The sequence below is a fragment of the Solanum dulcamara genome, chromosome 8, assembly GCF_947179165.1.
Source record: "Solanum dulcamara chromosome 8, daSolDulc1.2, whole genome shotgun sequence".
Classification (NCBI taxonomy): Eukaryota; Viridiplantae; Streptophyta; class Magnoliopsida; order Solanales; family Solanaceae; genus Solanum; species Solanum dulcamara.
The window spans coordinates 2,996,560-3,140,738 of NC_077244.1; the positions used below are offsets into that span (position 1 = coordinate 2,996,560).

General features: G+C 33.5%; 12 protein-coding genes, 2 non-coding genes and 2 pseudogenes across 24 annotated transcripts; 6 read left to right on the forward strand and 10 right to left on the reverse strand.

The window, feature by feature from the left end:
* Positions 1 to 7,901: 7,901 nt before the first annotated feature.
* On the reverse strand, positions 7,902 to 13,177 carry LOC129898913 (uncharacterized; annotated as a pseudogene).
* A 1,799-nt stretch (positions 13,178 to 14,976) lies between these two features.
* LOC129899007 (putative pentatricopeptide repeat-containing protein At1g12700, mitochondrial) lies at positions 14,977 to 20,324 on the forward strand. Of its 5 annotated transcripts, none has more exons than XM_055973744.1 (4): positions 14,977 to 16,722; positions 16,857 to 16,933; positions 17,181 to 17,241; positions 19,711 to 20,324. In XM_055973744.1, the coding sequence occupies exons 1-2, from the start codon at positions 15,045 to 15,047 to the stop codon at positions 16,880 to 16,882; spliced, it is 1,704 nt and encodes a 567-aa protein (XP_055829719.1). In that variant the 5' UTR covers positions 14,977 to 15,044; the 3' UTR covers positions 16,883 to 16,933; positions 17,181 to 17,241; positions 19,711 to 20,324. The 5 variants fall into 5 exon arrangements, with proteins under 5 accessions (XP_055829719.1, XP_055829718.1, XP_055829720.1 ...); XM_055973743.1 differs by having other exon boundaries at positions 17,186 to 17,241; XM_055973745.1 differs by having other exon boundaries at positions 14,977 to 16,709.
* Positions 20,325 to 39,490: 19,166 nt separating this feature from the next.
* LOC129900566 (EPIDERMAL PATTERNING FACTOR-like protein 6) lies at positions 39,491 to 43,395 on the reverse strand. The gene is made up of 3 exons (XM_055975568.1): positions 43,056 to 43,395; positions 42,032 to 42,075; positions 39,491 to 39,739 (listed from the first exon to the last, which is right to left on the reverse strand). The coding sequence occupies exons 1-3, from the start codon at positions 43,177 to 43,179 to the stop codon at positions 39,539 to 39,541; spliced, it is 369 nt and encodes a 122-aa protein (XP_055831543.1). The 5' UTR covers positions 43,180 to 43,395; the 3' UTR covers positions 39,491 to 39,538.
* A 7,564-nt stretch (positions 43,396 to 50,959) lies between these two features.
* On the reverse strand, positions 50,960 to 53,560 carry LOC129901081 (40S ribosomal protein S26-3-like). Its single transcript, XM_055976199.1, has 5 exons — positions 53,425 to 53,560; positions 53,228 to 53,320; positions 51,905 to 51,989; positions 51,685 to 51,818; positions 50,960 to 51,185 (listed from the first exon to the last, which is right to left on the reverse strand). Exons 1-5 carry the CDS (start codon positions 53,425 to 53,427, stop codon positions 51,117 to 51,119), a joined length of 384 nt encoding a protein of 127 aa, XP_055832174.1. The 5' UTR covers positions 53,428 to 53,560; the 3' UTR covers positions 50,960 to 51,116.
* Positions 53,561 to 53,992: 432 nt separating this feature from the next.
* On the forward strand, positions 53,993 to 58,285 carry LOC129901587 (protein EIN6 ENHANCER). Of its 2 annotated transcripts, none has more exons than XM_055976827.1 (3): positions 53,993 to 54,344; positions 57,842 to 57,873; positions 57,968 to 58,285. In XM_055976827.1, the coding sequence occupies exons 1-3, from the start codon at positions 54,170 to 54,172 to the stop codon at positions 58,097 to 58,099; spliced, it is 339 nt and encodes a 112-aa protein (XP_055832802.1). In that variant the 5' UTR covers positions 53,993 to 54,169; the 3' UTR covers positions 58,100 to 58,285. The 2 variants fall into 2 exon arrangements, with proteins under 2 accessions (XP_055832802.1, XP_055832801.1); XM_055976826.1 differs by having other exon boundaries at positions 54,019 to 54,344; positions 57,806 to 57,873.
* A 73-nt stretch (positions 58,286 to 58,358) lies between these two features.
* Positions 58,359 to 62,948, reverse strand: LOC129898915 (GDSL esterase/lipase At1g29670-like). The gene is made up of 5 exons (XM_055973629.1): positions 62,705 to 62,948; positions 61,398 to 61,522; positions 60,781 to 61,026; positions 59,548 to 59,776; positions 58,359 to 59,394 (listed from the first exon to the last, which is right to left on the reverse strand). The coding sequence occupies exons 1-5, from the start codon at positions 62,946 to 62,948 to the stop codon at positions 59,153 to 59,155; spliced, it is 1,086 nt and encodes a 361-aa protein (XP_055829604.1). The 3' UTR covers positions 58,359 to 59,152.
* A 1,879-nt stretch (positions 62,949 to 64,827) lies between these two features.
* On the forward strand, positions 64,828 to 64,934 carry LOC129901781 (small nucleolar RNA snoR100). The gene has a single exon (XR_008769953.1). It is a non-coding gene; the product is annotated as a small nucleolar RNA snoR100 (small nucleolar RNA).
* A 104-nt stretch (positions 64,935 to 65,038) lies between these two features.
* Positions 65,039 to 65,145, forward strand: LOC129901780 (small nucleolar RNA snoR100). The gene has a single exon (XR_008769952.1). It is a non-coding gene; the product is annotated as a small nucleolar RNA snoR100 (small nucleolar RNA).
* Positions 65,146 to 65,736: 591 nt separating this feature from the next.
* LOC129898916 (NEDD8-conjugating enzyme Ubc12-like) lies at positions 65,737 to 66,208 on the reverse strand (annotated as a pseudogene).
* Positions 66,209 to 70,956: 4,748 nt separating this feature from the next.
* On the reverse strand, positions 70,957 to 71,520 carry LOC129901289 (NEDD8-conjugating enzyme Ubc12-like). The gene has a single exon (XM_055976426.1). The coding sequence runs from the start codon at positions 71,506 to 71,508 to the stop codon at positions 70,957 to 70,959; it is 552 nt and encodes a 183-aa protein (XP_055832401.1). The 5' UTR covers positions 71,509 to 71,520.
* Positions 71,521 to 75,632: 4,112 nt separating this feature from the next.
* Positions 75,633 to 81,292, reverse strand: LOC129900840 (ubiquitin-conjugating enzyme E2-17 kDa). 2 transcript variants are annotated; one of them, XM_055975916.1, is made up of 5 exons: positions 81,142 to 81,292; positions 78,689 to 78,794; positions 77,785 to 77,912; positions 77,281 to 77,385; positions 75,633 to 76,151 (listed from the first exon to the last, which is right to left on the reverse strand). In XM_055975916.1, exons 2-5 carry the CDS (start codon positions 78,756 to 78,758, stop codon positions 76,008 to 76,010), a joined length of 447 nt encoding a protein of 148 aa, XP_055831891.1. In that variant the 5' UTR covers positions 78,759 to 78,794; positions 81,142 to 81,292; the 3' UTR covers positions 75,633 to 76,007. The 2 variants fall into 2 exon arrangements, with proteins under 2 accessions (XP_055831891.1, XP_055831892.1); XM_055975917.1 differs by lacking the exon at positions 81,142 to 81,292 and adding an exon at positions 81,065 to 81,088.
* Positions 81,293 to 87,030: 5,738 nt separating this feature from the next.
* LOC129899564 (26S proteasome regulatory subunit 6B homolog) lies at positions 87,031 to 91,818 on the reverse strand. Its single transcript, XM_055974572.1, has 6 exons — positions 91,191 to 91,818; positions 90,216 to 90,446; positions 88,052 to 88,210; positions 87,804 to 87,956; positions 87,529 to 87,612; positions 87,031 to 87,344 (listed from the first exon to the last, which is right to left on the reverse strand). Exons 1-6 carry the CDS (start codon positions 91,668 to 91,670, stop codon positions 87,210 to 87,212), a joined length of 1,242 nt encoding a protein of 413 aa, XP_055830547.1. The 5' UTR covers positions 91,671 to 91,818; the 3' UTR covers positions 87,031 to 87,209.
* A 4,728-nt stretch (positions 91,819 to 96,546) lies between these two features.
* LOC129900729 (60S ribosomal protein L10-like) lies at positions 96,547 to 99,737 on the forward strand. The gene is made up of 4 exons (XM_055975748.1): positions 96,547 to 96,659; positions 98,098 to 98,599; positions 99,278 to 99,359; positions 99,463 to 99,737. The coding sequence occupies exons 1-4, from the start codon at positions 96,650 to 96,652 to the stop codon at positions 99,526 to 99,528; spliced, it is 660 nt and encodes a 219-aa protein (XP_055831723.1). The 5' UTR covers positions 96,547 to 96,649; the 3' UTR covers positions 99,529 to 99,737.
* Positions 99,738 to 116,732: 16,995 nt separating this feature from the next.
* LOC129898701 (60S ribosomal protein L10-like) lies at positions 116,733 to 119,823 on the forward strand. The gene is made up of 4 exons (XM_055973342.1): positions 116,733 to 116,849; positions 118,290 to 118,791; positions 119,393 to 119,474; positions 119,590 to 119,823. The coding sequence occupies exons 1-4, from the start codon at positions 116,840 to 116,842 to the stop codon at positions 119,656 to 119,658; spliced, it is 663 nt and encodes a 220-aa protein (XP_055829317.1). The 5' UTR covers positions 116,733 to 116,839; the 3' UTR covers positions 119,659 to 119,823.
* Positions 119,824 to 120,226: 403 nt separating this feature from the next.
* Positions 120,227 to 128,405, reverse strand: LOC129898700 (putative B3 domain-containing protein At5g58280). 5 transcript variants are annotated; one of them, XM_055973338.1, is made up of 8 exons: positions 128,289 to 128,405; positions 124,157 to 124,263; positions 123,474 to 123,551; positions 123,285 to 123,380; positions 122,619 to 122,677; positions 122,385 to 122,544; positions 121,738 to 121,944; positions 120,227 to 120,781 (listed from the first exon to the last, which is right to left on the reverse strand). In XM_055973338.1, the coding sequence occupies exons 2-8, from the start codon at positions 124,232 to 124,234 to the stop codon at positions 120,575 to 120,577; spliced, it is 885 nt and encodes a 294-aa protein (XP_055829313.1). In that variant the 5' UTR covers positions 124,235 to 124,263; positions 128,289 to 128,405; the 3' UTR covers positions 120,227 to 120,574. The 5 variants fall into 5 exon arrangements, with proteins under 5 accessions (XP_055829313.1, XP_055829314.1, XP_055829315.1 ...); XM_055973339.1 differs by lacking the exon at positions 128,289 to 128,405 and adding an exon at positions 125,132 to 125,425; XM_055973340.1 differs by lacking the exon at positions 128,289 to 128,405 and adding an exon at positions 124,339 to 124,429.
* Positions 128,406 to 129,974: 1,569 nt separating this feature from the next.
* LOC129900621 (cytochrome b-c1 complex subunit 8) lies at positions 129,975 to 133,852 on the reverse strand. Its single transcript, XM_055975633.1, has 2 exons — positions 133,565 to 133,852; positions 129,975 to 130,298 (listed from the first exon to the last, which is right to left on the reverse strand). The coding sequence occupies exons 1-2, from the start codon at positions 133,732 to 133,734 to the stop codon at positions 130,250 to 130,252; spliced, it is 219 nt and encodes a 72-aa protein (XP_055831608.1). The 5' UTR covers positions 133,735 to 133,852; the 3' UTR covers positions 129,975 to 130,249.
* Between the last annotated feature and the right edge of the window lie 10,327 nt (positions 133,853 to 144,179).

Below are 144,179 nucleotides of genomic sequence, written 5' to 3' on the forward strand. Positions count from 1 at the left end.
TCTCTCAGGCGGCATCACAAGTCAAATAATATACTCAAGCCTCTCTCTTAGACAAATCATAATTCACATGCTCTCAAAGTAAATAAGATAACAAATAAGGCCCCCACACGGGCTATGTAATACAAATAAACCCCATCACGGCAACACATTAATAAATAAGCCTCCACACAGACATCACAATATATATAACATTCTCAACTCATACTACAAACCCATCCCAAAGTCTATAACATATGAATGACTAATTACCCCATCTCAATCTCAAAGAAAGATAGTCAAACCTACCTCAATTGCCGAAACCGCACTCGAATACCTCCACCGGACAAGTAACTCTCGAATTCAGCACTCGCAATGACAACCCACTATCAACAATGAAACATACACGTCACAAGGAGTCCAATGACACCCATATTGATAGATTTCGGAACTGGGGGTAAAATAGTCCAAAAATTAACTATTTTTGAAAAGGGTTAAATCTGTAAATTTATTGAACAATCCCATTCTATTGGTAATAAGGAACTCATGGTTGAAAACCCCATAAAAATAGAGCTTAAAACGAGTTGGAAATCACAATTTTCCTTAAATTCGGATTAGGGAAGAAACAAGGATTTTTGGGGTTTGAAACTAAAATTTAAGAGTTAAAATCGTCAAAAACTTAATGAAAAAAGAACGTTTTAGGTCAAAAATCACTTACCCAACACTTTGCCTCGAAAATCTCTTCTCAAATCACCTCAAGGAGTTCAAGAACTCAAACAAATGTTGAAAAATATTGAAATGAGAAGAAAGGGGCATTTTCTGCTCAAAAAGTTACTGTTCACGCGTGTTACTATTCACGCGTGTTACTGTTCACGCGTGTTTTGTACAAATTTACGAAAATCACCCTCAAGGTCATTACAATATCCACCACTAAAAAGGATGTTCGTCCTCGAACATAAGATAAAATAAAGTACCTGGGGTCTCAAAAAGCTGAGGGTATCGAGCCTGCATATCAGACTCTAACTCCCAAGTCGCCTCCTCAGCAGGCCGATGCTGCCACTGCACCTTGACCGAAGCGACCTCCTTGGTCCTGAGTCTACGAAGCCGCCTATCTAGAATAACTGTCGGCTCTTCCTCATAAGTCAAATCCGGACTCAACTCTACCGCATCATAAGAAATCACATGAGACTCATTCGGTATGTACTTGCGAAGCATGGAAACATGAAACACCGGATGGACAGCTGACAATTTAGGGGGTAAGGCCAACTTATACGCCACTCCACCTACTCTCCTCAGGATTTCAAACGGGCCAACAAACCTTGGGCTAAGCTTGCCCTTCTTTCCGAACCTCATCACACCCTTCATGGGCGATATTTTAAGCCACACGCAATCACCCACCATGAACTCTAAGGGACGAACCCTCCTATCAGCATAATTCTTTTGACGACTCTGAGCTGTCAATAGTCGACCCTGAATCAAACGTACCCGCTCCACAGCATCCCTAAGTAAGTCAGTATCCAATGCATCAACCGCAACAGAATCAAACCATCCAATGGGTGATCGACACCTACGACCATACAATGCATCAAATGGTGCCATTTGAATGCTGGAGTGATAACTGTTATTATAGGCAAACTCTGCTAAGGGCAAGTGTTGGTCCCATCGGGCACCAAAATCAATCACACAGGCCCTAAGCATATCCTCCAACACCTGAATAGTCCATTCAGACTGACCATCGGTTTGGGGATGAAATGTTGAACTCATCTCTAGTCGCGTACCCAAACCACGCTGTAATGCCTTCCAAAAGTGAGAGGTGAACACTGAACCCCAATCCGATACAATAGAGATAGGCACCCCATGCAGCCTAACAATCTCACGAAGATAGATCCTAGCTAATTGATCCGCATTGTAGCTAGTCTTCACCGGAAGGAAATGGGCTGATTTGGTCAATCGATCCACAATCACCCAGACAGAGTCATACTTACCCAATGCCATGGGTAATCCAGACACGAAGTCCATAGTGATACGCTCCCATTTCCACTCAGGAATGGGCATCCCTTGCATAGGACCACCCAGTTTCTGATGCTCATACTTCACTTGTTGGCAATTTAAACACTTAGCTACAAAATCAATAATGTCTCTCTTCATGCCACACCACCAATAGTGTTGTTTCAAGTCATGAAATATTTTTGCCACTCCCGGGTGAATCGAATACCTGGAACAATGAGCCTCCTCTAATATCATACGTACCTATTCACTAACCTTGGGCACACAAATGCGACCATTAATCCTCAAAACTCCTTCCTGATCAAGAGAGGCTGATTTTGCTTCACCACTCAACACTTTGTCTCGAATGGCCCTCAACTTTTCATCTTCAAACTGGTGTGTACGAATCTGGTCCATCAAAGTAGACCTAGCCTCCACAAATGCCAAAATACCATGATGTGTAGAAATATCCAATCGGACCAACTGTCTAGCCAATGACTGAACCTCCAACGCCAAAGGCCTCTCCACAGCCTTAAGAAAGGCCAAACTACCCATGCTAGATGCTTTGCGACTCAGGGCATCCGCTACCACATTAGCTTTGCCCGGATGATAAAGTATGGTAATGTCATAGTCTTTCAATAACTCTAACCACCTATGCTGCCGCATGTTCAGATTCGGCTGAGAAAAGATATACTTAAGGCTACGGTGGTTAGTATAGACTTCGCAATGCACTCCATAGAGATAATGCCTCCACAACTTCAGAACAAACACCACCGCTGCTAACTCTAAGTCGTGGGTAGGATAGTTCTTCTCATGTACCTTCAACTGTCGAGAAGCATAAGCTATAACTCTACCTTTTTGCATCAATACACCACCCAAGCCGACTCCCGAAGTATCACAAAACACAATAAATGCCACGCCCTCCTCGGGTAAGGCTAGAATAGGTGCTGAAGTCAGTAACTCCTTGAGCTTTTGAAAGCTCGCCTCACACTCATCAGTCCACTGAAATGCCATGGTCTTTTGAGTTAGCCTAGTCAATGGGGCTGCAATAGAAGAGAATCCTTGAACAAACCGACGATAGTAGCCTGCCAACCCAATAAAACTCCGAATCTCGGTAACCGAAATAGGCCTAACCCAATCACAAACCGCTGCAACTTTGGCTGGATCAACCATAATACCATCCTTGGTCACTATATGACCCAAGAATGTCACGGACTCAAGCCAAAACTCACATTTAGAGAATTTTGCATACAACTTCTCCTCTCTCAATCTCTGAAGGACTGTCCTCAGGTGCCTAACATGATCCGCCTCATTCTTGGAATAAACCAAGATGTCATCAATAAACACGATCACAAACGAGTCCAAATAAGGTCGAAATACCCGGTTCATCAACTCCATAAAAGCAGCCGGGGCATTAGTCAACCCGAAGGACCTAACCACAAACTCATAATGCCCATAACGAGTCCTGAATGCAGTCTTCGGGATATCAGATTCCCGAACTCTCAACTGATGGTAACCCGACCTCAAATCAATCTTTGAGAACACAGATGCACCTTGAAGCTGGTCAAATAAATCATCAATGCGAGGGAGAGGATACTTGTTCTTGATAGTGACTTTGTTCAACTGTCGATAGTCAATACACATTCTCATCGTACCATCTTTCTTCTTCACAAATAAAATTGGTGCACCCCACGGTGATACACTAGGTCTAATAAACCCTTTCTTTAACAAATCTTCCAATTGTTCTTTCAACTCTTTCAATTCTGCCGGAGCCATCCGATAAGGAGAAATAGAGATGGGTTTAGTGTCATACTCCAAATCAATCACAAAATCGATATCACGGTCAGGAGGAACTCCCGGCAAATTTGTAGAAAATACATCCATAAACTCTCTCACCACCCTCGTAGTCTCTATATGAGATGACTTCGTGGTGAGATCACGTACATGAGCCAAATAAGACAAACAACCCTTATCCATCAAGCGACGAGCACGAATATAAGATATCACCCCTTTAGGATACGAACTCGGATTACCCTTCCATACTAGCTAGGTAAACCGTGATAAGCTAAGGTCACGGTCTTTGCATAACAATCTAATATAGCATGATAAGAAGATAACCAGTCCATACCCAATATCACATCAAAATCAAGCATGTCTAGTAAAATCAAGTCTGCACGAGTCTCTCTACCCGAAAATATCACCAAACATCCCTTGTATACCCGATCCACTACTAAAGATTCACCTATTGGGGTAGAAATAGTAATAGGCGCAATAAGGGACTCACTCATATAATCAATACCCACATCGAAATAAGTCGACATATAAGAATAGGTAGACCCTGGGTCAAATAATACTGAAGCAGAACGATGGCAAACTGGAACAATACCTGTAATAACTGCATCAGAGGCTTCTGCCTCATATCTACTCGGTATAGCATAGCATAACTGACGGTCACCCTTAGCCTGTGAACCACCACGAGCACCACCTCGTACTCTACCCCTAGCACCATGGGTGCCACCTCTAGTATTCTGCGAAGAACCTCGAATAGTTGGAGCATCTATAGAATGAACAACTGGTGCCCCAGGCCGTCCATTAGAAGGAGCACGTTTGGGGCAATCTTGGGCCTTATGCCCAAACTCATTACACACATAACAACCTCGAGGACCTGAACTCCGTGGGGAATAACTAGAAGTGTCAAAACGACCTCCGGAGCTCGAAGAACCCTGAATAGCTGCCTGGACTGGTCTGCCCTGATAACCATGGGTTCCTGAACCCGAATATTCTCTACCCTTAGAGGAATGATCGCTGAATTGACCCTGCCGACGGAACCTCTTGGCCCCGCCCTGTCTAGCACGTCGGATACTCTCTATCATCCTGGCATGATCAATAATACTCTGAAACGTACCCCTAGACAGTACAAGAGAGGCTGTAGCCTCCTGGAGATAACCGACGAATCCCTTCACTAATTTGCGAATCCGCTCGAATTCGGTGGGAATACTCGACATAGCATAACGAGATAACTCATGGAAGCGAGTCTCGTACTCAGATACAGATAATGAGCCCTGCTCCAGTCTGTCAAACTCATCCCTACGCTGATCACGAAGGCTATATGGCACAAATCTCTCAAGGAACACCTCAGTAAACTGTTCCCAACTCATCATAGGAGAACCAATAGGTCTACGAGCAAGAACTGACCTCCACCATTCTTTGGCCACTCCCGCAAATTGATATGAAGTGTAAGCAACTCCATGTGCCTCTAAAATGCCTAGGTTGAACAACCTATCTTGACACTTGGTCAAAAAGATATAAGCCTTCTCAACAGTGATAACCTCAAACTTGGGAGACAATGAATGACTAATTACCCCATCTCAATCTCAAAGAAAGATAGTCAAACCTACCTCAATTGCCGAAACCGCACTCGAATACCTCCACCGGACAAGTAACTCTCGAATTCAGCGCTCGGAATGACAACCCACTATCAATAATGAAACATACACGTCACAAGGAGTCCAATGATACCCATATTGATAGGTTTCGGAACCGGGGGTAAAATGGTCCAAAAATTAACTATTTTCGAAAAGGGTTAAATCTGTAAATTTATTGAACAATCCCAATCTATTGGTAATAAGGAACTCATGGTTGAAAAACCCATAAAAATAGAGCTCAAAACGAGTTGGAAATCACAATTTTTCTTAAATTCGGATTAGGGAAGAAACAAGGATTTTTGGGGTTTGAAACTAAAATTTAAGAGTTAAAATCGTCAAAAACTTAATGAAAAAGGAAGGTTTTAGGTCAAAAATCACTTACCCAACACTTTGCCTCGAAAATCTCTTCTCAAATCACCTCAAGGAGTTCAAGAACTCAAACAAATGTTGAAAAATATTGAAATGAGAAGAAAGGGGCATTTTCTGTCCAAAAAGTTACTGTTCACGCGTGTTACTGTTCACGCGTGTTACTGTTCACGCGTGTTTTGTACAAATTTATGAAAATCACCCTCAAGGTCATTACAATACCTCTTCATCAATCATTCTATCTATGTTAAATAACCACCATTCACATCATCATCAAACATCATCATCCACATCATCATCAAACATCATCATTCACATCATTATCAAACATCTTGCTCCAAAATTCTTATTTAATTCTATTATCCATTTATAGAAACAAAAATGACATTCTTGCTCTACCAATGTTTTATTTCTTTTTATGTCATTCACATTCACAACTATCTCAATTCATTCTTTTCATTCCAATCAATACATATACACACAAAAACCATCAATCTCAACCTCAAGACAATTATGACAAGAAGAAATCTCATCTTGGGTTCATGTGAATGAATACATGAATTCATACTCTTAACAAAACTCAACTCAAGAACACCACCAATACATATTAATTTATATACAAAAAATTATTGTTGTCAATATGTAACTACGGTTTGTGAAATAAATATGAAAGATAATTATTCAAGAATTTAAGTCATGAAAATCATCAATCAATTACTAGTATAGAAAAATATTCTAGAGTTTAGGAAAATTTCAAGAAAACCTTCATAGAAGGTTCAAGCTTTTCACCATTTTCATCCAACACATCTATGGGGCATATGGAAGAACTCAATCCATATTTTAGGTTAGCCTTACATACCTTAGAGTAGATTTTGAAGAAATCTTGATGTTAGGTCTTCAATGGGAAGCTTGAATCCTTGAGCTTTTGAGAGGAATTTTTGTTGGAGATGATTTGAGAAAGAAGAGGATGAAGATTAGGGTTTTTGGGAGGTGAAAGACTAAAAAAATGACCCCCAAACATGTCCAAGTTCGTGTATATACATTTAGGGAAAATGTCCAAGTTGCCCTTCATCAAAAATTTGGAAAATGGACTAAAAACTCTGCTGGCACTATAGCTGGCGCGCCGTGACAGCACCCAAACTACTGAGGCTAGTTTTGGGCGCTATAGTGGCGTCGGGCGCCACTAGAGCGCCATGCCTGAATTTTCTGTAGTAACAGTCTATCGTAAAATGGTCATAACTTTTGACTCTGAACTCCAAAAAATGCAATCTTGGCGGCGTTGGAAAGAAGACTCAAAGAGATTTAATTTGATAGGTCATGGTCCACCCAATTAATTATATTCTAGGAGATATGGTCATTCAAAGTTGACCCTTATACTAGCTCATTCGGAAACTTAGCCGAAAGGAATTCTTTGGACTCGGCTTGGTGTTAGTGATCTCTTATGACGCTAAAACACATCTAATACCCTTCAAATACTTAGGAATTGATCCTAACTCATATATAAAATTACAAGTCATACGGTTCGAGTCTACACACACGTGAAGAAATGTTCGAGTCTTTGCAGAAAAAAAATTTGGGGTGTTACATTATCTCCCCCTTGGGATCATTCGTCCTCGAATGAAGATCAAGCAAAGATGGACTCAAGGAATGAATAAAAATTGTGACTCAATCAAATCAACTAATCAACCAATCAAGCAATCTAGATAATCAACTATCCCCACTCAAGAATAGGCAAATCAATTCAAGTCAAGAGTAAGGACATTTCCTTCATCATTCTCATCCTTAGGCGCGAATAAAACATCGAAACTCTATCAATCGAATCATTCAAACATCTAGATCATCAACCGTCGAACTCCAATTTATGAGTGACATCCCCAATCCTCTTCACAATTTCGTAAAGCCAATATATCGATGCCCAAACTTCCCTTTCTTTTCTAACCTCATAACACCCTTCATGTACATACAATCATTCCCCCAAAAGTCATTAGTAGCCTACTACCATCACTCTCATAGCGACAACCACACACTCAAGCCTATCACTCTAACCACCTCAACCACATCTAAGAATTGTCAGGCCTACTTTAACACTTCTACCTCCATTATTGCATGATCTCTTACCCAGAGACATACTAACATACTCTTACCTATCTATTGCACATACAGGGTCTCATTCTGCTCCTTTTCCACACCTCTATCCTTAACTAGACAAGTACAACACAACTATCACAATCAGGAAACACTCACTCTCCCCCATCTACTCTCACTCAATTCAGTTTACTATCATCCTGGTCAACTTATTACTATCGAGAGCTCAAGACTTACTTTGATTTATTACCTCATCATATCCCCCTTAGCTCAAAGGCAACAACTAGGAAATACTAATTAGTCACCCAAAGCAACTCATAAACACCACAGCTAAGCAATATTACACCTGGTTCCAAATAAAATTCACTGATACATCAATTAATACTACCTACTATCCAGTGTAGTCAAAGGCACACTTAATCCCTGAAGCGAGGCTCAAAATGTGTTGAGTGCTTCGCCTCGCTTTATGTGCACTTCAGTGTCGTCTGCAAGGTTCTATGACAAACTTTTCCTTGCCAATGAGCCTCTTTTAAAGAAGTGACACTAAACAATTGATATTTCACTTTATCATATGTTTTTTTCAATTTCTTTGGTCATATATTTGTCATTCATGTTTATAATTATTAGTGTTGGACTAAACATATATAGTTGTATTTTTTTTGTCACTTTGCACTTTTTTTTATTAAAGCCCAAGCTTTATTTGCTCTTTGCGCTTAAACCCCCAACATACCTTTGAGCTTTTTTGTGCTTTTCACCATTGAAAACACTGCTACTATCTTTGGAATGTAAACAACATTATCAAAAGGATAGCCTGTAGAACATAACGCTTAGCTTCACTGATGATCCAACATTGCAAATGCAAGTTATTTCCCAAGATAGACTATCTGTAGTTCTCTCTTTCTACACAAAAGACTCTAAAATTCCTTCCAAACCAAATGGCAGGGAGATATTCTGTGTAAACCATCCTTAGAATCTGAGCTAAAGTAGGAGAATGACTTTTTAATCATAGTTTCATACTTAAATTGGACGTAAGTCCATAAATAAGATGAATTTTAAATCCAAAGTCAAGATGCACAAGATCCAAATTATTTCAAGAGGCACGTCAAAATAAGTGATAGTCACTATCACAAGAAGGACAAAGTCCAAAAGAATGCAATAGTTCTCAAGCAATCCGTATATGTGGGTAAATTAAATTATCTTACAAAAACTACTTCCCGTTACACCAATATGACTTTAACATATTCATAACCCAACTACAAAATGGTACACTCAATGATAGCTAATTTATCCAAGTTTCCAAGAGTCAAAACATACTTTCTAGCAACAAAATAAATATGACAACAACAACATCAACATACCTAATGTAATCCCACAAGTGAATTCTGGAGAGGTTATAGTGTACGTCGACCTTATCCCTACCTTGGGAGGTAGAGAGGTGGTTTCTAATATCTAAGCCAAGTATTGCAACAAGAAAAAATACATTAACAAACAAAACCGCAGATCTATAAAACTACTTAGGATCAAAACATTGGAGCATCAAACAAAAGAAACAAACTGAAAAGGAAGATCAAAAAATAATAAATGGCAAATCTTGAGATATGATACTTGTTGATCTCGGGGGCGCGGTAAAAGTGGCTCACGAGGTATGGAGTAATTTCGTTTTTGCCAGCAAACATAGCATTGCCAAAGTTATAAAGCTTCAGATATAGAAAAGTCATCATACACATATAAAAGCAAAGTGATGAAAAGCTACTCTCAGCAGATGCAAAGTGGGTGAATCAACAAAAGATACAATACTCAAAACATTCCACTTACCAAGATGTTGTCAGGTTTAATGTCAATGAAGCACGCCACAACTCTTTAGATGCTTCAAAGCACTGAAAAGTTGCTTCGCATAAAGCCTCACAATGTCGAGGCTGAGTCCAATGTTACGCCCAAACTTCTTCTGGAGCTCACGGAGATTCATCCAGAGAGACTCAAATACTAGACAAAGATTATTCCGGTACTTGAAGGTAGAGATTAAATGAACACAGCGGTGCTTGTCTTTAGGATCTGCAGCAACTAGCTTCTTCAATATGACTAACTCTTCCATACCCGTTTTATACTTGATGAGCAGAAACAACAAAATTAGGTCACTAAAACAAGCAAGGTTGGCACGAAATGGAGAAATTAATATATTAACTCACATCGTTTCATTATAATGAATGATTTTTATTGCTACTTCTGTCGGGTCACCAGGTCTAGCCTTCAAATATTTAGCCCGAACAACAGTAGAAAACACACCTTTTCCATGAGCAGCAAGAATCTCATAACGGCCATCAAGAATTTCTCTAAAGCGGTATCCTGCAAAAATCAATGAGAATTAGAACATCAACTAAGACAAAAGTTACCAGCCATTACAGGAAAAGTTGACAAAAATAAACAGAAGGATAAAGCTATTTTCTTGAGGTAACAATGTCAACTTGCAGTATGATATATCAAATAACAGAATGAAGGACTGTCATGAGCAAATATCAAGGAAGAGGGAGAGAAAAAACAAATTTAGAAGAGTGATCAACATGCTCTGAAGTAAAAGCTCAGATAAGAAGGATCCAGGCAAAATATGGGATGAAATACTTACTATAATACCCTTCCGGATCATTCCAGTTATCATGAAGACAATTGCGCTCGATCGACATGCCATCTCATTTGCCCTGCAAAATAGATATAACCAGACACATGAAACCAGTTTACTTATTATAGCCTGATTAGACAAAGAAAAGACTCTCCATAAGCACAATAAATTATTTCCCACCATTCAGTCTAAGCACAAGTACAAAGAACAGAACAATCCTTTTTTTTCTGTCACTTATTGGCCGGGGTTTTACCTTGGAGCATACAACACAAGATAGAGGGATTCATAGAATCAATAGAGTTCAAACAATACATGATTCCTAGATATCACACTCTAAACTGAACAGTAGTAGCAAAAACTGCCACCAAGTAATACACTCCCACAATATGGACAAAGGGAATAACCTTCAACTAGAAACATAATAAAATAAAAGTCATTTTGCAGTCATCAGTTCAATAAATGGTTCCTTTTTATGTTGCATTTTGGGTTCAGTAGGAAAGAAAAGGACACTTACATTTTGTTTGAATTAATATAACAATAATAATAATTTCCGACGACGTTACCAAGACAGACTCACCATTTTCGAAATGGTAGCAGGTGATTCTCCAAATATGTCGTCACAAAACATGTCATCCGACCTCTCACTCTGTGAAGTGTTAAAAAAGTAAGTCAATCATCAGATAGAAGAAGCCAGCATTTAGGAAAAACACTAAAGGAGAAAAAAGCTAAACTAACCTTTTGCTTAGCTTGGACGTTATACTCCGATTGATACTGTTGGAGATATTCAATTTGTTTATCAAGCTCTTTCACTAGCCCCTACTTCAAAGTAATGACTAATGATCAGAAAAATCAGTTGTATTATCAACATAAAGTATTTTTATTTTTATTTTTGAGAATTTTCAGCATGCCAAAGTATGTGAGCCCATTTGCTAGGAATTCAGTGGTCAACTATAATTAATAAGTTATTTTCAGAAGTATTCAGTTAAATTCCAACCTGTTGCTTAACTCTGTCCTCGTGCTCCAATTGATGTTGTTTGAATTTTTCTATTTCTATTTGTTTAGGAAGCTCCTTCACTAGCTCCTCTGTTAAAAACTGTAAAGTAATGACTATGATCAGAAAAAGTAAGCTGCAGTATCAACATTTTAAAGTATTATTTCATCGACTAATTTTAAAAAAAAACATAACGTGGGAAAATGATTACGAGCTCACATAACTAAGTATTGAAAGATAGGGGAAAGAAAGAGAATGAGCACGTATTCTATCCTGTGGTTGCTGTTGGAGACGTCCAATTTGTTTCTCAAGCCTTTTCACTAGCTCCTCTGTTGAAAACTGCAAAGTAATGACTTATGATTAGAAGAAGTAAGCTGCATTATCAGCATCCCAAAATATTTGAACCCAATGGGGAAGTATTTCATCAACTAATTCGAAAACAAACCCCCTAACAAAAGGAGAAAGTATTAAGATCTCCCAGAAATTAGTGTGGAAGATAAATAAAACAAAAGGAAGAATGACATCACCAGAAAAGAAAAACCCATTTGAATCTCAGGGTCAAGTGAACACACCTACCTCTAGAGTAACCTGTCCCAGTCCACCAGTTCCAGAAGCCTTCTCTTCAGCATTATAACCACCTCGCAAAGGTGATTTTCCAGAAGAAAATGTTGGCTCATCAACATGGACATTTGTACCATTGGTTGGACCATCAATGGGCTCTGGTACAACACTATCTCCAGCTGCATGCTTCTCAGTAAACTAATCCGCATGAACCTCACCAAATGCTAAGAAATGAAAAGTACAATTAGAGACCAGAAACTCAACAAGAGAGAGACAGAGAGGGAGAGAGAGAGAGATAGAGACATGCAGAGGAACAATAGAGAAAATAACTCTGAAGAGGCTCAAGTGAATTTACAATCTTCATAAAATCTTAAGTGGAGACAGTATCCAACCTAAATCCTAAATTATATAACACGCACGTTTAAGAGTCCGGATCCAAAATTAATATACATTAAGAAAGCAGAAACTTGGCAGTTAAATTGCTTAGCAAAACTGGGTTATTAATTAGTCAACAAACACAACATACCTAGTATAATCCCCAAGTAGAATTTGGAGAGGGTAGGATGTACGCCTACCTTACCCCAACATTTGTGAGGTAGAGAAGTAGTTTCAGGTAGACCGTCTCCTCTTCAGATAGAGCTCTACAACAGGAAGGAAGAAATATAGCAAAACAGAATTGAATTATATTTTACAAAACTCACAGGTCAAATAACTTACCATTGTCTCCGGATTGAGTAACTTCTGTGAAGGCTATTTCTTATACTTTTCAAGAATAGCTTGCCTGCGCCTTCTGCTTTCTTCCTTAATTCTAGCAAGTTCTTCTTCTTCTTCTTCCTGTTGAGCAAGCTAGAAAGCAATTTGTTCAACTTCATCTCTGCAATCAGAGAAGCAAAAATAAATATCAGAAATGGGAAACTAAATACACTGATTAGTTTTTTAAAATACAAGAAAAACATAGAATTGCCAATACCTTTTAGGTTTCTCACTCTCTGTCTCTTCAGTTTTTTGCTTTTCAGATTTTAGGAGATCAACTGTCCTGTCTCTCTCAATGTCAGTCTCATAACGTCTATTACGTCTATGGTAAGCATGACCATCGTCGTCAAGGTCATTATAGTCCCTGAAATGTCCATTTCTATCATCATCCAAGTTACTTGTATATCTTCCCCTTTCCATCACATATGCATCATCTTGCTTGTGAGATGTACAGACTCCTCTAAAATACTTTTGGATTGCAATCCTCCTCTATGGGACTTGTTAACTTGTCCCTCTTCATCATAAGAAGACCTACGCCTTTTTCCATATTTTCTTTGATTTTGCAAATCACTAGCATCGTAGTCATTGGTGCTCTTTTGCTTTCGACTTACTTGGACCTTGTGTGGTTTAAATCTAGTTCATTTATGTAACTAGAATTCTGCCTATGAATTTTAAACATATTGTTATGTTTGATAAGCAGAAATTTATACTACATTTGATAATTATGGACTATATATATACGCACACCATCATGTTACTCATGTATATATAGCACCCTAAAAATAAATACTTGGGTTTCCAATAACAGTTGTCTTAATATAATTTCACATTATACTATTCAACAAAATGGTATTAAATTTTAAAAGTTATGCTTGTTTTCAATTTTGTTCTTCCTCCTTTTGCATTTTTCAATTGTCTTGCTCTTTTTTTTTATCTTTTTTTTGGATTAAAACTTTCACCTTATTGACGAGCGTTTAATTCTCAATTTTATAATTTTCTCTCACATTTCGACTCCCCCTAATCCTAATTAGACCACAAAAAGAAAATATTTGTAACATTATATTCCTTTTATCCATTTTGGTTCAGAATAAGTATTGCTTTAAGAAATCAAGAAAGCATTAAAAAAACTATTAATATTGTCGGAAGCCAACTATTTTTTTATTATTTTTTTGCAAATTGTTTAATTGTCCTTCTTTTGTGATGATATTTTCTTCTTTTTATTTTTCTCATAGATTTTTTTTAATATTTAAAAATAATTTGATTTTAAATTGTCTATATCATCCTTCATGAGATAATTATAATACATATATTCATATTAATCATTATTTCTTAAAAAATATGTAATAACTAAAAAATTGAACAAGGAAGCATGACATTTTTATAAGAAAATGATATAAAGTACATTAGAAAAAGTAATAATTTATAAGAATTATTCACTTGTTTACTTGAAAAATATTCTAAAAATTTCCAAAAAGCTATAAATGGTAATAAATAAAAAGTATCGCTAAAATCAGTAATTATTTATTAAAAAGTAATTTTTTGTGATAATTTTTCCTTCAGAATATTGGGCTAACAGCTCAATATTAAAAAATCAATAATGAATTTTTTATTTATAAAATCATTAAAAACTCATTAACTCCTAACTCATCATTTTTTTTGGCTAGATTTATTGGTCGATTGCGTTTTTAGCACGCGGTTGGGGAATTGAAAATTATTGAGCAATTTGGCAATGGAGATGATGAGAATTTCTCAGAAAACTAACCCTTGCTTTGGATCTCAGAAAACTATCCCCTCCCGGACTCAAGTTTTTAGACAAAGGTTATGCTTCAAATCTCTGTTGTAGTTATCTTTTTCTAATTGATAAACTGAATCGATAATATATAAAATTGAACCGAACTGATTGATGCACAACCTTAGTGGAGAGGATAAAATGTATATAAATGTAACCTCTAACTCAAAGATAGAGCTAAGATCTAACACTATATATCAATTAATATGATAATAATAATAATAATACATATACTTATATTAATCATTATTTAAAAAAAAAATATGTAATAACTAAAATTGAACAAGGAAGCATGACATTTGTTTTTTGGGATAACTAAAAAAAATGATATAAATTACATTAGAAAAAGTAATAATTTATAAGAATTATTCACTTTTTCACTTGTTAAATATTCTAAAAAATTTCCAAAAAGCACAAAGGCTATAATTAGGGCACGCTGAGCAGAGCAACTCTCACACATCCATTAGCCATTGAAGATGAAGAGAATTTCTCTGCGAAATGGCAATGCTATTCCCTTTTATCTCTTTCTTCCCTAATTCACATTATGCTTCCGCAATTTCAGGAAAGGGTAAAGTTGGGTTAAACAGTAGCAATTTTGACAAAGTAAAGAGTTTAGATGATGCTGTGAATCTCTTCCGTCAAATGGTTAGAATGAAACCTCTTCCTTCACTTGTCCATTTCTCTAAATTGTTTAAGAATATGATAAGTATGAAGTATTACACTGCTGTCCTTTCTCTTTTTCGAGAAATGCAGAAATTGGGTATCCCAATTAGTGAATTCATATTGAGTGGTGTGATTAATAGTTATTGTCTGATGCATCGTTCTGATTATGCATTTTCGGTGTTACCCATTTACTTGAAGAGTGGCATTCCATTTGATGTTGTCACCTTTACCACTCTAATTAGGGGAATCTTTGCTGAAAATAAGATTAAAGATGCAGTTGAATTGTTCAAAAAATTGGTGAGAGAGAAGATTTGTGAGCCCAACGAAGTCATGTATGCAACCGTCATGAATGGGCTTAGCAAAAGGGGGCATACTGAGAAGACTTTAAGTTTGCTCCGTTTAATGGAACAAGGGAACACTAAGCCCGACATATATATCTACAACATTGTTATAGATTCCCTTTGCAAAGATGGAAACTGTGATGTTGCTATCACTCTTTTGAACGAGATGAAGCAGAGAGGCATTCCTCCAAACATAGTCACATATAATTCAATAATTGATGGTTTGTGTAGGATTGGTCAGTGGGAAAAGGTTAAGATTTTGTTATCTGAGATGGTGAACCTTAATATTTATCCAAATGTGCGCAGCTTCAATATACTAACAGATGGACTATGCAAAGAAGGGAAAGTTGAAGATGCCGAGGAAGTAATGAAACACATGGTCGAAAAGGGTGTAGAGCCTAATATTATCACCTACAGTGCGATAATGGATGGGTATTGTTTGCGTGGTCAACTAGATAGAGCGAGGAGAATTTTTGATAGCTTGGTAGATAAGGGCATTGAACCTAACAGTTTTAGCTATAGCATACTAATAAATGGATACTGTAAGAAAAGGAAACTCGCCGAGGCCATGCAATTGTTTTGTGAAATTTCTCAAAAGGGATCAAAACCTGATATTGTTACCTACAATACTATCTTGCATGGTATGTTTGAAATTGGAAGAACTGGTGATGCAAAACAATTGTTCATTGAGATGGTATCTACTGGACCAGTACCTAACTTATGCACTCATCACACTTTGCTTGATGGTTATTTTAAGTATGGGCTTGTTGAAGAAGCTATGTCACTCTTTAATAAGTTGGTTGGAAAGAAAGAAAATATTGATATTATATCTTACAATATTATCATTAATGGATTGTGTAAAAATGGTGAACTCGATAAAGCTCATGCCATTTTTGAGAAGCTTTATTCAATGGGATTGCTTCCGGATGCGATAACATACAATACAATGATAACTGGATTTTGTCTAAAAGGGTTGTTAGATGAAGCTAAAGATATGCTTAGAAAAATGGAGGGGAACAATTGTCTTCCAAACAATGTCACTTACAATGTTATTATGCGAGGATATCTTAGGTGCATGAAAATAAATGAAATGGTAACTTTTATGAAGGAAATGACTGGAAGGGGCTTCTCATTTGATGCAACTACAGCAAAGTTACTGGTAAACTCTATAAGTGAGAATCCTTCCGTCCTTGACATGATTCCAGAGCTTCATGCGGAAAGCAAGAAGTGAATATTTCTTTCGCTTGGTTTATTTGGCTATGTTATAACTTTGATACAATTTTGGTTTATCACCTCACATGAAAAGGAATCCAATGCAATTGTGGAAGATGAAAAATGAAAATCAAAACGTTGCTTGGGGTTTCATGCTGGCTTATCGAGGAGGTACATCACTTCTGATATTTTGATTGTTTTTCCACTATTCTTTATCTTGAAAAGCTGGTATTACTAGTCTCTTGATATGATAAATAGTTGAGTTACCCTTATGTGTACACATTATAAGTTTAGGAATAGCATTTCCAATGCTATTTGTTATCTTCTGTATTGTCATTTTCTATCTATTTGAGGAGTAGTATATCTCAGATAGGTACTCCATTAAATGATGTCGATTTAATTAGTGTGAGGTTTGCAGAACAGGTTCATCATGGTCACGCCTGAAACTGAAGTTCTGAAAGCGAAGCAACTGATGATAGGTACTACTTTCTGCTTCTTTTCTTTTTTGAATGCCCTTTTTTAGTGTATTTGCTTTACACACAATAAGATTTGCAATAATGTACTATATGATGGACTTGAGGAGTAACATATGATATACAAACAATTTAAGCCACACCAAAAAGAAAAGAGAGTATACAAGAACAACAATTTTGAAAGAACAAATTTTGGAATACTTAGCAAGACTACTGGTTTTTAACTATAAAGCACACAAAATGAAGAAAAAAAGGGGGAAACTTGACAAGAGTACTTATTCACCACAACAGAGTTGTCTGAAGATTTATCTTGCCCCTCTAAGGCTGATGTACTGGCAAAGAAAATTGTATCTCGTATTCCTTACACGCCCTCTGCAAAGAAAATTACACTGGTTGAAGAAATCGGAATAAAAGAAGAAGAGAACTTACTCCATTTTATCTGGCACTCTTTTTCTTTTTAGCATGTTTTTAATATTACAACGCCTTTCTATAATTGAAAATAATTTAATTATAAATTTCTCATAAAAACCTTTAATGACATGCTTTTATAGCCACAAATATGACATGGCATGTTTAAGACTAGAAGTTCCTTCCTTTTTCAAACTCGGTGTCCAGTCAAACACTACCACATAAAATTAAATGGAATATGTAATAAGTTCTGTCTATACTTACATATTTCCCAAGGTAAGAGCGCTCACTACTTTTCATGCATAGTGCTTAAATAACGAGATATTATTCAGGCCAAGGACCTGAAGCTCGTCCCCTCCCCTAATATCTTCAGCATATTCCTTAATGTTCTTAGCGGAATATTCAAGTTTAGGGCTCTCTACAAGTCTTTCAATTTTAATGAATAAATATCGCCGAAACTAGGCAGAATCTCCTCAAGCTTACGACATCCCCAATGTACTAATTTCTGACGCATGGTAAAGGATTCCTCCCCAACCTCCCACTTGTCAAGAGTCAGTTGGCTCATATTAAACAAAATTGAGATTCATAAAGGTGTCTTCCTCCCCCATGTTCCATTTTTCTCCCTGGATAATTGAGTCAACAAGGGTCAGCTCTTCAAGGTTGGGCAGTCTCCCTATTGTTGATAGTGAATTGGATGTCAGAGGAAAGTCAGACGACCACAAATTTTTCAAACTCAATGGGAAGTGAAAATCCCATGGCTGATTTGTCTCTACACTGTCATTTGTGTTTGTGCTTATAAAACCTACTGTAAGCGATTCTAGTTCATTACAGACATCCAATTTTGGGAACCAATAACGCTCTGTTGAATAATCCCATGCTTTCTTGAGACTCAATTGAAGATTGGAAAACCTTTTGAAAATATCTTTTGTATCTTTTGAATAGGAAACCACAAGCTCATCTAAACATCTCAAGTTCTCTAACTTTGTATCCTCTGCTAACAGTATTGGTTCATCTGTATCCATATCAAAAAAAGAACAAGCACTCAAGGATACGTGAAAGTCATGCACAAACAACTTTTCATTTCTTGCTTTTCTCAAACAGAAGTCCTGAAGTTGGAAAGTCGGGTATTTACCTATCTCGTTGAAAAGAACTACCAAGCTACTGGAAATTAAATTATCCAAATAAACGTCTATCACTTCTTCCACATTCTTCATCTCGGTCTGTTCCTCAGCACACCGTACCATTTTCAAAACATTGACTGAATTTTCTCTGTCCTTCTGGAAAGTTGCAAGGTAAAGAAAGCATGGCTTTTGGTGATGTTGTAAATGGTCATAACATAATTCTATAATATTCATCACTTCCACTTCACTGTTTAAAATAAAGGAACTCAAATTATTTTGAACTTCAAGCCACACAAGTCTTTTTCTTTTCCAAACCTGCAATGACTCCAGCTATCAGATCAGCCACCAAAGGAAGACGATGAAATTTTGGGCTATTTCTTTTCCAACACCCAATAGTTCATCAGGGCAACTCTCTTTTCCAAATGCCCATTTCTCGAATAACTTCAATCTTTCATCTGGTCTGAGCAATTGAAGGTTAAGAGATGTGTCGTTTTCCATGCAAAGTCACTTTCTTTTCTCGAGCAGTAAAAATAATTCTACTACCTTCTCAACGTCTGGAAAAGGTCTTGTTAACTCATCCCCTGTTATGGTATCCCACAAGTCATCTAAGACAATAAGATACCACTTTCCATACAGTTGTTTCCGTAGCTTATCATCAACATCAATATTCTCACTCAATTTCGAACCAATCCAGTAACTTGATTAAAAATTTTATTCAACAACTCCTTAAATATTCTTGGTGGATTGTGCACCATGCGCGAATGTCGAAATGAGTAGAAACTGATTTATCATTGTATACTTTGTACGCCAAAGTAGTTTTACCCGAACCCGGCATACCAGCGATCGTAATAATATCTAGATCTGCCGATCCACTCGTGAGCTTCCTCATTATCCAATTTGTCTCCTCCTCAAAACCTACAATTATGTAACTCACAATTTGCTGCAGGAATCCGAGTGAACTGGACTTGGGAGAAAGTGAATTGGAAGACCTCAGTGGCCATTGGCTTAAGTCATTTTCCTGAGAGCTCCATGCACACCGCTTTTGTCACTTAACATTCCTTGTTCGGCTTCTGGGGTCAGCTTCTCATCTTTGGAGCGTTTAGTTTCTCGCTCTCCTCATTTAAGCACTCTTCGGCTCAATCGTGCTGTGTCCATCGAGAAACTTCCATAGCTACTTTGCCATGCCTCCCAGTTGGTTGAATATGGTACCGGATCCTCACTACTGACATACAGGCTGATGTTTCTGAAGTTTCTTAAACGTATCACAAGCTTTTTCAGGCTGCAATCAACTCCAAAGCTTGAGTGAGGTTTGGGAGGCCGTGCCAGCCTACTATTTATCCAGTCTACTCCAAACTCACCTCTTTGAATTTAAGCTGTGCTGCCATTCAAATACCTGTTCTTGGCAAACTCATCAGCGACTGTCACAATTTGGAGCAGTTGTGGGTAGGTTCTAGTTTGTGTTTTACTTTTGTATAGATTTGCTTGTTTTAACATTCGAGACTCAGTACATTAACTGTGCTTGTGATAAAATAGAAATGTTGTTCATGGTTATCATATTAATACCTCCTGAGCATGTTGTCTAGTTGTCAAAGCAGAAGTCTCTCAGAGAAGAACAATAATCCTAACTTATTCATTGTTATGCTGATTCTGAAAACTGCCAGGGATAAATAAACAGCATAGATAAGCTTCGGTGTATACTGAAATAATGTAGCTGAACGATTAATGTCGAGTAATTTCTCTGAATAATTTGCTGGTTAGCTATATGGAGAATAACTTACTGTTGCATAGTTGTTATCTGGATTAAAGACTTCTCAGTTATTTGATTTTTGATCCTACACTTTGACAATGAGGCTCTGTTGTCCAATGCTTCAAAGTTGGAGACAATGCGATCCCTTTGGGTGTCTAATCGTGCAGTAAGTTTTGAAGTTGCCAGGGCTTAATGTTGAAGTTATAGACGGGAGGAGTCATCTGTATACGAGGCCAGAATGACATAAACAACATAGCATAGAAAGTATCAAGCCTATGCTAAAGATTATTCTAATCAGGTCAGCTAAGCCTTCTGATTATAAGCCTAACACAGATGGTTGCTCGAAAAGTAATCCTTGCCCTGGTGGAGGAAATGGAAATCTGGCCATCAATAATGTGATGGAGCAAATCAAGAATATAGCAGAAAAGATTGAAGTCTTGAAAGAGAAAGGAGAATTTTGTTTTCTGCATTACTACAGAGAAAGCAAATACTGTTGCAGATGCCATAGCTAACTGGAGTCAAAAAGCTACAAAATGTTGTGGACCTATCCTACCCAAGTAGGGTGAGAGCCTCTTTAAAGATGGATAGGGAACCAAATTATCAACTTTAGAGTCAGGACTAAAAAAAATTATTTGATTTGTAGTTTACTTATGTCTGTTTATCATCTTTTGGTGGTTAATATACAGGTAGGGGTCGTAAAGCCACCACCACTTTAATGAATTAAAATTGGCTCATTAGTTTGAATGCTCCTATTTCTGGATGATTTCTAATTTTCGCCCTTCAACACCTGAAGTTACAAAAAACTAACTGAAAATACCCCGACATAAAAAAGAAATTGCAAGATATAAGTTATACCTGAGAAAAAAATCTCAAGCAAAAATTTGGTTCCATTTCAAAACATTGTGCCTTAAGAAGTTCATAACCTACAAGTTTTACGGGCATAATTTAGTTCTTACGGTGCTTGTGTAATTTTCAGAATACTTCTGCATAATTTATTCCTATGCCTGAGAAACAGTGATTCTCTTTAGAGGATCTAACACAAAGATTCTCTCCATCAAATCTTTGAAGTGAGCCAACATCTTTAATTCTTCACCTGAAATTACTGAACTGATATCTTTCGGCTTCATGTTGACAATCGGCTTCTTTATAGCCTGCAAACAAATAGAAGCACATGCAAAACTTAAAAGAACAGCAAAGTTATTACCATTCATTCTTATAAAGGGTTGTTTATCAGGGATTGAAAAGACGGGCTCAAAGGTCTACAAGACATACCTTCTTTGTAACTAGATCCTCTTCAGTGGCGAGGAAATTGAGGTCTTGGTCAAAATGTTGATATGTAAATACACCCTATGATAAAAGAAGAAAAGAGTATTATTTTTCCATACTAGCTATATCATGTCATTACTTATTACAAACTATAAAAGCCGCTACCTAATACAATCATCATAACAGAATTGTCCACAACAAATTATTGACCAGCCTATTAACTTCAAATCATAAATGTTTCATATGAAGACGGAGCACGTCATTATTAATACGACCTAGAAATAAGACTTTCCCAGCATAAAGCTCAAACAAACAACAACCTACTGACCAAATATCCATCGGATGATCGTATGGAAAGCTAAGTACTACCAACAAACATAGCATTGCCAAAGTCACAAAGCTTCAGCTTGTCTTTCGCTTCATTTACCTTAGTAATTAAATATAGAAAAATCATCATACGCATACAAAAGCAAAGTGATGAAAAACTACTCTCAGCAGATGCAAAGTGGGTGAATGAGCAAGCCAGCAAAAGATACAATACTCAAAACATTCCACTTAACAAAATGTTGTTAGGTTTAATGTCACAATGAAGCACGCTACAACTCTTTAGATGCTTCAATGAACTGAAAAGTTGCTTCGCATAAAGCCTCACAACGTCGAGGCTGAGTCCAATGTTACGCCCAAACTTCTTCTGGAGCTCACGGAGATTCATCCAGAGAGACTCAAATACTAGACAAAGATTATTTCGGTACTTGAAGCTAGGGATTAAATGAGCACAGCGGCGCTTGTCTTTAGGATCTGCAGCAACTAGCTTTTTCAATATGACCAACTCTTCCATACCACTTTATACCTGATGAGCAGAAACAACAAAATTAGGCCACCAAAACAAGCAAGGTTGGCACGAAATGGAGAAATTAATAGATTAACTCACATCGTTTCATTATTATAAATAATTTTTATTGCTATTTCTGTCACCAGGTCTAGCCTTCAAATCTTTAGCCCGAACAACAGTAGAAAACACATCTTTCCCATGAGCAGCAAGAATCTCATAACAGCCATCAAGAATTTCTCTGAAGCAGTATCCTACAAAAATCAATGAGAATTAGAACATCAACTAAGACAAAAGTTACTAGCCATTATAGAAAAAGTTGACAAAAATAGGTAGAAGGATAAAGGTATTTTTTTGAGGTAACAATGTCAACTTGTAGTATGATATATCAAATAATAGAATGAAGGGGACTGTCATGCGCAAATATCAAGGAAGAGGGAGAAAAAAACAAATTTAGAAGTGTGATAAATATGCTCTGAAGTAAAAGCTCAAATAAGAAGGATACAGGCAAAATGTGAGATGAAATACTTACTATAATACCCTTCCGAATCATTCTAGCCTGATTTGATAAAGAAAAGACTCTCCATAAGCACAATAAATATTTCCCACAATTCAGTCTAAGCACAAGTACAAAGAACAGAACAATCCTCTTTTTTTCTCTTACTTATTGGCTAGGGTTTTACCTTGGAGCATACAGCACAAGATAGAGGAATTCATAGAATCAATAGAGTTCAAACAATATGATTCCTAGATATCACACTCTAAACTGAACAGTAGTAGCAAAAACTTCCACCAAGTAATACACTCCCACAATATGGACGGGAATAACCTTTAACTAGAAACATAATAATATAAAAGCCTTTTTGCAGTCATCAGTTCAATAAATGGTTCCTTATTACGTTGTATTTTGGGTTCAGTAGGAAATAAAGGGACACTCACATTTTGTTTGAATTAATATAACAATAATAATAATTTCCGACGACGTTACCAAGACAGACTCACCATTTTTGAAATGGTAGCAGGTGATTCTCCAAATATATCATCACAAAACATGTAAGCCGACCTCTCACTCTGCGAAGTGTTAAAACAGTAAGGCAATCATCAGATAGAAGAAGCCAGCATTTAGGAAAAACACTAAAGGAGAAAAAAGCTAAACTAACCTTTTGCTTAACTTGGTCGTTATACTCTGGTTGATGCTGTTGAAGATATTCAATTTGTTTAGCAAGCTCTGTCACTAGCTCCTCTATTGGAAACTGCAAAGTAATGACTAATTATCAGCATGCCAAAGTATTTGAACCCAGTTGCTAGAAATTCAGTGGTCAACTATATTTAACAGGTTATTTTCAGAAGTATTCAGTTAAATTCCAACATGTTGCTTAACTCCGTCCTCATGCTCCTGTTGATGTTGTTTGAATTTTACTATTTGTTTAGGAATCTCCTTCACTAGCTCCTTTGTTAAAAACTGCAAAGTAATGACTATGATCAGAAAAGGTAAGCTTCAATATCAGCATTTCGAAGTATTATTTCATCGACTAATTTTAAAACAAACCCATAACACGGGAGAATGATTACAAGCTCACATAAATATGTGTTGAAAGATAGGGAAAAAAAGAAGAGAATGAGCATGTATTCTAACCTGTGGTTGCTGTTGAAAACGTTCAATTTGTTTCTCAAGCTTCTTCACTAGCTCCTCTGTTGAAAACTGCAAAGTAATGACTTATGATCAGAAGAAGTAAGCCGCATTATCAGCATCCCAAAATATTTGAACCCAATGGGAAGTATTTCATCAACTAACTCTAAAAAAAACCCTAACAAAAGGAGAAAGTATTAAGATCTCCCAGAAATTAGTGTGGAAGATAAATAAAACAAAAAGAAGAACTCCTCAGGACAGTAACGAGGGATCAATTGAGGGCATCACCAGAAAAGAAAAATCCATTTGAATCTCAGGGCAAAGTAAACACACCTACCTCTGGAGTAGCCTGTCCCAGTCAACCAGCTCCAGAAGCCTTCTCTTCAGCATTATAACCACCTCGCGAAGGTGATTTCCTAGAAGAAAATGTTGGCTCATCAACATGGACATATGCACCATTGGGTGGACCATCAATGGGCTCTGATACAACACTATCTCCAGCTACAGGCTTCTCAATAGACTGATTCGCATGAACCTCACCTGCCGAGAAATGAAAAGCACAATTAGAGACCAGAAACTCAACAAGAAAGAGACAGAGAGAGAGAGAGAGAGATGCAGAGGAACATCAAAGAAAATAGCTATGAAGAGGCTCAGGTGCATTTACAATCTTCATAAAATCTTAAGTGGAGACAATATCTAACTCAAATCCTAAATTATACAACACGCATGTTTAAGAGTTCGGATCCAAAATTAAAATACATTAAGAAAATAGGAACTTGGCAGTTAAATTGCTTAGCAAAACTGAGTTATTAATTAGTCAACAACAACAACATACCCAGTATAATCTCCAAGTAGAATTTGGAGAGAGTAGGATGTACGCCTACCTTATCCCCAGTGGCAGAATCAGGAATTTTATGAAGGGGGTTCAGCATTTTATTACCTAAAATCAGAAAAAAATATGCTTATTAGGAATCGAACCCACGAGCTGAGATAAGGTAAGGCAAAATATTGAATCTCCTTTGCCACCGAGCTAGTCATTTGGCTTATGCTCAGGGGGTTCAATGTTAAATATATACACATAAATTAAAAAATTTATCTTATATATAGTGTAATTTTTTAACGAAGGGGGTTCGGATGAACCCCTTGGTGTCCATATGGGTCCGCCCATGCTTACCCCAACCATTGTGAGGTAGAGAAGTTATTTCAGGTAGACCCTCCCCTTTTCAGATAGAACTCTACAACAGGCAAGAAGAAATACAGCAAAACAGAATTGAATTATATTTTACAAAAATCACAGGTCAAATAACTTACCATTGTCTCCGGATTGAGTAGCTTGGTCCTTCTGTGAAGGCTGATTCTTATACTTTTCAAGAATAGCTTGCTTGTGCCTTCTTCTCTCCTCCTAAATTCTAGCAAGTTCTTCTTCTTCTTCTTCTTGAGCAATTTGGAAAGTAATTTTTTCCTGATAGTCCTCCGGTTCAACTTCATCTTTGAAATGAGAGAAACAAAAATCAGTATCAGAAACAGGAAACTAAATACACTGATTAGTTTTTTAAAATATAAGAAAAACATAGAATTGCCAATACCTTTTAGGTTTCTCACTCTCTGTCTCTTCAGTCTTTTGCTTTTCAGATTTTAGGAGATCAACTGTCCTGTTTCTCTCAATGTCAGTCTCATAACGTCTATTACGTCTATGGTAAGCATGACCATCGTCGTCAAGGTCATCGTAGTCCCTGAAATGTCCATTTCTATCATCATCCAAGTTACTTATATATCTTTCCCTTTCCATCTCATATGCGTCATCTTGCTTGTGAGACTTATGAGACTCCTCTAAAATACTTTCGGATTGCAATCCTCCTCTATGGGACTTGTTAACTTGTCCCTCTTCATCATAAGAAGACCTATGTCTTTTTTCATATTTTCTTTGATCCCGTGAATCACTAGCATCGTAGTCATTGGTGCTCTTTTGCTTTCGACTGACATGGACCTTGTGTAGTTTAGAATCCAGTTCATTTATGTAACTAGAATTCTGCCTATGAGCTTTAAACAATTCCTACACAAGAAATATGTACAGGATTAAAACATAAATGTAATTTATTCAGACAAGGTTTGATTTTAACAAATCACAAACATCCAAAAACATAAAAGAAAGACCTCAGCCATGAGAACACCAACACGCCTTAATGTAATCAAAGCTCAATATGGGAATAGGTAATTATCATGCCTCGCGTTATAGTGCAACATATTAATAAATCAAGCAGCTGAAACATCATTAGTTACATAAATTTTGCACAAAATCAAAAAAAAATGTTGCTTATAGTTAGAAACTTAGCATTTAAACCAAATTAATCGAAGAAATATGATTGAAACATACCACAGGATCATCGTCAATAATTTCTCCTTCCTCGGGCGTTTGAGGTTCTCCGTCATCAACTTTATCACGGTGGTGGCGTGCCATCGTGGAATGCACCGGATGGTGGTGGCATGCCATCGTGAAATGCGCCAGACGGTGGTGACATGCCATCGGAGAATACGCCGGACGGTGGTGGCGAACAAATCCAAAATTTCTTAAAGAGTAATAGGATTGTTGTAAAAATCCAAAATAGTCCTTTATATTTGGAAAAACTAAATGGCCAACAATTTTATTTTAATTTTTAATTTTTATTCTCATAACTGAATAAGATCATATATTGTTAAATATATAGGTATTTTTTTATTTATACCAACTATAGTAAGCTTTTTACTATTAGTATCATATATAAAAAAAGGAAAAAAAATGCGGCCTTTTACCCATTTAAATATAATTTTTATATATTTTTTAAATATAATTTTTATATATATATATATATATAATATACACGTATATTATGTATATATTTTCAAAAATAAGTCCAAGCTAGTGTTTGAGTGAAATTTCTCGAGAATCGTATACCCAAGAGATGGAAATTAATAAGGAGAAACTATCTTATTAGACATACATCCATAACATATATATTAATTCTACCTATACTTTCAAATAATTACGTATTTTATCATTAATTAAGAGTTTTGTATCATATATTGAGAAAGATACACCTAGATACATGTATTTTTGCTGGCAGATACACTAAAATAGGGAGAGAGGCGAGCGAAATAAGATAATCATGTATTTCAGATATATGTGAATCACTAGATACATACAAGATACATGAATCTGTATGTATCTAATGTGATTCACATTTATTTGAAATACTAGATACATAGAAGAGTGGCAAGCGAGATGGGAGGGAGGCGAGCGAAATTTGTCTATGTATCCAAATACATGTGAATCCACTTAGAAACATTGTATCTAGAATAAATTACACCTTATTTGGCCTTCATGTATCTCTAGATACATGTATATGTCCATATACTGGACACATCAAAACTGATAAAATTTATAATATTGTAAATTAGAATGTATCTAAATAATTAACTAATAAATTCGTGGGATTTCTGTAAGTTTCCGATTAACAAACCACTAAGCCTATAAAATGCCCATGTCATGGCCCATGTCAACTTTTGTCGTGGTAAGAAATGAAAGTCCAGCCCATGCAGACTCAAGATAGCCTACTTGATAGATGTAAAAATTACTTGATTGAGTGCTTTTTAAAAATTAATTACTAATTTTAATGATATTTTTTATTTATTATCATTTATAGCAATATATAGCAATACTATGACAAATCTACACTTATATTAAAAGTGAATTATGCATACAATATAAATGTATTATAAGTGTTTTAAAATATATATTATGTTTGTGTAGTAAGAAACCGACATAATATATTATAAGTCTATTAAAGTATGTGATAAATGTATTATTCATCTATAAAACTTGTTTTATATATGTTTTATAAATGGTTCTCTGCAATATGTATTAAAACTGTATTATAAATGTATTATAAGTGTTCACTGAATTTTTTTTCTTATTGCTATAGATGGTAAATATTTTCTTAATATTGTATATTCATGTAAGTTTCCCTTGATAGATTCGAAAGAAATGAAATAATTTGTGATCAGAGAAGAATTTAGAATTTGAAATTTGAAACTTTTGGTTTCTGAATTCAAAATTTTAACATGGTTTATTTAATTTGCTAAGTATAAAATTTGTTATCATACCTATTTAGTAAATTTTAATTACATACAAAATGAGTCAAAGTTATTAAATTTGGATAAATCATAATGTACTAACTGCATCTGCCCCTACAATTGACCAATGTGGTATGCTGATGAGTTGTGAGTTGTAACTAGCTCTCTTCAAAATCGAATCGAAATTGATAAATCGAATCGAAAAAAAATTATTGGTTTATCGATAATGGGCATTTGGTTTAGTTGTTTCAATAATGGTTTTAATTTATTTTATTATCGAGTTATCGGTTTTTAACAGTTTAAGGTTTTTCTTAATGGGTTAACCGATAACCCAATAGTAACTTAATATTTATATTTATTGTCATTCAGTATCTAAAGTCCTTCACTTAGGGTTTAGTTTTCATACTTTTATTTTTTGTTGTCTCAAACTCTTAGTTATTATACAACTAGTGAATTTATCCGCGCTTTGCACTGTTAAAAAAGATTATAAGATGTCAATAATTTTATTAAAATATAATATAGATAGAACAAATATTTATAATAAGTGCATATATATATATATAGACATATAATTAATTTCATAAAGAAAAATGTTTGGATAGTAGTTATATGACTCCAAACAAAGTCATAAGTTGTTATTTTGGATCCCAAAAAATTATAAACTTATGATAATAAAAAAAATCGTATAAAATATAAAACAAAGAAAATTATGGGGAGAACATGCAATAAATAAATAAATAAATAAAGCAACATCATTCTTATGATCTTAATCATTAAAAAATAGAAGAAAAAGATACGAAATTAAGGCACAAATTTTCAAACTCTTGTCTACATTTATTCCTACAAGCCGATCACCATTCAATAACATTTATTTTATTATTCAAGTCAAACTAAAACATGAATATAAGAAGTACGTACCAAAAATATAATAACTCTAATGTAATCATTTCTACGCAGTCTTACAATGTCTTTATTTGTAGGACTACAATATAAATACCTAAATAATATCATGACCATCAATTATTTTAAGATATTTTTAGTCTTCACGGAGGAAATGAAAGGTCAAAATAGTAAATATTTAATCTTTTAAATTTTACCAAAAAAAAGGAATAAGTAAAATAGGACATTTTAAGACATTTAAGTTTTTACAATAAAGAATATAAATAAATGTTGGAATAGTAATTAAAACAATTTTTCAAATAATAATAATAAATAGAATTATAGTAAAAAAAAAAAGAAGCTAAATGGGATTCTTAGCCGAAAAAAGGTTTCTATTTTATCCACTCATTTTTGTTGTTTTATCTCTTATATTTTTTATTATTATCTAAATAAATATTAATTTTGCTTCTATCCTTTATTGTAGTTTTTATTTTATATTTTATTAATTATTTTTTTCTTCTTTTTCTCTTTTCCTTCCTCTATTCTACTTATTAAGAAAAATGCATCTTTCTTAGAATCTTAATCATAAGAAAATAAATGGAAAAAAATAGAAAATCAATGTACAATATATACCTATTATTTTTAATTCTTTTACTATTTTTTAAAATAAATATAAAAAAACAAATCTTTAAGTAAAACATAAATGGTTCTTCCAAATCGCAAAAACTATCATAAAAAGGTCGTATTTCAATATTTAAAATCTATCAATAGTAGTGTTTGAACCTTGGTAGTAATTAGCATATTACTGATACTACAATAATTAATTTCCGTCCAACGAAGGTACAAATAAAATGCCCATACCTTCCAAACTTAAGAAATTACATTGAAAGAACACAATATACATATACCTTCATTAGGATCTCAATCATAAGAAAATTGATGGAAAAAATGTAGTCATTTTGAAATTTTGTAAAATGAGCATTTTACCCCTTCTTTTAGTTGCCCCGAGTCATTTCGATTGTTATCGGCTATTGATTTTTAGAAAATTCTATGAAAATTTAAGTCATTTGAAATTTTGAGTTTTCATAAGCTTTAAGTGGTCAAAAGTGGTATTTGTGGTCAATCGGAGTTACGGGTTTCGGAACGAAATTCTGTCGATTCTAGCAGCTTTGAAATGTCGAAATTGTCCTAGGAGAGTTTACGGAATCAGTTTTGGAGTTGTAACCAAGATTTGAGGTCTTGAGTTGAGAAATTGAGAAATTTTAGGTCAAGGTTTGACTTTGGTCAAATTTTGGAGTTCCGATGCTCGGAATAGAATTCGATCGAGTCCGTTGGATTCGAAGAATGATTTTTGATCTAGAAGAAGTGTTGGTTGAATTTTTATAGGTCCCAAGCCTGTTTTGGTATTTTGAAGGCCTAAGTTGGTTTAGTTGGGATTTTTCGAGTTTCGAGTCAAGGAGACCTCGAATTCAAATTCTGATGGTTTCATCAGCTCCGAAATAACTAAATTATGCTAAAAGCATAGTAGGCACAAGTATCGAGGCAATCAATACGAGTTTGGGGCCGACCATTTGGCTCTTTTAACTTTGAAAGTTAGTCTATGGTTGACTTTGGTCAACATTCTTGGAAAACACGCTCGGATGAAAATTCTGATAGCGCAGTTAGTTCTGAAATGTCAAGTTTGGTCTAGAATGACCCTTCATTCATTTTCGAGGCTTCTGGTCTAATCTGGGGCCCGTTGTGGATTGTGCTTTAAAATGACACTTGGGTGTGGAACCCACATTTTATTAAAATGACCTCGTATGAAATTTTGAATGCGTCATTGAGTCCAGAATATCGAATTTAGTGGGATAGCATATATGATATATTTTTATTGGATTTTGAACGAATCCCGAGCACCCCGTCAGAGATTTTAATTTTTTCAAAATCAGATTTTGCAATAATCTAGTGCACACCCGTTTTTGGATTTTCTCGCAACTTTAAAACCCCATATCTTGGGCTACAGATCTCCAAATTGGAATTTTTAAAAAGTAAACTTGTGATATTTTTTGAGAAAACGCATTGGTGAGCTCAGAAATTGATTTGGGACATTAGATTGATGTAAAATCTTGATTCTAGTTGCTGCAATGTCCATTTTCGAAATTAATTTTTGAAGAAGTTTGAGAATTTATTTTTTGGTCTATATAAATCCAATTTTGACGATTGAAGGGTCTAAGTTCAAGAGAATTTTGTGGAAAATCCGTTAGTAAATGTTTTGGCTAATGTTTTGGCCATTTTCGAATTGAAATTGTGTGGAATTTTGGAAGATTGTATCTTCATTATTTGAACTCCATTTTTAGTGATTTTTGAGGCTACATTGTGGGTTTTTTCACAAGGGACGTCATGATGTAATTTATTTGGATTGGGAGGGTCTAGTTTTTTCAGAATTCGCTGATCAAGAATTTTCATCTTTTAGTTTGAATTTTGTGAATTTTCATTGCATGCTAGTTTTGCGTAGTATTTCAACTCTGTATCGATTTCCAAATTGATTTGTGAGCTTGAGGATATGTTTAAAATCTATTTTTGGGGGGTCAATTCTGAAATCTCGGACGTGGGTCCCATATTTTCCATTTTAGACCCCAAATTGATCTATCTCCAAAAATTATGAAATTAGTGTCTAAACAACCGTAACAACGTTATGATTCTATTTTTGGCAGCATGGCAGTGTTCCGAGGCCGTTCGGAAGGAAAAAACTCTGGTACAGTGATTTGAAGCTGGCGTATTCAGCCTACAAGTAGGCTACGACTTTCCTTTTTTTAGATTGAGCTGGAATGTGTGAAATCATGTTGAGATTGATAGAATTTGAATTGGGTAGTTTATTTGTATATCTTAGGTGTTAGAAATTATGTTTAGGCTTTTATCGGGTTTTTGGGTATTTGGAAGCATGTGTATCTTGCCATTATTCTTCGGTATTGTTAGGAGAGTTGAATGAGCATGTTGTTGATATTATGGAGTACATTGGCCTTAGTATAGGTTGTAAACCTGTTTTAGTTGCCCCGGCATTGCTCCAACAAACTTAGATTCTTGTAGAATGGTGTAGCGGGCTAGTGCCTGGTAGTTGGCCTTAGCTAGGCGATACCCTTGCTCTAAATAACACCCTCATCCCTAACTCAGTGTAATCATGACTTTGATATGCGTCGGCAATACTAGATTTCGTGATCATTTAGCTTCAGCTCCGGTTCAAGTTTTGGCGGCATATCGGTTGGCACATTGGGGAGGAGATTCTTGGTACCGTTATTGTCTAGTTGGAAATAAGAATATTTGATACCATGAGATAAATTATCTGCGAGAATATGGGTATCCAGTCCTGGCCTCGATTGCATCGATGTATTACGGCGAGCATCCGGGTACCCATCCCCGGCCTCTGTCGGCTTGCTAGTATGACGAGCATTCGGGTACCTATTCCTAGACTCGATCATACCGATGCATTAAGGAGAGCATCCGAATACCCAGTCACGGCTTCGACCGTACCGATGTATTATGGCGAGCATCCGGGCACCCAGTCCCAGCCTTGGCCACATTGGACATTCAGGCGAGCATCTGGGTCCAAGTCCCGGCCTCGACCCCTAAGGCACCCTTAGTTCGCTAACTCTTGGAGATTCTGGGTTTGGAAATAATGTAGTTCTTCGGTTTCTGATATCGCAGATTCTTGATTCCCAGTCTTGGTAGTTATAGTTATTCTGTGTACTCGCCGAGCTTATGGGGTTTCATCCGGGCTTTTACTTAACTTGCGCACGAGTGTCCCTAGTGATCTTATAAGGGTCCAGTTGGATATAGTTAGTTGTAGTTCTCGTAGATAGTACTCTTTTAACTTTAGATGCTTATGTTGATTCCTATTTAGGCTTATTCATCTTTTTCATATTGTTTTCACCTTTTTTGCTCAGTCAGCCTATGATGCCCACTGGGTATCTGTTGTCTTGATACTCATACAGCACTCTACATTTACTTTCATGATGCAGGATCGACACCAGCTACCACCGTGGATATATCGAGCTTGTTGCAGTCAGCTTCGGATACCAAGGTGTGCACTTGGTGTTTTGGATCACTTATGTATCCTTCAGTATGGATGACCCGTCTTTTGCCTCTTTGAGACTTGCCAGTTGTTGTAAATATTTTTGGATTGACGGGTTGACTTATCTATCGGTGGGTTATAGCAGGTGTCATCATGACCTTAGGAATCGGATCGTGACAAAAAAATAATAATGAATCAATACACAATTTTGGAGTTCTTGTCAACACTTCCTCTGACTAACTAATCAACATCTAAGTCTTTTTCGTTGAGTCATGCTTTACTACCATAATAATACAAGAAAAACACGACTTTAAATATGAAATAAAAAGGATAATCTTAAGTAGGGGTTTCATGAAATTAAAAAATTATGAATTTATATGGACAAAATAGAGAAATCTTTAATGAAAACATAAACAGTTTTATGTACAATAATATTGTTGAATCTTGGTAAGTCGTTATTATTATTATACAGAAAGTTACAATAACTAATTTGCATCTAAACAAAATACAGACTTCAGTAATAAAAAATTATAAAAATTCAAATTAAAGAAGTTACATGGAGAAAACACAAACACACACATCTTCCTTGGGACTTTATCATAAGAAAATAGATAAAAAATAAGAATATAAAATAAGTGCTCACGTTTTGAAGCTTTTGGCCGACACACTCTTTGACAAATTAATCAACATTCAAGAGTTTTCTTCATCATGTCAAGTTAAAGCATGAATTTGATAACAGAATAATATTACAAAGAACGAAATATAAAAAATAATCTTGAGTTGGAATTTCATGAAACAAAAAAATTGTGGTAACAGAATAATACTACAAAGAACAACGAAATATAAGAAATAATCTTGAGTTGGAATTTCATAAAATAAAAAACTTGTGAATTCATATTGACAAAAATGGAGAAATATCATAAAGTATCTTAAATTTTATATAAATAGTTTGGGGTTATGAATATGAAATCTTAAAAGTCATGAAATTAATGAAATTATTAAAATAGAAGTTTAATAGATTTAAGTTATGGAGGTAAAACTTTAAAAATAAATAAAGAAGGAAAAACAAAAATAAAGAAGATAAAATAATTATCTTTATATAATATAGAGATATAAATTTCCAGAATTGAATAAAAAAAAAGTGAATAAAGAACAAAGAAAGGAAAGAAAGTAATTTAAGGAAATGTTATAAATATCATTAATGGTGAGATTTAGGGAAGAAAATTGTAAAAAGAGATTTAAAAAAATACTGTTATATTATATAGAGATATAAATATCTTGAATTGAGTAAATTAAACAAAAAAACAAAGAAAGAAAGAAAGGAAAAGAAGTGATATAAGGAAATGATATGAATATCATTATATGAATATCATTAATGATGAAATTTAGGAAAAAAATAGTACAAGAAGAAATTAAAAAATAGTATAAAAAAGAGAATGATAGCATTAATGATAAAAACAAATAGCTATTGATGAAGAAGGAATTAAATATGCATATCTTAAATATTTTAGTGAATTGTTTTGTATTTTAAAATTAGAAAAATAGCCAAAAAAAACTCAAAAAAAGATAAATAGGATTGAAGCCCTTAGAGAGTGCCACGTCACCATTTTCATAGTCAGTTTTATTATTATATATAGATGTTTCTCATTTGCTTTTGAGCAAGACGCAATTTATCAACTAATGTATATGGTTCATTTGGTTTGTCACATTGTCTCTAAGTAATTTTCAATGATTTTTTTTTGTATCAAATCTTAACGGTTAGATCGATAATGATCAATAACCAATAAACCGATAATCGATAAGCTAATATCTTAATGGTTCTATAACGGTTTGGCATGTCTATAAATCGATAATCGATAAGTCAAACTGATAAACTTCAAAACCAAACCGAATCGACCGATACGCAGCATTTAGGCTTAATCAGAAACGGATTCTGAATTTTAAAATTAATATATTTATTTACAGATGTGATTTTGAAGTAATGGATTCGTTCGAACTCAATATGGAAGTTTTTTTCCCCTCTCTTTTTTTTAATCTTTTTCTAGAGATTTTGAATAGGAGTTTCACAACACAATCATTCAGTATTTCTATGGGTGCCCACCTTTGAATGTTTAATAATTCAAGTTCTTAATTTTGTCTTGTTTAATTAACTTGGGGATGGAGGTCCAGTCTAGAATTCAATTGGATGGTTCGGTCTTTAAAGTTTTTAACATGATCATATTCATCACTATTTTAGAGTTATAAGTTTAAATTTCATATTTATTAAAATTTTAACAGGCTTTTTACATTTAAATTTTTATTGAGTTTAGCTAAATCGGTGCAAAATCACTGGATCTGTCTCTGGGGTGGAAGTTAGATTATGAGAACCTTATATGTCAGATACACACATAAAAAAAATGGAAATCATGAATTCTATTTTTATTTTATTTAAAAAAAAAGATAATTTGATTCTTTAACCTTTCATTATAGAGTAAATATATTGTCTCCGATGGACTCTTAACATTTTTTCTCCTTTATCCAAATTTGAAAATCAATATTATAAACGAATTGTTAAATTTAAATATTGAATTTGTCCCTTGAACATGTCCTACACAAACATTGGACAGGTTTATAATAAGGTGCATGGGCATTTGCATGTTATTTCTGCCACAAAAAAAAAAAAAGAGGCCCCCAATGCTGAATGGCAGATATGACATGCATATGGGATGCATCAACACTTCTGCTAATACAGGCCAAAAATCCCACCTACAAATTCTGCTTTCTTGCTTTGAACTTAGTGCCGGACGGAGCTAGAATGTTGGTTATTAATTCGATAGAACTCAAATAGTTTAAATTCTGTATTTATTTAAATATTTATTAAAAATATACAAATTGTTAAGTTAAAATCAATTAGCTTAGATGAACTATAATCCCGAATCAATAAATTTTAAATTTAGACTCTTCTTATACGCACAAACATTTATATCCAAGAATTCTCATGTCTTCTAATTTGTTCAATCATTCTTGAAAATAAGAAAAATAAGTGTTTCTATATATTTACAATGTAATCTTTTTACAAAAACAAATTTTGCGTATAAGATAGTAACTACATGTAATTGTTTATTAAGATTGAACTTGTTGATCTTCTTTATATAAAAAGGTAAGATTTATGTCCTTCTACGATCTAATAATAATATATGATAGAGGTACATGTCAAACCCTAGACCATCACAGAATGTGAAACTCCTGTTAGTGTTTTATGACAGGTTACAGAATATTAATATTTTTAAATAAATCTATACTATCAATTTATATAGCTTAAATTAAAAAATTGAAAAATAAATTAAGTAAATTAATTAAATTAGTATTGGCAGATAATTTATGCACAAATAATTAATTAGGGGTGTCACGCCTCGGGAGGGTACCCTAAATGTGGCCGGCACTTGAAAACCATTGCTGGTCCCCAAGCGAACCACTTAGTCCAATCACACATTCATTCAATCTCATTCTATCAGCGGAAGACTCAACTCACAAGAATACTATTCATAAATAAGGTCAAAGGTCAACCATCTATCCAATCAACAACTAGTAAGAATGAAACTAGTCAAAACGAAACAAATCAACATCAACACTCTAGTCCATGAAGCCTCTATCAACAATCTAAGAGGTGCCAATGACAGGTTCATGACTACCATAAATCAAATAAAGGAAAGCTAACTCAAAGCTAAAAAGATAACTGTGGTATCCTCCGAAAACAGGGAGGACTCACCAGCTAGCTGGAAGCGAATAGATCCTCAATGGTGCGCCTGTTGATGATCTCTAGTACCTGTCTTTGCATCATTCATGATGCAGGCCCAAATGGATGTCAGTACGTGAAATGTACGAGTATGTAAAATGGCAGAATGAAACATGCATCAGGGTAGAATTAAATCAACTCAAAATCCCAATTCAGAAGAAGAAATAACTCAATCAAGATGTCCTAAGTCTAAACAAGAATATGATTTAGACAAGACCAATCATATACAATCCAATCAAATCCATTCCAATCCAACTCAGAGTACTATCAAGACCTATATGAGAGTTTCTCTTATCCGGCAACTATCACTTATGAGCCAGTGATAGTACAACAAACCGACGTTGTTGCCACGTCCGTTCATAACTTGTCAGGGTAGGAACGAATCAACAATCATAGATCCATAACCAATCAAGTCCTATCATGTCATGACAATAATTTGGGAAATATGCGACTTTAACGGTTCAATCCTTTCCTACGTTTGGCGACATAGTTATTGGATTCGAGTTATTACTTACTCTTACCCAACTCAATGCTCGATACTCCTCCTAAGACTTAATGCTCATAAAACTCTAGCCAATAAGTTCAATCTAGTCGTTTCGACAAGCCTCACTTGGACCCTTATCAATTCATCAATTCATCAATTCTATCACAATTAAATCTCTCGATCGATCATACTATCCAATCAATCCCAATCACATTTTTTCAAGCGCAGTTTAGATATGCATTTATGATAATATTTAATCCTATCCAATCATTTCTTCATTCATTCAGCCAATCTTTTGGGGCTAAATCATGACTCATCAAGACTCCAAATCAACAATTAAGGAGACTCAAAATATTTAAGCTTATAACAAATTAAAATATGTGTAACAACTCATATCAATCAACTCTTAAACCCAATCATAGTATAAGAATATTGTAACATAGGAATCAACTCGGGTTCATGGAGATGAAGACATGAAGCATTTATCAATTTCTCAACTCATCAACATCAACATAACAAAATCAAGTTAACAAATGTAAAAACTCATTAGGACATAGATCTATCAAGAAAATTCAATTCATATGAACATTCAACTCAAAGAAGATGGAGGGCACTTGGGTGAATTCAATTCATGTTATAAGCAACCTTACATACCTGAATCTTAGGAGTTATAGGATAAAAGTGTTGGGTTTGGAACCTTGTAGCTTGAAGTTGAGAAACCAATCTATGGATTTGTGAAGGAGATCTTGAACTTGGAGTCTTTAGATCTCCCAATATTGGAGAAATTCCTTTCTTGAAGTTCTTGATCTTTGGGAGAAGGATAATTTGGGATTTTTGAGAGTATCTCTACGTATAATAATATTATTAGGTTGAAAGATTGAGAAAAATCACCTTTTAATAAATTTCATCGCCAATTTCGACGAGCTGGAGGTCTCCTCGCCGAACCATTCGGCGAGTCGCCAAAGGGTGTTTGAGCTCGCCTAAAATAAGAGTTTATGGAGGATTTCGGATCCATTCAGCGAGCTAAATTATCTTGTCGCTGAACCATTCGGCGAGTCGCCAAATTGGCAGGTGAGCTAGCCGAATTATCTTATCCGTACATGCTTCAGTAAAACGATCATAACTTTCTACTCAAAACTCCAAAAATTATAATCTTGGTGGAGTTGGAAAGAAGACTCAAAGACCTTTAATTTTATAGGTCATGGGACACCCAATTTGTTATATTATAGGAGATATGGTAGTTTGAAGTTGACCCTTATACGAACTCATTCGTAAACTTAGCCGATAGAAACTCTTTGGATTTGGCTTGGTTTTAGGGATCCCTTATGACCCTAAATCACATTTAACACACTTTAAATACTTATGAATTGATCCTAGATCATATATACAATTTAAAGTCTTCGAGTTCAAGCCTATACGCATATGAAGAATGGTCCGAATCTTAGCGTAAAAATTTTGAGGTGTAACAATGGGAACTTTCAAAAATAGCAAAGATTTGAAACATAATTAGGCTCCTTAGCTACAGTTTGCTTAATTACGTTCCATAGCTATAGTTTCAGTTGCTATGTCAATTTTCATTTGTATATCTCGCTGCATTATACAAATTGGGCTTTCTTGTTTGTATATCTCAGTGCATTATACAAATTGGCTTTCAAAGAGATTGTATATATTCGTTTTCAGATTTGTATATTTGCTTTTAGATTTGTATATGAGCCCTCGAATTTGTATGATAGAAAATTTTATTAAATTGTAGTCAATTCGCGTAATTAATTAAAACTATACCCTTATCGTATAATATAGTAATAATATCTGTCAATACGCGTAATTTTTTCTAATTAATACTATCACTAACATTGATTTCCTCATAATATAAAGTAAGAGTCAATAATTAATTAGTTCATGTTGATATTCCTAGCTAGCCATTAATTAAATGTAACACAAGTGAGACCTTCATGACATTTATATCCTTCACAATTTTGTTATATAAAAATGATCATATCAAATTAGGGCATGTACAACTTGTTGCCACACTTGCACCTCCAAGCTTCTGGGTAGTACTCAGCAGTCACCGGAGTCCCCGGTGGCACTGCCACGTGGACAGGGTGGCATGGCGTGCATTTGCCACATTTTAAGATGCACCGCGGCGGCGACGATCCTAAGCCACCTAAAATCCTCCTTGTATTTTCCGTGGCCTTCTTGAATCTCTACCTCAAAGTAATATCAAGAATTAATTATATAAAATACAAAAAAAGGAGAATTTCTAACATTTTAATGACCTTAAAAAAATACTCAAAAATAGAATTACTACACATATCTATGGGCATCAACTATTTTTTTCAATATTTTATATGTTAAAGGTTGAAGGATCTATCTGAAATAATTTATTATCTACTAATGTAGGATTAAGGTTTGCGACTCGCATACACACTATCTTTAGATCCCTAAATCTTATGGAATTACACCAATATGTTATTGTTGTAAATATTGAAAATTCTTATAAAACATAGAAATGATAGTTTGAGGGGGGGAATTATTTTAGTTAAATTTTCAAAGTTAGGTTTTAGGTTTGAGTGATTTCACACTATTACCTATTATTCCTTCTGTTTCAATTTGTTTGATTTACTTTTTTTTTTAATTTGTTCTCTTTTTTTGAAAATTTTTTAATTTATTTTTTTCAGCTGGCATGTTTAAAACTACAAAATTAAAAAGCGTTTGATATATTTAGCATATCTTTAATTTAAGCTAATAAAATTTTTGAAAAAAATAATTTTTTTTTTAAATTTCGTATCAAATTAAAATAGATCAAATAAATTAATTAAGAAAAATAAAATACTATTTACTAGCACAAAGTTACAAACATGTGGCCTTAGCTAGACTATATGGGGACATTGTTCCGTTCAAAGCGCCGGTAGAAAGAAAATTTCAAAATTAAGACTTGACTACTTAGGCTGAAGACAAAGAATGGTGATTTTTTCATAGCATGCATGGACCCCATTATATTTTTTGGAATTATTTGATAATTGGGAAAAGCACAATAAGAGAAGAATAAGACTTTACGTTAGTCCATCTCATTATTCATGTAATTTTCTTATTTATCGGTTGATCACGTGAGTATGCATTCAATCACCACATAATGTAATAGAAAATAAGTATTCATATCTATAAAGGAATCACTCCTAAAGCACATAGTGACCTAAGGGTCGATCAGACACGAATTGATGAAAAATTAAACTACCATGCATGTAGTAGAAATGAATTGAGTTGGTATTGATTTACGAGAGGCACACTCAAGCATGGAAAATGGACTATTTGAACTAAGAGGGTTCAAGATGAACTGAATTAATAAATAAAAATTTTCAAAAGTAGCATTATTAATAGCCGTTTTTGGTAATATACAGCAAGAGTTTGTGTTTTTTTCAAAAAGTACCATCATTTTCCTTTCAAAACATAGCAAAGTACGTCATATCCACATATAATAATCTAATTTTAACATAAATTACGCGAATACAATATCCGATTTCAACACACGTAAAATATTTGTTGTATATAACGTAATACATGTACGACAAGTCTCTAATGAGAGAATGTTTATTGCTAGGATTTTTAGATCCACAGACATGTGTATCTTATATATTTGTTATAAAATTATGTAATGTTACTATGTTTTTCTATTAAAAAAAAAATATTACTATAAAGAGTGTTAGGGGTCGAAACCGCTACATAAGCTAATTTTTTTCATTAATGGTAAATGTGTATTTTCCCAACTCCACCCAAAGCTATTTGAGTTAAAGACTCGGTTTTGATCGACTTATTTTAGGTATTTTTAAATATAAAAAGCTTTTAAGTATTTTTATAGTGTTTGATTAAAAAAGAATTTAAATATTTTTAACCACTTATTTTAAAATCAAACTAACAAAAATAAATCAAAAATTATAAGTTAAAAAATCTAACTTATTATTTTTAGTTTATAAGTTATAAGCTATAATCGTATCCAAATTAAACATGCTCTAAGATAAATTAGTTCCAAATGAACTAAATAATAAAGTATAATACAATCCATCCAACTAGCTAGACACAACTTTTATTTTTTTATTTTTAAAAAAATTCAATTCATAATCGCCCTCCTCATCTTGTACTAATTTTTTAATTTGTAACTTAATATCGTGTTTATAAGATAACCTATAGGTTTGTCACCAAATAATTAAATTAATAGATTGTTAGCCCTAAGAATTTTATTAATTACAAGAATAATCTTGAAAGTGAATATTTTATAAATTTTTTATCTTATAGATTTATTCACGAAGCAAGCAGGGATCAAAAATTTAGGACATGAATTCATTCGTAAGGTTACTGGGTGTAATTTTTTGGCCTAATCTTTATTTTATTTTATTTTTACAAATTATAGCAAGTATTATCACCACTAATTGTATAATTATTATATATTGAATGAATATACACTGAAAATGACTATAAAATTGATAGTTAAGTGAACAGACCTGGAAGGAAAAATCAGCTTTAGCAGCCAACCCAAAATTGATTTCTGCATAGATGAATATGGGAAAAAGCATAAAGGTCAAAAAGGGTAATATACCCATAACTAATTATAATTCAATTTTTATATGCTGACAATGTGTAAAATTCAAACTATCATAATTTATCTCAAAACATAACTAAAGGTAACTAACTATAATAATCAATAGAGTAGGTGATATGGCTTAAAATTATACGAAAAATACTACACATCAACACAACCAATAATTCAAAATGTTAAAAAAAAACTAAAAATTGAGAAGATTATAGTCAAAAAAAAAACTAAAGTATTCGACTTCTTAAACAGTAATATCTACACATAAACATGATTAATTAAATTACACTGATCTATAAAGATATATGCACTGAAACCCTTACAGAATATTTTTATTATGATAAACAACAACAATATACTCCCGCTGTTTTTAAATAAGTGATGTTTTTTTTAGCTTAGACGCATATCTATTAAGAAATTACTTATTTCTAAAAAAATAAAAAATATTTTTACTAAATACCTTGAAAAAGATATTAACTCTTAAGTATTTTCTTGATTATGTAAAACTCTCTTTATTTAAAGAAGGGTAAACTGAAAGAACATTATTAATATCTTCTTAATTATTTAAAACGCCAATTATATATTCAGGAATCAAATAAAAAGGCTAAAACATCACTTAGGAAAGGAAGAAATACTAGTGCAAGGAAAACGGGCTCGGATGACAGATCAATAGTCGACTCAGGGTGGGTAGCAGTGGAGTCAAGAAGCAGCGAAAGAACTGCCTAAGCATACTTTTTCGGATCTAAACTTCTTTGTGAGATTTAAAATATATATATATATATATATATATATATATATATATATATATAAACTTTATTCCTTATTTCATTAATATAAAAAATTGTTTTCAATAGATCCTCAGCTCAAGAAGAAAGTACATGATTAGTGTATGTTTAAACTATGGAAAAAAAAATTAATAAAAAAAAAAAACTTACCAAAGAGACTTGTAGAGTTGAGGGTTTTGTTGTAGGCTGCAAAAAAGAAGAAGGAGATTGTAAAAAATAGAAGGAGTTTTTTGTGTATAATCCTCCATTTAACATTGCAATAGTAGTACTCCATGAACACAAAATTATGATGACCACAAAGAAATATTATATCACAAATTATCCCATGCAATTAATCACAAAGATTTTTTTAAAAAAAATTGGGATTTTCAAGATTTGTTTTTGTTTTTTCTTTTTATTTTGGATGTTCAAGATTTGTGAAGAAGTGGTGGAGATACTGAGGTTTTGAGAAGAAAAAAATTGGGGATGACTGAGGAGAGAAACATATGCACTGATAAATGTATTAGTCAAGGGGGAAAAAACATACACCAAAAAAAGAATTTAAATTTATGTTATTACCTTTTAGTTAAATTATAATAATAAATATATAATTTCTCTTATATAATAAATCTGAATGATAACATGAAAAATAGAGTAGGGTTTGTGCCATGTGAAATAATTATATTAAAAAAATAGTTAGTTATTATTCCATGTATTTGAAAGTTTATAATCGCAAGCATTTCTTTATGAAAGAACATGAGGTTATGTAATTTATCAATGTGCCGCCTTAGATATTCTGGTATATATCTTATTTATGAACTCTGGTTTATTCATTTGATAAGATTGTATAAGAAATGAAGAAAATTTGATAGTGTTTACAACTTGTGGGGTTTTCATGTTTATGAAAAAAAATATACACTTTAAGAAATGCAAATTGCGTATCCAAGCAAAATTTCAACTTCATATCAATTTAATTTCATATTGTATGTCCAAATGGGCCCTAATAGGTGCGTATTCTCTTTGTCTTAATTTATGTGACCATTTTTCATATTAAATAACAAACTAACAAATTGATTGGGAAGAGAACACTTATACCTCAAAAAGAGAAAGTATTTATCTTTCAATGTCTCATTACTTTCATACCCCTTTTTATTTTAAAATGGCACAAATTTATTTTAAAATTCACATGCCGACGTCAGCGCCCACCCTATATGATACCGATAGAGTATCAATATACTGATGAGTATCACAGAGGATTAAGTTCAGTCTTTTATGATATCAATATATACCGACTGAGTATCACAAATAATATACTTTCTACTAATTTAGAGTTTAATGAATAAAACTGTGATTTTAATAATTTTCTTTTAACTGTTTAATTTTTATTTGTTAAGAAAAGAGTTCAATCCTACATGATACCGATAAGGTATCAATATACCGACGAAGTATCACAAAGAATTAAGCTCAATCCTATATAATACAGATATGATATCAATATACTGGCGAAGTATCACATATGATTAATTCATAGCAGTGATGCTGAAGTTATGCACGAAATAAGAAAAGAAAAAGTGGGGTAATAGGTTAAATAGTTTGGGTCATTGGTCCATTAAGAATAATAGTTTGGGTTGAATCCAATCTGGGTTATAAATAGTTTCACAATTGGGTTTATTTTGTGTAGTTTTCCCTTCATTTTAAATCTTTTATTTTCCCTTGATAAAATTATTGATGATCACAGAAGTTTTTGAAGACTTGTTTTAAATTACAAATTTTAAAAAATTATTATTTTTTATTTAAATTTCATGCTCAATTATACACCTTCATATAACTTGTATACAGAGAAAGTATATTAGGGTGAAAATGGCACTTTCATCTGTTTTACCATGTCTGGTTCAGAGATTCTCCACTGGCTTCAACAATTCCCCAACTCAGTAACAAAACAACAATTCCCAACCCCCCAAAAAAAAAAATTACACTCCTTTTCAATACACCAATAACTAGAAAGGTTATATGATATGAAATCATGATTTGATGGTAAAAAAAAAAAATTTAAATAAGTAATTTTAAATTTTAAATTATATTTTTTTTATAAATATGAAAACCCTATCAAGTGTAAAAACTATCAATAAGTTTCTTAATTCTTATACAATCTTATTAAATAAGCAAAATATAGTTCATAAATAAGATATCGAAACATCCTAAAACGGCACATTGATAAATCGCATATCTCTAATGTTTGTGATTATAAATTTTTAAATGCATATAATATTATAAAAACATGTGAATAATAATAGTAACTAATAATTCTTCCAAAACCTCTTAAATAGGAAATGAACACATATTATTTAATAAGATATATCAATTATTTGTAATATTTTCTTGCACCTTAAACATGTAAGGATTAATATCTTTTTAGATAAAAATATTTTAATATATAAGATTCTCTCATTATTATTTTTATTTATTTATTATTTCCCTTTAAATTATCTTAAATTAATTTAGTTAGATGAATATTTCTCTGTGTAGTATTTTCAGCATATAAAGGGTACATTTTTAAAATTTCTTTGAGAAATAAGGATAAGATCATCACATTTATATCGAATTTCATAGCATAAGAGATATAAATATTTAAATTTAAAATACATGAGATATATTTGGCATTAAGTCAAATGAAAATAATAATTAACCTGATATGACACGTTAAAGTATATGAGCAAAGGAAAAAAGAGAGATGGAAAAACAATCAAGTCATTTGTTGTGTTGAAAAGGATTACACGTAATGCCTATATTTGAGCCTATATTTGTTCCACAAGAAATTGACATGTACACACACACACACACACATATATATATATATCCCTCTATTGTCTTAATATATAGTAACACTAGTTTATTTTATGTGGTATCATTTGACTTGATATAATAGTTTTTAAAAATAATATTTTTACACTTTGTTTGGATGGTTGTTACATAGTGTATCATAATGTATCGTATTGTATTGTATTGTATTATATCATATTGTATTATTTTAATGAATACAATGTCTGGATAGATTTTATCGTTATCTGTCATTACATAATGTCACACATCAACAATTTGAATGATAAATTTATAAGAAAAGTAGGGTACGGGTAGAGCTACTATGAAAAGGCAGGATAAATAATAAAATAAGAATATTAAATAATAAGTAATAAAGACAAAATAAGAAGAGAATATTAAGGTAATGATGTGATCACACCAAATCGGTCATTACATAAAATAGGACTTTTTGTGGTTACCTAACGATGAATTTAAATAATACGATACAATAGAATTTAAGTAATAATCAAAACAAACACTGTATCTAAACTAACAACACAATATAACGGGTAACAACCATCCAAACAAGGTGCTAAAGCTTGTAGTATAAAACAATTTTTAGATAATCATGTAGTTGTAAATCATTTCATTAAAAATAAAAAAGAATGAATTAAAGTTAAATCATTTCTAATTATATAAGGTAATATTCATTTTAAGACGGATTAAAAAGGAAATAATGTGTATACTATTTTATTTTTATTTTTTAAAAAGGGAATTAGGTTGTTCTATGTCACTTTCTGGATTTTGCTATCAATATTGCTACAATGCATTAGTAATGGAAATGTTTTGGTAAAGTTTTTCTAATGGAAAGCTACATCTCTTTCTAAAGTTTTTTTTAAAAAAAAAATAAGGGGGAGGGAGGGGAGGAGCATTATTCGCAAATAGGATAGTAGTTGGGCAAGTTCAAGTTTGGGTGGGTCATAATGGATTAAGACAACAATTGGATCAAAATCCAATCCAATCCAAATTAGTTTGGGTCAAAATGGGTTCGGTCAAAATGGGTTAGATAATGGGTTATATAATGGGCAATTTTTACTAAGCTTAATTTTTTTATTTATTCTTTTAAACTATTTTCGTACCTAATACAAAAAAAATTCTTTATTATGGCTATATATAACATATCAAATTGAAAAAAAAATTAAAAAATATTTTAACAAGATTTCTCATGAGTCAATTCAGGTTACATATCAATCCAATTTTTTAATGGGTTGAAATGGGTTAAGCTAATGAATGGACGGATCAATAGTCAACCAAAACTTTAACAGATTGAATTGAATTAGGCAGATTGAGTTTGATTTTGCCAACCCTATTCGTAAAGTTAGATTATTTCGAAGTTAAACAAATTCAGGTTTCAAACATCTGAGGCAAATTTAAAACTTTTAAAATTAATTTCACCAACAACCCACCCTCTCAATCAATCTATCAAAAAAAAAATCCCCTAAGATTCCAAAGGCAAAGAAGTAAAGCCAAAAACATATGAACATAATAGTTGGTACATATGTTTGGTACTTAGAAAACACCTTTTTTAAAGAACTTTCAATTCAAATTAACATATATATGTATGTAGTTGTTTGTCATTTGTAGTGTACTGTGGATTAAAAATTATCTTTGGCATGATTTCCCTTTAGGTTGTTTGGTCCATGTCAAAAGAAAACCTAACTATGTATGTAACATTGATGTGTTGAGACATTTTCATGATGTCTTGTCTTTCTCATGAATGTTGAATTTTTTTAACCACAAATAGGGTACTCACTACCTCTTGACAAAAAAAAAATAAAGCACTTTATATTAGTAAATGCACAATGACAATAAAAACATACTCAATATAATTCTAAAAAATGAGATCTGGTAAGAATAATTATATGCAGACCTTATTCTTTACTTTCGAAGTAAATGACAGTTCTTTGAAAAACGTATGAATAAACTTTGTTGACGTCACTTGAAAATAATATTCTCTATATCTCAATTTATGTAAAAGGATTTAAAGTACGAGGATCAAAACTTAATTTTTGACTATGAGTTTTGATATATATTATTCAAATTCTTTAATAACTTTTCTTAATATATTTTAAAAACAAATCAAGTCAACGTAACTAGTGATTCAAAATTATTAAAAAGGTTTGAAAAAGAATTTAGTCAAATAAAACGGTTTGACTTTTCAAATAGTAACACCTTCACCTAAAATAAAACGAAAAATAGTACTAACTAAATATTAATTTAGGACAAGAAGTTAAATATTAAAATCACCACTGTACTATGTCGAAGGTCTTTGTCCAACCTTAATCAGAAAGACAATAGTTTGATTAGTTTCATAATTTGAGATCTTGTACTTATTATGTTACAACTTTGGATAAAGATAATTTTTGTTATTATTACATTACTATTCTCTTCTTTTATCCACGAGTTGCTCGTTAAATTTATGCATGTATTAGTAATACATAAATTATTTATGTAAGATTAATTATTCATGTATTACTTATTCAATATTTTATCCTGCATAAAATAATTAATAAATTTTCTCTTCACTTATACATATTTTATTTAGGACGAATTTTTTTAAAAAGAAAATCCTATCATGTGTCGAAGAGGTAAATGTTGGAAGAAAAATACAGTATAGTATTACTAAAGAGACTTTTATGTATAAGAAGAATAGATCTAGGAGATTAATCAAGTAGCTATAATAATACGTACTCCTTCCGTTCTAAAATTATTATCACATTTTGTTATTATACTCCTTTAGTACCAAAATAATTATCACGTTTTGCTTCTCAAAAATAACCCCTCAACATCTGATGTGATAACGTGTAATATATACATAAATAACTTTGTCCCAATCAAAATCTTCTAACTTAAAAATATCGAATCAAACTATCAAAGTCAATTTTTTCTTCAATTTGATGTATTTACTTTTAGGTGAGAATTTGGACATCAAGTTTATATCAGGCTTTTTGGAATTAAAACTTCTATGTTTAGACTATCATTAGATGGGATTTTGGGTTAGAGTAATTGAAAGTTTAAATAGTTCCTAAAATATGAATTTATGACAATTCATTAATTCATTTTAGTTAAGAAATGTCATTTTTAAACTAGTGGTTTGATAGTACATATGAATTAAATATACATCCATCAGACCATGATCCATGTGTAATGGTCCTATACAATTGTATAACACAAAGAACTCGGGGTTGTTTGGTTTGGATACAAGTTATGCTGGGATAAGTTATGTCGGAATAAGTTATGATTGGATTAATTATACTGAGAATAGTTTTTATTGCTTGTTTGGTTGGTCATATTCCATGTTATATTCATTGCATAATTTCTAATAATATGTTGTTTGTTTACGAAAATACCCTCCATCTTATTTAATATTATTTTTTTACATTTTCTTTGCAAGCTTTAGTTATTCATTCCTAAAAATAAAATTTTCATCTTATTTAACTTAAATATTTTTATTTATGCATTTTCATGATTGTGCCACGTGTTTTTAAAATTAAACTTTCATCTTATTTAAATTTAAAATAAAACTTTCATCTTATTTAACTTTAAATAAAATTTCCATCTTATTTACCTTAAAAATAAAATTTTCCTCTTATTTAGTTTATAAAAATAAAACTTCCATCTTGTTTAGCTTAAAAATAAAACTTTCATTTTAAGTTTATTAAAGTAAAAAAATTTTGTTATTAAAATTATCTACATTTTAATTGATATATAAAATATAATTTTTAAGTTAGTTAAACTATTTAATTATAAATATGTAATTTAGTAGTGGAGTGGACGGTTTAAGAGAAATCAAAATATAAATAAACATAAGAATTAGACAAATAAATTCAACTTATAATATATTCATAAATAGAAATTTTATTTATAAAATGTTATTTTTTAATAGAAAAATATATTATCATAAAAAAAAATTAATTAAAATTATGAATGTTATTATAAATGTATTTAAAAATTATGTAAATATACATGAATGTAAAAATGGTGTATAAAAGAGAGTTTAAGGGGTTATTTTTGTTATTTTATATCTTTATCTCAGAATTAGTATTCCACAAGAATAACTTATAAGTTATCTCAGCCTTTGCAACCAAATAAAGAATTAAAGACCACTTAAAAATTATCTCAAAATTAATTCCTCTTATCAATCACACCAAACAGGTGCATCCTCACTCTTAAATAGTGTTTCTTTGAGTAGGATTCCATCTAGTCCAATTTATAATTTTTACGTTTTTTTTTCTGTATTTTACAAATCAAAAACAAAAGTGTAACATTCATAATACTCATTTTTAGGATCCAATAGGTCTCCCATATAAAACAAACTCTACATCGAGGAAGAGTAAGAGTAGTAGGCACTAGACAAGTGCGGACCTAGAGGTAATCGGTGAACCCTTCTGCAGAAAATTACATTGTATATATAAGATATTTTTAAAAAAATTTATGTCTTATATATTAATTTTGAACCTCTTAAATATAAGATTAGAGATTAGCCTAGTAATTGAAGGGGTTAAAACTAGCCTTGAGGTCCCAAGTTCAAATTTGAAACATTACATTTTTTTTCCAAGGCATTACCCTAATTGCTTCGCAAGAGTTCTTTAGGATGACAACAGACCACCCGCGCAGGGGGTTATTATCCTTAGCCAAGGGCCTACCGGAAAGAGTCTCTCTACCTCCCTCGAGTAGGGGGTAACATCAACATACATTATCCTCCCCAAATCCAACTTGTGAAATTACCTTGGTTGTTGCGTGTGTACAAAATTAGGGTCGGTATTTCTCCCTGAATGATCTCTTCTACGTTATCGTAGATTAAACATGAATATCAAATAGGGTTCTCCATTATCTTTGAAACAAGCACAAGTCTGCATCCTCCTAAAACAATTTAAGGTACTTGTTACCTCCGTGACACAGATACTGTGCAACTCTATACCAACTACACTTTTAAGCAAATAGTAAAAAGATCACCAAGTTTCCCTGTTGGAGTTTGAACCACAAGGTCTTTCCCACCTCATTGACCACTATATTCAAATTGAGTGCAACACATTTTGTTTATGGATGCAATAAAGAAAATCAAAACAAATTCACAATGTTGGCATGCCAAAATACATTTAGGTTACAAGAGTTACCCTATTCATCAAATTCAATCAGGAAATTGAAATAACTAATAACACCATTCAGGCAGATGTGATGTCAGGTTATCAGAAACGCAAATTCAAAGCCCTCCATTCTGAAAAATTTAAACATCTGTTTTCCATTCAAAATTCAATTCCATAACATGGTAATACGTCCCATTATCTTAAATGAAAACGGTACACTGTTGAAACCACCACATGTAAAACACGACATAACTATCAGATTAACCAAAACCTGAATCCTAACAATTTAAGTGCGAGGTGCAGCAGGGGGTCCTCCAGCAGGGCGTGGAGCTTGTCCTGTCTTTGGGAGATCATCCTGGAATAACCACAGAAAAGACAAACTCCAAGTGAGCAAAACAATATCATAGAATGATAAAGTTCATGTAGAACCCTCATTATTATCTATACAGATAGCAAACAGTACAGATAGGGTGATATTTAAGCGAGTCTGAAATACAGAAATCGTGCTGATATTCTCCTGGTATTAACAGGCTAAAGCAGGCAAATAAATAGTATTTCCTACTGTGTTGCTCGGACTCTTCAAAATGGCCCCACGTGCACGTTAGATCCTCCTAAAGTAGTGCATATTTAAGGATAGGACACAGGTGTGACAACATGTCGGAGAGTCCGAGCAAGGCAGATTTTCAATATATGGGTGGAATAACAAAATGAGATATGGGATCAACAAGATGACAAAACAGGCACTAGCATGTATAGTCAAGGTCCTTTTCATAAGCACAGTTTTCACACCAAAATGCTCATTTGAAGGAAACTATTGCTCAAAGCTGAGAAGATAAATGGGGAGGGTGGGATACCCTTGGGCGCCTGAAACGCTGTGGAGGCTCACGAACTCTCCTATCAGTACGTGAACGGACTCTAACCACCTTGGAGTGAATTGCACACGAAACACAGTACTGCATCTTCAAGTAGAGCTTAGGAAGAGTGTACACTGCATAGAGAACACACCCGAGTTATTTCACGTTAGCAAACTATTGTGCATTACATAGGCTTCCGAAGTAGTCTTAAGAACCTCACATTCAAAGGCACAAGCTTCCTGAACATCACGCACAGCAGCTTGCTCAACAATGTTCCTCACAAGGAACCTCTTGATGGCTTTGTCCTGAAATCAGTTAGGATTAATAACATCAGCAAGTTTGAAAATATTAGCAGAAAGTGGTCTCGTATTATTAATTCTATATAACTATAATAATGATCATTGCAATACAAAGATAAAATGTAAAATGAAGGGTTATTTATAAGGAGCCACTATAAGAGTCACTTGCAGGATAGTCCCAAAAAATTGGTCTAACAGTACACAATGTAGCACATACAGCATTAAACTGATAATAGCAGCATATGTGAACATTAGTCAAAAAGCATCAAACTTTCTTGTACTAAATCAATATTTGTAATGAACATGATACTCTAATAAGGAGTCATTTGGTTCAAGGGATTAGGTAGGTTATCCCAGTATAGATTTTGGGATTAAATATTTCCCACACTTGGTTAGAGGCATTAGCTAAAACTGTTATTATTTCTATACCAAAATCTTAACATAACCAATCACATATAGAAGGTGGGATAACCTATCCATGTAATAGTCCTGGTTTTAATCACAAGATTATGGTCATAGGACATCCAGCATTTGAAACCAAATAAACTCTAACAGAGCTTAATTGATCCCTAATCTGCATCTTCAAAATTTAACTTTCCTTCCTGAACAATGAAAACAACACTTGCAGATGCTTTCACAATTATCCATCTTTTAATATATTTCAGCTTCGACAACAAAATACATATGCCAAACAGCATCTCCAAATACACTACCAAACAGAGCATCGAGGTAACTAAAATTAGAACAAATAAGACTCCGAAAAGAGGCCCAACAAAAACAATCCTCCTTCTACAATAAACTCAGCATACATATGTCCAGTGGCAGAGCTAGCGTGTACATTACGGGTTCTGCTGAACTAAGTGACTTTAGTCCAAACTTTGTATTTGTATCAACAAATTCATTAAATATATATAAATTATTAATTTTGAAACCAGACCAGAATACTCAACCCATAAACTTCAAATCATGACTCGAACTCTGCATATGTACAGCGCATTCACTTATGAACAGATCTATATTCTCAATGGACCAGATGAACACACTATTTTCTACTCAAAACTAAAATCATATAATATCAATGTTAAAATATACACTTGCGTTAAAAAAAAACTGCACATATTACCACAAAACACTAATACATAATAAATTATCCTCTATCATTAGCATAAAATCCTGGATCCGAAATATATTGTATTCATATAAAAACTATCCAATAATCAATATATAGAAAATAGAAAAAGGACCTTAGGGCAGCATTTGCCGCAGTTAGAGCAGCGGATGAACTTGACATGACCACGTCCATGTTTGTTACGACCTCCGTTCCTTCGCTTAAAAGTCTGCAAAAAAAATGGAGAAAACATTAGAGATTATAATCAGTGAATTGCGAAGAAAAAAATGAAAAAGGAGAAGAAGAAAAGTGAACTTATTTTTTTTCTCTCACCATTTTCGTTCCGTATGAGAGCTTCCTGAGCAAACTCTGCGGCTCTTTTTCTCTTTGTTTTCAGAAGCTTAGGGTTTTTTTTCCAGTGAATAAAATGAGAAAGGGTATTACTAATAAGGAGCGATGTTTTACATAGGTTTGTTGAAAGCCCAATATAAAGTGGCCCATTGGGCTTATTAAATAAAAGAATGACCCTTTTCCTTTTTTCGCAAAACTTTAATTTCAACTTTTCACGTGTAATGTTAAAGATCACAAGATTAAAAGATATTTTAGTACATTTAACATAATTTTAATTTAAGAACACAAGATGAAAAAGTCTTTTTTATTTTTTTAAATTTCGTGTCAAGTCAAATTAGATATTTTTTTTGAAACGGAAGGAATAGTATATAATATCAAAAAATAATAGGAATTTTTTTGTTTTTTTTTTATGTTATATAGTGAATAATATCTAAAATTCATCTCTTTATTGTTAGTCATTCTAGCGTCGACTTTAGAATTGAAATTAAAATTAAATGATGATAGTTATATTGGGTATTAGCATAAATGTTCTAATCAGCTAACAAAAACGATTGGACTTTTTTCAGATTGCTACTTCATCCTTCAATAAACTAAGATGATATTCTTTTATAAATAATTATTGTTATAACGGGTTAAGATCCAAGCCCAATAAGTAAAACATCCTTTTAATTCCCCTAATTCTGTGTTACCCTTCAATTCCCCATCGGAGAATCATCGGCGGGAAGTAATGGAGCGGGAAGTGTTAGAAGCTGAATTAGTACTTCCAACTCACATGAAATTCAAGAAGATTCAGATGTACGATAAGTACCCTAAAGGACAAGCTAGAGGCAGGCACTGGAAACATCTCAAGCAGATTATACAAGCAGAAAATTACGAAAATTATCCTCCTCACCTACCTACTTGTGAGTCTCAATCTTCCAATTAAGCTTTTTACAACAATTTTTCTAAGGCTATACCTCATTGTTGAATTAGTTGATTTCATTAATTCAACCTGCTGTTGATTGAAATGGTCCTTGGTTGCATTAAATGTATACCCCTTAACTGAAATAGGCCATAATGTATTCATAAGCTCCACTCTCCGCTTCTCAATGTCGATACCCATCGAGTAGAGCTAGATGAAGGACTCTATTTTTTGGCGTAGCTTATACCGAATGAATAATAGAGTCAAAACCATGATTAAATGTAATGGGGATGTGTTTCAAGTGTATCTCTGGTGGCTGCCATAAACACAAAAGCTCAGAACAAACCCAAAAACAACAACATAGCCTTGGTAATCCCACAAGTGGAGTCTGGGAAGTTAGTGTGTATGCAAGCCTACCCTCCACTCAAATAAAAGCATTATAAAGCAGTTTGGAAAAAGATAACAAGTTGAATGAAGCAATCAAGGCAAAAAACTAAAGAAAGGATGATAAAGCATACTAAAAAAGGAAAAGTAACTACTATAGAATAATACGATAATCGAAGTACAAGAAACATTAAATAGTAACAGAAATGGAATAACAAGAAACTACAAAAGTAATACTATGACTACTGTCTACTAGTATGGAAAGATAAGTAAGACAATACTCGACTTCCTAACTAACTCTCTATCCTAATATGTGTCCTCCATAACCTTCTATCTAAGGTCACGTCTTCGGTATGCTGAAGCTGCATCATGTCATGTTGAAGCACTTCTCCCCAAAACTTGTTTGGCCTACCTCTACCTCTCCTGAAATCATCCATAGCCAAGCTCTCACACCTTTGCACTGGGGCATCCGTGTATCTCCTCTTCATATGTCCGAATCATGTTAGTCTCACTTTCCGCATCCTGTCCTCCATATAAATATTGCTCGATACAGACTAGGCAAGAGAATGATAAGATTTACTTGATTGCATTTCCTGGTATTTTGGGATCTATGAAGACAAACCACCACACCCACATTTGGGGAAATGGGAATCTTTACTAGGAAAAGCAGAAAAAAAGAAAAAAGGGAAGTTCAAGAGCATATTATATCTCCATTGATTTTTTCCCGGCTGAGGCTTTAGAATTCTTTTTTCCTTCCCTCTTTCAATTTTTATTCTTCCTTTTTGGCTTTTCATCCATGGTAGGATGCACACCTTGTAGATGTATAAGTGAAACGGAGAGGTAGGTAGAATGAGGTTTATGGGTGAATAGTGGTGCAGAGATATGAGAGTTCTCTGGTCTGTGAAAAGAAATAAAAATGACTTTTTTTTTTAGTTGAACAGTAGAAATGTTAGTTTTTATGGCAATGAGGCTAGGGAGATGGAAAAATATGTTCAGATCCTCTTGATGGGTTTGGTCTTAATGGCCATTGCTGAAGCCTGAAGGTTTCTTGAGAAAAGATGGAGTACTCATTAGCTAAGTCTTTTTGAGAAGAATGGGTATGAATGTCCCTATATCTCTGTGCAAGGGAAATATGAGTTGGTGACGGTGTTATATGGAGGTGGTCTATGTTTTAGGAAGAAGAAGGTCCTTTCCATGTAGTCGTGTGATACATGTATTCATGTGTATTTGTGTGGTGTGAGTTGCACGTGAAGATCAGGATGGTTTGACATATTTTTAACTCATAACTATGGTTTAACTCAGGTGGTCTATGTTTTAGGAAGAAGAAGGTCCTTTCCATGTAGTCGTGTGATACATGTATTCATGTGTATTTGTGTGGTGTGAGTTGCACGTGAAGATCAGGATGGTTTAACATATTTTTAACTCATAACTATAGTTTTAAGGGATGTGGTCTAAAATGATCACTTTTTACATACATTAAGGATACTATTTTTTTGACAATGGTAACTGCATACATTAAGGATATTTCTGTTAAGGGTTATACATTAAGGACCAAACTAGTCCAACACCCCTATCCACTAAGGACCATTCTGATCATTTTCTCGTTTTCTTTCTTGGAAAAGCATTTTAGAGAATTCTTATCATCCATTTTCTCTCAGTATTACAAAATATAATCTAAACTTTCTCCATTGATGATCGATTGTTGTCGATGGAGAAGGTAATGTGTAGATGAACTCACACAAACATGCTATGATTAGCATAACTATAGCATTGCTACATTTCCATTTTCTCTCATTAACCTTTATTGTTTTGAATTTTCTGTGGGTATTACGAGATCAGTGGCATAAGCAGACTAAGATACATATTACTTTGATCTTGATTCATGTGTAGCACTTCAATTTGTTTGCTTGTGATGAAGAATGGACTGGGTCTCGGCAAAATATAGGTGTATTTTTTATGAGAATATAAAATGTAGGTATATTTACTCTGTTTAGTTCATTTGCTGAATCTTAATCCTGTTTGTATCCAAATATTTCTCATTGCCTCAAGAGAAAATTGATGGGTGGCCAAACTTTTGTTGGTTTGGTTTTGGTTTGCTACTGAGTTTGGTCCGTTAACTTGGTTGAAAATTTTGGTTTAACTTACCCAACGAGCATATTGACAAAAAGTAGGTGTAGCGTAAAACTGCTTTTGATTATAACATCTAATATCCATATTGAAATGCCCAAACAATTTCAGGTTGAATTCTTGTTGCCTAACTTGATAAAATTGAGTTCAATTTTGTACTTTCTAGATCATGACAATCAGATTACTAAACCAATCATTGATACTACTTTTGACCAAAAAAAATGACCCTCATTTCCTTGACTCGATACACTTCAACTTTTGTGAGACCTAGGAGTTGAAGAACGTCCATTTCAATGCTGAGAATTGGTTTATGTTCTTTCCTAGGACGCATTGAGCTACAAAGCATGTCATCAGTTTTTATTTCCCGTTGCGACCATGTTTCCCTGATCATGTAGTTACTAGCTCTTACCCAACTTTCTTGAAGAGCTCTTTCAGACAGATATTGTTGTTCCTTATAGTGCTCTGATAATTTTGTGGTTGTGAATGGTTGAGATAGCATTGTGTGGTTGCTAAGATCTATCAGTAATTAGGTTGTGATATTGACTCTGCCCAAAACTCTATAATCTGGATGCATTTTTCGGCATTGCACTATTGTTGTCAAGCTAGATGAAAATTGCCTTGAAATTGCTGCATTTCCCAGATACATCACAGAACATTTGCTAACAGTCTCCGAACCCCAGACATTTGACTATCAGCTAGGAGGTTATTGCAGACCATTATGTCCATTATATTTTGAATTAAATTTGTAGACAGGGAAATGATATTCTTCTTTTTTATATGCTGCACTGTTATCATCACTCACTGTACAACTTGTACGTTCAAATTATGTTTTCAGGGCCAACAGAGTATTTGTTTCCCAGTCTAGAAGGATTATTTTGCATGTAATCTTTCTTTCATTCGTAGCTTGATGAATATTTCAAAGTTTTGAATTAAGTTGCTCTTTCCCTGTAGATGTTAACATTGAAACACCACCTTCTATGCATCCAGGCAAAAAGATATGCGACATAACAGGATTTGAGGTACTTTTTCAACAGAGTGCCTTTGGTCTAAGTTTCTGCTTGCTTTCCGGTTCTTTGTGCATTCCCACCAATGTTTCTTGTGTTTGACATGCAGGCACCATATTTTGACCCAAGAACTAAACTCCGTTATGCTAATACCGAGGTTTTCAAGATAATAAGGTCTCTCCCTAACGACTATGTTCAGAGGTACTTGGCTCTCAGAAATGCAGCTGTTGTTTTGAGATAGGTGCAGACTGCAGAACAGAAAGTTGTAAATTTATGTGGAAAGTAGAGGACATTTGAAGTTGCTGTTTCTGAATGCTCAGGTGCATAACTGTACTTTGACTTGTATTAAGAGAAGAAATCATAGCCTAATTTTTTTAGATCTGTTAAAACTGCTATGGGAATTTAGTACTGAATTGGTTCTTTGATCTCTGGAAACTCTTCTGCTTATCTAATCTGTGCTTAGCTCACCATGGATTCCGATGAGTTTTTCGCTCTCATATCTACAGGGCTGGTAACCTTTCCGTAATTCTCGGTCTTATTTAACTAGGGAGGACTGATATTGTTTGGAAAGATCATTCTTCCTCAAATGGTTTGTTAACCATGGCCATGGAAGTTTCAATTTTTTTCCAATCCTCCTAGTCAACAACTTGCATCGCTCAATAGGACGTGATGGTTCCTTCCCTTTGCGTCATTCACCACGTTATCTTATCTCTGCTCTCCCGAATTATAAAGACAGTACGGGCCTGATTGGTGGCTGATGCCGTTGAAAGAGAAGAGAGCTCCGTGACTTCCGGGCCTGAGCTCTTTTCTGGTGCAAATGATTGAAATCAGGGTATTTTCTCTTCCGGGCTTTCCTCTTACACAACGAAAGCCATGAATGACCGGAGGAACTTATTTCTTCTGCAAGTATGTCTGCAATAATCTCAGAGTGATGGGAAAATGGGGGAGAAGATTACAAGGTGGGGAATATAACCTTCACCAATAAGGTGAAAGTTCAGGTGGTCAACTAACTTAGCTACTAAAATTCCCCAGATAATTGAAATTACACACCATTTTGGACTTTCCATTAGTCATATCCTAAAATGGGAGAACAACTCTTTTTTACATACAGATCAGTACAACCTTCAACAGAATCGAAAAAACAAAACAGCAACACACCCAGTGCAATTCCACGAGAGGGTGATGTACACGCAACCTTACTCCTATCTTGTGAATGTAGAAACTAGAGAGGCTAGCTATTTCCGATAGACTACTAAGGACTAAACTATAAAACTATTTTTCCTAAAAATAAAGTTCAGATCAGCTCTTCTCCACTTTGAATCAAATGACTAATATCCACAGGATAAGTATCTGAAGGTAGAAAAGCATTGTATGCTCTCATAATAGCAATTAAATTTCCATTCTCTGTAGGATGAAAATTATCCCAGAACATATGTGCTGCCCTGAGGTGGCATGGAGCTTGTCCAGAAACACATTGCCCTTCAGCAATTGTTTTCGAAACATTGCAGCATGGATAATTCAAGAAACTAAGAGTACCTGCAAAACAAATAAATAGAATTTATAGACTAAAGAGTAGTTCTCTATACCGTCAAACGTATCTATAACAACATTGTTGGTTCTGAGATCTTTTATACACTTATAACATCATTTTAAATGGAGAAAAATAAAATTTTAGATTGACGTACGTACCCATGATTGATGAAATGCTGTACATGTTTATATACGTGAATTTTGCTTGTGGGAAGTTGGTATTTAGATCAGTTACAAGAGACTTGAGCTTCTCATTGAATAGTTGAATTGCCTCATTTGTTGAATCCACACACTTTCTTGTATTGTGTTTTTGTAACTCTTGTGGAATGCAACCTATTTGGGGTAATCCAAACAGGGCTATTTTCCTTGCTCCATCTCCATATAAAGTCTAGCATCAAACCAAATATATAGTCGTATTACAACAATAACATACCTAGTGTAATGCTACGAGTGAGATTTGAAGATGATAGAATGTATGCGAGTTTTATCCCCAACTCATGGAGATAGTAAGTCTTAGTGGCGATGCTAATTAATGCTTCAATACAAAGGAAATCAAGATTCTGCTATAATTCAAAAGAAAAAGCTCAAAGACGTCTGAAAGTAAAGTCTGTTAGTCGTAGTTGCCTCGAAACTATTTGAAAGGTTTAAATTTGCCCTTGAACTGTGTCAAGAATCCAATTTGCTCTTAAATTGTGTGAAATATTTCAAATTTACCTCCCATTTTAAAGAATTAATCGGGAATTGTGTGACTCGTGGAATCACCGGATTCTTATCTTCCACATTTTTAGAAAAAATGGCAAACTTATTTTTATTTCGCATAGTGCAAAGGCAATTTGATCCCAACAAGTAACAAAGAAGACATATTTGACCCCAACTATTAACAAAGGGCATATTTGTTCTATTTCACATAGTTTAGGGGCAAATTGGATCCTAACTAGTAACATCAACGACATATTTGACTCCAACTATTTATGAAGGACAAATTTATTTCATTTCACATAGTTTAGAAGCAAATATGACCCCAATTAATTACGCAGAGGGCATATTTGACCCCAACTATTAGCGACGGACAAATTTGTTCAACTTCGCATTGTTCAAGGACAAATTTCACCCACACTAGTAACAGTGATGACATATTTGACCCTAACTCTTAACCGAGGACAAATCTGTTTCATTTCGCACAAGCAGGGGCAAAATCAACCCCAACTAGTAACAATGATGAAATATTTGACCCCAACTATTTATAGAAGGTAAATTTGTTCCATTTCACAGGTCAAAATTAACCCTTTACCCTTTTAACAATGTAATTAACAATCTTAAAAAACTTTCTAATTTGAATTGCAAGCTAAGTTAAGAATGAAAATTGAAGTAGTGAAAGAATTTTATGTGAACCTTAAGTTGTTGAGCATATTGTTGTACCAATAGTGTTGCATATTGACTTGGTGTGTACAAACTATTAGTTGGGTAATGTTTGGGCACAAGGTAGTTGTTGATGTAGTCATTGCTGCCTATTCCAACAATGTACAAACATTTGTTCAAGTGTGAGTTGGTTGCAACTCTATTTCCCACTAAATCAACCATGCGTGAAATTGTGTTTTGATGGTTTTGAAGTTGCAAATCCAAAAAAATTCGATTGCCCTGAAAAATAATTTATCAAACTTTATTTGTTAGATTTATATATATACATAAAAGGCCTTGTCTATATCATTTTTATCAATATGAACTTCATATAAATATAAAGAGATAAAATGTTGGTCATATACAACTAAAATCTAGTAGTTATTTTTATATGAACTTCAGCCATGTCGTATGTAAATGAACTTCATTCACTAAATAGTAAGTTAAATGTATTTGACTAACTAGAAAAAAAGCTTCATCATATAGGGGACAAATTAAAGATGGAAAAGCTATTGATATCACTCGTTAGATAGTAATAGTAAACAAAAATTAGGCATCGAACTTTTATATTAAACAATAAATTCATGATATATGTTTGTATATAAACTTACGAGATGATTTCCGGTCTCGTTACGAATTCCCGCCGAACCAGAGGCATAATTTACACCTTGCAAGATTTTCCTACCAGTTGCGCTTGCAAAAGGTGGAATGTAGTCATCAAACCCTAGCAGTTTCCCTGTGAATAAAGTTTTTTTTTTTTTTTGTATATATATAAAAAGAAGTTCAATAACAAAAAAGCAGTAGCAGAATTAGGATATTTAATTTAGGAGATTCAAAATATAAAGAATTAAATATACGTAAGAAGTCAAGGGAGATACATTTAGTGTATTTATCGATGGAATAAGGGGTTCGAATGAATCCATTCTGGTACCCTAGGTCCACTAAGGCAACCAAGTTAGAAGTTGTTTGGTAGGGTGTAGAAGAATGGTATTGAATAGGACGTATTAATAATATTGAGATTAATTATGTTGACATTATTTGTTATCGACTGTTTGGTTGATTATATTAAATGAATAGGGTGTATCAGAATAAAAATAATGCTTGATAAGATGTATTAGAATAAAGATAGTACCTTACATTTTTTAATGTCATGGTCAAGAATGAATTGGTTGTATAACTAATTCTGAGGGCGGCTAAATAAGATCAGTGGCCTAAACACAATTTTAATGGGAGACCTTTTTTTATAAAAAAAAAAAAAGAAGAAGAAAAATTAACCTATAAATCTATTATAGGTAAAAAAAAAAAAAAAGTTTTACATATCTCAAATTCTCAATATAGAACTAATCGGGAAATTCATACAAATACCAGACTGACTGCAAATGGAAAAAGAAAAAAGTTGGGCCCCAAAAAAGCCCGCTTTAGTGGCTTGACCATTGGGCCGGCTGTGACTAATATATACATGAATAGTTTATACATAAAATGAAAACACTATCAAACAAGAGGCTAATTAATTATTCTCTCTAATATTTTTGACCAAGTGATCCTTAAAGTAGTATGTATATACGTTAAAGAACTAATAAAGGGTAGTTTGGTAACTAGTGAAAGTCATGTAGGTATTATTTATGAATGAATATATGTGTTATTTTATGCGGGTATTAGTCATGCAGAGATTAATTATTCATATATTAGTTATTCCATCTTCAATTCTGCATAAATTAATACATAGATTCTCTCCTAACTTATACCTATATTAGTTATGTGAGTTTCTAAATACCAAACCAAACTCAATATCAATTTTACACATAAATAATTTACCTCTTAATAAGCTATCAAACGCGATGTTACTTATGCAGAATTTAATACCGACATAATTCAACTCCAAACCAACTACTTCATGACCCCAAAGGAAAGTAATTACCAAGGATATCAGCCATATTGCGGCCATTTGTGAATCGTCCAGTAGGTCCATTCGGGAAATCGATGCCATAAGGTGGATAATTAGCCTTTGCTTCTGTATTTAGGTTGTTATTATTGCCATTATCAAGTAATGAATCCCCAAAAATGAAATAGCAAGGCACTTTTGATGCAGCATGAACTAATGTTATAAAGTTCAGGATCATCAATATTGTAGTTGTTGTTACGTTATTAACACGAGCAACCATTTTATTAGACATTTGAGAAGAAGAAGAAGGAGAAGGAGACGAAGGTAAATGAAATGAAAATTCCTTGTAATTAAGAAAGTGATGATATACTCCTTAAATTTTTTTGGTAGGAGATTGAGGCGTAATTAATGTTGTTCCACTAGCTGCGGATAGGGAAGGGTAGAAATAACCTATGAAGGACAAAAGTAGTTGTAAGAAAGAAAAAAAAATATAGTATTTGCAACAAATTTGAGATGCCTTTTCTTTATAAAAATTAAAAATAAAAATTGGGGAGTTTAATTAGTCAATCAATGGATCCATTAAGATTTCCCTAATTTAGATTTCTTTTCAATATTTTATGTCTTGATTCTTTAGTGAATATCCAAAATTATGGGATATTTGAAATGTTTTTTTTAAAGGAATATGAATATTTTTATATAAGCGTAAGCTAGGATTAGGGTAGATCTAATAGTCTTCAAGAAATCCTAAAAGACATTTTGGACAATCAGACTTAAATCAGATATATATTTTGTGTTTATATGCCCCTTACTTCCAAATTTATCAGAATGCAGGATTGACAAAATTCAAAAACTAGATTTGAAAGTACTTATAAAAATAGAGCTTCCATATGGGCCATGTTGTAACTTTGACGAGGAACCACTTGGATATAGACAAGAGATCTGTCCCTAAAGATTGCTCTCATTTGAATGGTTTCTTTCTTTCCAGTGTCATCATTATATACATTTTTTTTTCATTCGGTATTCGGAGATCGCATTGGAGTTTTGATTAAATTTGGATTGCACACTGCAGGGTCCATTTGAAGGGCGACGCTCCCAACAAAATTTTCTCCATACCTAGGGCTCGAACCCGTGATTTCTGGTTAAGGGTGAAGCAGTCTCACTACTGCATCACAACCAATGTTGGTCATCATTATAGACATTGTTGCTTGTATTGATCTTCCTTGTACGCACCATGACAATTGGCTTCAAATTTTACAGATTTATTTTGTGAGAGAAGAGATAAAGGGAAAAAATTGGCATAACTCGTATGCCAATCTATCACAGCAAATTTTCTCAAGTATGAAAAATAAACTGAATCATAAAAATAAAAGAAGTGGTCTCTATGACACCTCTGATTATTTTTTTTTCAAAAATTAATTCAGGGGTCTTTTAGATTGATCTTGAATTTGGCACACTTGATCTTGACTTGTACTTTAATTTAAGGGAATTAAACTTGATTTTGAATCTTCATCTTGATCTTTAAAAATTATAGATAATACTTGTCTGTAGCTTGAACACTTGTAGCTTATAGAAATTCTGCAATGTTTGATCCATGACCTCTTCCGGACTTCTTGTTAAAATTTAGACGCCTTTTATGAATTATGAGACCCCCAATTATAGTTATAGAATGAAAGGATTTTGATGACGACAAATTCAATTTGACCAATCAAATTAAAGTAACATGACCATATTTGATTAGTCGAAACATGTCACTTGTATATGAATCACATTTTCCATTGGTGTTTAATTTGATTTTGCAAGTCACTTGTATTAGTTATTAAATTCTTTTTCATAATTATGAGAATGTTACATTGATCTTGGGTCCAAGTAGCAACAAATTAGAAGATGTTTAACAAATTAACCAAAGCCCATCCAACTTATATTGGGCTTTTCATCAAATCCACACCATAAAAGCCATAAACCCTAGCAGCTCCCTATATAATATAATCCTCTCATCTCTCAAACATTTACAGAGCAATTATTTCAAGTTTCAATCCTCTTTAACTCACATTCTACTTTTTACTTTTCTTTTCTTTTTTTGGTTCATATTATTTATATATTTTGTGTGTGTGTATTTGAAATAAATCTGTACATAATTAAGCCGATGCTCTGGATAATTATAATGAAGGTAGCATGGTTATATGTACAGAAATTGAATTAATTGAGTCGACATGTCTGCTACCTTTGATTTCTCCATGATTCGGTGGCCTGGTTTAGACTCATATTTAATTTTAAATTTATATATATAGTGTAATTTTTGGACGAAGATCGTTGGAATAAAATTTGTATGATCCGATTTGTGCACAATTAAGCCGATGCTCTGGATAATAAGAATGAAGGTAGCATGGTTATGTGTACATAAATTGAATTAATTGAGTCGACATGTCTGCTACCTCTGATTTCTTAATGATTTGGTGGCCTGGTTTAGACTCACATTCATAATTAATCAATTATGTTTATTTAGAAAGGAATTTAAGATATTTTATGTCTTTATATTAGTTAGTTTGGAGTAAATTGTAAAATTGTGATTAGGAATTTACGGATTTGAGCTATGAAATCAATCATATGCAACCTTATCATTTCTTCAACTCTTCTTTCTATACTCCTTTCCACAGGAGAGTGAGGCAAGTCGAATTGAAAGAAATCTAACTAGAAAAAGATTCGCACCCGATGACCGGCCTTTTATATCTCTATCTCTATAGTGATATTTAATTTATATACAAGAATAATTATAGATTATACGAATTGATTAATCAAGCATGATAAGTACAGTAGCATAAGGTTAAAATTTGCTCTAAAATATCCTCTCCATTAATAATTTAAAGAAATATTTTCACAATTTGTCATTGAAAATATGCTCTCGATCATGATTATAATGAGTATGTTATTTTTTTTTAAAAACAATTATGGTCAAAATCTTGTTTTAATTATTGCAATTATGGTCACATCTTGGACATGAATGGATTGATATTCAAAAGTTTGAAAAATAATATCTAAAAATTCCTAAAAAGTAAATTATTTTTCAAACTTTAATACACGTTATTCGTATGTCCTCCCCACATCGTCTTCCTAACATTCCACTCGAACGACTTTGGATTATCTCTTAATTCATTAGTTGCTTCATGATTAAGTGGATCTTTATGATTAGGCTCAGTAAACAAATGAATCAATATTTGGAATATTAAGACAAATATTTCCTTCCAAATCAATATTTGGATGATAAACTTTGACTTTACACTTAACTTTTGGTGCATCATTTGGATAAAGAATTGGGATTTGGGATGTAAATGGAAATGTACCATCATGATAATAACCTTCATCAGGTTTAATTGTGACTTAAAAATTCATAATATCATCTTTTCCATTAGGAAATTCAATTGTACAAATTGGTGGCAAATTTAATTCACTAATAACTCTATGGACACGTAATTTTGAGGCTGATTGTCCTGCATTTTCAGGTGCTTCCTTTTGTTTTTCTTTTACTTTGAACAAATTAATCATGGTTAAGTTATAGTATTATATTATTCGCGATGTTAATTAATACGACAAATTGAGGAGTTTCGCAATATTTATTGGATGATTTTTTTTTTCTTTTGAAGTTGTGGATGGTGTAGTGAATGTGACCGAGTCATTGTAGGAATTAAGGGGATTTGCGGGCAATTAATTAACATTTGGCCATGGATAAAAGTTACTATTAATTAATATCTTTTTATAACTTCCTCAACTAATTAATATCTTTTTTATAGCTATAAAGTACATAAATGTTATGATCTATTAGATCGTTTTGAGTTTAAGGACTTATTTTTTGTAATTGAGACTTATCGTAGGTTCATTTAGTATTTTATGACTTGTTGAAGGTAAGTGTCTGTAAAGGAGGAGTTGTGATCATATATGGTTGTTTTGCTTGGGCCGCGGTCACGTAAGGGTATTCGCGATGGATCTTTGTGATTGAGAGGAACCTATCACGATCGTGAAGTGTAGTACTGACATCATTAAAAATATTTAATATTAGAACTAAGTCATTTCAAAAAGAAAAATTGAAAAGGGGTGATGGAGTTGAACCAGTTAATGAAGGAGTATATCGAAGCTTAATTAGATGTTTAATATATCTCACAACAACAAGACCTGACATATTAGGAGTCTATTTTTTAATTAAGAGAAAAGCTAGGTTTGCAGCTCCAGATTCAGAAGGAGTGTTGATGATGTCTCACGATCTGATTGTGTGCTAAAACTCACTTAAGGAATGAGGCTATAATCTTGAAAGTTGATGACAAAATTTGATAACGGAATGTTTGATTTTTAGAAATTTGTTTTATGTTTGTTAGGAGTCTATTTTTTAATTAAGAAAAATAGAGTTTTTACGGCTGTAATTTCTCGATCATTTAACAAGTTTTTAGTTGTATTCTTTTATGCTTCATTTTTATTTATTTGGAGTTAAAATTCAATAAAAAATACACTTTTAACTTTTGAGTCATCATTCTTTTTTACGTGATTTTAAAATAACGCTCAAACATCTATTAAAACACATATCTTGTATACAAAATATAGTAGGATGCTAATTAATTACATCCAACAAGGTGTAGAACCTCGAGTCATGTCCAAATGAAACTAATTCCCTTCACCCATTAGGTTTTTGGGAGCTTGTTTCAGTCCGCAAAAATCTCTCAGTAACAAGCAAACCTTGTGAGGAGCCTTCAGATCTTTGAATGTCACGATTCAACCCACTGGGTCATGCGGGCACCTACTCTAACACCTAGATAGGAGAACTTTTACAGAAATAACATGCGAAAGTTTAACAATTACCAAATACCAGCCTAAAAAATCAGGAATACACCATAATTGAAAATTTTAAAACTCTAAGTTTTATTACTAGAAACAAACTAACACCCCCAAGGATACTAGTCTAAACAGGTACAAGAGTTTCTAAAGATACATAGTATAAATAAAGTAATGACACACCTCCCACCATAAAGAAGGAAGAGTAGAAGTTGTTGGAGAATCATCTTCTTCTTTACCTAAGAAATATCACTGACCCTACAACCAGACTATGTCAAGTGGCATAGCAAGAGTAGTATCAGTACAAACAACACGTACTGGTAGGCATCATCGGTCAATCTGATACCCATCGCAGAATATAAAGAAACCAACGAGTAGAAAACATGCTCTTAAGAAAATACACCGCCAAACCTTTATGCACAACTCTTACTATTCTCGATAACCTCATTAAATTCGTTCAAGCCTAACTCTCATCCCTTCTAGTTGGTTCGCTGCCAACTCGAATACAAATCAAATCCTAACCCTTCTATCACATAGAGGAGTTTTCAAACTACGGGTCACTACTAACTCTGTCTAACTAGTCTATTACTTTTAGCTTTCACACCAACACCTGTCCCTTGAATGATTAACATCTCACTTGGAAGAGGTAAACATTTAAGTGAAGTAAGACTTACCTCATAACCATACTGGCCAGCTGTTGAGGGACCTATTCCGCTCTGACGGCCTCGCCACAGCGGGATTCCTCCCGTTAGAGCAACCTAGCCAGAGACAGTAACTCTGACTTCTCCCCCAATCCCCTTTTTTATACCAACAAGACACTATCAATATCTGACTCTAAGTCACTACTCTTATTAAACCATATATCAACTGCTCTCCGCTTGTTTACCACGACCTCACACCTACAATATGGATGCATCTAGCAACCATAACATAATCTGAACATGCATATATATAGAAGCACATTACCAATTTACCATTTTAAGAGTAATATACAGTTCCACCATGTAAATCTAAATTACAACTGTTGACATGGTAATACTTGGATCTTCAGTCCATTCATATTAATTATTACACAGAATGAGTATGCTCAATTATAATAAAGTTAGTTTCTCTATCATTACACATATAGTCAAGATCAATTTACAGATGATAGCCACACAATGGTTCTCTCAAGGAAGCCATACCCAAACTATTAGTGTGTCGGTGTGGCACCCGATCCAATATTTAGTATGTGTCGGAACGTGACATCTGATTCAATATATGTGACGGAATGCGACACCGAATTCAATATATATGTCGGAAAGTGACACCAGATTTAATATATGTGTCAGAATGCGACACTCAATCAAATATCACAATCATAATACATAATCACAATCCACAACGAATAGTTCACATACTTGCACAATCAAGTAATCAGGCTCATTGCATGTAATTGTTCACAAATAATCATTTCAGTGGTTTTATTTCATTTTATTGCATGAACGCGCATTACTCAAATATTTCACATGGAACTGTCACTATGAACATGCACATATAAATATATATATATATATATATCTTATATTTATATGGATCAACAGTCCCAACTAGACCCCCTTTGATTATCACAAGTCTCACGATCTCACTCTAACCTAGCAATTTCCTTACACATTAACTTTACAAGGAACATCAATCATATAGACAAGAAGTATTTAGGCTAACAATCAAGAACTAGACTATCATCACTAATCACAGCATAATCTAAACCCACATAGCACATTCCTACCATAAACAGCAATAGCAACACATTCAGTCATCCAGACTCCGTGCTCGAAGGCTTAAACATGAAATCTCCTATCAATCTACGATACATTATGTAATGAGAACAGATTTATAACCACTCAATTGAGAAACCTAGCTTGGACACCAAACAACTACTGCAGAAGTCTGATTGCGAACCTTGACTACTTTAGTGAAACCTAGCTTGTTCTTGGTCTAAAATAATAGCATAATACAAAATCAATCACAAATGGCCTATATACTTCAAGATTATAAGCAAATCTCAGGCCAGTCCCGTGATTTTTCCACCCAAACTAGGGTTTTCCTACCATTAGTTTCAAGCCAAAAACTCTCCCTCTATGATCATCCACCAACAATTGTGGGTTCTAGGAATCGAATTACAAGTTTAGAGAATAAACTACTTACCTTTAGCACAAATTGGAGTAGAAACCAGTAGAAAATTGCCTTAGGTCGCTTTTGGGAATGAAAGAAACCCTTTTGGGGTTTTTTCCGACTTTAAATTTCGTCTGTCCCGCCACAGCAGCTTTAGCACAAACTGTTCTTAGTAAAAATGGTATAACTTTTTACTTCAAACTCCAAATTAGGTAAATTTAGTGGCGTTGGAAAGAAGACTCATAGAAATTTAATTTGATTGGTCATAGTCCACCTAATTCATTATAGCTAAGAGATATGGTTTTTTGAACTAGACCTTAGTATGAACTTAAGTCCAAAACTAAATCGGAAAGATACTTTCAGCTCAACTTTGAGATAGGAGCATAGCACGACCTTAATTCACAACTAATGCACTCACATATCAAGGTATTGATCCTACCTTATGTTGAATGAGATTCGTATACTTTTACCGCAGATATTTTCAGATAACGACGGGTTAGGTCATTGCATTGAACCCCGATAGTTGCTCTATACATACCTTTTCTTTCAATTTACCATGCAAAATGCAAATTTTTTTATATCTAATTAACAAAGAGACCAACATTTAACCATTACAAATGATAGCTCGACCAGAAGAAGCAAGGCTTAGATTACCAGATCCTGGACACAATCTTCCTAGAGATGGAGAGCCATTTGACTATAAGGAAAGGGACCCTTGGGCCACTTGCCTCACCTTTTTTTTTGCATCTATCCTTCTTGGAACTCCAACACTTGGGTTGAACAAAAAAGGCTCAATCTTTCACTATTCGGGAGTAAGGAAAAGCAAATGCGATCTAAGCAAGACGCCCTGGAATTCCATTTTGTAGGGAAGGAGGACCTACTGAATAAGTCTCCAATCAATCATAGGCGGGTGAGAAAATGGATTTGCCTCTTTGATTTAGTGTTCATTGTCGAATCGGAGTTGTTCTGAATTTAATAACTGAATTAAAAGTATCCTCTAAATCCACTCCTTCAATTTGGTTGTATCCTTTTGCCATTAATCGAGCTTTAAATCTCTCCACTTCTCCATCATCAGGCATTCGGGGTAAGAATCGATTGATATAATTTGGAACCAAAAAAAAAGTACTCTTATTTTAAGCTAAGTTGGAAAAAAAAAGTCAAAACAAAAAAACTCCTTATAATGAAATTATTTTTCAAACTTCAAATAATGTATTTCGCAATATAAATACACATTCAACATTCAAAAAATAATGATTTTGGACATCATACTACAAAAACTAAACTTCCGTACTTGAAATATTATTTTTTTAAAACACACATTATAGAATACGATCGTAATTCAAACCATGCACGCTTTCTCCCCACATAGCACTCCTAACATTGAACTCGAACGACTTTGGATTATCTCTTAATTCATCAGCTGCTTCATGATTAAGTGGATCTTCATGATTAGGTTCAGTAAACAAATGAACCAAACCATAAATCACAGCATTAATATTCAAAACAGGCTTCCAATCTTCTCTAAGAATATTAAGACAAACATTTCCTTCATAATCAATATTTGGATGATAAACTTTGATTTTGCACTTAACTTTTGGTGCATCATGTGGATAAAGTATTGGAATTTCAAATGTAAATGTAAATTCACCATCATGATAATAACCTTCATCAGGTTTAATTGTAACTTCAAAATTCATAAGATCATCTTTTCCATTAGGAAATACAATTGTACAAATTGGTGGCAAAGTTAATTCACTAATGTCTCTATGGACACGTAATTTTGAGGCTGTTTGCTCTTTAATTGCTGGTTTTGATCCAGCATTTTCAGCTGCTTCCTTTTGTTTTTCTTTTACTTTGATTAAATTAATCATGATTAAGTAATTTTGTATTAGAGATGTTAATTATCCAAGTTTAATTAAATACGACAAGTTGAGGAAATTCGCAATATTTATCGTGTTATTTTTTTTGGAGTTGTGGATAGAGTTGTGAATGTGACCGAGTCATTGGTCGAATTTTGGGGGCAATTGACATTTGGCAATCGATAAAAGCTACCTTTCCACAAACTAATTCTTACACTCAATTAAGTATTATTTTGTTTTTGTAATAAATAAATTATAATGTAAGATAGTGTTCTTTCCAAACGAATATTTCATAATGAAAATGTAATAACCCAACCTTCTATTTTTAGTATTTGTTTTTCTAAATGAATTTTATGTATGCGTATAAATTCATATTATTATTTGTGGAAAAGGGATAAAATTATCTCGATTAGGGTTATCATTGCCCTTAGTTAATTTATTGATCCGCGAATGCTCTCTAATCGTTATTTTTTTACTTATATTTACCCCTAAAATAATTAAATAATCCCAGCATTATCTAAAATTCAAATAACATGACAGTCTCTTATTATCCTTATATAACTCATATATGAATTAAAATATCCATTCATTTGACCAAATATGAGCCAAGAAATAATGATAGGGTCATTAGTGGATCAATAGGTTAACTAAGGGCAATGGTGAACCAAATCGAATAGGTTTGGGACATTTTTAATCTTTTTTCATATTATTTATGATTTGTGGAGATGATTTAGATGGAAAATTGAGGACTCGAATGGTTTACGGATAAGTTGGGACTTAAAACATGTTGTTGAGATGTTTTTCAATGTCTGATATTCAATATTTGTATTAGAGCCTGATTAAATTCGATTTCGTACTGGAAAGTTTCACATAAAGGTAAAACTCTCCTTAAGAAAAGCGACTGCATAATTGAAGTTTGAACTCAAAAGCTCAAATTAATAAAGAAAGAATAATTATCACTCCACCATAATTGTCAATATATACTTAGTATACCAATAAAAAAAAATTTAAAAAAAGTTGTTTATATCTCGATTAGTCCAAGGTAGATTTTTGTCTTTTTTTCTCCGACATAAAAAAAAAAAAACTTAATTATCCTTAAATCTTGTTCTTGTTTTTCTCAATTCACTTTATATTCTCAGCATATTACCTATTTTACTAAGAAGAAAAATCCTCTCTCCAATGCTTCTTCCTTTTCTAGATATAAAAATCCAATTATAGATTAAGAAACTAACACATTCTTGTAATTAGAACTTCTTCATTATCTTGAGATTTAGAATTTGCTTTTTCTCATAATAAATTATGGAAAATTCTCAGAGCTATGGAAGAAGAATTGGGATACTAAGCTTATTTTTGGGCATTTTCTTAGTGATGTCTGGTGTTAGTGCTGAAAGTATATATATATAATTTCAAGATCCCTTTCTTGCTTATTCATTTTGTGTTTAAGAAAGGCTTAATACATAAACATGCTCTTTAACTAGTCTTTAACTAATATATATGCTCTCTAACTTTAGGTATGTATAAATATACACTTAGATTTGTATAAAGTTGAACAAATAACATACACGTCCTACATGATGTTATTTGTGAAGATACAGTACTTGAACTGATTTGTAGGATGCCACGTAGGATCGATGCGCGTGTCTACTTATTGAACTTTATATAAGTTTAAGTGTCTATTTGTACACACTCAAAATTAGAAAGCGTAGATATCAGTTAAAGACCAGTTAAAGAACATATTTATGTATTACGCCTTTGAAAAAATATTATAAGTTTTAACATGTCTTTATTTCATTCATCAGATAGGAAACAACCCACAGGAAATGTGAATTTGGCAGCATTTGAGCAGTGGAGAAGTGCCTATTTCTGCTTGCTAAATGTAAGTTGTTGGCTTCAACTCTGTTACAACACTCTTACAGATCCAGTGACGTACGCAGAATTTTACTAAAATAAAATATTGAATTATTATCATAATTAGGCTTGCAATGAGTTTGGGTCTACATTTAATTTAACATGTTAGAGTAGGTTACTTGCCATTTATATAAATTTTATTTATCCTCTATTTTTCATGATGTATTCAGACATCTCCAATTTGTTCAAAAAATCATACACTCACAATGTCTGGATGGCTAAATGTAACAAATGGTGAAGGCAAACAATTTTGTGTAAAAGGAGGCTGCGGAGATCATACTAAAGGAGTACTCGATTGCATTCATCATGTCAAACGCGATTTTTGGTTCGCGAACAAGGCCACTATTAAACATATCTACGATACAATCAAAATTGGATGCAATACCCCACAAGGTATTTCTTTTTACGTTATACAGATTAACTTTTGTATGTTGATAGTATAATTTTACAATATGTCATAAGTAAGATATAAGTTATATAGAGAAAGAGAGAGAGAAAATGTAGATACTTGAAGTTTTACAAGATTATTTGTGTACTTATAAGATATGATAGCAACTAAGGTAATTTTTGTTTACCAAGTTATCGACTAATGCTTATTATAGAGATTTATATGTAAAATTTATATGTGACATGATTGTTGTAATAACGGAACGAATTGCCTAAAAAAAATAAAGGAATAACCTGTTATAATAAATTAAATTAATTATATTGATTCGATGTATATATAAGTTACAATTTCTTTTTATTTTTCGATTTTAACCTCTAGGACCGGCAATTCAAAAGAATTTTTACATTATACCAATTGCTAACTACTCAAAATAAGTGAAATTAGTTACCTGCTAAATAATAAGGCAGAACTTGCTATAATATGTTATGTTAAATTACACTGATGATATAAAAAATTGTAATCAAATTATTATTTTCTTTTGCTTTCCTTCTTTTTCTTGGGTATCTAACTTGTTTATAGTCTTATAGCATATTAAATTTGTTTTTGTACTTGATTTTTCTACTAATCCCTTCATGCACATTGCAGGTTTTAGTGGAACAAGTTTTTACCCCCACTAAGGGTTCAAATCATCATCAATTTATCCTCTCTTTATTATGTAATATATAGCCATCAAATACAATAAAAGAAGCAACAAATATGAACTATAGACATCAAAATTATGTACTTTTTTTTTCCCTTTAGGAAACAGTTCAGACTGATTTTTCAGATGTGAACAGTCACCTTTTCTTTTGTTACAAATAATGCACTACTTGTAATCTGCCTATTCAGTGTTACAACTTTTAAGTTTTAAGCATACTTGGCCTCTATTATTTTTTAGATATGATTCGATTTTTGATTTAAATAAAAAACAAATTAATTTAATCAATTTTAACTATTAAGATCAAATCTAACCAAATATAATACATGTTTATCAGTTTGATTTGAATTTTTAAGAGAAATCTAATAATATTTCTCTCTTCTTCTATTCTTTGTCAACTTATAATCCTTTAGAATCCTTTTATATAGTGGCTATAGTTCCTTTGAATTATGGAGAAGACATCTTGAAATCTATAAGTTTTATTAGGCGACTAAATTTTATGAGAAATAAAATAATTGCATTGATAATTAGGGAAATAGAAATATCTCTGTTATATATATCATTGGAACATGCCTCAAGGCAACTATCTTGTTATGGCAATAATATCCCTTGCACAAAAATAACTTTTCGTCAACCAATCATTCACGGTTCAGAATTACTTTTGTTGAGCGACTTCTATTATATAAAAGAAAATAGCTAAATAATTTTGATAGAATAAAATAAAAGTCGAAAGATCATAAATAAAATTACTCCCATAACATACTTCCACAAACACCAGGACTTGGATCAAATGAACAAATCACCAAACATTTTGTGTGCTGGTTTTCCTCTACTGAACCAATAGTGTTAAAATGTTCTTATCTCAATAAAGAATTTTGTGTCATGCACAACCTCAACTTCATTGTACTAGGCATAAAGCAAAATTTATCAAGCTTACTCGGTAAATTCAAGTGAACATTTTTGGCCGTACTTTAGACAGGCATACACTCACAGCACAACAACATACCCAATGTAATCTGACAAATGGAGTTTGAAGATAGTATTGCAGGCACACCTTACCCCTATCTTAGTGGGTAGAGAGGTGGTTTTCAGTAGACCCTCAACACAATGGCACATTACCAAAATGCATACACTCATAGCATATACTTGTAATAATAAAATTGCTTGTTATCTCCATTTTCATTTTCAACAGTGGTACCAGATGAGATTTGAGGTTGACAACTGTGAATCAAACCCAAACTTCAAGAGATCTCACCATATTTGTCAGACAAATTAGCATAACTAGGGAAAAGGCAGATGTCAAACTGGCAAACAAAGTAGAATTACATTGCAGTTTCTCCCTTGCTAGTCATCAAATAGATATTCACAAATTGAAAAGACCTGGTCCCTTGACAACCCACAGGAAGGGAGATTAAGAAGTAAACTAAGTTCTTTCATGGAATTTATTCATTCACCCCAAGCACAACAAGACATTGCTGTGACAAAAGTCCCAGACATGCCTGGAGATGATTTTGCGCATTATCCCATAGCATATTTCTGAGTCCAGCTACGAGCAGTGGTTTCGTATTTGGCCCTGTCAGTCTTGTACATGTGAGCAATTTCTGGTACAAGCGGATCATCTGGGTTTGGGTCTGTCAACAGAGAGCAGATGGACAGCAAGACCTGCAAGCATATTTTGGTTACATCTTCACCCAAAGGCAACTCAAAAGGGGAAAAAGTTGCACAAACTTTGAGTGGTAGAAAACTCTCTGCAAAAGAGGAAGGGTCAAGAACAAAAGGGAAAAGCTTTGGAAGGAGTATTTAGAAGTCGTACATTGCAAGAAAAAGACAGTTAACCTTACTTCACTTAAGATGAAACATTTATAAATCACTCATCTAGAAAATAATAAAGCTGCATCAAAAGAGATAGGAGGGATACAAAAGAACGGAGACCTATGAGGATCAATTTAATTTTCATAGCAGAAGTTTAAAAAAGTCATTGCCATTGCACAACTTAATAGCATTAATCCCTTATAATGCCAAGGTAGGAACAGTCAATCACACTACTTGTTTATTATGCAAACAAGATAGTCTTTCTATCCACTAGCCTTTCTCTACTGCTAAATGCTACTACTAGTTGCCGTGCAATTAGAAACTTGTCAAGACAGAAAAATTAGACTGTTGTGTGAGATCACAATGTTTCGGAACATCATATGATAAGTATAGTTACTATTGACGTGTTCCATTCTTCTAATTAGTTTCTCAGTTTACTTTCTTCTTATTGGTATAGTTCCCCTTGTTCAACTCTCTTCAAATCTAAACGTACTAGTTAAACTGTCATGTTTCAGAGCTTTTTATCCAGATATAATCAACTTGTACGAGAAAGACAAAGGATTATTATTATCAACCTATAACTCGCATAATTAGAAAGCTGGACTATCAAGAACGTACTATATTATGACATTTTGCTTCACATTTTTGGCAGAACTTTGGCACTATATCAGGTGGCTCTCACTACTAGGTGCATAGATTATAACGTATTTCCAAGCAGAGTCATCTGGCTTAGCCCTAACCCATGGTTTTAGTAGCCCCAAGTAGTATTGCTTTAAAATGAAGAGATCAAGTTTGTAAAGGGGTCAAAAACCTTGATCAAATTATATGGATATTCAATGATTACTATGCACCACAGAACCAAAATCATCCTTGAGAATTTACAAGTACCAATATAGGATTTGGATTTTTGTAAAGAGCAATCTAAGGCCCAAAAACCAGTGTTAAATCCGGCAACGAAAAGAAAGGCTAAGCTCCAAACCTTCGATATGGTTAATGCTGGACTCCACTGCTCCTTGAGAATGTCCAGGCATATACTTCCATTGCTATTGATGTTGGGATGGAAAACCTTAGTTCTGAAGGCAACCTGAAACAGCAAAAAAATCATTTGTAAAATCACTACCTCAGATTACGACAATGAAGAAAATTTTATTTACACAATCCATAAAAGTGCTAAAAAAAGACAACACACTTGATAGCCCAGATACAGATTAAGTTGTTCTAACAGCAAACTGATGCTAGCTCCTTCGTTATGATAAAAATAAAGAGACTGGTAAATATCAAGAACAAGGTCAGACCACACACACAAAAGGTGTATTGCTTCTGCAAGAAAAGTTTCAAAAAACTCATATTTGAGACGGATTTACTGAGGCTCCAACATATGAGCAAATGCAAGCAAAATGACTCTCCTCCTCATCACTCAATAAAAAAAAAGTAGTAGTAAACACACAAGTGAAGACCATGGATCTTCTGGAGTTAAGTATACCTTTGGAGGTTTGAAAGGATAATCCGGAGGGAAATGAATTGAAACCAAAAATACACCTCCAGCATAAGGGCTATCTGTAGGCCCCATGATTGTTGCTTGCCAATGGAACATATCCTCTGCCACTGGACCTGTATTAAGCCAAATATGCTAGTGAATATCAGCATAAAGGTTTCTAAAAGCTGGTCACTAAAAACAGAAAAGTGAACGACATCTCCAAAAAGGTTACAATCAATGACAGCATAGCCACCATGACTTCCTTTCCATTTTAATAATTTTTGTTATTCACAGATGGAAGAGGAGCAGAACAAGACAAAAGTCATACTGAGAGAAGCATCAAAACAACATCATCTAACACCTAATTCAATCTATGGAGAATAATACAACCCCTAGGAGGCCAATTATGAATTGTAATGTCAATCAAACTGAGAATGAAGGAAAAGTGAAGCACAAGAAAGAATGACACACAACTTGATGTACCATCCTTCACTTATTAATTGACATCAATGACATCTTTTATTCCCATAACAAAGAGCGTGACAAAAAGAGTTGCTAGAGTAATTAGAAGTGCAAAATCAGAATGAAACAACGAATAACATAAACGGTGTAATTTCACCAACATTTTTACCATGCCATACTGCTTCTTATATCAAAGAGCAGATAGCTTCACTGCCAACTAAGGTAATTAATTACTATACTCGACATATCTGCTAAAAGTTATACTCTGAGCCATTATCTGCCAAGAGAAGCTGGAGGATCCATTTTTTATATGGTAGAGTCCAACCGAAACACCCTAAACAAGGACACTATCATCAATACATGAGTAGGGACCTATTATTCCGCTGGCTAAGAAAACCCCAGAAAACCAATAAATTGAACAATGGAAGAAATAGTTCAGCTAAATTACCAGCACTGCATGATGTGGGAGGATCCTTTTGCAGATCCTTGAGCTCCTTCAATATCCTCTTCGACGCCATCAATTAGCCCCCGTACCTTCAACTCCAAACCCTGACCTGATATTCAAATGAAAACCTTTTACCACAAACCATAGATTTTCGAATTTCACAAAAGCAACAACCAAAAAGTAGCAAACCACAACAAAATAAAAATAAAAACACAGAAATCATGAGCAGATCTAACCAATTAATAGCATGCCTATCACACCCACTACTTTCAGCTCGTCATGAATTCATATAGGCAAACATATTACATAGAATTTTTTCATATAATAAACCTCACTCAAAATTCACTAACTCTAAACCTTAAAGAGTAACATACAAGAACTGATTGATTGTTCATTAAAAAGAAAATCAAAGAGCTGTTCAATTCTCTGAACAAAACCACACATTCAAGTGGATAGATATATACAAATATAATAATATTAAAAAACTGCACATACAATTAACTTTACTAGCTCTGAATCCATGACTCTAAATCCCGAATTTGCAGCTAAGACACATCCAGAAACAAATTATTACTAATAACCCAAAAAAACCTAGATCTTTTCATTCCTCAAATAAAATCATTACATTCAAGTAGATATATATACAAATACTGCTTTCAGCTCATCACACAATTTGTAAATGTAAGAAATAATATTAAAAAATTGCACATACAATTGACTTTACTGATTCTAAATCCCGAATTTGCAGGTAAGACGTATCCAAAAACTAATTAATTGTCAATAACCCCCCCCCCCCCCCAAAAAAACAAAGCTAGATCTGTTTCATTTCTTAAATAAAATCATACATTTGAATGGATATCCATATACAAATTCTGCCTTCAGCTCATGACACAATATTGAACATGTAATAATAATACGAAAGTTTCTGCATATAGCTAAATTCTAGAATTAGCTAACCAAACTATTGAAGAAAAAAAAACTAGATCTGCCTAATTGGAGTGGATGGATATATACAAATACTTCTTCAGCTCATCACACAATTTTGTATATGTAAAAATTAATATAAGAAAATTGCACATACAATCAGCTTTACTAGCTTTGAATCCACCGACTCTAAATCCCAAATTTGCAGCTAAGACGTTATCCAAAAACTAATTAATTGTTAACAACCAAAAATAAAACTAAATCTGTTTCATTCCTCAAATAAAATCATACATTCGAGCGGATATCCATATACAAATTCTGCCTTCAGCTCATGACACAAAATTGTACATGTAAAACTAATACTAAAAACTGCACATATAGTAAATTTAGTAGCTCAGAATCAACTCACTCTAAATCCTGAAATTAGCAATCCAAAAGTGTTCAAAAAATTCAAACAAAAAAAGCAAGCTAGATCTGCCTAATTCAAATTGATAGATATATACAAATACTTCCTTCAGCTCATCACACAATTTTGTAAACCTAAGAATTAATATTAAAAAATTGCACATATAATTAAGTAACTTTACTAGTTCTGAATCCACTGGCTCAAAATCCTGAAACTAGCAGCTAGGACTTATCCAAAAACAAATCATGTGATTAGCTATCCAAAACTGCTTTGAGAATTTCAAAAAAAAAAAACTAGATCTGCTTCATTTCTCAAATAAAATCATACATTCAAGTGGATATCTATATACAAATTCTGCTTTCAGCACATGACACAAAATTGTAGATGTAAAACAAATACTAAAAATTGCACTTATAGTAAAATTTAGCAGCTCAAAATCAACTCACTCTAAATCCTGGAATTAGCTCTCCAAAACTGCTTTAAAAATTTCAAAAAAATAAAACTAGATCTGCGTCATTTCTCAAATAAAATCATACATTCAAGTGGATATCCATATACAAATTCTGCTTTCAGCTCATGACACAAAATTGTACATGTAAAACTAATACTAAAAAATTGCACATATAGTAAAATTTAGCAGCTCAGAATCAACTCACTCTAAATCATGTAATTAGCTCTCCAAAACAGCTTTAAAAATTTCAAAAAAAAAAAACTAGATCTGCTTCATTTCTCAAATAAAATCATATATCCATATACAAATTCAGCCTTCAGCTCATGACACAAAATTGTACATGTAAAACTAATACTAAAAAATTGCACATACAGTAAAATTTAGCAGCTCAGAATCAACTCAGTCTAAATCGTGTAATTAGCTCTCCAAAACAGCTTTAAAACATTCAAAAAAAAAACTAGATCTGCTTCATTTCTCAAATAAAATCATATATCCATATACAAATTCAGCCTTCAGCTCATGACACAAAATTGTAAATGTAAAAATAATACTAAAAATTGCACATATAGTTAAATTTAGCAGCTCAGAATCAGCTCACTCTAAATCCTGGAATTAGCTATCCAAAACTGCTTAAAAAATTCAAAAATAAAACTAGATCTGTGAATTTTGAAGTACCTTAAGGTGATGAAAGTGGTGAGAAAGGTGGATTTGAAGGAGACGGAGATTGCAGAGGTAGAAGAAATATATTTTTGAGCCAATAGCAGAGTAGTATGAAGAAATGAAAGAGAAGTATTAAATGGAAAATTTTGGAGTGTTATAAGTAGTCAGGAGAAGTGGGGTCCAGTTTCTAGAATTCTCTTAAGAAGACGTAATAATTTTGGCGTATGATCAACGCTAACGCCATCTTTATAGGTTGCTCTTTTGTTTTTTCTATGCATAAGATTTTGGAAAATTTATATGCAAATTCTAAGCAGGAAAAATTTAATATAAATATCTAATATCAATAACCAATAATTGAGATGGATCATGTTTCGATATATCATATAAATGGATAAAATTCATAGATATATAATAAGATAGTTTCAATTCATTATTTATATATAGAGAGAGATATTGTATAAATAATGTATATCCATTTATAAATGATATATAAATATATATCAGAGATGTATATGTATTTATATATGTTGAGATACAATAAAATATACATTACGTATACATTATTGATATAACAAATTATACACTGTAGATCAATTATTTTTTCAATTCTAAACAACTCAAATATCATCTAAGCAAATGTATACTACAATTTGCTTGATCAATGTTAACAAGACAAAGTGTCACACCCCGGAAAGGTATCCTAGACATGGCCGGCACTCAGAAATTATTATTGGCTCCTAAGCGAACCACTTAGTTTGATCATACATCCGTTCATTCATTCAATCAGCGGAAGACTTAAAATAAAGAGAAAATTAAGTGGGTAATTCCAATCAACAATCTAGCTCAAGTAAGAAAGGTCATAGACCAACAAATCGAACTCCAATCTATGTCATTAAATAGTCTGACAAGAACAATTCAAGGAAATAAAATACTCAATCGACCCATCACTATCTAGTCTATGAAGCATCTATCACTACTATCTAATGGGTGTCAATGGCAGGTTCATTGCTACCTCAAATCAGAATGAAAAGACTAAACTCAACGCAAGAAAAACATAAGTGTTATCCTCCGAATGTAGGGGAGGACTCACCAATAAGCAGAGTGTGAACAGATCATTAACGGTGCGCCTATTGATGATCTTTTAAATCTATCTCTGCATAATGAAATGATGCGGGTCCAAATGGACGTAAGTACGTGGAATGTACGAATATGTAATATGGCAGAATGAAACATGCATCAAGGTAGAATAATATCAGTTCAGATATCTCAAATTAAAAAGATAAGAAAGACTCAATCAATGTGTCATAAGTCTAAATAAAGAATTCGGTTTAGACAGAGACCAATCATATACATGCATCAAGGTAGAATAATATTAGTTCAGATATCTCAAATCAGAAAGATAAGAGAGACTCAATCAAGGTGTCATAAGTCTAAATGAAGAATGCGGTTTAGACAGAGACCAATCATATATAATCCAATCCAATTCAATTTAATCACATTCCAATCCAATCATATACAATCCGATCCAATCCAATCATATACAATCCAATCATACAATCCGATTCAATTCAATCACATACAATCCAATCCAATTCAATCATATACCATCAACTCAACGAATAAAGTCAAAGGACTCAACTCAATAGACATGTGAATTAAAATTTAGAAATGTTTTACAAATCGATTCAATCATTTACAATGCCAATCAAACCAATCACATCATACTCAATCAACTCAATAATAAACTCAAAGGACTCGACTCAACAGGTATGCAAATTAGAATTTAGAAATGTATTTCAAATCGACTCAATCATCTACAATCTCAATCAAATCAATCATATCAAGTGCAATCCACTCAATTTGGGAGTTTCTCTAACTGAAAAACATCACCTATGAGCTAGTGATGTGCAACAAGCCGACGTTGTTGCCACATCTAATCAATACTTTGTCAGGGTATGAACGAATTAATCAATCATGGATCCAACAATAAATCAAGTCTTATCATATCAGGATAATGAAATAGGAAACATCCGACTTAAATGATCCAATCCTTTCCTACTTGGCTACGTAGTTCATAAAATTTGAGTAGGGACTATACTCTTTCCCAATTCGGTGTTCAATACTCCTCCCAAGACTCAATATGCTCATATCTATCATGTGAGTAAAATACTCAAAATATTAATTTAGTCTCTTTTGAACTTAGTTCAAATCAACTCATTTAGTCTCATTGGACTCTTTTCAAAACTCAATCAATCTGCTCTCATTGGACCTTCTTTCAAAAAAAAAAATCAACTCATCTCAATCATCAAACTCTTCTTTTTAAATTTGATACAATCTCAACTCAATGAATGCAACAAATATTAAATGCATTTAAAACATAATTTTTAACTCCTCAACTCAATCTCAATATAGACGTTTTAATGTAAAAATGTTCAACTCCTTTATACTCAAAATACTCATGTTCAAAATAATAATTAAGAGACTTCTCAAACTCAACTCATGCTTAAACTCTTTCTAAATCAAAGATGAAAATAATCATTCTCTAAACTCAAAATAGTGCATAAATAATTTATTCAAAAACTTTCACAAATCATTTTTTAAAACTCCTTCTCAACAATCATTTATACTCAAAATGCTCATAAGACCCCAATCAAATCGAATTATGCAAATCATATCATGTAGTCACATTAGACTCCAATCCACTCCATCTCAAGACATCATCATCAACATTATCTCTTCATCAATCATTTTACCTTTTTAAAGATAGACATCATTTACATCATCATCAAACATCTTGCTCCAAAATACACATTTAACTCTATGTTCAATTTCATCAAACTCATTAAAATATGCATCATCTCACTTTGAAAACAATTTTATTTATTTATACACGAAAATCATCAATCTCAACCTCAAGACAAATTATGACAAAATTACATCTCATCTTGGGTTCATGTGAATGAATACATGAATCCATACTCTCAAATACATATGAATTTATATACAAAACTCAATAGAAATTATAGATAACTCAAGAACTCAAATCATAGAACCTCAAAACTAAATTCAACTCGAATCAACGAAGATGTAGGGCACGTGGATGAAATCAATCCAACGTTGTGAGTAACCTTACATACCTTAGAGTAGATCTTAAAGAAATCTTGATGTTAGGTCCTAAATGGAGAGCTTGAATCATTGAGTTTGAGAGCTAATTTATTGGAGATGATTTGAGAGAGAAGACGATGAAGTTTAGGCTTTTGGGGGAGGTAAGAGACTGAAAAATGTCTTCAAAACGCGTCCAACTTCGTCCATATATAATTAGGGAATGGTCCAAGTTGCCCTTACTAAAATCTAAAAAATTTTGCACAAATTTGAACTATACAGGAGTAGGTCCGCGATGCGGAGGTGTTTCACCATAGTTCATTTTTTTTGAAATTTAGAGTTGAAGCAAAAACTAGCCAAGTCCGCGTCGTGGACTTGGCGCGCACCTCTCTGGTTAATTGGGCATAACTTTTTGCTCCAAACTCCAAAAAATGCAATTTTGGTGGAGTTGGAACGAAGAATTAGAGACCTTTAATTTGATAGGTCATGGGCCACACAATTTATTATATTCTAGGAGATATAGTCGTTTGAAGTTGACCCTTATACGAACTCATTCGAAAACTTAGCCAATAGAAATTCTTTGGACTTGGCTTGGTGTTAGAGATCCCTTATGACCCTAAACCACATCTAATATACTTAAAATACTTAAAAATTGATCCTAACTCATATATACAATTAAAAGTCATTCAGTTCGAGTCTATACGCATATGAAGAATGGTTCGAGTCTTGGCAAAAAAAATTTGGGGTGTTACACAAAGAAACAATAATCATGGAATTTTAATAAAATATCATTTAAGTTAATAGAATGAATTTGAGATCTGATGCTAATAGTTGATAGTGTCACGAGATAAGTGTGATCTTATTGATATTAATCAGAATAATAAATAATAATCGATGATTGAATTTTACATTGAGTGAATAGAAGATTGTTTATAGTAAAACCTAGAGAACATTATTCACAAAACTCGATTGGCCGGCCACCACAAAGATTTTTGTTAATTAATATATTCGTTCGTTGTATAACGGTCGAAGAGGGTCACAATTTTCTGCAAGCAATTATGCTCTTTCCTTATTCAATCTGGTCACGGCCTAACTTTTATTCCTGTGATTCTGAAGCTAGGTCGACTTATTAGTGGTGTGATACTTGACTCAAATATCATGAATTATTCGATTTTCCGTCGCTGTAAATAAGATATTCGATGCTTATTAATGTTAAGCCAGATCTGATACATCTTTCCTTTTACATATAATTACCTAATTCAATCATATATTTAATTCAAATTTTAAACCCATATAGTATTATGCTATAAAGTACAAACATCGTGCATGCATAAATACTTTCGTAGATGGGGAATTTTTTTACCAAATATTGTCTTTATTATTATGGAAGGCAATGAGCTAGTCCTCAATCTATAAAAATAGTGTTTGATCTAAAATTTGCAAATTTAATTTTTAAAATTTTTAAAAACTATTACTATTAGTATGAAAGATTAAGCGAGACAATTTTCAAATTATCTAACTAATTCTCTACTTTAATTGTTACATTCATTGCTTCTATCTAATATTATATCATCAATAAGCTAATATTTTATCACATATTATCTAATCACCTTTCTTCAATCTCTTTTCTTTTTTTCCTTGAAAAGGACAAAATGGAATCTTTATACTCCAACCACAAGGAAGAAAAAAGGAAAATGCAGGGACCCTGTTTTCTTTCGATGGAAAATGGAATCTTGTAGGACCCTATTTTTAAGTTACGGAGGAAAAGGTGGAGTCGGCAGGGGACATTGGGGATATTTTTATACTCAATTTTAAATTTTATTTTTTTTGTCTCAAAAAACTAGTTCAAGAAACATAAAAATTTAAATTAAATAAAAATTAGTTTACACAAGATGCTTTTTGAATAGCGACAATTTAAATCGTTACAATTTTATTACCCCCAAACAGGCCAGGTCAAGCCACACATATCTGATGATCAGTACTTATTGCATTTTTATCAGTAGCGTTTAAATATTATTCGTATGTGTTAGTTCATTGATTTATGATCAATTCTCACAAAATTTTAAGCTTTTTTTTTGTTTGTTAATCCACATGTACGATGACCAGTATTTTCATAAATGACATCTCTTTTTTAAGCATTTCAATATCACAAAATAAAAATTTTTAGATTTTAAGTGTTTTTCGTGTATTTTATTAGTCCACTGATTTTTAGGAAATCTGCCAACCAACTCAATTGGCCCCCAAGATAGTCACCACAGGCCAGTTGACTAGTACTCGTCCTTTTTACCGCATTTCAATATCACCATATAGGATTAAAGATTTTACCCATTTTCCGTGTATTAGTTCACTAATTTTCTAAAAATTAGTCAATCGCCTCCGTTGGCCCCTAAACTTTGCTAGGTCGGGCCACACAGGCCTAGTGACCAATATTCAGCATATTTACCACTAACCAGAAGAGACAAGACATTAGGAGCACTCATTTCCTGTATCTAAGAAACTGACTCATAAGTAAGGGGATCTACACCAGATGAGGAGTTCACGGCCGGTTCCCATATACACACTTTTAACTCACATTGCTTTAGGTAGTACTCTTAAAAAGAAGACTTTTAAAGAGTCGTATAACTAAAGGAAAGCATATAGCTGCAATTGAGATCTCTAGAAATAGAACATTTCACAGGCTTGAGAAATGGCGTCAGTGAACCACCCTCACCATGAGAGTAACGTAAGGCTTGAGAAATCATGTGAAACTGTGAATTTGAATGCTGCTCATAAATTCAACCATATACTGTCTAATTTAAACACTTTTTGAACGAACAAACCATCTTACTGAAAAGCTAGAAACAACCATTAAACATTCAACAGTTCAGAACTACAAAGGAAAAACGTACAGGCTTACATAGTAGATTTCTCAAGTATTTGCTTAGCCTTTAACAACAATCACTAGTAGATTTCTTAAGTATTTGCTTAGCCTTTAACAACAATCACTTGTAGAATTCAAAGTCAGTGTCAGGCTTCTTCACGTTGGTTCTGTAACCCTTTTCGAAGTCCTTCGGAAGTATGACATATCGATTCTTGCGCACTGCATGCATACCAGCTTCTTGACAGATAGCCGCAATCTGCAGATATTGAAACACAGTTTCAATTTATGTCATTTCACATAAGTAGCCTCAGCATAATAATTAGTCTTGCAGAAGTGGAAAAAAAACAGTTGCAGCCAAAATGAAGAACAATTATTGGACCTAAAACCCTGATTTCCACAGTTCTCCCACGAGAAAAAAAATATAGAGATAAGAGACAAACCTCAGCAGCACTGATTTTATCAGGGCGAGAAACATAGTCTTCCAAGTCGACCTCATCACCTAAGTTCATCTTAGCAGTGCTTACCTGCCATAAAACAATCCAGTGTTAATTTTGTTCATTTGTATAAAACAAAACATAGAAAGACTGCCACAGAAGCAGAACGACATTCAAGAATCCATCGATCTAAACTTCTTCCAACAATATTTTCCTCCATTTCTTTTTTAGGAGAGGAGAATGAAGAGCACATCATGAGTATAAAGATTATCCAAACCCACCTGAAAAACGAGCCTTTTTTGACGTCTGTCAGGCAAAGGAAATTCAATCTTACGATCAAGCCTTCCAGGACGTAAAAGTGCAGGGTCCAGTGTGTCAGCTCTATTGGTTGCCATAATAACTTTCACATTCACCGTTTGGTCAAACCCATCCATCTACAGAATATGAACCAAGGAAAAAGTAGCTAGTCAAACAATGCAGGGTCTTGTGTTATTCCGGAACTACTTTATAATTATGAATCGAAGCCTACCTGATTTAGTAGTTCCATGAGGATACGCTGGACCTCTCTATCAGCTCCAGTCTGAGCATCAAACCTAGCAGTAGCAATTGCATCAACCTCATCAATAAATATGATTGCTGGAGCATTTTCTTTGGCAAGGCGAAAGACATCACGAACCATTCGTGGGCCCTGCAAAAATCAGTGAATAAATGAGAAGATAAAATCTAGACTAATAGAAACAAATGGTATCTCATCACTCTTCATGGACACAGTTTGATATGATGGTCACTCTCCAGACAGAAGAGAAATGTATCTCAAAGGGAATAAAGTAGTAGTTGATCTGAAATTGCATAAAGACTTGGCGCCAACATGATTGAAAGCAGACTGCTCGTCCAGATAACTGAACTATCCTACTAGATTAGCTATGCAGAAAGCAAGATCTGTCTCTACAGCCAATTCTACATGAAAGATCATATACAAGATGTTCATTTACTCAACATGATTGAGACAGCCCGTGTCTCTATCCCTTCTTTTTATTTGACAACGGAAGTAGAAGTCCACGTCTTTTAATCAATCTATAGAGGAATATCCAGGGCACTATATGTTACTTTATAGCAAGAGGATCTGGAAAGGCCTTGTATTTTGACGCAAAATGTAATCAGCGAAACGAAAAGGTATTGAGCCTTTCACTATTGAGATAAGCCTTGACTTGAAGTCCTCCAGAGCTACATTATATTATGCGAATTAGCTAATAAATCAGACAAGGAAGCTGAATTGATTATTGGCATGACGGACATTGTAGCAGTGTCACAATGTCAAATGAAATTTAGAATGTACATTTTTATAAAGAAAGCACTTTTATAAACACGTGGAAGGATTTACTTTGGGAGAGAAGGGATCAGGCTACTTTGGTAGAATACAAAAATAATACAAAATTCTCTCATAATCAAATATTACAAGACATTTATAGACTACTTGTTACTATTAGGCATTCGATTTGAAAGTAAGATTAAGTTGTTTCCAAAAAGCTTCTTTACCCTACAAGTCATCAAAACTTTGACCATATTTTGGATTCAAGAATAAGTAAATTTTTTAAACTGGTAACTTTATTCAAGAATAAGTAAATTACTGAATAAAAGACTATTTTCCATAGCTTCAAAAACTTCCCACCAGCCTAGCTATAGAAAAAAATTTAAAAGGAACCTGTAACTCTGACTTTTTCAGACATGCTTCTGAAGCTGTTGTATCATCATAAATCGATTATATACCACCATAACTCCGTAAGCGCTTAACAATTATACAGTCCTCATTCGTCTGGCAGAGCAGTAAGATTTAAGAAATGCATCACCAAGCACACCTCTATGTAGTGACTGTCATGCTAGAAGTGAAGGCTACATGTGTCACTACACTTGCAGGACTATGTGCCTCAGAACACAAAATTCTTCTTTAGTTGCGATGTTCTTGATAAGCGCTTAACAATTATACAGTCCTCATTCGTCTGGCAGAGCAGTGAGATTTAAGAAATGCATCACCAAGCACACCTCTATGTAGTGACTGTCATGCTAGAAGTGAAGGCTACATGTCTCACTACACTTGCAGGACTATGTGCCTCAGAACACAAAATTCTTCTTTAGTTGTGATGTTCTTGATCTTTTTAAATTCAGAAATTGGGTAAAGTATCATCTTTCATGTGGTTTCTAAATTTGTAAAGTTTAATTTCAAGAAATAAATAAACCAATATCCTATGCTATCAACTAGTGAATCCTCATAAAGCACAGTTCGGTCATACAACTTCAAAGGAGATAGTATATTACTAGTTAATTGCCCTATTCTCACTCCCTATGAAGGTTACTACTACCGATGAAATTGGAAATCCATAGACAGAGATTCAATGCTATTCTAAACTCTTTTTATGAGATACAAACACTTTAAACTGGTAACTGGTAAAGTTGCTGCCATGTGACCAGGAGGTCACGGATTCAAGCCTTGGAAACAGCTACGTACAATAGACCCTTGTGGTCGGACCCTTCCCCGAACCCTGCGCATAGCGGGAGCTTTAGTGCACCGGGCTGCCCTTATAAACACTTTAAACTGATAACTCTGACTGATATCATGCTACTAAGATAGATTATACAAACATTTACACTGGTGATCTAAAGTATATTGATGCATATAAATAAGACTTCAAGCATACCTCGCCCAAGTACTTCTGAACAAATTCTGAGCCAACCACCCTTATAAAGGCCGCGGTGGTATGATGTGCTACAGCCTTTGCAAGCATAGTTTTCCCAGTGCCTGGTGGACCATAGAGCAACACACCACGAGGAGGGTCTATACCAATCTGCTTGTACAACTCATGATGAGTCAGAGGTAACTCAACAGCTTCACGGATTTCCTGCTTTTGTATGTCGCAACCTCCAATATCCTGGTATTAGGAAAAGAAAAAAAAATATAAGCTCAAAAACTAAGAAATAAATAAGGCCTGTGAGACGGTGGATAATTTGGAGGAAACAAAAACAAAACGCTATTGAAGGCTTAAGAACTTCCTTCACAAAGCTTGGAAGATGATCTCTTTAGCAATATTGTAAGTTTGTAACTAGTCGCAAGAAAGGTTCCCAAAGAGCTTTTGAAGGCTACAAGAATGAAATGTTGATTGAAGCTTTGCATGCATGACAAATACTTCCTTCAGTCCTCAACCAAAAGACACAACACATTTCAAGTATACAGAATGGACCCTGATAAGCCATTTGACCAGATGACCAGCTTTACAGCAAGTCAATTAATAGGACTCCAGAAAAGCCATAGCACCTACTAGTATTAGGAGATTATGACTTGCTTCATAACTACAGAGATTCTTTTACACCCAACAGAAACATGTAGTTATTTTTATCGATGAACTGGTCCTTACACTAATGAAAATTGACTTCTCATTGTACAATATAAATGAGTTTGGTGAGACAATAAGCAAAATTCAAAATTAAGCTATGGATTTTATTATAATTACTTCGATGAAGCTCCAGAATTAAGAGAATTCTATGCCAAAATATGTCTTGAGATTCAGAAAGCCTCTAATTTGCTATAATTACTGATTCCACATAATAAGAAACCCTAATCAATGAATTTAGGCAAAAGCTTCCTACTTTGAGCAGCTCAGAAGTATAACACTTACATTGTAAGTAACATCAGGCTTCTCCGATTGGCTAAGCAGCGAAATACTGGAATCAGCCTCAGGTGGCAAAACATCAACAAGCGCATTCGAATGGCGATGCAAAGCCACAGAAGCCGACGGCTTAAGAAGCTCTCGATTAATCGTACTAAGTATCCTAACATAGTAATTAGAACCCGTAGTTGAACCTACAATAGCGTTATTCTGATCAATCATCTCCATGAACTGTCCAATTACTAACGGCACCGACTGGATCCGCTTGACTTCTTCCTGTGCCCGCAAATGTTCTCGCCGGAGGTTTTTGAGCTCGTCCTTTACGTATTCCTCTTGGATCTCGATGAATTCGAGTTGCCGTTGAAGTGATTTCAAGCGAGCGTATAGGTCATCTTCGCCGTCGTAAGGAACGTCGGTGATGGAGGTTTCCGGTCGAGTTGCCGGTGGTTTCTCGGCGGGTTTCGGGTCGAGAACCATAGCTGTTGCCATTTTTGGAGTTGTTTGATTACAGAGAGAATGAGGAAGAAGTGAGAATTGAGAGAATGAATGGAGTAGGGAACAAGAAAAGGGAATACCAATTTCGTGGCCGTGGGTTTGTTTTTGGGTGTTCGGACTCGGGTATGGGTTCGGCTTTAACCTCTCTCGTTTTACTTGGGACAATATATATATACACTACTCGCTCCGTTCCTATGCAGTTATCATGTTGGTTTTTTGAGAGTTAATATAATTAATTTTTAAAAATAAATTTTATTATATTAATTTAATATTTTTAAAATAAAAATTAAGATATTCAAAAATTATACGAAATATACTATAAATTATAATTTTTTTATATTCAATTTAAAATGTTAGTCAATATTCATCTTAGTTGACTCTAAATAAAAATGGTGATAACTAAAAAGAAAGGAACGGAGTATTAGGTATTATACCATCTTCAATCCATGCCAAATTTTACATCAAATGCTGTATTTGGTGTAAAATTTGATGCAAAGTTACTTCAATTCATGCCAAATTTTGCACGAAATTTAGTGTCACACCAATTTTCCTTTTTAATTATTTTATCATTATTTTATTATACAATACATTTAATTAAAAATTATATAAATTGTATGTTTTAATTAAAATATCTTATTAGTTTTACATAATATTTTTATAAATATTAATTTTAGATTCAAATTTTAATTTTTTTATAAATTATTTTCCTTTACATGAATTTTTTTGAAATTAATTTTGTGTTAATTATACTATAAATTTGAATTGGATATAAGTACAATCAACCGTTGCAAAAATTAAATATGCAAAAATATAAATTGGTGGATAATAATATAATGTACTTTATAATTATCAAAAATAATAAACATTCAACAAACTACAAGTGGCATACATCAAAATTGAAATATAAAATACATAATAAATCTCTTTTTGACTTGAGAAGTCCAATAAATCTTTTTGAGAAGAGAGAGTATGATTTAGGACTTGAAAGTGAAGTTCGAATTTTGTAGGAAAACTAAAGATTCTAGGAGCATTTGGTCGCACTTTCGATGATGGCTTGATATTTATGCTTTGGGGGATTTAGAATTTTTTTTGGAAAAAAGAATAGGTTAGAATGTCTCCAAATAAAGCAACATATTCATACAAATGGGTAATGGTTCAAACTTCGACTTTGAGAAGGTATTAACACTCAAAATGGCCGCTAACATTCGGTTATCCGACGATTTGAAAATTATTTAACTAACTTATAAAAAATTACTTGTATATAATAAAGATAAATATATTTATTTGAGCAATAAATAAATTTGAAATACTTGAGATAATTTATGAAGAAAATATACTCTATTAAATGACTAAGTAAAGGATTTTTAAATATGTTTAAAGAGAAGTAGTAGATCTAATTTATTTTAACTAAATTACAAGCGATTAAGACTTTGATTAAATGAGGAAAGTCACTTGAGCTATTTAGAAAAAATTAATTTAGATAAAGACACTTTAAACTCAATTGATTTGAAAAAACATCAACTTAAAAACTTTAAGATGATTTGGAAGAAAATTCTATTTGTTGAAATGTCTAAGTAAAATAAAAACACTTGAACAAAATTATTTTTAAGAGCAAACTAACACAAAAATAATTTCTCTTTTAGGGGAGTTAAATTAAGTCAAACCAAACTAAAATTAACATATAAGCAAGTATAGATAAGCGTAAGTAAATTAAATTATTACAACCAAATAAATAGAATAACAATATAAATAAAATTGAAAATCTGGCCCAATAATTAGTTTCTGCATAGCTGGACTAAGCTGTTGAACCACCTGTATTTTAGGCTTTTGACCCATTTCGTTTCTATATATCATGATTGTATATCGATGTATATCAGCATATACAATCACCATTTTTTTTATATCTCATGTATATAGACTGTATACAACCTATTTTCCTCCTTCGGAACCTATAGTAAACCTCCTTTAAATCTCTGTATCAGCTTTCGAAACTCGAACAAGGGTGAAGTTGACTCAAAACTCAACGATATGCATGGATGGAGTCCGAAGATGGACTCGAATGGAATCACACGCACGGAAATAAAACCATATAAGCGACTACTCATTTTAAATTAAACAAAGGAATATAACATGATATTTTAAAGCACCAAATTGAGGAGTATCCTATTATGTCATTTTGGAAAATGCAACTAGAAGCGCATATGAGATAACATAGTGACTAACAACATGCATATATGCAAGCAAAGAAAATAAACAAAAAAAATATACTCAACTAACTAAAGGACTTAGAATTAACCTATACATCATACTAACTAAAATTTTAAAGCAAGATTCAAATCAACTAAGCCATGAAAATTCAAACTAAATGATAACTTAAGTATATGAGCCCGTTTGGATTGGCTTTAAGTTGGTCAAAACCAACTTAAAGCCCCTTTTCAGCTTTTGGACGTGTTTGCCTAATGCTAATTTTAAGCCAGAAAGTTCTTAAAGTCAGTCAAAAATGAAAAGTTAGGATTCCTAACTTTTTTTTTCTAAGTGCTTAAAGTCATTTTTTTTACCATGGAAATTACTTTTATATCCCTTATATTTTAACTAAATTCCCAAACTACCCTTTTTATTCTTTTAACCCTAAAATTCACATCATTTTCCTTATTTAAGCACTTTTATCCAAACACTCAACTGCTTATTTATAAAAATAACTTTCAGCACTTTAAAGTTCTAAAAGCACTTCATACATAAAAGTTACTTTTTTTAAGCTCATCCAAACGGGCTCTATATTTAATATATAAATCGTGATAAAGAAGAAATTGAAAATATGAAAATTTATATCGCCAAAGAAAATTACAAAAAAAAAAAATGAACGAAATTGAGAGTTCTTCTATCTTTTTTTTTTTGAATGTTGATTGTTAGTTGATGAATGTTTTTTGAATCTCTCTCTTTTTTTTTTTTTTGATATTCTTGTTCATCCTCTTTTTTTTTTGGTGAGGAAAATAAAGGGATTTAAAAGAAAAGAGTGAGATTGGTGGGAGTAATGATGGTTATTGAATAATGATGTATTTGATGGCGCAAAAAAAAGGGGAAAAGAAAAAAGGAAAAGTGTGGGGGTTCAAGAATGAAGGTGTTTGGAATTTTTTTAAAAAGAGAGGTTTAGGTGGAATTAGGAGGCGGAAAAGGAAAAAGAAGAAATGGGTAGGATTGATATTGTATGAGTATAATATACATGTATTATAGTGAGTTGATGTTGTCATTTGTATGTTAGAAATTGAAAGGTTGTTGCTGTATACATATTGCCGTATAGATGTAGGAATGGAATGAGTATAATATAGTGGGATTGGGTTATGTGCGTAGGAAATAGAAGTAAGAATTGGGCCAATGAGATTTGGCTGAAAATTTGGTCTCAAAATTGAGGCAGAATTGAATTTTAGAATTTGGCCAATCGGATTGCAAATGTAGCCAATTAAGTTTAAGAGATAGACAAATTAATTTAATTAGTGAATTCGGATAAAATTTTAATAAGGCGAATTAATATCTATTAATTAACGAGCTTCTTAATTTTGACAAAGTAAAATAATTAACTTAAATTTAAATTAATTAACTAAAAATATAAATCTATTAATTAAAGTAACTTAATTTTTAGTTCAAAATAAATGTTTTTGAGACGATTTTCGAATAATCGTAAAAAACAGTATAAATTGCTTTAAAATATTTTGGATTTTTACAAGCAAATTATTTTAAAATTAAAAAGGCTCGATAACCAATATATATTTGTGGAGGGTCAAAATTGGATGTCAACAGCACCAAATTTAGTGTAAAAATTGATGTTACGGTTGGAGATGCCCTTACTAAAATGACAAATTACCCCAAAAGAGGAAAATGCACAAATAATCATATTTGTGGTCATATTTAAAATAGTGACAAAAAAAATTCAAGTATTTTTTTAAAAACCTAATCAAGATCTAGCTGCTTCATGATTAAATTTAAATGTACGATTGAGATTGAAGATTTCAAGTTTGAAATTCCAAATTTCAGACCGACGAGATTTGAAGTTGAAACATACAAAGCTTAAGTTTGAATATAACTCCAACTTGAGATATTTAATTCTAAAATTAAGTTAACTGTTGATAATTCCACCTTTAGATTTTGTGAAATTAAAATTTGAGAACTTCTAATTCGAAGTCTAAAATTGGAAACTCTCAAAGCTTATTATAGATTTAAAATTTTTAAGGTTAGAAATCCATGACAATATCTTACTATGATTTTACTTTTTAAAGCTTGAAATTTATGACAAGATCATGATATTTTAACATCAAAAGTAACTTATCTTTTAACGAATTTTCAAACACAAATAATTATTCAAAAATAATTCTTTTTATGAATTTGATATCGATTAATTTGCGAATCTATAAATTTATTTCGGCCAATTGAACCTTAGAGTAACTATCTAAAAAGTTTTTACTTTTACTTGATTCAAACCCAGGCATAAACCCGTAAGACCAATTGAATGCATTCACATGTCAACAAATTTAAGTTAGTTTATTTCCCTCATAATCTTGTTTCTCAAAAAATATTTAAGTTGACCTTGACAAGTTATATCAAACTTCAAGTAAAAATGTTTGATGTTTAACTTTTAGAGAAAAAATATCTAAAGTCGGACGCAAATTTCAAACTTCAATGGCTTACGTCTGATTTTTTTTTCCATGAGACAACTTGCAAAAAAAAAAGTGAATAAAAAATTAATAGTCTCTCTACCTCCCGAGATAATAATAAGCTTTGCATACGCTTTATTCTCTCCGGACTCGAATTTTGCCGAGTATGCAAACCTTTCTCAAAAGTGGCTAGTCCGGAAAATTTGTAGTTTCTAGACGTCAGCCCATAAGGCCCAATGAATGCATTCATCTGTTAGTAACTTTAAGCTAGGGTTTTTCATTGTTATCTAGTTTCTCCGGCCACACAGCAATTGCAGAGAATTAGCCATGGGGAGAAGTAAGCTTTTTCTCCGAATTTCTCTTTTTTCTTACATGAATTCTCATCTTCATCTACCGTTACAGCTATAATTGTTCCGATTTGCGAGAAAAAAAAACAAGTCGAATCTATCTGTATGTTCATAGCTTTTGTAAAATTGTTTGTATATTGCTGAATTGATACAAAAGATGTGTTCATAGATGGCTCTCCGTTGAGGATTTCATTTGTTTTATCTCTGTTTAGCAGCCTATGTCGAGTGTTAGAAAGGGCATTTTTTTTTGTGCATTGGCCCGTCGCAAATGCAGAGAGCATGTAGTGTTGGAGAGTCCTAATTTGTTTGTAAGACGAGTGACTCATAGTTTTGGTGTTATTGTTTTGAATATTGCTGAAATGATATATGTTACATGTGTTTCTAGATGCTACTCGATTGAGGAGTTCATTTGATTTATCTCTATTTTGCTTTTTGTGCATTGGTTTGTAGTAAAATGCAGAGAACCTATAGTGTTAGAGAGCCTTAATTCATTCGTAAGACAAGTTATTATAGTACGATTTTAAATTCTGCAAATGTAGCAAAATCGGATTCAGACGGCAACGACCACTTGACCAGATATAGTTGGGATCAACTTGTTGTTTGTCTGATAGGAAGAATAGGTGTAATTAAGTTGATGATGCTACACTTATCAAGCATAAAGCTAACCATAGTTTTATGATGGTGTGCAACTAGTGTCTTTGTCACCAATCACTCAATCTACGGCATAGACATAGCTAGAGCTTCGGTTATGGTTTTGGTCTAACCCAAAAACTTGGTCCAAACCCTGTATTTGTCTTAAAATAGTCATTTAATATGTACAAATTAATAACTTGGAACCTAGTAACTTAGAAAGACTAGAATCCCCATAAGCTTCAAATCCTAGAAGTGATAAAATTTGTAGGTTAAAGTTAGAAAGCTTGCTCATTTTTAATTATTGTTGTTTGCAAAACAAACCCTTATCTCCCACCAAGAAACTATGAAGAGGCTATATGAAGGAAACAAATGAAGTGTATCCTTGTGGAGGATAAGCTTGAAGGAGAACGAGTTGTCATATTGTTTTTCAGGTTAAAGATATTTTATTTCTTATCTGTTGTGAGAATTTTTTGATGATTGTAAGCGGTTAAAAAATGTATCTTCAGATGCTTTAATTTTTGGTGTATGAACAGAAACTCTTTAAGTATTCCAGGCGCTGACCACCACTTTGTTATTCTTTGTGAGTAACTTACATTCCTTAGTATTGATGACAAGGTATTCACCGATTTGGAGATAGATGCAAGGGCATTATTGATATAGCTAGTATCAACTCCTTATTTGGTCTTATCTATAGCTTTATACAGCAATCAATTGACTCTCAATCAGTACTTGTATTTGTGTCAGTCATTGACATCAAGAAGGCTTTTGTGTAATTGGGTTGAAATTCTTTCTCAGGACCTGCAAGGTGTTACCGGCAGATTAAGAACAAACCTTATCCAAAATCACGGTTTTGCCGTGGTGTTCCAGATCCAAAGATCAGGATCTATGATGTGGGTATGAAGAAAAAGGGAGTTGATGAATTTCCTTTCTGTGTGCACTTGGTCAGTTGGGAGAAGGAGAATGTTTCAAGTGAGGCACTTGAAGCTGCTCGTATTGCTTGCAACAAGTACATGACCAAGTCTGCTGGAAAGGATGCTTTCCACCTCAGGGTTAGGGTCCATCCCTTCCATGTTTTGCGAATTAACAAGATGTTGTCGTGTGCTGGGGCTGATAGGCTCCAAACTGGTATGAGGGGTGCTTTCGGTAAGCCACAGGGAGTCTGTGCCCGTGTTGCTATTGGTCAAGTTCTTCTCTCTGTTCGCTGCAAAGATGGTAATGCTAACCATGCTCAAGAGGCTCTTCGCCGTGCTAAGTTTAAGTTTCCTGGCCGCCAAAAGATCATTGTCAGCAGAAAGTGGTATGACTTTTATCTCAACAATCACCTTTATTTTTTTTGTCTCTGCACTGGTTCTGGTTTTGATGACTTAAAATTTTCCCATACTTAAATGTTGGGTTATGAAGCATTGGCTTGTCAATGTGCTTATTCGTTTATTGTGACAACTATACAGTTTTGCAGGGTTAACATCTATGATTTTGATATTTTGTCATTGGGTTAGTTTATGTACATTCTCATACTAGCAGATCACACAAAACTCCCGGTGTTTTAATGTCCGTTTTTTGTGTGTCCTGGACCATAATTTGGTCTCTTTTTTAACATTGTTAAGGGGAGATAATATCTGGGGGATCTCCTTCCCTCCAAAACTTGTAAAGTGACTTGCAATACTTTGTCTTTCTTTTAATTACCATCGGTAGTTTCTAGGTAATTGTAGACTGGTGTCTTTCTTTAACATCGTTAAGATGAGATAAACTCTTTGTGGTCTGCTTCCTTCTTTCTCTATTTCTTTTAATGTTAATATAATGAGCTTTTTCATTTGTAACCTTACAAGAACAGGATCTGTTCTATAGGCTCGTATCACACTAGGAGTCAAAAGTGTTTGGCATATTTATTTTGCTTTCATTTAAAAACTAGATGATTAATCATTTTGTTTTTTCAAGTTGCTCCATTGGATAGAACTTATGCTTTGTTTGATTGCAGGGGTTTCACTAAGTTCAGCCGTACTGATTATCTGAAATACAAGTCAGAGAATCGTATTGTCCCCGATGGTGTCAATGCCAAGGTATGCTTTGTTAATAAATAGTCTATTGCTTTACAGTACAGGATCAGATCTTGTGGCTTGTTATGATATATGAAAACTTATTGATTTTCTTACGCTTTTGCAGCTTCTTGGCTGCCATGGCCGACTTGCTGCACGACAACCTGGAAGAGCTTTTCTGGAAGCAGCTTAGTTTTCTACTACTGTTGAATGAAATTTTGTGTCATCTACTATCTACTTGTGAACCGTTACTTAAAGTTGTTACCGCTTTGAACATTAATCTTTTCAAAAGATGAACTATTGGCGTTTGCTATATAGTATGATTGTGGTTGTTCAAGCCATCTCATTGTAATCCTCCAATTGAAAAGTAAAGATATAAATTAGTAATTGTTTAGAATCCAATGAACTTCTATCCCCACTAGAAAACCATGCTTATGGACACCACTATTGATCGGCAAATTCAAAAATTCAATGATAGTTTTAACGAGGTTTGATGAATTTAGAATGAGTGCATCTGATAATTAATTTTCAATTTATATTATTGATGCTCGTGATATTAATGAAAGGTTTTCCAATCTAAAACAAGATATATAATATCATTCAATTTGTTTAAATTTGTGTGGCACAAATGATATAAGAGAGTCAATCAAATTTTTACATAATTTTTAAATATTTTTAAGTTCTTAATTATTGTAATAAGTAGTACTTTTAACGTACTTTTTAAATTATATATGTGGCACATGTAAAATTTTGAAAGTTAACTAAATTTTAGTATGATCTTTTAACGTAATTTTCAAATAATACATATTCCTTCCTCTGTTTCAACCTTTTGTGGCACATGTAAAATTTTGAAAGTCAACCAAATTTTAGTATATTTTTTTCTTTAAATATTTTAAGTTGTTGACTTATATTACTCTTAATTAACACAAATTTTTAAATAATATATGTTATTTCCCCTATCCTAATTTATGTGGCATGTGTGAAAGTTCGAGAGTTAATCAAAATTCTAATTTATTTTTAATATTTTAAGTTATGATTTATAGTACTCTTAACGTAATTTTTAAATAATATATGTTCTGCTGTTTCAATTTATGTGGCACATGTGAAATTTCGAGAGTTAATCACATTTTAATATGTTTTTCAAATATTTTAAATTGTAAATTATTGTGATTTATAGTACTCTTAACGTCATTTTTAAATAATACATGTTAATTCCTCAGTCCTAATTATGCAGTACGGGTGAAATTTCAAGAGTTAACTATTCCCAATTTATGCGGCACATGCAAAATTTTGAGAGTTAATCTCATTTTAATATGTTTTTCAAATATTTTAGGTTGTTAATTATTGTGATTTATATTACTCTTAACGTAATTTTCAAATAATATATGTTACTCCACGGTTCCAATTATGCACTACCGATGAAATTTCGAGAGTAAACTATATCTTTTGGCAATGACATGATAATGGTCCTATCGGCAATGATATAATAATGACTCTCTTCACAATAATATGATGATAGCTCTCTAAACAATGATATGATAATGACCCTCTCGGCAATGATATGATGATGGCTCTCTCGGCAATGATATGATAATGGCCCTCTTAAAAAAATGATATCATCACTTTCGGTAATATAATATGAATGACCCTCTTTGCAAATAATATCACCACTATAGGTAATATAATATGAATGGCCCCCTCAGCAAATGATATCACCTCTTTCGATAATATAATGCGAATGGACCTCTCGGCACATGATATCACCTTTTTCGGTAATATAATATGAATGACCCTCTTGACAATGATATTACCACTTCTGATAATATAATATGAATGATCCTCTTGGCAATGATATTACCACTTTTGGTAATATAATATGAATGACCCTCTTGACAATGATATTACCACTTCTGGTAATATAATATGAATGACTTTCTTGGCAATAATGTTACTACTTCTTATAATATAATATGAATGACTCTTTTGGCAATAATATTACCACATCCGGTAATATAATATGAATGACCCTCTTAGCAATAATATTACCACTTTCGATAATATAATTTGAATATCTATCTTGGCAATGATATTATCACTTCCGATAATATAATATGATAATGACCCTCTCGGCAATGATATTACCACTTCCGATAATATAATATGATAATGACCATCTCGGCAATAATATTACCACTTTTGCTAATATAATATAAATGACTCTCTTGACAATAATATTATCACTCCCGATAATATAATATGAATGACTATCTTGGCGGTGATATGATAATGATGCTGATGTCCTATTGATAGGATGATAATACTTCATTAGTAGGAATGATGATGCTCCATTGATAGGAGGATGATCAATATCGTTCAGATGTTGATATTTGATAGATTTTTGGCATGATATCAGATATTTTGGCAAGTTGCACTTCAAACCCTCTTTGGTATTTGATGCGACTTATGTACGCCCATCAAACGTCTTTGATACTGGAAAATACAATTTAACGTCATTATAGACATTTGCATGTCTTAAAGGTGGCTCTTTTGCCTGTTCTTATACTCAAAAGCCGGAAAGTTTTGACATAGCTAGAAAGTTTTATAGTTGACTCTGAACCTTGATGGTGCTGGAGATTATTGATGTTGACATTGGACTTCTAACAATATTGGGGATCATTTGAAGCCAACCTTGAACTTTGAAGTTGAGTAAAACCTTCTCATGATACTAGATAAAATTTTTGAGGTCATACTCAAAAATTTCTGTCCAGTTAGAAGTCTCCGTAAATCTCAAATTATTAATAGATGATTTATAGAATTTTTTGAGACCCTCTCAAATTTTTTTGTCCCAGTTGCTTTTTCTAATGCACCTTCAGTCTTGGCCTTTCTGTAGAAAGATCTTCTTTAAAATTTTTGAGTCCCCCTAAAAAATTACGTCCCAGTTTTCATTATAAATAGAAAACTTACGAGAGATATGACCGAGCCGTTGTGGCACCTACGTATCCCGTTGAAGCAGGAATAAGGTTAAACGTAGTTCCCCTCTCGGGAGGTAAATGAGAAATAATAAATTTTAATAAGAAAATGATCGAGGCCGATATAGGCCGCCTACGTATCTCATTCTTGAGAATTCAGGATAGACGTAGTTCAAATACAAAATGGGATATTGAAAGTAGGTAAAAGGGTGATCTAAGCAGGCCACCTACGTATCTTATTCTTGAGAATTCAGGTCAGACGTAGTTCATTGAAAAAAGAGATATTGAAAATAAACAAGTATAGAGACGATGCAAGCAAATGGTGCAATTACAGGGGAAGAGATAAAAAAAACTCTGAATCTTCAAACTTAGTATCTCTTGACAGCATTTGAGTTGACTGACAATTTGTGAGAGACAAGTCGGTGTCTAACCATGGTATATCATCAGACAAATATATCGACCTATTGTTTAAGCAAATTGATAAATTCTTTCTTTTGAGTCTCTGTTAAATGGATACGAATTTTGATTTCTTTAATGTACTCGTCCTCTCCCCAGATTAACGATTTTAGCCTTATCACATTCTTCAAACTCATCGTTGTTCACTTTGTTTTATTCATTCATCTTGTGACAGGACATGATATTGACAAATTTTTTATACTATTTTTTTTTATTGAAATTATAAACAAAAATGAATTGATAGCAAAAGTAAAATATTTAAAGCAAATTTTCGCAATAAATGAGGCTTTATTTGAAATAAAAAATACAAACTTTGGCCATGGTCATGGACCAATTTGCCTTTCTTCGAAATACTAGGATGAAAATTAAAGCATAATGAGATAAAAATGATATAAATGGTAGGTTTCGTGCCTCATCCGAACTACCACCGTTTTTAGAAATAACATAAAATTTGTCTTTGTCTATCCACACGAGCGAGGAATCAAGAGCAGATTGGATGTCCAATTAGGCACTTGCACCTTCATCTCGGCATCTCGTATGCCTAACGTCTCGATCATCACAACATCACTGACTCCTTCCCCTATACCAACATTATTGTCATACTTTCGCACTGAAAAAGACTGGTACACATGAGGAAAAGACTTTTCAAGATTGTTAGGTTTGATTGGAACTATCGCCTTATCTGTGTACCAATCCTTTTCAACTTCAATCATGTTAATAGTCACCCCTCCATGATTCGGTAGGGGGTTATTATTGACATTAGGAGCGGTAGTTTGTAGAGTGACAATCTTTTGATCTATCAGGTCTTGAATTTTATGCTTCAAATTGATACAGTCCTCGGTGGTATGTCCAACACCTACTGAATGGTACCCACAATAAATATCTGGTCTGTAAAATTTGGAATTAACATTGATGTTCTTTGGATCAATTGTTTGTATCATGTCAGCCGCTTTTAATCTCTCAAAAAGCTGTGTTAGGCTCTCGATCAAGGTAGTAAAGACTCGAGAGGGTTTATTCTCAAGATTTGGGCGAGGAAGGTTGTAATTAATTTATGGAGGTGGGGGTACTTGAATGTAGTTCGGAGGATTTTGACGAGTAAGTGTCGGCGTGTGGAAATTTGGGTATTGTGGAGTTTGATAGATAAGAGGGGAATTTTGGTAGTGTGGAGCTGTGTAATTAGGAAGCAAATTTTGGTAATTTGGTTGGACATAGAAAATTGGGTAAGAGTTTTATGGAACTAGGGTATAGAATTTGGAGGGTGAGGCTTTTCTGAAGCTAAAATTGGACGATCAATTTGTTCTTCTATCAAGCTCATGCGAAATAAAGCACACATCTTTTTTTTTCTTTTTAAACAAACCTGAAGATCTAGCTTGGACAGCCACACGGGCTTTCTTTTCGATCTTAAGACTGTCTTCGATAGTCTCACCTACTTTGACTACCTCAACAAACTTTGCACCTACGAGCAACAATATCCTATCATAGTATTCAGGCTCTTGGATGTGTACAAAGACTTCGATGATCTCTTTTTCATTCATGGGGGGTCGAACTTGTCATGACCCAACCCCATGGGCTGCGACTGGGGTCCGATCTGGACCCCCGTATACATATTTGTCAACTGTAGTCAAATTGTACTATGAGAAAGCGATACTACTCACAAAAACCCCAATGAGTTAAAACTTTTTCGTGTACGTGTGGCCTCTTTAATCCATATCGTATCATGAAAGAGAATGCAAGCCGACAAGACTGCCATAACGTAAAAACATTTACAACGTGCCGTATAGGCACAGCCGAAATAAACTCATGAACAACTCACACATACATGTCTACAGACCTCTAAGAGTAAGAACGACAACATATGGCGAGACAGGGCCCCCGCCGTACCCCTGTGTAACCAAATATATACATCGGTGGTTTGGTACCAAAACTTGGCTCCGAATTAATGGAGCTCCTTCTAAACTTGCTGAGCGGAATCTTGAGCTGGTGGACTCCCAAAATCTGTATGGTACCTGCGGGCATAAAATGCAGCCCCCCCGAAGAAAGGGGGGTCAGTACGATATATGTACTGAGTATATAAAGCATACAACATCATAATTATGACAACACTGAAATAGGGATGCAGGATACAAGTATAACAGTTAATAAAGTACTATACCTGCGTCTTACAAAATAGAGTCATGTCTACCCTCATCAACCCTGTACCCGGCTCGCTAGGGGCTCGATGGTACAAAAACATCATCTATCATGATAGGCATATATATGCTTTTAGCGCTGTGGAACGTACAATCCGATCCATGAATAACGCAAGTACGTGCCGAGGAACGACGGCCCGATCCATATATCATGTTATAATAATGATAATGCCGAGGTACGACGGACCGATCCGTGTCTCATATAACAGTGCCGAGGTACGACAGCCTAATCCGTATAATGCATAATAGTGCCGAGGTACGACGGCCCGATCCATATATAATGTATAATCTGTCGTGGAACGTACGACCCGATCCTTACATAGCAAAATGTGCCGAGGTACGTTCGGCCCGATCCATATATATATCATAATGCATATACGTACATGTAGGACTCAGTAGCATATCAAATATCCCTCAACCATTATCGTAAAGTATGCCCAAGAACCCCCAGGTTTAGGAGCTTACACATCCAATTACTATTCAGCCTATAGAAGGCTCGAGGGTCGTAGTTTAACTACTTTAAGGCCTTTAACATTTAGGAGTGAGTACAAGTCCTGAGTCACATCCACAGCCTGTAAATGGAACTGTCTCTAACTCATATCGTACATCGTTTCACTTACATTAAGCCATTTCAAGGAAGAGGGAGGGATAGGCTTCACGTGTATTACTTTTCTATCACGTAAAAGGCTTACAAGACCATAACTCAACCCATCGCGGGAGTTCTAACATCAAGAAATGAATAAGATTAATGAATCATGCTCGGGATTCTACGAATGGGACTATCTTCACATTACATATACCAACCACTTATGGCTAAGACATGCCAAAAGAAAAGAAGATAAGCTTTACATACTTATGCCAAAAACATGCCAAAAGAAAGCTTCACATACCTTGTATGGACTTCTCTTAATCACGTCCACGTCGTTGTCCTTGAAACCTATTTAACATGGAAGTAATGCAAGTATTAACAACCTTGGACTTTTCAGCAACTTAGACTACCCACGAGTATTCATAACATTCATCCCTTCGCTCGCCTTCTCGACTAGTTCCTTAACTAGTTAGGATGTTAACGAAAATCGGGCAGCACCTTTCCTATAATGTGCCCTATCCGAAATCCCAACCATGCCCTTAGAACCTGCACCCAACCAAAAATAGAACCAGCAGCCCATACATATACATATTACGACCAAAATTACACAATATAAACCCCTGACAATTAACTCGAAACTAAGATACCAAAACTAGAGTCTTTAATCTTTCTTTCGCGAATTCTTTAATTGCAAAGCGGAGGGTCATGTGGCTGCAACCAGAAGCTCCCACACCTCATTTAGAGAAATTTTAGACCCTGCAACACGCCACAAAACAACCAGCAGCAGCCCCCACGCGCACAACACCTTATTTCGACAACAACTTAACTATAACGATTCCAAATTCATTTATTTCGAACGCCGAACTTTTCAAACCTTTTCCCCAACTTCCAGCAGCCCCTAAGGTGTGTAATACACCCTAATTTAACATCATAAACTTCAAATTAGAGGGGAAGAACTTACCTTTCCCGAAATTGGCTAGAACTCGCCAAAACCGCGCCTCGGAACTTTTTTTCAGCGTGCTGTAACATCGTGGCAGCTTGCTGTCCATTTTTTTGCTGCACCAAACTCTAATTTTATACTAATAATACTTTCATATCATCGTGGTATACGCTATATAATTAATTCACGGAACGAAATCGGGACTTACCTTATTTTTCTTCCAAAGCCGTCACCCTTTTCTCTCTTAGCTTAGGGTTTGTTTTCTCTTGTTGCTGCTGATTTTTTTGGATCAGAACTGAAGACATTAGTCATATATACATATATTTAGGTGTCCCTAGGTGGTGACACGTGTCAGCCCCTTAGGATGACACGTGTCAAACCATGATTGGCCACCGTGTCATGATGCCAATTAGGGGCTGCCACGTGGGAGCGGGGTCCACCTCCCCCAAGCAGCTGCATCACCTACTTGAACCTAAGTAGCTGCATCACCTGCTTGCTTGAGGTGCTGCCATGTGTCGCTCCTCCATTGGCTGCCACGCATCGTCTTTTTCCCTTCCTCGCGGGTTCGTAATCTCGTCTTACTTCAAGAGCCCATGTAATCCGCACTACGTAAGCTTGATATATCCTTAAGCAACTTAAGTGTATAAGACTCTTAACTTAGTGGCTTACGTAGGTAAATCGAGTCCTACAACTCATTTCTTAGCCCCCAACTCTTTCCGGATTCTTATGACTCTACCTCCGACCTCCCTTCTCGCGAGGTATCACAATCTTCTTTCCTTAAAGTTATTTGATAGTATCGTAGATTATCCGGCTCACATGATAGTGTCTAAGGAACTTAAGAAGATGTTCCGAGCTCAAGAGTGCGGGGTGTAACATCCTTCCCCCCTTTAGAACATTCATCCCCGAATGTTGAATAAAACTTTCCTTAAGACTTTATACGGATCATAGGGAGATGCCTTTCTACTGGAATGACATACATTTTCATCCAAGTAATTAATATACGAGTTCCAAGACTGGGGCTATCCGTTAATCAAAGGGAAAAATGTCGTACTAAGATTTATCTGTGTTCCTCAATCCCTTCCGGAATGATTTGCAGCGGTTAGCTGTAAATTGAACTTCCCTGTCCGAAATAATAGATGTGGGACTCCGTGAAATTTTATTGTTTCCCTAGTATGTCATCTCGCATAACCCTCAGTTGAATGTGCCTTCCTAACTGGAGAGGAACAGGTTGATTCTGTCAGCCCATCTACCATAGCTCGTATGAACTCCCAATTCCTTAGAATGTGAGGTTAGCTCGTACTATAATACATATTAACTGCTTTCCACCTCTGAGTCGGGGTTTCCATTCCCTGAGATAGGCTATCAGACTGCTGATGTTTCTTTTAACTTAAGCTATTGTACAACTCCTCTTAATCCAACTTGTAATACCTTAGGTATGCTATCTTTCTCTTTTACTCAGATCTTTTCTCCAGTTTTCTTACCATACATCATATTGTAATCCTTACATAAATGTATGTACGGATATAGAGCAGTCCAGAAAATTCCTTAGCGTTGCTATACTAGTGGCTTACCTCCTTTAGTCGAGGTAAGGGCTCCGCTAGAGCTTTTGTCCTTAATACCGATTATATCTTAATAGTTCTGTCTCAAACCATTTTACACCTTTCTTTAATAGATTCTAAGTATGGCAATCACATTGCTATTACTGACTTCCTTTTATCGAATAATCATTTGACCCCGCTCTTAGTATGTCAATGTTCATAAGCTGCACAACTATTCTTGTGCCATTTTCACGAGGTGCGTTGTATTTCAGTCATAATCTTTTCTGCTCTTGGTTTACTCTATTCTATATGTGTCGTTGTACTAACACACCTTTATAATCTCTTTTTGTCATACTTGTTTTGTTCCCTTTCTCACTTCCCAGAGAGTCACCCAACCCAGTGCTACTCAATTTTATTATTGGGTAAACCGTTAATCCGTTAAGAATTTATTATGTTTTAATATATTTTATTCCTAAACATATAAACTATATATAATACTGATAATTATAATTTATTAATCTAAAATAAGGGTCAAGCCCATTTAATTAAAGAGGCCAAACCAATTTAATTAAATAAGGAAGCCCATTTAAAGTAGAAACTAAAAACCCTACTTCTACAGTTCTACTCTTCTATAGAACTATTGTGTTCACTGTTCCGCCTCTGTCTTTACTCTTTACTCTTTAGGTTTAGCTAAACTACTTCCATCTTCCGCGGTTTCGCCTCTATCTCAGTCTCTCTCTCAAACTCTCATCTCTCATTCTCTCTTGCGCAGTTGCGACTTGTGTCGCCTTGTCTTCTCCTCCACCGCGAGTTCTTCAGTTTGATTATTTGAAGAGTATGGAAATTGAAGAGAAGATTAATAAAATCAGATGGTGTACGAAACTCAGCAGATCATTATTTCTTCTTACAACAAATGACAGGACGATAAAACTTTGGAAGGTATGAAATTCCTGCACTAAATAAAATAAAAAGTCATCTAAGTCAATAACAAGAGTTGAGCTACTTTTGAATTCAAGATTTATTTATTTTTCTACTAATATAAGTCACAACTAATGAATAGCAAAACAGTCAAAGAAGATTAGTTAGTTCTACAGTAGAAGTTATTAATGGGTAAATAAAAAATTTAATTAGAAAAAATTTAGGAAAAGTTCATGTACGTCAATCTCCTCTCAACTGGAAGCTTAATGTACCTTGAAAAATCAGTTGTTTGCCTTTACATAGTTCCTCTGTACATAACTGTCTGCAGAAATCCTGTGAAAAAAAGATAATTGTGTTCTACGGTATAAAATTGATTATCCATATTGTAGCTTATTTTTGGGTTGTTGATTGAATTATAGGGATGCAAAGTGTTAAACTCTTAATCTTCTAGCATGGCTGAACAAAGTGATAAGGTGATAGATGAAAGTGAGGCTTCAAATGCAGCAAGTCATGCTGAGATAACTCTGTCAGCTAGTGCTAAAAAAAGGAGAAAAAGGTTTGCTGCTTGGGATCATTTTACAGAAGTTGAAACTTCCGAAGGTACGAAAGCAAAATGTAGCCATTGCTATAAGTTGTACTATTTTAAGTCAAGAGATGGTACATCGACTCTTCTTGGTCATTTGTCGACATGTCCTAAACTTCCTACTTCTTTTGTTGATAAAAAACAATCAATTATAGGTTTTAAATCTATTATGGGGGGTAGTCAAGGTGATGTAGCTGTTGTCTCTTGGAAATTTGACCAAGAAGAGTGTAGGAAGGCTTTATGTCGTATGGTAATAGTTGATGAGCTTCTTTTTAGCTTCGTCGAAAAAGAAGGTTTTAAAGAATTTATGAAAATGGCTCAACCTCATTTTTGGATCTCTTCCCGTAGTACTGTAACTAGGGACTGTTTTAATCTGTTTAATGAAGAAAAACAAAAGTTGAGGAGGTATTTTATAGAAACAAAACAGAGAATTTGTATTACCACTGACACATGGACTTCTATACAAAGGATCAATTACATGTGTATCACTGCCCATTGGATCGATACTGATTGGAACATGCGCAAAAAAATACTTAATTTTTGTCCTATTATTAGCCATAAAGGTGAAGATATGGCAAATGGTATTAGTAGGTGCTTACGTGAGTGGGGGATAAATAAGATCTTTACTGTCACAGTTGATAATGCAAGCTCAAATGATGTGACAGTGAAAGAATTATCTAAGCAATTAACAAAAATGGGAACTAATTTGATGAACGATAATCACCTTCACGTGAGGTGTATGACCCATATCATGAATCTTGTTGTCCAGAATGGTTTAAAAGAATACTCTTTGTCTATAGAACGTGTTAGACATGCAGTTAGATATGTTAGGCAGTCTCCTGCGAGGTTGAAAAGATTTCAAGAAAGTCGTGATGATGAACAACTCAGTTGCAAAAAATCTTTATGCTTAGACGTTCCAATTAGGTGGAATTCCACCTATCTGATGTTGAGTAAGGCTGTTGAATTTGAGAATGCATTTTCAAATTATGCTTCTCGTGAAATTAGTCTGAGACATTATCTTGAAAATTCTTATGTTGGAATTGGAATCACTGCCGGTGAACTTTTGAGTAGTGATTGGGTCCATGTGAAAAGAATTACGAGATTTCTTGAGATATTTTATCTTCTTACTTTGAAAATATCTGGATCACGTTATGTTACGTCAAATATTCATTTTCTTGAAATTTGTGCGGTTGCTGTTTATTTGAATCAATTGATGGCAAGCGAAGACACTGGTTTAAGCGATATGGCAAAAAAAGATGCAAGAAAAATTTAATAAGTATTGGGGAGATCCAGCAAAAATGAACAAGATAATTTTCATTTCGTGTATTTTGGATCCTCGTTACAAGCTTGAATCAGTTAGCTATGCACTTGTAAAGATGTTTGGGGAAAAGGGGCCATCTATACAAGCAGAAATAAAGAAGTACATGACTTCATTATTTAGCGAGTATGTAAAATCCAACTCAAAAGGCAGCGTGCTTGCTCAATCTTCACCTTGCTCTTCACTGGACACTTCTACTTCCGGGATTTCTAGCAGTCAAGTAAGTACCCAAAGTACAGAACTTTTACAATCATTCATGAAAGATCTAAAGAACTATAAAACAGCGAATGGAGATGTGGATGCTAGAACGGAGTTAGATAAATATTTTGGTGAAGAAACTGAGGATGATAGTAAAGAATTTAACATCCTAAACTGGTGGAAAATGAACTCAGCTAGATTTCCTATTCTTGCTGAAATGGCTCGTGATGCATTAGTTGTACCAGTTTCAAGTGTAGCATCTGAATCTGCATTTAGTACGGGAGGACGTCTTCTTGATTCATTTAGGAGTTCATTGACTCCTAATTTAGTGCAAGCTCTAGTGTGTCTTCAAGATTGGCTTCGAAGTGAAAAATTAAAACAATCTGTTAGCGTTGAGGAAGATCTTGATAATCTCGAACAACTTGAACAAGGTAATGATACTTTTTATTATATTTGTTGTATATTATTGTTGTAAATGGTTTATACTTATTACATGACTCATTATGATAATTTTCTCTTCAGATTTAGCAAGCGCTGGGAAATACCCTACGCCTACTGTAGTTGACATATAAATATATATTGGTGAGAACTAATGCACTTGCTAGTTGCTACTTGCTACTCCTTTGTAATAGTGAGTACTCTCTTTGTTAACATACATTGTTGAAATTCTTCAGCATTGTGTTATCTAATTTGAAGCAGGAGTAGATATTTGAGAATTGTTTGATTTAATATGATTTGTATTCATTTGTTAAATGCAGGAGAACTGGAGAAGAATGTGCTTCCAGTTATTATGTTGCTTGCTGGAAATTTGTATTCATTTATCTTATGTTGACTATCTTAGCAATTGTTTCTCTTCTTTTGGATTAGGCTCAAGCTATTATGTTGCTTGCTGGAAATGCACCACCTGTTGCACCAAGGAAAGGTAATTTTGTTTTCATTTATTCAAGCAGTTGATTACTTTTCTTGTCTCCCCTCTAAGCTTATGGTATTCCTGAAATCCAGGGTAATAAGTGCATCCCCATATCCTCCCAACAACAAGCAATCCCAGAATGTAGCAACACTCCTGGACTTGGTAGCAGAAGCCTCTCTATGAATTCTTCAGGCTCTTGTCCTCTCCACATAATCAATTTGGTCAAGTAGACGGTGAATTGCTAAAGGTGGCAAAATAATGTAGACACAAAATGAAGAGTGTGCCAGAATGGTTATTTAAGCTATTAAATTGTGTTTATTTTGACCTCAATACAGAGTGTGCCAGAATGGTTTTCCATTTTTGCCAATGTAAAGAAGCATTATCTTTTTTCAAAGTTATGTTTTTTATTCTTCTGTTAGCCACCTTTTCCCCCCCTCCTGTTAGCCACTTTGTACAAGTGTGGAAGCTGGGAAAGACTTACCAAGTTACCATACCACCGATACACCACTTGATAATCGTTCGATAATTGCTAATCCAATATCGAACCAACCGATATCTTATAGATTGGCTAGCGGATTAGTACTTTTAAAAGCCGATAACCGTTAAGCATAATAATTCGTCCGATCCGCCCGATAAGCATCCCTAGCTGCATCACCTACTTGACCCTAAGTAGGTGCATCACCTGCTTGCTTGAGGTGCTGCCACGTGTCGCTTCTCTATTGGCTGCCACACGTCGTTTTTTCCCTTCCTCGCGGGTTCGTAATCTCATCTTACTTCAAGAGCCCATGTAATCCGCACTACGTAAGCTTGATATATCCTTAAGCAACTTAAGTGTATAAGACTCTTAACTTAGTGACTTACGTAGGTAAATCGAGTCCTACGACTCATTTCTTAGCCTCCAACTCTTTTCGAATTCTTATGACTCTACCTTTGACCTCCCTTCTCGCGAGGTATCACAATCTTCTTTCCTTAGAGTTGTTTGATAGTGTCGTAGCTTATCCGGCTCACATGATAGTGTCTAAGGAACTTAAGAAGACGTTCCGAGCTCAAGAGTGCGGGGTGTAACAGAACTCTAACAACCTCTTTTCTCCAACGATAGGCGTACTCTTGATAGCTTTCATTAGACTTCTATTTAATTCTTTCTAAAGAGTAACGATCGAGGATGATCTCTACATTGTAAGCAAATCTTTCAATGAAGTCCTTAGCTAAAACATTTCAACTAGACCATTGTTTAATTTCTTGAAAGGTAAACCATTCCAAGGTCTCCCCGTTCAAACTTCGGCTAAAGAGCCGTATCAACAAAACTTTATTTTTCCTAGCTCCCACGAGTTGATTGCAATATGCTCTCATATGATCCAATGGATTTTCGATTCCTCCATAAGTGTCAAATTTGGTACTTTAAACCCTTCTGGAAGGTCCAAAGTTTGATAAATGCACAAAACTTCATAATTCAACCCTGCAACTTTTGGATATAACAAAACTCTTTCATAGTTTTCATAATCTTTTCTTTTATGCTCTGCTTAGTCATCTTTTCTTTGGCCCTCCACTCTCTTCCCTTCTCCTCATAATGATCGAGTTCGGGATAGGTAGTGTAGGTCATATGTAGTTCGGAGTGGACCGGAACATGAAAAGTAGCTTTTGGAGGCAAAGGTTGAGTGGTACGTGGGTTTTGAGTATTTTTATCCGGAGTCTGGTACATAGGAGGAAATGTTTGAGAATGGTTGGCATTTAACAGTTGAAGGGAAGAGATAGTTTGAGAGTTGTTGGCATTTAGGCCTTGAGGGAAACGAAAGGTTTGAAAATTATTAGCGTCCGAGACTTGAAAGAGAAGTGGTGATTGATATGAAGAGCTAACATGATGTGGGCTCGGAGTGGTTAAGTTGATGGTTGGTGATTTCTGAGTCAGAACTACATGAGGGTTATTTAGGATATTTTTTGAAGGATTTTGAGGATGAAAATATAGTGGAGGCCTTCTTCGCCTGGAACTGTAGTGTTGGTAGCGATAGCCAAATTTGACAAATCTCAATTTTTCTGTATTTCAACTCTCATTTCGATGATTTATTGCACCAATTGTGAAATTAGTTCATTATGTTCAACTATGACAAGGTCCGTCATAACAATCTCAGTCAAACTAGTGTTATCATTATTGCCAATCATTTTTCTTTTTCCTTTCGACAAATTTCGGCCATAGAAGGAATCTGTAGAAGTTTTGGATCTCATAAAGTATGGATGTTCTTCCAGTTTATCAACACAGATCTGTTTTGATTTATCTACAAAGAAAAACAAATCAAAAGGTAAACATGTTAGTTTCTGTAGACGATAAATAATACAAGATATTACACACAAAGCAACAAACACACAAGAGTTGCTTTATTAGAAGATAAACTAGCCCATGGATATAGAAAAATGACTAAACAAACAAGATTTTGTCTATTCGGCTTGAGATTTATGAATCATGAAGGTTGATATGTGTTGATGCGAGGTTTTCTTGTATTTTCACGGATGTATTTTGACATCTGTTGGTGTGAAATTGGTATTTCTTTGTAAAATATTAAGGGAAAAGCAAGCTTTGAAAGATAGGGATCGGGCCTTGAAAGACTGCCTACGTATCTCACAAATGAGAATTCAGGTCATATGTAGTTCAACCAGCTTAAATCTCTTTTTGACTTGAGATGTCCAGTAAATCTTTTTGAGAAGAGAGAGTATGATTTAGGACTTGAAAGTGAAGTTCGAATTTTGTAGGAAAATTAAAGATTCTAGGAGCATTTGGTCGCACTTTCGATGATGGCTTGATATTTATGCTTTGGGGGATTTAGAATTTTTTTTTTTGGAAAAAAGAATAGGTTAGAATGTCTCCAAATAAAGCAACATATTCATACAAATGGGTAATGGTTCAAACTTCGACTTTGAAAAGGTATTAACACTCAAAATGGCCGCTAACATTCGGTTATCCGATGATTTGAAAATTATTTAACTAACTTATAAAAAATTACTTGTAAATAATAAAGATAAATATATTTATTTGAGCAATAAGTAAATTTGAAATACTTGAGATAATTTATGAAGAAAACATACTCTATTAAATGACTAAGTAAAGGAATTTTAAATATGTTTAAAGAGAAGTAGTAGATCTAATTTATTTTAACTAAATTACAAACGATTAAGACTTTGATTAAATGAGAAAAATCACTTGAGCTATTTAGAAAAATTATTTTAGAGAAAGACACTTTAAACTCAATTGATTTGAAAAAAACATCAACTTAAAAACTTTAAGATGATTTGGAAGAAAATTCTATTTGTTGAAATGTCTAAGTAAAAGAAAAACACTCGAACAAAATTATTTTTTAAATTGAATTTTAGAATTTGGCCAACCGGATTGCAAATGTAGCCAATTAAGTTTAAGAGATAGACAAATTGATTCAATTAGTGAATTCGGATAAAACTTTAATAAGGCAAATTAATATCGATTAATTAACGAGCTTCTTAATTTTGACAAAGTAAAATAATTAACTTAAATTTAAATTAATTAACTAAAAATATAAATCTATTAATTAAAGTAACTTAATTTTTAGTTCAAAATAAATGTTTTTGAGACGATTTTTGAATAATCGTAAAAAACAGTATAAATTGCTTTAAAATATTTTGGATTTTTACAAGTAAATTATTTTAAAATTAAAAAGGCTCGATAACCAATATATGTTTGTGGAGGGTCAAAATTGGATGTCAACAGCACCAAATTTGGTGTAAAAATTGGTGTTACGGTTGGAGATGCCCTTACTAAAATGGAAAATTACCCCAAAAGAGGAAAATGCACAAATAATCATATTTGTGGTCATATTTAAAATAGTGAAAAAAAAATCAAGTTTTTTTAAAAACCTAATCAAGATCTAGCTGCTTCATGATTAAATTTAAATGTACGATTGAGATTGAAGATTTCAAGTTTGAAACTCCAAGTTTTAGCCCGACAAGATTTGAAGTTGAAACATACAAAGCTTAAAGTTTGAATATAGTTCCAACTTGAGATATTCAAATCTAAAATCAAGGTTAACTGTTGATAATTCCACCTTCAGATTTTGTGAAATTAAAATTTGAGAACTTCTAATTCGAAGTCTAAAATTGGAAACTCTCAAAGCTTATTATAGATTTAAAATTTTTAAGGTTAGAAATCCATGACAATATCTTACTATGATTTTACTTTTTAAAGCTTGAAATTTATGACAAGATCATGATATTTCAACATCAAAAGTAACTTATTTTTACCGATTTTTCAAACACAAATAATTATTCAAAAATAATTCTTTTTATGAATTTGATATCGATTAATTTGCGAATCTATAACTTTATTTCGGCCAATTGAACCTTAGAGTAACTATCTAAAAAGTTCTTACTTTTACTTGACTCAAACCCAGACATAAACACGTAAAACCAATTGAATGCATTCGCATGTCAACAAATTTCATTTAGTTTATTTCCCTCATAATCTTGTTTCTCAAAAAATATTTAAGTTGACCTTGACAAGTTATATCAAACTTCAAGTAAAAATGTCTGATGTTTAGCTTTTAGAGAAAAAATATCTAAAGTCGGATGCAAATTTCAAACTTCAATGGCTTACGTCTGAATCTTTTTCCATGAGACAACTTGCAAAAAAAAAGTGAATAAATAGTCTCTCTGCCTCCCGAGATATTAATAAGCTCTGCGTACCCTTTATTGTCTCCGGACTCGAATTTTGCCGAGTATGCAAACCTTTCTCAAAAGTGGCTAGTCCGGAAAATTTGTAGTTTCTAGACGTCAGCCCATAAGGCCCAATGAATGCATTCATCTGTTAGTAACTTTAAGCTAGGGTTTTTCATTGTTATCTAGTTTCTCCGGCCACACAGCAATTGCAGAGAATTAGCCATGGGGAGAAGTAAGCTTTTTCTCCGAATTTCTCTTTTTTCTTACATGAATTCTCATCTTCATCTACCGTTACAGCTATAATTGTTCCGATTTGCGAGAAAAAAAAAACAAGTCGAATCTATCTGTATGTTCATAGCTTTTGTAAAATTGTTTGTATATTGCTGAATTGATACAAAAGATGTGTTCATAGATGGTTCTCCGTTGAGGATTTCATTATTTTTTATCTCTGTTTAGCAGCCTATGTCGAGTGTTAGAAAGGGCATTGTTTTTTGTGCATTGGCCCGTCGCAAATGCAGAGAGCATGTAGTGTTGGAGAGTCCTAATTTGTTTGTAAGACGAGTGACTCATAGTTTTGGTGTTATTGTTTTGAATATTGCTGAAATGATATATGTTACATGTGTTTCTAGATGCTACTAGATTGAGGAGTTCATTTGATTTATCTCTATTTTGCTTTTTGTGCATTGGTTTGTAGTAAAATGCAGAGAACCTATAGTGTTAGAGAGCCTTAATTCATTCGTAAGACAAGTTATTACAGTACGATTTTAAATTCTGCAAATGTAGCAAAATCGGATTCAGACTGCAACATCCACTTGACCAGATATAGTTGGGATCAACTTGTTGTTTGTCTGATAGGAAGAATAGGTGTAATTAAGTTGATGATGCTACACTTATCAAGCATAAAGCTAACCGCAGTTTTATGATGGTGTGCAACTAGTGTCTTTGTCACCAATCACTCAATCTACGGCATAGACATAGCTAGAGCTTCGGTTATGGTTTTGGTCTAACCCAGAAACTTGGTCCAAACCCTTTATTTGTCTTAAAATAGTCATTTAATATGTACAAATTAATAACTTGGAACCTAGTAACTTAGAAAGACTAGAATCCCCATAAGCTTCAAATCCTAGAAGTGATAAAATTTGTAGGTTAAAGTTAGAAAGCTTGCTCATTTTTAATTATTGTTGTTTGCAAAACAAACCCTTATCTCCCACCAAGAAACTATGAAGAGGCTATATGAAGGAAACAAATGAAGTGTATCCTTGTGGAGGATAAGCTTGAAGGAGAACGAGTTGTCATATTGTTTTTCAGGTTAAAGATATTTTATTTCTTATCTTTTGTGAGAATTTTTTGATGATTGTAAGCGGTTAAAAAATGTATCTTCAGATGCTTTAATTTTTGGTGTATGAACAGAACCTCTTTAAGTATTCCAAGCGCTGACCACCACTTTGTTATTCTTTGTGAGTAACTTACATTCCTTAGTATTGATGACAAGGTATTCATTTATTTGGAGATAGATGCAAGGGCATTATTGATATAGCTAGTATCAACTCCTTATCTGGTCTTATCTATAGCTTTATACAGCAATCAATTGACTCTCAATCAGTACTTGTATTTGTGTCAGTCATTGACATCAAGAAGGCTTTTGTGTAATTGGGTTGAAATTCTTTCTCAGGACCTGCAAGGTGTTACCGGCAGATTAAGAACAAACCTTATCCAAAATCACGGTTTTGCCGTGGTGTTCCAGATCCAAAGATCAGGATCTATGATGTGGGTATGAAGAAAAAGGGAGTTGATGAATTTCCTTTCTGTGTGCACTTGGTCAGTTGGGAGAAGGAGAATGTTTCAAGTGAGGCACTTGAAGCTGCTCGTATTGCTTGCAACAAGTACATGACCAAGTCTGCTGGAAAGGATGCTTTCCACCTCAGGGTTAGGGTCCATCCCTTCCATGTTTTGCGAATTAACAAGATGTTGTCGTGTGCTGGGGCTGATAGGCTCCAAACTGGTATGAGGGGTGCTTTCGGTAAGCCACAGGGAGTCTGTGCCCGTGTTGCTATTGGTCAAGTTCTTCTCTCTGTTCGCTGCAAAGATGGTAATGCTAACCATGCTCAAGAGGCTCTTCGCCGTGCTAAGTTTAAGTTTCCTGGCCGCCAAAAGATCATTGTCAGCAGAAAGTGGTATGACTTTTATCTCAAGAATCACCTTTAGTTTTTTTGTCTCTGCACTGGTTTTGATGACTTAAAATTTTCCCATACTTAAATGTTGGGTTATGAAGCATTGGCTTGTCAATGTGCTTATTCGTTTATTGTGACAACTATACAGTTTTGCAGGGTTAACATCTATGATTTTGATATTTTGTCATTGGGTTAGTTTATGTACATTCTCATACTAGCAGATCACACAAAACTCCCGGTGTTTTAATGTCCGTTTTTTGTGTGTCCTGGACCATAATTTGGTCTCTTTTTTAACATTGTTAAGGGGAGGTAATATCTGGGGGATCTCCTTTCCTCCAAAACTTGTAAAGTGACTTTCAATCTAGCTTGCTCTACCTCTTTAACGTTTAATATGCTTGTTGTTTTTATTTGCAGCCTTACTAGACCAGGATTTGTTCTATAGGCTTGTACCACTGCATCTTTGAGTGCTAAGGAGTCAGAAGTGTTGACAAATATATTTTACTTTGTTTTAGGACCTAGATGGTTAAGCATTTGGTTTTCGAAGGTTTTCCGCTCAATAGAAGTTGTGCTTGTATCACACCTAATGTGCTTTCTTTGATTGCAGGGGGTTCACTAAGTTCAGCCGTACTGATTATCTGAAATACAAATCAGAGAATCGTATTGTCCCAGACGGTGTCAATGCCAAGGTTTGTTTCATTCATAATCTATTTATTACAAGCTGGCATTGATAGACTGTTTTTTTCAGATCTTGTTGCCTGTGGTATTATGTGAAATCTTAGTGCCTTTCTTATACTTTTGCAGCTCCTTGGCTGCCATGGACGACTTGCTGCACGTCAACCTGGAAGAGCTTTTCTAGAAGCAGCGAGTTGAAGTTGTAGAATTTCCAATCTGAAGCTGTAGTTTTCTACTTCCGCTGAATGAGATTGTGTCGTGATAATCTATCTAGTTCTGAACCATTAAGTTTTTACTGCTCTGAATATTTACCCTTGCAAAAGATAATGATTGGCATTTATTTCGATGATGAGTTTTATTTTACATTTTCTGTCCTTAGGCGTTTTAACTTTGTTTCTTACTTGTGCGAGCTGCATCTCAATTTCTCCATTATTTGTTTTGATGAATCAATAATGAAGTTTTCCAGACTGTTTGTGGAAGTTGTTCATTTCTGTTGGTTTTTCAATGATCACAAGGAGAAGCAATACTGTGTATAATTGAGTTTCTTATGTAGTGTCTTTGCTTGGCAGTTTGAGTCGTACTTGTTAAACATTTCGAAAAAGGAACATTTAATAAGAGTTTGTATAATGAACCTACCATCTTGTTTTACTAGACCAAGGTTTAAATTTCTCGTAGAGACAAAAAAATGCAAGTGGGACAGATTCACCCAATACCGATGCCGCTGTAAAATAACAAATACGGGTGAAATGATAGGGGGATGCCGGTGTAAAATAATTGGTGAAATAATTGTGATATGTGCAAATCGACCCAAACAGTACTTCATTGATCAATCAATCAATATAAGTAATGAGGCAGTAGTGACTCATTCTACAACTAGCCAAACTCATGTATGCTGAAGGAGCTGCAAAAGCAAGGCACTAAGATTTCACAAAGCTGCAGTTGCATTTCTTTTAACTGTCAAGAGTTCCCAAGGGAAGCTTTACCTAATTAGCTATTGGCAAATGAGATTTACTGCCAAATATTTTAACGCGTCTTGCAAAATCTTCAGTGAACTTTGATATGCTTACCGATAACAAAGGCTTAATTTTTAACATGCCTACAGAATGATGCTTCTTTACTTTCTTCTAGTACTGCGTCTCGTGGCTGAAGCCACCACTACAGAGTCATCTTCTTTAGCTATTGTTGGAACTTCTGATTTGTTGCTACTTTTCTTTCTTTTCCTTGTTTTACTCTTTGATGTTTCTTCAGCTTCACTCTCTTCTTTTTCTGCACCAGATGTATCCACTCCACTTGAACATTGGGATGCTCGAACAATGTAGACCTATGAACAATAGAAAACTAATAAGAACACCTGAATTAACAAGAAGAGGCCTCTAGGGAGGGTAAAGTGTACGTAGACCTTACCCCTACCTCGTAGAGAGATTAACTGTTTCCAATAGACCCTAGTGTCACGGACTTAGACTTCAAACTAAGACCTCCGTGCGGCACTTGACAACTTACTCACGAATCTTTCACGACCTTGCAAGCTCAAGTAAACCTTTAAGGCTAGATCGCTAAGGGAACGCTAGATTATAAGAAGAGAAGAGAACTTTTATGAAGAAGGCTTTGCATTGCTTTGGAAGAATGCTTGATTGCTTGATGGTTTGCTACAAATGAATGCCCCCTCTATTTATATTACTCCTAAGGGGCCTACGTGTAAATAAAATTTACTATACAAGTCCCTCCATATTTACAAAAAAAGTCCCTACTCTAGAACTCTCTACACATTCTAGAGAATTTCAAGTCTTTCAAGATTTCTCTACAAGCTTCTACAAGAATCTAGAGTCTTCCATTAACCTCTCCAAGACTCTAGGTTCTTCCACCTTCTTCAAGATCAAGTGGCGGGTCATAACACTAGGCTCAATAGGTACCTCAAATCACTTAGAAGAATACCACCATTATTATAGCATTAAACATCGTTATATGGAACAACTCTACCTTATCAAATTGATCATTTGATATTAAAGGACTGAAAATGTGTCATCGATTTAAAATGGTTTGAAAGATCAATTTCAGTTAACAAAAAGAAGAACTAATAAGGGAACAGGTAGTCTAAACTGGCAAACAAAGAACTGAAGCTGTTTGCCAACATGTTTTTGCATTAAACTTCCATGTAAATCTCAATAACTAGGACGAACAAGATAAGTTGACAATGCGTTGAAATTGAAATCTTTCATGAGACTATATTCTAAGTCCACTTATTCAACGGATAAGACGGTTTCATATATAAAATCTGACCTTGAATTTTGTGGGCTCAACCAATTCAAATACTAGAGCATCCCCATCATCCAGCTTATGATCAAGTGCAAATGCTCTCCATCCTCCACTTAGTCCAGTTCTTTTGCCGATAAAGAGAGCTTCATACTCTAAACCTTCCTCATCCACTAGCAGAACATTTACAGTAGATTTGGGAAGATGATCTTGACAAAATCTAGTAGGAAGTCCCTGATATCATAGCAGGATAAGCCATAATGAGTCTAGCATAAAAAAAGTTTCTTTTGTTGGCATAATATATAAACAGGAACTCAAATTTGGGCTCAGCTAACAGGTAAGCATTCCAACTTTGAAACTACACATCTAGACGCCTCAATTTGGTCTCAACTGGCAACTAAAACCTCCAACTCATCTGCATTGTGTCTCGTGGACACCAGATGCTGACGTGACACATAAATTTTGGAGGTGTCTAGATGATCATTTTGTAAGTTGGAGCGTTCAACTAACATAGTGGAGACAAGTTGAGGTGTCTAGATGTCCATACTCAAAATTAAGAGTATTTACTTGCTAGTAGAGGCCAAGTTTGAGTGCATGTTTGTGTGTTATGTCTTCTTTTTTTGTTTCTTTCGTTGGTCCCTTAGCTCTTGTAGCTGAAGTCTATGGCAACTTACCAACCAGAAACAACTGTAGACATGAGATCGAACCATAGTCTTGATAAAAAAGGGATTTCCCGATTGCAGATTACTGTGGAGCTTTTCTGCAAACTTTAAAGCTTGTACCTTCTCTTCATATGAAGCAACTTTCACTTCTTCCAATGGTCTTGCTAGATAACTGCCAGTCCAATGAATTATTCCAAAGTTGGGGCAGAAGAAAATGGTAACAAAATTCAATTTAAACCATCTCACCTTGCCCATGAAGAGCTGAATTTTGATCTCTTCCGCAAAGATGGAAGCTCTAAATTAATCTGAGGTTATGATTGATTAGCAACAAAACGAAGAAATAAACAACTGATAACCAGAGGAAGAAACTTAGCAAACAAATGTTTGAGATGAAATATTTCACTAGGAACTTGAGCAGTTCATTTCCATGAATCGGAGACCCTGACAGACCCCATTGTAAAAAATGTGGACATACCAAGAGATTTCACCAAATTTTTTATCAAGACTATGTATGAAGAGTTGTTTCCATCGTAGAGTGTATTATAAACTCTATGATGATCATAGAATACCTAGTTTTCTCTAGCTCTTATATTCTTCATGCCTGTTAATTAGTATTGGTTCGTTAACTCATTAGGATTAGTAAGGTAAGGCCTAGCCCCCTTTGCTTGTACTCTTCTCTTTGCGGATCTCTTTCAGTTATTTATAAAAAAATTAGCCCTAGGCACCCCGCCTAGTTGATTCGATTGAAGAAAAACAAGAAGAGTTATATAATTTGATCTCTAGCTACAACAAACTACACTATGAGACATCCGAGGTTTTCAATTAGATTTCTTCATAACTATCTATATTCTGAAGCATGTCACTCATGATGTGGTATCCAGTATGTACTGAAAGAAAAGAATGAGGTCTTACTTCATCACGGTAAGTTGGAACAGGATTCCTAGCTCGTGCAGACCTTCTTGGCTCTGACATGTAAACATCATTTGCTTTTTGTCTAACTCGCCGTAGCTATGCATGATAAGAAAACAATATCAGCTAATGCATGCTTACATAAGAGCAGCAGTATTTCTTAATAGGAAGGAAATAATTATAACATGTCACCTCGGTTTTATAGTCGGACTTCTTCTCGGATTTTGTAAGATCAGAAAGGTTTTTAGATATATTCAAAATCCCCAGATCCTTCAAAAAAAGAAGGCAACATAATAAGAGATGGAGAAGGCAATCTTATAAGTACTACAAAATGTTATTGGAAGGTTATTGCTTCATTGTGAACTCTGCAACATATTTCTTTTACTACAAAATAAGAGGCCTGGATGGTTTATATATAACTTTTTTAAAGAATAAACAAGAGGTAGATTTTATTCATACATACCACTTCTCTCCAAAAGATTTTCATAAGTTAATCCACATATACAACTTTCCTCCATAATTGTTTTCAAAAACTTAAAAAGTACCAAATGCAAACACCACCTAATATTACAAGATCATGAATTCTTATGGTTCTTCAACAAAATCTGGTTTGGACAGTCTAATTTTGTCCTCTGGTATGTATTAGTACTAGTAGATCGTCCACATGCAAGCCTTCAGTTGCTTAATTTCCCTTTCAAAGAAGCATCCAAAACCTATGTTGTTCAGACTCTTCAAAAATGTAGATTGGTGTGTGTTGGATCTTCCAAAAATAGTGCATTTTTGGAAGATCCAATATGGGTGCAACAACATTTCTGAAGAGTCTAATAGTACCAGCAAAAGAAGTAAAAGATATTGTTCCTTAATGAAGTTACTACCTCAAATCGTTTCTTATTGTCCAGAACCCTTTTCCTACGGGCCTCCTCGTAACTGTTGGTGCTTTTGTCATTTGCCATTGACTGCAATATTCAAAATACTTCCTTATCTGAAAAATAAAAGGGTGTTTATTGTAATGCACTTCAAAGCTCAAATGTGAAGCAAAGACCAAATGTTCTTTCACCTGCAAATCATATGAAGTAGGTCACTTGCTAATTGCATAAAGATAACCAATCATGGAACACTGAAATTACTGTCGCCAGTTAGAAGATAAATTACTCTAACTGTTTAAAACTTCTACTATTTACAAATACAACAACATACCCAGTGTAATCTCGCAAGTGGATTTGGGAGGGTCAAGTATACACAGACCTTACCCCTACCTCATAGAGATAAAAAGACTGTTTCCGATACAAATACAGGAAGGTCAAATCTGTCATTTGTTTATCAGTGACACCTCAAGAATACCTTCAAACTTTTCTCCAAGAATATTCTACATTGATAACACCCTTGAACGGCCAGCACATTTCTAAGCTAATGGCTCAGCAAGTGGGTTTGGGAGAGTCAAGTGTACGCAGACCTTACCCTACCTCGTAGAGATAAAGAGGTTGTTTCCGATACAAATATAGGAAGGTCAAATATCTGTCAATTTTTTATCAGTGACACCTCAATAATACATTCAAACTTTTCTCCAAGAATATTCTTGTAACAACCCATTAGGTCATTTTGAGTACTAGGGCTTTTTATTTCATAAAAGACTCACCTCGGAAATTTTTAATGGGTATTTTAGACTATTCAATAACCATGGTTATTTAATTGAGGGGTAAATTTAAATAACTAATTTAATTAGTGAGCTAAGTTGATAATTTATTTAATACTCTATACCAATTATTAAAATAAAAGGATAAGGTTTATGAATTGTATTACATAAAGATTAGAAAAGAAAAGAGAAAAGAACGAAGTGAGAAAAACCTCACCTGCGGCGTCAACACGAAGCAGCAGAACCCTTTCAGATAAAGATCATATATATATATTTTTGCAACTCTCCAATCTGTAGTGGTTTTAGTAGTTCTAAGTTAAAGTAGTATTTTATGTTGGCATGCGAATTGACTTTTAGTCAAGGGACGTAAAGTTGCCTTTGAAATTGTGGGCAATATATTGTTATTATTGACCAGAGGTCACTATGAAGTAATGATGACCAATGATTGATCTATGATAAACCAATAATTTGTTAATAAATTGGGTGGCCTAAGATAATGCTTAGGCAATATGATATGCACATATAGGGAAATTAGTTTGTGAATGGTTATCCAGTTTGTTCGCCTGCATCTTTACTTCTTATTTAATTCAAATTTTAATATATTGAGGTAGGTAATTAAATAATAGATGCATTGTATTATATGAATATCATTAAATTTATGTTATTTGGAGGAATTAAGACTTAATCTTAGACTTGAGATTTTAAGAAATTGATTATAGAATTGGGTGAGTTGTTAGGTCTAGGTTAAACATATAAATAATATTGGTGTCTACGGACTAGTTTACTTATAAATATTATATATTTGATAGATTGGAAACGGTCTGAGGCATTGAAGAAAGGAAGGACATTGGTGGATTAGCTTGCTTTACTTCGGTTCTTCGGTTGAGGTAGGTTATGATTTTATTCTATATCATAGATAGACTCTTAATAGCGATTGATAGTCATTGAGTAATGTGTGAAGTTTACTATGCATTTAATTGTTGTGGTTTGGATGGTTGATATGTTGTTGTGATTGGTTTGAAATTTCGAGATCATGAAATCCATAATCTTGAACTTGCCCTATCCAAAATGGTGTCTTGAATAAAGAAGACTTGATGAAATGTTGTTAATGAAGTGGGATGTAATAATAAACAATGATAAATTAATTATATTTGGATCGGGTGTCACGTTCCGACACGGGATATTTGGATCGGATGTCACATTCCGGCACAGTATATTTGGATCGGGTGTCACATTCCGACACGGTATATTTGAATCGGGTGTCACATTTCGGCACGGTATGTTGGGTCAGGTGTCACGTTCCGATACGGTAATATTAAAGAAAACAAATTAAAATGACTTAATGTTATCCAATCTCCAATAATTCATTTCTCAAAAGAGCGTGATGTGGAGGCCTGAGTCCTTATGTGTGATCTTGATATTATTGACTGGTTATGTAATTGTTCATTGGTTGTCATCTGTTAAGTGCTATGGTTGATTTCCCGCTATTACTTTATACAAAAAGTTTTTCTCTTAGAGAGGCGTTTTCTTCGCTTAGAAAAGTCTTCCTTCTCTCAAGGGATTTCCATAACTCAACTAACTCTCGGCGATGGTGCATTTCCAATTGGGCTTGGTGCTTTAGTTTTAAAAAGCCCTGGAAATGCTCTGCCTGGGTCCTTTTGACTTCCGCATAGAATGGGGATTCTTCTCTGTCCCCACACAAGCTTTCCTAGACCTGGCATAGAGCCGGGTGATTGAATTCAAAGGGTTCAAGGTGTACCCTCAGTATGGAATCCAGGTCTTGTGGTTTCTATTTTGAGTGGGTCAATGATACCTACTCAATACATGTTGTCCTGTACTGACCCTTACTTGTATTTTTCTTTGTTTTATTTTGTGGAGTGCAGCGAGTGTTCCATCGACTTCGACTCGACCTCAGATCTAGCCAGTGTCCGGCACATCAGGTTTCAGGGTAAGCTATTCATTCTAGCTCGTGTTGAATTTTCTCGGACATGGCATGATGTCCTTAGTTTTCGAACACATTATGTTATTTATTTATTTTGGTGTATGATATTTTCAGACCCTGTATTTTAGAATTAGATGTCCTTGAGGTGATGACTTTCAAGTTTTGGGAGAATGTATTTAATTGAGCTTCCGCGTTATTGTCATATTTATTAGTTGGGGTTTGTATCGTTGATTCTCCCACGTAGGAGGTTAAGTGTGGGTGTCACTCATGGCCCATTTTGGGTCGTGACAATTTTACATTGATAACACCCTTGAACTGCCAACACATTTCTAATCTAATGACTCAGCAATTAGGGTTTAGGGAGGGTCGAGTGTACGCAGACTTTACCCCTACCTCGTAGAGATACAAAGATTGTTTTTGATACAAATACAAGAAGGTCAAATATCTGTCATTTTTTTTTATCAGTGACACCTCAAGAATACATTCAAACTTTTCTTCAAGAATATTCTACATTGATAACACCCTTTAACTACCAACACATCTCTAAGCTAATGGCTTAACAATGTGATACTATATAATTTCCCACAAATTGAGTAATCTCGAGCTCTAGTTTAGCATAAAATCCACATCCCTCCATAAATAACGAAAATTAAAGCATCTAACACTACTATAACAACAACTAAATCCTCAGGTACAAACTAATTGGAGTCGGCTATATGAATAATATTCCATTTGAATATGTTTAATTCCATTACTCAAAAAGTTTCTTTCAAGACGAATAATAGTCTTCTAACACTGAAGTTCTTTAGAACGCGGGTTTGAATGCATCATAATTGACTACTAGTATTATATTAGACATCAATCTACCACAACCCTCATTCTTTATCCGAGGTTAGGACCGACTATGCTTTACCAAAATCACAGCCAAAGTTCAACCTAAGCTTATGCCAATCATCAATCAACATTCACTGCATAAAAGTATCAATCAAAGTTTTGTCTTCAACTTTGAAAGACCAACAATGTAACACCAGCTCAAAGGAAAAAAATAATACTCCCTCCGTTTCTATTTGTCTGTCTTACTTTCCACCTGGCATGTTTAAGACTACAAAATTAAACGACAATTTGATATATTTTACATATTTTAAATTTAAAACCACGATATTCAAAATTTTCTTAAATTTCTTATCAAATCAAAACCAGAAGGGAGTAGCAATGTAAAATTACTTAATTTCATCAGATTACTTATCAAGAGATTTACCAATAATTACGTCATAAAATGATTAACAGTACAGTGATAAACTCAGAAAAGAAAAATGGCTATTAAAGAACAACAACAGAAAAATAGTACATAAAACAGAAAATAGAAATAGAGAATAAAATCGCCAGATCCAAAATGAAAAAAAAATAATTAAGAGAGCAGAAATAATCAAACCTGAAGTGAAAATGCAGATAGAAGAGAAAGAGAAGACGAAATTTGAGAGTTTTTTTTTTTGAAATTTGAAAGGTAGAGAAAAGTTGAGAGGGAAAACAGTAGAGCTTTGGATTTCGTGCGCCCACACAAATGGGATTAATTGATATTTTCTATTGGGGAAATAATTATAGTGTACCTGCTCGTTTGGCACGCGGATTAAATTATCCTCAAATTAAAATATTGAGATTATAATTTTTAGATTAATTTATAATTAAATAATAATTTATTTTATTATATTTTCTAAAAAAATTATCATTTGAAAAAATTATAAAAATTTCTATTTTTGGATACATTACTTTACGCGATGTATTAGTCGGATACATCACTTTACGTGATGTGTCGAGACCTTGATGGATGTATACGAAACAGAGACGCGATGTATCGAGGCAGTTTTGGGATGTATCCGGATTCCTCCAAATTTAAGAGATTTTTATAATTTGTAAAAAAGTTCGGATAAGATGTAATTAGCTCTTAACATTATGAGATTTTTGTAATCCCTACTTATTTTTGTAATGATAACTTATTCCACGATAAATTTATACCGTCAATCAAATGCAATATAAATTTTATTTCAAGCTTGATTCTTGAATATTCCATCTTATCTCGTGTACTAAACGGCTCCTAAATGTCACGTATTACTCGAACTACAATTTTTTTCTAATTGAGAGTAATAATAGTCAAACCTCCAACTTGTTCCATTATCCTCGAACTCTAGTTTGTTCCAATTTTGCAAAAAGTGCTTATATAGAGCGTCTATTACATAGATAAGTTAATAATATAAAATATGTTATTTGTCTTAGTTGTACATACAAAGCCTCAGGTGAGATGAAACTACAGTTTTTCAGATTATTAAAGCTAATGCGTACATATTTGATTAATTTATTATCTATGTAATGAGAATTTGAGAAGATTTTGAGCCGTAAATGTATAATAGGATTTTTTTATTATGAGTTCAAGTGTTCAATCGAAATAAATCATAATTCAATTATCTAAATAAAATTTAATAACAAGTTTAAGAGTTAGTTGATTTATTACGTCAAAAGAAATTATGTGATGGGGTCCAAAAAACAAAGGTTTAATCATCTAAGGGAAATCCATTTTAAAATTTTCCTATTTTTTTTTTTAAAAAAAAAGCTTAATAAATTCAGAAACCATATGAAAACCATAAGTTATACTTATTATTATAAAAATATTTTAGAATATATGGAGACTTAAATAATAGATAAGCAAGAATGATAACTAACTTATATGTTGCTGTACATATCCATAAATTTAGGAATATTGATAAGAGTGGTTGAATTAGTACAACACATGGTACCCCATAAGAGAGGCCGAGGATTGATTCCCCCAACCAATACCTCTCAGTCGAGCTTGTCAGATCAAACTTGAGTCATGTGATTTACAAGTTATAGCGCAAAGTGAATTTATCCAATGCACACCCAAAAAGTAGTAACAGTTATGGGTTTGTTACGGGTTTCCCAGAAAAAGACACCATCCAAGTCGCTTCATTTGGCTATATTCTTCATTAGTCCATTCCAAAGAAAATGATACATTTCTACGAGCATTATTTATCCGGCATGCATGGCAAGTAACTTGTGACCATTCCCTTTAACTCTTAACCAAACCAAAAAAACAACAACATGATAATTGAATAAAAACAGTTCATTGTGCAATAGAATCTTACAAGAAGTCAATGAAATGTATTACAAATTATTATTTTCAGACTCCATTTCTGAATTAAGATTTAGGATGCACAAAACTTTCAAAAGACCCTAACAGAGATTAACTGTAATTTATAGGGGCCATACAAGTAATATCTCCAAAATGAGAATTTCTAAAAATGCAAACAATAGTAGCTTATTTCCTGTTGCAAACTGCAAAATGAAATAGAGATCTTCAACAGACAGATGAAGAACACAGCTTTAGTATCTGTGTTCTAACTTCTCCTTTTCCAGGAAGTGCTGCACATACCTGCATGCATAAAGAAAGCGGGGAGTGATCTCACACGCAATGTTATCAACTAAGCAAAGAGTGTGTGCGTGTGTGTTGATTATATCGACCGCTATCATATGCATTTTCAGCACCTTAACTTGTCAAAAGAATTCATTGCTACTTGTAACTGATGAGGTTGAAACAAATTTATTCAGCCAACTATCCAAACTAAAGAGAAAACCTACGGAAAGTTCAAGCCGAGAGAAGACCCTCTTTCTATTTGGGAACTTTGAGAATATTTGACACCACTCCACCAATTATATATATTCTGTAACTTATCTCTTCAAATGAGAACTTGATCAGATTTTTTTAAATTAATAACTTCTTGGCCATTATTTATCGTTTTCTTCCATTACCATTTATATAATCCACAAGGCAAACATGGGAGACTTGAGTTTCACTTTATAAGGCATGTTATGACCAAAGTTGTAAACTTGTCTCTTTTATGTTTGCAAACAATAGAAAAGGACAGGAAAATATCGAAATAGGTAAAACATCTTGGATCTTACTACATTCTTGGTAATCCTTGATCAAAAAAACAACTATATTCTTGGTAATCAGAATACATTTATCCATTAGTGTGTGAAATTGTTTGTTCCACTTATAAAGTTCTATCATTATTCTAATAAAGCAGCTCATTTAATTAAGGACACGGACCTAATCCATTACACCTCTAGAAATGCTTTCCTCCTCCATGTCATCATATTCTGTTCTCAGCGAACAGGTCACGTAACACTGCTTTTTCTTAGAAAGAACAAAAGATCACACAGACAGAACAATATCAAACAGAAAACTCCACATAAAAATTAGTCTCGACTTATCCTCACTACATCCAAAAAAATAAAATCACTAATCAAGATATATATCCACTTAATGCCTTTTCCGGTCTGTAAGTTTATTTTACAGCAAAATGGATCTTAAATTCAGCAAATTATATCCATATACTAGCATCTGCTATCAGTTTGGAATTGTGTCATGCAACTCAGAATATGTGAATGGAATAATTTTTTTATGGATCATCTATCAGCTTGATCAGAGTCTAGTTTTTTTCTTCTGGAAGGACCGTAGTCTTATGCCTATTCTCTCTATGAGCTGCTAGTTGGGTACTATAACCCAACTAAAGCCCGAGTAATGGAATAGGAGTATGTTCTCCTTCTAAGCTCCATTCCTCACTCAGAATTGCCTTTTATTATTCTCGGTTTCTTTATACCCGAGAAATCCCTGAGGGCAAGTAGCTCATGATTCGAAACTCAGTGGATATTTGGCTCGCCAATGAACAAACTCAGAATTAGTTTGACTAGAATTAACCACTCCTTGAGACAGTCTAGCCAAAGCAATATCTAGGAACACGAAATCAATAAGCATCTTCAAGTCTAAATTTTACATGTAAAAAAAGCAAATCAAAGTCTTGTAACATTGACACAAATCCAATCAGGGATTGTATATGAAGGTAAAGCAAAAATTTCTTCGTCTTTATATCATACGTAATCAGTCAAACAATCAACAACATCAATCTACGCAGTCAAAAGCAAACAAAAACTGGTGCACGCATGGGTATTGCGAAATCGAGCCCAAAATAGAAGTCAATCAATCAACTACACCTCACTCCTAAATTAATCTGGGTTCGGTTGGCTGTATAAGTCCCCGAGATCCATTAGCCTTATTCATGTCAGAATTCCAAAACAAAACAATCAATCAACCACCCCTTAATACTAAAATAGTTAGGGGTCATTTGGTTGGGAACAAGTTATCCCAGGATTAATTATCCTGAGATTAGCTATCCTGGGATAACTTATCCCATCACTATGGTATAAATGGTGGGATAAGTTATCCCAAACTTGGCAACCAAACAAGATATCAAAATTTTATCCCAGAACTATTTATTTTTATCCCTTACACCAAACAACCCCTTACAGTTAGCTATATAAACCCCCTATATCCATTTTTTATGCCCGAGAAAGGTGGAAACAAGACCAAATATAATTTGATCATTATGAACAAATCCAAATCCATTGTTTCAGCTTCAAACTCAGTGGGCAAGAGGCCCACTACCTTTGCCAATTCAACCAAAGCCCTTGTGCAATAAGTTCCTGTAGCCATTTTACTCTATTCACGATGAGCCCCATACCAAAACAATCAATTAACCATGTCTCAATAATAAATTAGTTTGGTCAGCTATAACTCCCTTTATTCATTTTTTGTTGAACAGTAAATCCGTTGTTTCAGTTTCGTAACTCAGGGGTCCCCTACCTATGCCAATTGAACCAAAGCACTGCTGTCCTGGAGCCACAAATCGCCCATATCCATTTCACTCTATCAAGGTCAAAGTCCCAAAATAAAACAATCAATCAACCACTTCTCAATACTAAACGATTTACGATCAGCTATATAAATCCTATATACCATTTTTGCAACCTAGATATCTGATATTTCAACTTCAAACTCAGTGGACGATACACCCTCCCTACCTGTGCCAATTATAACCAAAGCCATGGAATCATAAATCGCGTATATTCACCCCATTAGACTCTACTTGGGCCAAAGTCCCAACTCCCAAAATAATAAAATCAATCAACCACGCCTCAATATAGGCCCAGCTATATAAGCCCCAGAAGAATCTAATGATTAGGCTTCAAAGCTCAATGGATAAGGGCCCATCCTACCTTTGCCAATTGAACCATATCAATGGAGCCATAGATCACCTATATTAACCATTAGGCTCTATTTCAAACAGTCACATATCAAGACTATCACTCAACCACACCTCAATACTAAATTAGTTACAGTAAGCTATACACATCCCTCAATATCCTTTTTTTTAAATACTGAGAAATCCACTGTTTCAGCTTCCAAATTTGATAGATAAATGCCTCCTACCTTTGCCCATTGCACAAAAGCTCCGTACCCTTAAATCCCTTATATCTATTTCCCTCTAAATCAGGTCAGATATCGAGAAAAAAAAAACAGTCAATTAACTGCACCTCAATACTTAATTAGCTCCAATCGGTTATACAAATTCTCTATATCCATTTCTCGACTCAGGTCACCAATGCCTTGTACCCATTAATCCTCTATGTTCATTTTGCCCTAATCAATTAGCTATGCCTCAATATAAAACATTTTAAATCGGTTACACAAATCCTGTATGTCCATTTCTCTCTATTCAGGTCCTAGCCCAAAAGAAAAAAACAATTGAATTATACAAAACTAATAAGCAAAAGAAAACACAATAAGTAAGTACTTACGAGTAGGTTCCGACGAGTGGACCAAGCAAGAGAGTGGCGCTGATCCAATTTTCAGACACTTTGTGATGGATCTTACCAGGAAGATCCTTCCATAGACCAGGCATTACTTTCTGTTGAAATGGAGATAAAGCGTATACAACAGCCTTCAGCTTCACCGGTTGCTTCCCCATCTTCCTTCACTGCGAATTCTGATTTGCTTCGATCCTTCTTTCTTCGTTGAACAAATCTAGGGTTTGTCGATTTGAGATTTGGAGAAGAAAAATGGTAATATAGTTTGGGCTTCTGGGCTTGCCTTTTCCATCTTGAATAGTGGGCTGCTATAATGGAATTACACTATTTTTCCAAGGAGACCTAATTACACAAATATTCGTATCATATTTATTAATTCTCTACTGTTTGAAATAATTATATTTTATATTATTAATAATAATTTCATACCATATTTCAAGTCAGATATATTTAGATATATGTTTCTTGCTACCATATATGCTGAAATAAAGAGAGAGGCGAGCAAAAATAGGAGGAAGGCGAGCAAAAATAGGAGGAAGGCGAGCGAGATTGATTTATGTATCCCAGATACATGTGAATTACACTAGGTACATGCATCTGGATGTATTTTGTGTGATTCTGATGTATCTGAAATTCAAGATATGCGAGCGAGATGGGAGGGAGGTGAGTAAGATTTGTCAAGATATACCAAATAAATGCGAATCCACTTGAATATAGTGTATCTAAAACAAATTACATCTAATTTTGACTTCATATATCCCGAGACATATGTATCTAGATGTATCTGGATGGACTCAAATCTGGTAAAATTCATAATATTACAAACTAACATGTATGTAATTAATTAGCTCTTCAATTAGTGGGATTTTCGTAAGTTATTTTCTTACCAACCACCTTTTAATATTTAGCCAATGTTGATATGTTTATTTTAAAAAATGATTATTTTTTAATATAAAAATAAAATTTGGATAAACATATCTCTAGCTGAAATATAAAAAGTTCCAACATAGTACGTTGGAGTTAAACCTCCCTTTATGTGAAGAGGAGAGAAGCGGAAGCCTAGTAAGAATGTGTGATAGATTGGTTGTAGTGAGATTCAAGAGAGGTAAAGGTAGATTGAAGAAGCAAGCATTAGGGAGGGGTGATTAGTCAGGACTAAGTTTACTGAAAATATGATTTTAGATTACAAATTATGAAGGTCACAAATTAAAATGATAGGTTAATAGGCAGTTGTGTGTCGTCTCATTATCCATCAAGATAAATTTTTTCTTGCATACCACTAGTATTAGCACCATTTTCGTAATTTCTTATTGAACTTCAACTATCGTTAACCTAGATTAAAAGTTAGTTCATTTGATAAACAAAAATCTTGTCTTAATAATCTACTAATATTTGGGCTTAGGGGTGGGTTTTACAAAGGGTCATTTGCACTCTTGCCTCTATTTTGTATTGGTTTTTGATTTTTCACTTTCAAGACGAATAACTTGTGTACGGGGCATAAGTTAATACTTTACGTTATAATATACCATAAAATATTCTTCACACCCCATCGACATAAATTCGACTGTTAAAGACAAAAATTGTAGAATAACTCATTTGAAGGGCAAAATGTATAAGTAATTGTATTATAAATGCGCTTAGTACTGCCTTGTTACAAGACAAGATTAGCCCCAAGGCTAGTTCAACCCACTTTCTGCCACACCATCAAATATCATATCTTATCCTTGAAAGCAAAAGGTCCCTTGAATGAAACTTAGATGTTAAAGTGCGCAACTTCAAAAAAGAAGCTCACTCTTAGATATACAACAATATATACAAGAAGCTACATGGTTGTATAGTACTTTGTCAACATCAATTTTCTTTTTTTCTTTTTTTCTTCTTGTGCATTTATAGTGGTTGAGGTGGTTTTGATGGATAATAGGTTTTTGTTGGGCGAAATTCATCGGTGGCCTCCTAAAGTTGGCACCAATTTTTATTTAGACACCTCAACTAGGCTTTGTTCATTTTAGACACCTCAAATAAGGCTCCGATGTGTCATTTTGACAATCACCAAAATATATTAAGTGTGTGTAATGCACTCGTCTGACGTGTCAAAAGCAACGAATTAAATAAAGACACGTGGCATATATCAAAAATAATTATCAAATTATGACTTTTGAATAAAAAAATACCAATAATTTGATGACACGTGGTATTTTTTATCCAAATAATATTTTTTTTTAAAATAAAAATTAACAACTATTAACCCCCACACCCTATCAATGGTCTTCCAACACCACTCACCCGCCGTCGTCTTCCAACACCACCTTTTTTCTCCATATACAAATGAACACACATACATCCTCAATTTCATCTCCCTCGTTGTCTCTTTTAAGAAAAATACCATATCTTTTTTACCCTTAATTTTTACTAATTTGATAAATTCACATTGGATTTCTGTTGATTTCTTCATTGTCCAGCAAACACGAAAGTAAAGGGTGTCCAAAACTGTAAATGCTGAAAGGAGGGGCCAGCGACGAAGCAACAGTCGGAGAAGCCACCCACCGCCGCCATCTCAACCGGAGATAAATATAAAAACCCCACAAATGAAAGCACATTAAACAAGAAAAATTACTAAAATCCAGGATCGATCTGTGAGATAGTAAAATGAAAGATTAATTAATAAGTAAGAGGTATGATTGATAAAAATTGAGCTAAATAATCAAAACAAAATTGTGCTAATTGATTTTGCAGAAGAAGAACAACAAATGAAGAAGAAGAATGCTAAAAAATGAAGAAGAAGAAGAAGAAGAAGAAGAACGAAAAAAAAATTAAGAAAAAATGTTGTTCACGTGCTTAAAATGGGTGCAACACACACAATGTGCCAAGTCAGCACAAAGTGTCAAAATGACACATCGGAGTCTTACTTGATGTGTCTAAAATGAACAAAGTCTAGTTGAGGTGTCTAAGTGAAAGTTGGTGTCATCTTTAATGGGCCACCGATGGGTTTCGCCTTTTTGTTGTGTAAAGGGTGATGTGTTCACTTTCTAGGTATATATTTGGGCGAAACCCATCGGTGGCCACTAAAGTTGGCACCAACTTTCACTTAGACACCTAAATCAGGAGATATTCATTTTAGACACCTTATGTAAGGGTCGAATGTGTCATTTTGACACTTTTTTGACAATCACCAAAATATATTAAGTGTGTGTAATGCACTCGTCTGACGTGTCAAAAGCAATGAATTAAATAAAGACACGTGGCATATATATATATCAAAAATAATTATTAAATAATGACTTTTGAATAGAAAAAATGACCAACAGTGTGATGACACGTGACATTTTTTTAATCCAAATAATAATTTTTTTAAAAATAAAAATTAACACCTATTAACCCCCATCCACCCCGCCGTCATCTTCTCCAACCCCACTAACCCCAACCCCAACCCCACTCCGCCGTCATCTTCTTCAAACGATCGTGTATAGGTTATATGTCAATCGGATTACTGCAACATAAAGATTTGTTGGTAAGCCTATTTTTTCTTGTGTTTTAATTTGGTGTTCATAGATTGTTTTTTTGTATTCAATTTTCAGATAGGGTTGGTTAAATTTTGGTGTATCAAATCTATGTGGGTTGTCGCTAAGAACTTTGAATTTACAAGATTTGAGGAAAATTTTTGATCTTGATCGAAAACTAAATCAGTTGTAAAAATTATTCATTTTTTGATGGGATGTAATAATTTCAATTGATGGTGAGGGGTCATGATATATTGATTTCTTGAATAAAAATTTGGAATGTGTGCATTTGACTGATGCTTTCATGTCAATTTACTATGACAAAAATGGAAAATGCTAAAAATGAAGTAGAAGAACAATAACAACAAAAAATTTAAGAAAAAATAGCTTCTACGCGACTCAAATAAGTGAAAAACACGCGAGGTGCCAACTGTGTAAAAAGTGTCAAAATGACACATTCGACTCTTATATAAGGTGTCTAAAATGAATATCTCCTGATTTAGGTGTCTAAGTGAAAGTTGATGCCAACTTTAGGAGGTCACCAATGGATTTCACCTATATATTTGTGTATGACACATATATGTATGTGATATGCATGTAATATACATGTCATGCGCATGAAATTGTTCGTCTTTCAACCTCAAATTTCAATAGGAAAAAGGCATAAATTGCTCTCCAAAGTTGTATCGAAAAGTCAATTATATATTTAGACTATCATGGCGACCTATTACATACCTAAACTACCTAAAAGTAAAACTATTATCCCCTTACAACTGAAGTGGCAAAAAAAAAATGCGTCCAATTATGTAAAGTTAAAAAAAAATGTGTCAGAAACAAAATTACCTCACCCACATCCTTTCTTCTTCACCCCCCACCTCCATTTACTCCCATTTTGAATCTTGATTTTTTTTCTTTCAAAACCCATTAAAGTAAAAAAAAATTAAAAAAAAAATCAACCCACCCCCACATACTTTATTCTTCACACCCACCTACCCTCTTCTTCTTTACACCCATCTCTATTTACTCCCCATTTTGAATCTTGATTTTATTTTCTTTCAAAATCCATTAAGAAGAAGAAGAAGAATTCTTCTCTCCATTTTTGTGGAGAAGATGATTGGGGTTTTGGGGGGGGGGGGGGAGCGAGGGTCGGATGGATGGTTAATAATTAATTAGGAGTTAATTAGTATAAAATATAGTTAATAAAAGAAAAGTTAATTAATAAAGAAAAAAAGAAAAAAATTCAAAAAATCGGATGGGTAGTTAATAATTAATTAAGAGTTAATTAGTATAAAATATAGTTAATAAAAAAAATAATTAATAAAGAAAAGAAATATAAAAAATCGGATGGTGGTTAATAATTGATGGGTAGTTAATAATTAATTAGAGTTTAATTAGTATAAAATATAGTTAATAAAAGAAAAGTTAATTAATAAAGAAAATAAAAGAAATATAAAAAATCGGATGGGTAGTTAGTAATTAATTAAGAGCTAATTAGTATAAAATATAGTTAATAAAAGAAAAGTTAATTAATAAAGAAACGAAAAGAAAAAAATATAAAATATCGAATGAATAGTTAATAATTAATTAGGAGTTAAATAGTATAAAATATAGTTAATAAAAGAAAAGTTAATTAATAAAGAAAAAAAAAGAAAAAATATAAAAAATTATAATTTCTCACGTGATGATGACGTGACACGGACATGGCGTCACGTGGCAGCGAGAATAATACACCACATACTATGAGAGTGGTGTTATGCGTTCATGTATGTAATAGTTTCACTTTTAGGTAGTATAAGTGTGTAATAAATCGTCATGATAGTTTAAATGTGTAACTGACTTTTCGATACAACTTCCAATAAAATTTATGCTTTTTTCCGAACTTCAATCCAAAACCTTATCAGATCACCCAAACTTGAGAATTGGGATATAAGCTTCTCAAAATGTTCACAAGCTTTTGAAACAACACCCACTCAAAATGATTTTAATTTTACAAACTTGGTTTTGATTTTATAATCTTATGGGCGGTTGCAAGTAATTGGAATTGATATCTTTTCATATTTAAAAATAATTAAGTTTTACATTTTTTAATATCTAATAAAATAATTTATAGTTATATAAATATTTAGATTACCTATACTTTTAAGGTAATATATTTCACAAGTTGTTTTCTTTCTTAAGCTCTATATCTAATCAATTACTAAGGGATCGTTTGGTTTGAAGACATGTTGAAAATAATTATATTGAGATTAGTTATGTTGTGATTAGTAATTTTTGGTATTAATTATTTAATTTATTGTATTAAAAATAACATACACTGCATAATTTCTCAAAAAATATATATTTATTTACAAGAATACCATCCACCTTCTATCAGGAATAAAATATTATATAGATTTTCTCAAACTTATACATATATTAGTTATGTGAATTTCTAAATTATCGTCCAAATGTCATGTTAATTTTATACATAAATAATACATTTTTTTATCTATCTATCAAATATCATATAAATTATTTTAAAAATTTAATATAAATAATTTATTTCTTATCTAGATTGCAAACAATTGTATTTTTATCCCCCGACTATCTATATTTCTCTAGCCTACCAAACGACATAATTAGGTCTAAAACTTATGCAAAATAATGAAGTTATCTAAAAAGATTTGAACCATAAATTAATGCCAGTCAAATATTGCAACTGTTGTCTCCCTACCCTAACCCTACCCCTAACCCAAAGTTTCTTTCATTTATTATTACGAGCTAGCATGCACAAGGGTTGAGACTTGAGTATTATGTTTTAGAGATATTATTCCTAAACATACCAGGATCGTACGTACTGGAGTGATAAATATTCATTCATTCTTAATTAGAGTTTTTGGGTTTGAGTCTCTTTTAATACGAAGTAGTATTTGTTGGGAGCAATTTATTTTTGATGTGGACTTTCCGACGTGAATCTAAATTTAATCGGATTTTAATATGAATATCAAACACTAGATGAAAAAAAATTATTCCTAAATTAATTCTATGCATAAAAAGAAGTGGTGCAACAACAAGAAGTGATCTAATTTAACTCGTAAACATCTAATAGTTAAAGATTCAGATTAAACAAGCAAAAATGAACACATTCCTTGATTTTTATATACATTTTATTCATGTTATGATTGATCAAAATCAGAAACGGATCTAGAATATTGATGTGAATTCATGGAACCAAGTAATATATCATGTGCTGATTCTATATTTTTATTGAGAAATTTATTATATATATATATATATTGTCTTGTGTTTAATTCCCCTTGGCCCATATATGTAAAGAACCTTTCTTGTTTTATATAAGATTAAAGAAAACCCATATTCATGTGGAGTGGATTGTTTTAAGTTTATATAAAAGGATCACCAATCTCATTAATCTAACTCCAGCTTACGCTCAGGATTAAATATCTGAAGCATGTGCAATTTAATTTGAAGGTTCAATACTGGGTGAGATAGTTTCTACTCTTATATCATGTATGAAAAAATGTATCTATAACCTAACTCAACCTGCTTGCTCATGAAAGAAAGATTACTCAATTCCATATAAGAAATCACCTATCTCATCGACCATTGTGAAACATTGTCAAATTTTTACAAAAAATATCAAGTTTCTTTAAATAAAAAAATGATGTATCCCACCCCTACTCCTATTTCTACGTCTTATGATATTTATCAAGATTATACATAAATATTTTTAAAATAATATTTTTATTTATTTATCAAATACCAGAAAATATATAAGAAACTCGATTATTTCCTATAGAAGAAAACTATTTTCCATCGAAAAAGACAAGATTTTTATGGTAAAATTGCCTACTTTAAGAGCCGTTTGATTCAATACAAGGCTATTAAAATTATAATTCCAAAATTTTAGTATAAATTTACGTCAATTTTAATTGATTAATAATACCCACAACCAAATATTAGACAAGTTCAATCCTAATTTTGTACTGAAATAAATAACCCACCTAATTTTTGTAACCAAACGGTCTCTAAGAGTTTTAAATATTCTTATCAACATTTTGTTAATTCATGATTTTTTATTTCAAACAAGAACCTTTATCAAAATAATATACTCCCTCAATCCAAGTTTATATATACTTTTCGTTTTTCGAAGATTAATTTAACTAATTTTAAAGTAAAATTATATTAGATTAACTTAATATTTTAAAACTAAAATTTGAAAGCTATACAAAATTAAATGTACTAAGTTGCAATACTTCTCAATATTTTTTTTGAGTAAATTTTATACAGGAAAGTAAATTCTAGGAGTCATTTGGAAGTTGGATAAGAAACAAATTATTCATGTATTAATTTTCGTATGACTTATATGAAGTTTGAGATAAATAGATAGGAAATAAGTTATTTCTATATAAATTTAATATAATAATTGACTGACAATTTTTAAAAAATCGTATAAATAATACATGTATATGTTATGAGGGAATATATGTATTGTTTTACACATGAAAGAAAATGTAATAACGAATACATGTATAACTAATCATTACATAAATTAATATATAAAATTCATTCATAATTAATATCTGCATAATTTTAATCACCTACTAAACGACCCCTCAATTACTAGTAGAATATTATTTTATTTTTTTTGGTTCTCCATTCAGTATCCGGTACCTACATTGTAGTCTAATTAAATTTAAATTCTTGCCAAAAAATTTTACATTGAAGAGTAAAGCGCTTCCTAACAAAAACGATTTTGTATCCAAAATAGTTCAAACTCGAGATCTCTTTATTAAGAATAAAAGAGTAGTTGTCAGTTTACCACAATTCTTATTGGTACTAGTAGAATATTGCTGTACAAACTGCGAACTCTAACATTGTACTAGTACTACTTTTAGTTTAAAGAGTTTTATTTTTCAGTTTAACAAAAGAACCGTTAGGTTTTGATGGAAACATCCAATTGTGAATAGAATATATGACATGGGCAGATATTACAATTCAACTTTTCAACAGAGACAGGTTGTGTTAGAAATTCAAAAGTATAATCATTTGACAGGTGAAAAATCTTGTGATAAAGTTCATCTAGTGAATAGTATTAATGCAGCTTTTTTGATTGATCAAACACTACGTGCAGCTAAAAGAATCTCAATGTACAATTCAAATTATTTCTTTTTAAGATAATTTTACATGGGGTGTAGAGACGTACATGATAGAGTGGATAATAAATAGAGTAAATACATTAAATTTCTTCTCTAATAAAATTTATTTTAATATTTTAACTACATGGATATTTATTTATCCTTTCAAATCTTATTTCAAATAAATTTAATATCATTCTAAGATTATAATACCAATCTCACAATAGCAAGTGCATTCCACACGCGCCATATCATCGACATGTCAGCACCACGTCATTAACACGTCAGATCGACATAAAAAATTATTTAAATTTTTAATTTTGAAATTCCTTTTTTGTTTCTTTTTATTTATTCAGAATTTTACGAAGAAATCCAAGATTATAAAAAAAATCTCAAAAAAAATAAATCAAACTCCATTGAAAAATTGATTCAAGATTCTCAAATTCATTCTCACAAAAAAAATATTCATATTTTAAGACATATTATCAAAACAAAATGAAAATAACAATTGAAAATTTAATTTGAGATGAAGATGTAGATCTTTTATTTAAAAAAGTTAAAGTTCATCCCAATCAACAAATAAAATCTGCTATAATTAATAATTTTAAATGAAAGTAGGCATTGACTTCCGAAATCAATGTTCTTATTAGTTATTTCCTGTTAGATTTTAGTTTTCCCAATACTTCCGACGATGACAACAACAACAATTCAGTGAAATTCCATATCGTGGATCTGAGGAGGATAAAATGTATGCAGATCTGACTCCTATCAAGGTAGAACGGTTGTTTTCGAAAGACCCTCGGCTCAATAAAAGTACTTCCGGCGATGACAATGTTTTAAAAAAAAAAAAAAAAAACAGAGAAGAGATGATAGAGTTCGAAGAAGAAGAAAGGGGTGAGGAATGTGGTGTCTGAGGGCGGCGGAGTTCAAAGAAGAAAATAGAGGATAGGGGTGGGGGTTCAAAGGAGGAGAAAAGGGGTGGAGGTGAAGGATTTTGAAGAAGGTGAAAGACACTGTAACAAAAATGATTTTTAGCAGCAATTAATTAACGATAATAATTTAATTATCATTAAAAAAATTTTTTAGAGGCAATTAACACTCTTTGTAAATGTCGCTAAAGCTTATAGCGACATTGAATCTAATGTCAATTAACTAATACCGGTAAAAAATTTAACACTTTTTATTAATGTGCATATTTATTACCACTAAACGTTATTTTTGTTGTAGTGGGGAGGTGTAGGTTTGAAGAAGGAGAAGGGGTGGTAGGGTGTGATGAAGAAGAAGGGTCTTCTCTTATTGGTTGAAAAAAAAGGGGGGGGGGGGAAGTTATTTTTTTCTTTAATTTTTTATTTTTTACGCGCTTTTTAAATCTTCATTCGTCGTTTCGGCTGTGTGGGTGCATTTAAATTCACTTTAAATAAGATTAGGTGGGTAAATAAACGTTCGTATAATTAAAGTGCTAAAGTAAATTTTGCTACCAAATACAAAAAAAAATTGTGTATAAAATTTTTATTGAGCGCAACTACACGAGTGAAAGGAGGACGAACATGGAGAGGTATGTGACTGCAAATAATGAAGCAAGGATGACGGTTTCAACGGCCAAGACAATGACATTTGAACACTAATACGAAGAATTAGAGGCAAAAGACAGAGAAGTTGTATAGGCTCATCAAGGTGAGAGAGGAAAGCTCGCGACATAGGTCAAGTGAAATGTATTAAAGATGAGAATGATAAAATGTTAGTGAAAGAGACACAAATTAAATGAAGATGATATATGGGCTTGCATAATCTCTTAAATAATTTAAACGTGCAACTAATAATTCGTGCCTAATAATGCTTTCATTCAAAATAAACTTTATTTTATTTGTGTAGCATATATACCCCACATATCTTTCTGAAGGGAATCATATCTCTTACGATGACAAATATACTACTGTCTTGTGTTCAATTCACTGCATAAAGAAGTTTGACACT

Excerpts from the sequence above, each read along its gene's own strand:
- LOC129898701 (XM_055973342.1), top strand. Across the intron at positions 118,792-119,392 it reads ATCATTGTCAGCAGAAAGTG|GGGGTTCACTAAGTTCAGCC; the intron begins GTATGACTTTTA and ends CTTTGATTGCAG. Across the intron at positions 119,475-119,589 it reads CAGACGGTGTCAATGCCAAG|CTCCTTGGCTGCCATGGACG; the intron begins GTTTGTTTCATT and ends ATACTTTTGCAG.
- LOC129901289 (XM_055976426.1), bottom strand. The coding sequence starts at position 71,508 with ATGATTAATTTAATCAAAGTAAAAGAAAAACAAAAGGAAGCAGCTGAA.
- LOC129898915 (XM_055973629.1), bottom strand. The coding sequence starts at position 62,948 with ATGGTTGCTCGTGTTAATAACGTAACAACAACTACAATATTGATGATC. Across the intron at positions 61,523-62,704 it reads CAATATGGCTGATATCCTTG|GGAAACTGCTAGGGTTTGAT; the intron begins GTAATTACTTTC and ends CTTTATTCACAG. Across the intron at positions 59,777-60,780 it reads AATATGCTCAACAACTTAAG|ACTTTATATGGAGATGGAGC; the intron begins GTTCACATAAAA and ends GTTTGATGCTAG.
- LOC129900840 (XM_055975916.1), bottom strand. The coding sequence starts at position 78,758 with ATGGCGTCGAAGAGGATATTGAAGGAGCTCAAGGATCTGCAAAAGGAT. Across the intron at positions 77,386-77,784 it reads ATCCTTTCAAACCTCCAAAG|GTTGCCTTCAGAACTAAGGT; the intron begins GTATACTTAACT and ends TTGCTGTTTCAG. Across the intron at positions 76,152-77,280 it reads CAGCATTAACCATATCGAAG|GTCTTGCTGTCCATCTGCTC; the intron begins GTTTGGAGCTTA and ends ATATGCTTGCAG.
- LOC129899007 (XM_055973742.1), top strand. The coding sequence starts at position 15,045 with ATGGCAATGCTATTCCCTTTTATCTCTTTCTTCCCTAATTCACATTAT.
- LOC129900566 (XM_055975568.1), bottom strand. The coding sequence starts at position 43,179 with ATGGAGTACTACTATTGCAATGTTAAATGGAGGATTATACACAAAAAA. Across the intron at positions 42,076-43,055 it reads CAACTCTACAAGTCTCTTTG|AAATCAATTTTGGGTTGGCT; the intron begins GTAAGTTTTTTT and ends TCATCTATGCAG. Across the intron at positions 39,740-42,031 it reads AAGCTGATTTTTCCTTCCAG|AGATTCAAGAAGGCCACGGA; the intron begins GTCTGTTCACTT and ends ACTTTGAGGTAG.
- LOC129899564 (XM_055974572.1), bottom strand. The coding sequence starts at position 91,670 with ATGGCAACAGCTATGGTTCTCGACCCGAAACCCGCCGAGAAACCACCG. Across the intron at positions 90,447-91,190 it reads AGCCTGATGTTACTTACAAT|GATATTGGAGGTTGCGACAT; the intron begins GTAAGTGTTATA and ends TCCTAATACCAG. Across the intron at positions 87,957-88,051 it reads TCATGGAACTACTAAATCAG|ATGGATGGGTTTGACCAAAC; the intron begins GTAGGCTTCGAT and ends CATATTCTGTAG.
- LOC129898700 (XM_055973338.1), bottom strand. The coding sequence starts at position 124,234 with ATGGCAAATGACAAAAGCACCAACAGTTACGAGGAGGCCCGTAGGAAA. Across the intron at positions 123,381-123,473 it reads AGTCCGACTATAAAACCGAG|CTACGGCGAGTTAGACAAAA; the intron begins GTGACATGTTAT and ends TATCATGCATAG. Across the intron at positions 120,782-121,737 it reads TTGAGCCCACAAAATTCAAG|GTCTACATTGTTCGAGCATC; the intron begins GTCAGATTTTAT and ends TATTGTTCATAG.
- LOC129900621 (XM_055975633.1), bottom strand. The coding sequence starts at position 133,734 with ATGGGGAAGCAACCGGTGAAGCTGAAGGCTGTTGTATACGCTTTATCT. Across the intron at positions 130,299-133,564 it reads CCACTCGTCGGAACCTACTC|GTATGTGCAGCACTTCCTGG; the intron begins GTAAGTACTTAC and ends TTATGCATGCAG.
- LOC129900729 (XM_055975748.1), top strand. Across the intron at positions 98,600-99,277 it reads ATCATTGTCAGCAGAAAGTG|GGGTTTCACTAAGTTCAGCC; the intron begins GTATGACTTTTA and ends GTTTGATTGCAG. Across the intron at positions 99,360-99,462 it reads CCGATGGTGTCAATGCCAAG|CTTCTTGGCTGCCATGGCCG; the intron begins GTATGCTTTGTT and ends ACGCTTTTGCAG.
- LOC129901587 (XM_055976826.1), top strand. The coding sequence starts at position 54,170 with ATGGAGCGGGAAGTGTTAGAAGCTGAATTAGTACTTCCAACTCACATG. Across the intron at positions 54,345-57,805 it reads TCCTCCTCACCTACCTACTT|ATGTTAACATTGAAACACCA; the intron begins GTGAGTCTCAAT and ends CTTTCCCTGTAG. Across the intron at positions 57,874-57,967 it reads GCGACATAACAGGATTTGAG|GCACCATATTTTGACCCAAG; the intron begins GTACTTTTTCAA and ends TTTGACATGCAG.
- LOC129901081 (XM_055976199.1), bottom strand. Across the intron at positions 51,990-53,227 it reads GCGGCAAATGCTGCCCTAAG|GACAAAGCCATCAAGAGGTT; the intron begins GTCCTTTTTCTA and ends AACTGATTTCAG. Across the intron at positions 51,186-51,684 it reads AGCGTTTCAGGCGCCCAAGG|GATGATCTCCCAAAGACAGG; the intron begins GTATCCCACCCT and ends TGGTTATTCCAG.